This window comes from Balaenoptera ricei, chromosome 1 (genome assembly GCF_028023285.1).
Source record: "Balaenoptera ricei isolate mBalRic1 chromosome 1, mBalRic1.hap2, whole genome shotgun sequence".
In the NCBI taxonomy this organism is placed as follows: domain Eukaryota; kingdom Metazoa; phylum Chordata; class Mammalia; order Artiodactyla; family Balaenopteridae; genus Balaenoptera; species Balaenoptera ricei.
In genome coordinates this window covers 68044940-68189118 of record NC_082639.1, presented here as the reverse complement: position 1 = coordinate 68189118, position 144179 = coordinate 68044940, and the positions used below count along the sequence as shown (strand labels likewise).

General features: G+C 39.8%; 1 protein-coding gene and 1 non-coding gene across 2 annotated transcripts; one reads left to right on the top strand and one right to left on the bottom strand.

Annotated features, from left to right (window-relative positions):
• Positions 1-28362: 28362 nt before the first annotated feature.
• On the bottom strand, positions 28363-115259 carry GIPC2 (GIPC PDZ domain containing family member 2). The gene is made up of 6 exons (XM_059925017.1): positions 114807-115259; positions 86889-87074; positions 76997-77177; positions 57141-57247; positions 50888-50969; positions 28363-29878 (listed from the first exon to the last, which is right to left on the bottom strand). The coding sequence occupies exons 1-6, from the start codon at positions 115044-115046 to the stop codon at positions 29733-29735; spliced, it is 942 nt and encodes a 313-aa protein (XP_059781000.1). The 5' UTR covers positions 115047-115259; the 3' UTR covers positions 28363-29732.
• Positions 82116-82222, top strand: LOC132354596 (U6 spliceosomal RNA). The gene has a single exon (XR_009499342.1). It is a non-coding gene; the product is annotated as a U6 spliceosomal RNA (small nuclear RNA).
• Positions 115260-144179: the final 28920 nt, after the last annotated feature.

The window sequence follows — 144179 nt, the reverse complement described above, 5'->3', positions numbered from 1 at the left end:
TAACTTTATAATTTATATACTTCACTAGTCTGGGATTTCATACAAGTACTTTTCAGTCTCAAATACTTAAGAACCCACAATTCCCTTTATAGCAATTAGGGATATCATTTACATTTGTATCTCTTATTTTTAAACTTTAAATTAGATTTTAAATGAAGATTTTCAATTACTGTGTCCTCAGGGAACTCGTAAACGTACTAAGACGTAAATTTGAAATTAACACTTTCAGGATTAAGCTCCTATCCGATAAAAATTTTACTTAAGTAAAGTGTATTGTTTTTCACATTTACCATATAAATAAAGACAAGAAAAAAATGTCTGAGTCAGGGAAATGAGTACTGAGGAGGCAGAAAGAACAACTGGTGAAAAAGAAAGCAAATCTTAGAGCTATGAGAATGATATCTAGAATAGACAGTGAGGTCCTACCCTCCTGTCTAGAGAGAAGAGTTAGTGTAAGAGTTAGGACTAGGTATCCCTGAGGGCAGGAATCACATCTTTATGTCTCCAACATGTGGTATAATACAGGCCTTACATAATAGGTGTTCAATAATTTTTTTAAGTTAAAAAAATGGATATTTGGAGAAAAGTAATCTGGCAGAAGGGAACAGAAGAAAAAAGAAAGGCATGTGATATGGCTCGGTTACAGCCCTATTAGGTACAGAGGCTGAGACTCCAAGACCTCCATGGATCATCAAAGGGGTAGTGTTTACATGAAGACAAGTTCCAAGGCCTGATATGCTTGCTCAGTTCAAGAGATACTTTCTTCCCTATGGCAATAGAACATATCAAAAATTAGTTATTTAGTGGGAGGGAGGGAGACGCAAGAGGGAAGAGATATGGGAACATATGTATATGTATAGCTGATTCACTTTGTTATAAAGCAGAAACTAACACACCATTGTAAAGCAATTATACTCCAATAAAGACGTTTAAAAAAAAAATTAGTGGGCTTCCCTGGTGGCGCAGTGGTTGAGAGTCTGCCTGCCCATGCAGGGGACACGGGTTCGAGCCCTGGTCTGGGAAGATCCCACATGCCGCGGAGCAACTGGGCCCGTGAGCCACACTGCTGAGCCTGCGCGTCTGGAGCCTATGCTCCGCAACAAGAGAGGCCGCGATAGTGAGAGGCCCGTGCACCGCGATGAAGAGTTGGCCCCCGCTTGCCGCAGCTGGAGGAAGCCCTCACACAGAAACGAAGACCCAACACAGCCAAAAATAAATTAATTAATTAATTAATTTTAAAAAAAGAAAAAAGATATTTAAAAAAAAAATTAGTTATTTAAGAACCCCACTGCCTCATCCACCCACTTGGCTTTTCTTTTTTTCTGAAAAGCTAGTAACTTTTCTAGGTTAATTAAGGAGAATGTTCATTTCCAATTTTTCTTTTCTAATCTTTCTTTCTACCACCTTCAAATATTTGCACTCTGTTTTACAGCTTGAAAAGTCTTTTTTGAAACACGCATATCTAATCTCAGTGCCGATTAGAAATGCAAGGTCAGCTCCACTTCATGTGTAGCATTATGGGAATTCTGATGCAATGAGAAGTCTGACACTCCTTCAAAGCCATAAGAATTCTCCCACAGATATATATATAGCATATATACAAATATATATACAGCAAACCAGACACCTTTTCACTTCATAGGGTACATTTTTTCTAGGAAGAAACCCAAAGCTTTATAATCAATATACGTAAAGCAACAATTAAATAAAGCTATCATTTCAAAGCTTTCAGAGCAAGAGCAGAACTTCTGGCCTAGGACTTGGGGTCCAGACCCTTACATCTGAGAAAAGTGCCTTGAGATCCTTCAAATTCCAATATCCCGTCTGCAAGAATAAACACAGACAATTGTGTGGACACACAGTCAACTCACTAGAAAGCAGATATAGAAGGAGAGATTTCATTAGGATAGAGATGTGGTCAGGGAAGAATGGAAATCATTAACCCCAGGGTTAGAACTCACCTAGTAATTTTCTAACCACTCTCACTAGTGAAATCACAAAATCATAGACTCTTAGGCTTGAAGGAAGTGTTAACATATCAAGATTCTAGAGCAAAACACTGCATCAGACACAGGACTATCCATATTTTGTTAATTCATTTCTCATGTTTAATAAAATGTATTTGGGAGAAAGCAGGGGGAAAGAGCCTGAAGTTAGCATTTTTTAAGTTACTGGCAATTTTACTTCCAGTTTGACAGAAAAAAACAAAAACAACAAAAACCAATGAAGTACAGTATGAAACATTTAGGAAGATAGTTATTTGGAAACTTCTGTTAAGTGTTTTTTAATGTTTAGGCACGTATTTTGAGACTGCTTTTAGACAACAGAGAAAAAGACAGGATTAACAATCAGGAGGAAGGGAAAATTCCCTGGCGGTCCAGTGGTTAGGACTCTGCACTTTCACCACCTAGAGTGCGGGTTCAATCCCTGATTGGGGGACTAAGATCCCGCAAGCTGCGGGGCGCACTCGCAGCTAAAAAAAAAATCAGGAGAAAGAAGGCTGAAAAAGATCCTATGGACACATGGATACTACTTCTCTATCAAATGTGAACACCATGTCACAACACGTCTCTGCTGGTTCTGGTGCCCACAATGGGGTCTCTGTCCCACTGACATAGGGCAGCTGCCTGATTCCTCAAGCTCTACTAACGCCAACAGAGGCAGGTATTTTATTATAACAGTTCTCTATTTCTTTGTATCAGCTACATTTCAAAAGATGACTTACTTTTTCCCTGGAGTCCGAGACTTTGCTTAAAGAAGGAAGTCATAGATGCTTTGCACTTTAATACTTCCCAAGCTTATTTCCACTAGTCAGTTACTTGGTTACCATCTAAGCCCTTTCATTTAACACTGGACAGATATGGCCCTGATGAGATTTTCCGGAGAATAATGTGCTCTTTGCCTGGGAAAACTGGCTTTAAAAATTATGTCCTCCTTGGGGACTTCCCTGGCAGTCCAGTGGTTAAGAATCCACCTTCCAATGCAGGGGGTGCAGGTTTTATCCCTGGTCGGGCAACTAAGCCCACGTGCCACAACTAGAGAGAAGCCCGCGCACCACAACAAAGAGCCCACGCGCCACAACAAAAGATCCCACATGCTGCAACTAAGACCCAATGAAGCCAAAAATAAATAAATAATTTTTTTAATTATGTCCTCCTTTAGCTCTGAAAATTTATCACTTATGTCTGTGAGATAAAGCAAAGCATGAAACAAAACACAAATGCCATCCAGGTAACCTTGATTTTCTGGGATAGTCCAAATTTCATGCATTAAAATATAGTATTAAGTGTCAAACAATAGACATTTTGTTAAATAAATTGTAATATATTACACAATGGGCAACTATACAGCCATTTAAAAGATGGGTAGAAGAATATGAAATGTAAGATGTAGTATGTGTTTAGGTTAGAAGCCAAGTTATAAAATACTATTAGAGAATAGTCCCGATTTTGTAGAGAAAGAGAAAGGACTGAAAAATGTGTATCAAAATAATAATTGTAGTTATATTTGGGTGGTAAGGTTATACATGATTTTTATTTTTTCTTTGAACTTTTCCATTTGCTAACTTTTCTATAGAAGTGTTTAAAAAGATTTAAAATAATTGTAAAAGGAAAACACAGTCACTATCATACATTTAGCAAAAGATACCTAAAAAAGTAAAAGTGCTATGTTTCCTATTATCTTCAGTATAAGCCTCTTTTCCATGGTCTTTGAACTCATTCTTGCCCCTTCTTTCTAGTCAAATGTATTACTTCCTATTTCTGTAAGACAATTTACCCCAAAACTCAGCAACTGAAAACAACGCACAATTTTATCTCACAGTCTCCATAGGTCATGAGTCTGGGCACAGCTTATCCGGACCCTCTGCTTCATGGTCTCTCAGTCAAGGAGTTAGTACAGGATCTACAGGTTCAGCTCGGTAAGGATCGACTTCCCAAGCTCACTCCGTGGTTATTGGCAGCATTCAACAGTTTCTCACAGGCTGTTGGGCTAAAGACCTCAATTCCTTGCTGGCTGTGGGCCAGAGGTTTCTCTCATCTCCTTGCCATGTGTGCCTCTCCCATTCAGCAGCTTGCTTCACCAAAGCATGCAAGCTAAGGAGACGACAGACAGGATCTGCTAGCAACACGGAAGTCACAATATTTTTTAACTCAATCACAGAAGTCCCAGCCATAGCCTACTGTCTAGAATTTAGTCATTAAGTCCAGCCCACACTCAAGGGGAGAAGATTGCACCAGGGCACGAATACCAACAGGTGGGAACACTGGGTACTATCCAAGAAGTCTGCCTACCACATCATCCTTTCCAATTAGTCTTTCTGTGATTTCTCTGCTATACCTTTGAATCAGTTCTCTTTTCTATCCCTCAACTCTCTTCCTTCACAGTCTATAAGTTTATAAAAATAAATAACAAAGGTCAAGTTTTCTGTTTTACCCTTTAAGTTTTTAGATAAACTAAATAATTTTAAAATCATATTTTTCTGATGATAAATTGATGGATTTTTTGGTATGTGTATGTCTTTAAGGGATTTTGTATTCCTTTAATGGGAAATAGAAAAACTCTATCACCACGTTATTTATAATACCAGCAAGCTATTTTAAAAATCTAAATTTTCACTGTATATAAACTATGATACGGTCATCAGAGGGAATAATATTTAATCATTGAAATCATGTGGTAGAAGAACATTTAGAACTTCAGAAACACGTATATTGTTAAATTTTTAAAAAATCAAGATCTAAAGCAATATATAGAGTATGATCACTATTTGTTAAAATATACAAGTAAACAAACAGGAATACTACTGGAAGTATGCACACCAAAATATTAACAGTATTTATCTCTGGGTATTAAAATCCCAAGTGTTTTTTTCTCCCTTCACAATACTTACAGAATCTGAATATTTTATTAATACATTATTATTATATTTATTAAATGTTTATTATTTATAAATAATAAGTGTTTTCTTCTTTCCTCTCAACAAAGCAATATCTAGAATTAATATATTTATTGCCTATATTTAATTTATACATGTGACCAATATTATCCACAAATTTCTAGTGGAATCTTTAAAAAATCCTTATAGTGGGCTTCCCTGGTGGTGCAGTGGTTGAGAATCCGCCTGCCAATGCAGGGGACACGGGTTCGAGCCCTGGTCTGGGAAGATCCCACATGCCGCAGAACAACTGGGCCCGTGAACCACAATTACTGAGCCTGCGCGTCTGTAGCCTATGCTCCGCAACAAGAGAGGCTGCGATAGTGAGAGGCCCGCGCACCGCGATGAAGAGTGGCCCCCGCTCGCCGCAACTAGAGAAAGCCCTGGCACAGAAACGAAGACCCAACACAGCCAAAAATAAATAAATAAATAAATTAATTAAAAAAAAAAAAAAAATCCTTATAGTACCAAACAATTTTGAAATTCAAGTAATATAAATGGATTTTAAAAGATGTAGACATTCAGAAAGTTACAATGATCTTACATAGTAAGAGAATATTATGTTAAGACTAAAAACAAGAGGGAGAATGAATACTCTAGGATCCTTCCAGATAAAATCTCTTTGGAGAATGAGATGAGTGGAGTATAATAAAGTTTTCAAAGAAATTTATTTTTTTTTCATGTACAATTTGAGAATCTATTATGTGCAGGGAGATACTTCTATGGCTTTAAATTCAATTAGTTTGGAAACATAAAATCCAAGTTAGCATATAAATTTTCTTGTTTGCTATATTAAATCATTTTTATGTATCTAACAGTATTTTCTAATTAATTTATTGAATTTATCTGTAAAACAAACTTTTGATAAAAGTTATTTGCTATTGAATTTTCGGTAAAAGAGCCTTTTTTCATTTTTGTCACATTATGGAAAGCAGAAAAAAAATTAAAAGAGAAAGCCCCTCAACATTAAAACATCACTTAGAGAATACTGCTATATTCCAAATTAGGATCCTCCAAAGATTCTGGCAGATAAAATTCATCTGCTTAAAAAAAATTTTTTTTTTAATTTTTAAGGGACAAAATAGAAAATGAAGAAAAGAAAAATTAAAGGAGAAATCTCCCAAAGCTTTGCAAGGACAAAGTTGGTCATGTGAAAGTATCTAATAAATATTCTTTCATAAACATTATCAATTTTATTATATCCTACATGACTGTACTTTTATGTAGTCAGTCTTCTTTTAGAATAACATTCCTTTTCTAAGTACAGAAATAATATATAATCATTGTAGAGAATTTGGACAATAGACAAAGGCACAGGGAAGAAAACAGAAGTCACCCACAATTGTTCTACCCAGATTTTACCATTGTTAATATTTATATTATTACCTTTCTTTCATAGTTTTTGCTACCAAAACGGATCCTGAATATAATGTGCCTTTTCTTTTCACTGAACATTATACATTTTCTCATGATATTAAATGTCTCTGAATAAAGTATTTTAATGACATTCCATCATGGTGATGATCTTTGTGTCCAATACTCTGTTCAAGTATTCAAAAATTTTATCAAGTTTTATATCAATATTATGCTACTCTTCTAAATTCATTGATAAAATGTTAGCATGATGTCTTTATGCTCTGCAACTGTTTCTATAAAATAGGAGTTATCTTTTTACAAAACTTAAAAAACTCACCCTGGACTTCCCTGGTAGGGCTGTGGTTAAGAATCCACCTGCCAATGCAGGGGACACGGGTTCGAGCCCTGGTCAGGGAAGATCCCACATGCAACGGAGCAACTAAGCCCATGCGCCACAACTACTGAGCCTGTGCTCTAGAGCCCACAAGCCACAACTGCTGAAGCCCGCGAGCCACAACTACTGAAGCCCATGCGTCTAGAGCCCATGCTCCACAACAAGAGAAGCCACTGCAATGAGAAACCCGCGCACCGCAAGGAAAAGTAGCTCCAGCTCGCCTCAACAAGATAAAGCCCGTGCGCAGCAACAAAGACCCAATGGAGCCAAAAATAATAAATAAATTAAATAAATAAATTTATTTTTAAAAATTCCTGTAATAAACTATAATGGAAAAGAATATATATATGTACAACTGAATCACTTTGCTGTCCAGCAGAAATCAATACAACATTGTAAATCAACTATACTTCAATAAATTTTTTTAAAAACTCAATGTCTGCCTGGAAGTTTATCAACAATAATAATACATAAATTTATTAAATATTTACTATGTTCCAGATAATATGCTAAGTGCTTTAGGTATATAATCTAATCTAATCCTTACAACAACCTCACAACAAGTAGATATTATTATTCCCATTTAAGAGATGAGGAAATGGACTATTGGAGAAGTAATTTATCTAATCTGTAGGTGGTGGAACTAGTCTAGCACTCAAGTCTATGTGACTCCAACTCATTTCCTTAACGATTTTGCAATATTCTCTCCCATTGTGAGCCATTTTTCTCTGTTGTTCATTAATGTATTACTTATTTTGATATGTTTACACATATTAACTATTTCTCTCACCCACTGCAGATGAAAGAATCTAACTGAAAAACAAGGAAAAGGAATTTAACGCTATTAGATATAAAAGACTTTACCACCATGTGGTAAGAGGGATAGGCATAGAAAATCCCAGACTTTTCCAAAAATTGAAAATTTATACATTCTAAGATATTTTCTTGCCAAAACAGAATTTTTTTTGAAAATATTTTCTCTTTATTATGGTAACCTCATTATGTTGACATCATTATGGTACCTATGATTCCTATTTTTTAAAAAATGATTAACAGACTATTTTTTAGTACAGTTTTAGATTAACAGAATTGGGCAGATAGTACATAGAGTTCCATACACCCATCCCCCCACCCCTGTAGCCCCTCACACAGTTTTTACTATTATTAACATCTTCTTTTAGTGTGGTTACAATGAATGAACCAATATTAATATATTTTTATTAATTAAAGTCCATAGTTTACATAAAGGTCCAAATTTGTGTTATACACTGGGTTGTACAGTTTATGGATTTTGACATTTATATAATGACGAGTACACTACTATAATATCATACAGAGCAGTCTCACTGCCCTAAAAATCCTCTGTGTTCTGCCTATACATCCATCCCTCCTCCTAACCCCTGGCAACCACTGATCTTTTTTTACTGTCTCCATAGTTTTCCCTTTTACAGAATGTCGTAGAGTTAGAGTCACATAGTATGTAGCCTGGCTTCTCTCATTTAGCAATATATAGTTCAGATTCCTCTATGTCTTTTCATGGATTGATAGCTCATTTCTTTTTTTTTTTTAACATCTTTATTGGCATATAGTTGCTTTACAATTTCGTGTTAGTTTCTGCTGCATAACAAAGTGAATCAGCTATACATATACATATATCCCCATATACCCTCCCTCTTGTGTCTCCCTCCCATCCTCCTTATCCCACCCCTCTAGGTCATCATAAAGCACCAAACTGATCTCCCTGTGCCATGCAGCTGCTTGCCACTAGCTATCTATCTTACATTTGGTTGTGTATATATGTCCAAGCCACTCTATCATTTAGTCCCAGCTTCCCCTTCCCGCTCCCCAGGTCCTCAAGTGCATTCTCTACATCTGCGTCTTTATTCCTGTCCTGCCCCTAGGTTCATCAGAACAATTTTTTTTTTTTTTAGATTCCATATATATGTGTTAGCATACGGTATTTGTTTTTCTCTTACTGACTTACTTCACTTTCTATGACAGACTCTAGGTCCATCCACCTCACTACAAATAACTCAATTTCGTTTCTTTTTATGGTTGAGTAATATTCCATTGTACATATGTGCCACATCTTCTTTATCCATTCATCTGTTGATGGACACTTAGGTTGCTTCCATGTCCTGGCTATTCTAAGTAGTGCTGCAATGAACATTGTGGTACATGACAGTTTTTGAATTATGGTTTTCTCAGGGTATAGGCCTAGTACTGGGATTGCTGGGTCATATGGTACTTCTATTTTTAGTTTTTTAAGGAACCTCCATACTGTTCTCCATAGTGGTTGTATCAGTTTACATTCCCACCAACAGAGCAGGAGGGTTCCCTTTTCTTCACACCCCCTCCAGCATTTATTGTTTGTAGATTTTTTGATGATGGCCATTCTGACTGGTGTGAGGTGATACCACATTGTAGTTTTGATTTGCATTTCTCTAATGATTAGTGATGTTGAGTATCCTTTCATGTGTTTGTTGGCAATCTGTATATCTACTTTGGAGAAATGTCTATTTAGGTCCTCTGCTCATTTTTGGATTGGGTTATTTGTTTTTTTGATATTGAGCAGCAATAAGCTGCTTATATATTTTGAAGATTAATCCTTTGTCCATTGATTAGTTTGCAAATATATTCTCCCATTGTGAGGGTTGTCTTTTCATCTTGTTTATGGTTTCCTTCACTCTGCAAAAGCTTTTAAGTTTCATTAGGTTCCATTTGTTTATTTTTGTTTTTATTTCCATTTCTCTAGGAGGTGGGTCAAAGAGGATTTGCTGTGATTTATGTCATAGAGTGTTCTGCCTATGTTTTCCTCTAAGAGTTTTATAGTGTCTGGCCTTATATTTAGGTCTTTAATCCATTTTGAGTTTATTTTTTTGTATGGTGTTAGGAAGTGTTCTAATTTCATTCTCTTACATGTACCTGTCCAGTTTTCCCAGCACCACTTATGGAAGAGGCTGTCTTTTCTCCATTGTATATTCCTGCCTCCTTTATCAAAGAAAAGGTGACCATATGTGCATGCGTTTATCTCTGGGGTTTCTATCCTATTCCATTGATCTATATTTCTGTTTCTGTGCTAGTACCATACTGTCTTGATTACTGTGGCTTTGTAGTATAGTCTGTAGTCAGGGAGCCTGGTTCCTCCAGCTCTGTTTTTCTATCTCAAGATTGCTTTTGCTTGCGGGCTCTTTTGTGTTTCCATACAAATTGTGAAATTTTTTGTTCTAGTTCTGTGAAAAATGCCATTAGTAGCTTGAAAGGGATTGCACTGAGGAGTCTGTAGATTGTTTTGGCTAGTATAGTCATTTTCACAATGTTGATTCTTCCAATCCAAGAACATGGTATATCTCTCCATCTGTTTGTATCATCTTTAATTTCTTTCATCAGTGTCTTATAGTTTACTGCATACAGGTCTTCTGTCTCTTTAGGTAGGTTTATTCCTAGGTATTTTATTCTTTTTGTTGCAGTGGTAAATGGGAGTATTTCCTTAATTTCTCTTTCAGATTTTTCATCATTAGTGTATAGGAATGCAAGAGATTTCTGTGCATTAATTTTGTATCCTGCTACTCTACCAAATTCACTGATTAGCTCTAGTAGTTTTCTGGTAGCATCTTTAGGATTCTCTGTGTATAGTATCACGTCATCTGCAAACAGTGAAAGCTTTACTTCTTCTTTTCTAATTTGGATTCCTTTTATTTCTTTTTCTTCTCTGACTGCTGTGGCTAAAACTTCCTAAAACTATGTTGAATAATAGTGGTGAGAGTGGACACCCTTGTCTTGTTCCTGATCTTAGAGAAAATGGTTTCAGTGTTTCACCATTGAGAACAATGTTGGCTGTGGGTTTGCCATATATGGTCTTTATTATGTTGAGGTAGGTTCCCTCTATGCCTACTTTCTGGAGAGTTTTTATCATAAATTGGTGTCAAATTTTGTCAAAAGCTTTTTCTGCATCTATTGAGATTATCATATGGTTTCTCCTTCAATTTGTAAATATGGTGTATCACATGGATTGATTTGCATATATTGAAAAATCCTTGCATTCCTGGGATAAACCCCACTTGATCATGAGGTATGATCCTTTTAAAGTGCCGTTGGATTCTGTTTGCTAGTATTTTTGAGGAGTTTTGCATCTATGTTCATCAGTGATATTGGCCTGTAGTTTTCTTTTTTTGTGACATCATTGTCTGGGTTTAGTATCAGGGTGATTGTGGCCTCGTAGAATGAGTTTGGGAGTGTTCCTCCCTCTGCTATATTTTGGAAGAGTTTGAGAAGGTAGGTGTTACCTCTTCTTTAAATGTTTGAAAGAATTTGCCTGTGAAGCCATCTGATCCTGGGCTTTTTTTTTTTTTTTAAAGTTTGTGCCCCAATTTTTTTTTTAATTTTTTTATTAACTTATTTATTTTTGGCTGTGTTGGGTCTTCGTTTCTGTGCCAGGGCTTTCTCCAGTTGCGGCAAGCGGAGGCCACACTTCATCACGGTGCGCGGGCCTCTCACCGTTGCAGCCTCTCTTGTGGAGCACAAGCTCCAGACGCACAGGCTCAGTAGTTGTGGCTCATGGGCTCAGTTGCTCCGTGGCATGTGGGATCCTCCCAGACCAGGGCTCGAACCCGTGTCTCCTGCATTGGCAGGCAGATTCTCAACCACTGTGCCACCAGGGAAGCCCTGGGCTTTTGTTTGTTGGAAGATTTTTAATCACAGTCTCAATTTCAGTGCTGTGATTGGTCTGTTTATATTTTCTATTTCTTCCTGGTTCAGTCTTGGAAGGTTGTGCTTTCCTAAGAATTTGTCCATTTCTCCCACGTTGTCCATTTTATTGGCATATAGTTGCTTGTAGTTATTTCTCATGATCCACTGTATTTCTGCAGTGTCAGTTGTTACTTCTCCTTTTTCATTTCTAATTCTGTTGATTTGAGACTTCTCCCTTTTTTTCTTGATGGGTCTGGCTAATGGTTTAACAATTTTGTTTATCATCTTCTCAAAGAACCAGCTTTTAGTTTTATTGATCTTTGCTATTGTTTCCTTCATTTCTTTTTCATTTATTTCTGACCTGATCTTTATGATTTCTTTCCTTCTGCTAACTTTGGTGGGGGGGGGGGGTTGTTCTTCTTTCTCTAATTGCTTTAGGTGTAAGGTTAGGTTGTTTATTTGAGATTTTTCTTGTTGTTTGAGGTAGGCTTGTATTGCTATAAACTTCCCTCTTAGAACTGCTTTTACTGTATCCCATAAGTTTTGGGCCATCGTTTTTTCATTGTCATTTGTTTTTAGGTAATTTTTTATTTCCTCTTTGATTTCTTCAGTGATCTCTTGGTTATTTAGTAGCATATTGTTTAGCCTCCATGTGTTTGTATTTTTTACAGTTTTTTCCCTGTAATTGATATCTGGTCTCATAGTGTTGTGGTCAGAAAAGATACTTGATACAATTTCAATTTTCTTAAATTTACCAAGCCTTTATTTGTGACCCAAGATATGGTCTATCCTGGAGAATGTACCATGATCACTTGAGAAGAAAGTGTAAGCTCTTGTTTTGGATGGAAGGTCCTATAAATATCAATTAAGACCATCTTGTTTAATTTGTCATTTAAAGCTTGTGGTTCCTTATGTATTTTCATTTTGGATGATCTGTCCATTGGTGAAAGTGGGGTGTTAAAGTCCCCTACTCTTATTGTGTTACTGTCGATTTCCCCTTTTATGGCTGTTAGCATTTGCCTTATGTACTGAGGTGCTCCTATGTCGGGTGCATAAATATTTACAATTGTTATATCTTCTTCTTGGATTGATCCCTTGATCATTATGCAGTGTCCTTCTTTGTCTCTTGTAATAGTCTTTATTTTAGTCTATTTTGTCTGATATGAGAATTGCTACTCCAGCTTTCTTTTGATTTCCATTTGCATGGAATATCTTTTTCCATCCCCTTTCAGTCTGTATGTGTCCCTGGGTCTGAAGTGGGTCTCTTGTAGACAGCATATATATGGGTCCTGTTTTTGTATCCATTCAGCATTCAGCCAGTCTATGTCTTTTGGTTGGAGCATTTAATCCATTCACATTTAAGGTAATTATCGATATGTATGTTCCTATTACCATTTTCTTCATTGTTTTGGGTTTGTTTTTGTAGGTCTTTTCCTTCTTTTATGTGTCCTGCCTGGAGATGTTCCTTTAGCATTTGCTGTAAAGCTGGTTTGGTGGTGCTGAATTCTCTTAGCTTTTGCTTGTCTGTAAATGTTTTAATTTCTCCATTGCATTTGCATGAGATCCTTGCAAGCGTAGAGTGATCTTGGTTGTAGGTTTTTCCCTTTCATCACTTTAAATATGTCCTGCCACTCCCTTCTGGTTTGCAGAGTTTCTGCTGAAAGATCAGCTGTTAACCTTATAGGGATTCCCTTGTATGTTATTTGTTGCTTTTCCCTTGTTGCTTTTAATATTTTTTCTTTGTATTTAATTTTTGATAGTTTGATTAATATGTGTCTTGGCATGTTTCTCCTTGGGTTTATCCTGTATGGTACTCTGTGCTTCCTGGACTTGACTATTTCCTTTCCCATGTTAGGGAAGTATTCAACTATAATCTCTTCAAATATTTTCACATTCCCTTTCTTTTTCTCTTCTTCTTCTGGGACCCCTATAATTCGAATGTTGGTGCCTTTAATATTGTCCCAGAGGTCTCTGAGACTGTCCTCAATTCTTTTCATTCTTTTTTCTTTATTCTGCCCCCTGGCAGTTATTTCCACCATTTTATCTTCCAGCTCACTTATCTGTTCTTCTGCCTCAGTTATTCTGCTATTGATTCCTTCTAGAGTATTTTTAATTTCAGTAATTGTGTTGTTCATCACTGTTTGTTTGCTTTAGTTCTTCTAGATCCTTGTTAAATGTTTCTTTTATTTTCTCCATTCTGTTTCCGAGATTTTGGATCATCTTTACTATCGTTACTCTGAATTCTTTTTCAGGTACGTTGACTATTTCGTCTTCATTTATTTGGTCTTGTAGGTTTTTACCTTGCTCCTTTGTCTGTAACATATTTTTTTGTCCTTTCTTTTTTTTTTTTTTTTTTTTATGGGTGGTGCTGTATTCCTGTCTTACTGGTTGTTTAGCCTGAGACATCCAGCACTGGAGCTTGCAGGCAGCTGGATAGAGACAGGTCTTCGTGCTGAGGTAAGGAACTCTGGGAGGCCTCACTCCAATTAATATTCCCTGGGGTCTGAGGTTCTCTGTTAGTCCAGCAGTTTGGACTCGGAGCTCCCACCACAGGACCTCAAGCCTGACCTCCGGCCTGGGAAACAAGATCCCACAAGCTTCGTGGTGCAGTTTAAAAAAAAAGAAGAAGAAAGAAAGAAAAAAAGGAGCAGTACAATATCAAAGAATAAAACACAAAATAAAATTAGAAAGATAAAAAATATATTAGGAAAAATAAAACTATAATTGGAACAACTGCAACAAGGTAAAATAAAACCACAACAGAAAAAAGAAAAAAAAGGGTGTGGGGGGGGGGGGGGGGAACAAGCCAAAAGGAGAGAACAATAACAAAGTATAAAGAATAAAAGAAAATTAGAAAAATAAAGATTTATTAGGAAAAATAAAAATATAAAAGAATCAACAACAATGAATCAACAAGGTAAAACAGAGCCCCAATCTAAAAGAGGAAAACAAAATAAAAAAACCTTAGCTATGGGGATGGAGTTTAGGTGTGGGTGGAACTTAGGCAGGGGTGGGGTTTAGGGTGGGGCGGGACCTAGGCGGGTGTGGGGGTGACGTTTGAGCATGGGGCGGGGCCTAGGATCAGGACCCACAGAGCCCGAAAATTCCCTGGGGGCAGGCCCAGGGCAGGGCAATGTTCAAGTGTGGGGCGGAGCCTCTACTCAGGACCTGTGCCCAAGGGGAGAGGCAGCATGTGGAAAGGAGGGCCTCTGAAGTGTGGGGTTCCAGAGTTTGGACATAAGGCCCTGAGGGAGGGTGTGTGGGTGGGGTTTAGGCCCAGGGCGTTGGAGGGGGTCTCCTAGTGTAGAGGTGGGGGTGTAGGGGCGGGGCTTGGGCTCTGCACGTCAGGAGGGAGCCTCCGAGGGCAGAGGATTAGGCCTAGGAGCCCAACATGCTCTGGTGCCTAAGTGGACAGGGAATGCACTGGCCACGTTCTGTTCGTTCCTTCATGCCCCTCCCCCACCATCTCCTCCAGGGTCTCCCGTCCCCACTGGACCCCTAACTGTGGGTGGGTCCCACTGGGTGTAGGAACTCCTCCCCTCCCCCAGCCATCCCTCAGGGTGCCGGTCCTGGAGGTCTGGCCTTTACTTTGCTCTCCCTTCCCTCCCTCCCACTCCCTCAGAACCCACGAGGCTGGAGGGGGCCTCGGTGGGCAGAGGATCAGGCCTGGGATCTCAGCAGGGTCCTGGGGGCCCAAGTGGGCAGGGGAAACCTGGCCACGCCCCCTTTTGATCCTCTGCCCTCCCAGTGGTCCTCCAATTTCCCCCTTCGGGGGTGGGATCCCTTCCCCTCCCCCAGTGGTCCCTCAGGGGCACCAGTGCCGTCCCACCTCCACTTCTCCTTCCCCTTCACTCCCCCCACACCCCACGTCCTACCCTGTCACTGGGGGTTCCTCCCATCCCCTTAGGTGTCCATGGTCCCCCACCAGTGCCTGGTAGGTGCCCTAGTTGTGCGGAGACACGAATTCCCCGTCCTCCTAGTATGCCACCTTGACTCCACCTGCAAAACGGAATTCTAAGGGCAATGCTTGGTCTGTAGTACATTAAATTATATAGCAATGATATTATCACTCACCTTTATATCTTAGATCCAAGAGATTTGCAGCAGCATGAATTTCTCAGTGTATGGGACATTTAAAACATAAATTATCTACAATTTTTTAAAGCAAAAGTCAAAATACCGGGCTTCCCTAGTGGCGCAGTGGTTGAGAATCTGCCTGCCAAGGCAGGGGACACGGGTTCGAGCCCTGGTCTGGGAAGATCCCACATGCCACGGAGCAACTAGGCCCGTGAGCCACAACTACTGAGCCTGCGCGTCTGGAGCCTGTGCTCCGCAACAAGAGAGGCCACGATAGTGAGAGGCCCGCGCACCGCGATGAAGAGTGGCCCCCACTCACCGCAACTAGAGAAAGCCCTCGCACAGAAACAAAGACCCAACACAGCCAAAAATAAAAAATAAATAAATAAATAAATTTATTTGGAAAAAAAAAGTCAAAATACCTATTATGAGAATGGCTGAACTAGTACCTCAACAATCAAGCAATCAGGGATGGAATTATACTAACCAAGAGTCAGTGACTAAAATAATTAAAAGAGAATAAGTATACACTTAGATCCGTTCTTAGCACAAATAAAGGAAAATATCACTAGCATTTAGCATTGCTTGTAAAATCCAATTTGGAAAGTAAATATGTAATTCATCGAGAAGATGCTTTAGCATGAACAACAGGGAGGCAAGAAAGTCATTTGCTCATTTAGATGAATTAGGAGCCTATTAGTTCCTTAATATGATTTGTCTATACCCTTTGCACTGAGATCCTCTATAATAATGAAGTAAGCCTAATAAAAGTCCACCTTTTATATAGGAACAAAGGATTTTTTTTAAAGAAAATTGGAACATTTCAATCACGCAACAAGTAAAATACAATTGAAACAAAAACACAGTGGATGGCTGCCCACTGAGTCCCAAACTAAAAACAGCCCTGCTATGCCCCATATCACCAAAGAGAAATGCAGAAAAAGGAGTATACCAGTAAGCTGCCTTCTACCACACACCTCAACAATTAATCTATGAAGCTCACTTTTGCTTCATATCTTCAAGAATAAACCCTCTAATGTAGATGATTTTGTCTTAAGGCAATGGAATGTGCTTGGATGGTACTTTTTTATCCTGTGTCCAATATTTCACCAACTTTCACGTAAACCTCTACAAAAGATGTTAACTATTTCTTATTCACTAAACTATTGATTTTATTTAAAAGCAGAAGTATGGAAGCACAGATAAAGGAAAAACAGTTTACCAAGCTATGTAAATACATTCTGGCTATCTGCTTACTATGCATCATGCCAAAAAAGGCTGGACAGATTTTTACCAATTAGGGAAGTAGGTTGGGTTGACCTGACTTAAATAGTTTATTGGTGGTGGCAAATATTTTGGATTGACATGCTCAACATCTATTCCAATAACCTTGTGTTATCCTTCTGATACTGCATTAGCCAAAAAGCTTTTATTTTCCCCAAGTTCCCTAGAGGCTACGGGTTCTGGATATGATTTAAGTTCTGCCAATCGCATGCACTTAAGACTTGAATTCAGAACCAAGTTAACTGTGAGAGAGGCAAGGCATGTGGCATCATTTGTGCCAATGCAGATACAGCAGAAGTGGTATGGCCCCAGAGTTGGTACTATTTTATCAGAAGCAGCTTTCTCACCATGGCAGCAGCTCCTATAGCAAACCAACTGGGCAACAAGGCTTTGGGAATTTATCCTAGTGTCTGCCTACTCAGCTCAGAGTCTTCTCTCCAATCCTTCTAACAATTCTGGGGCCTGTTTAATAATCTATAATAATCCCTTTCTGCTTAAAGCAGATACATCAGAGTCTGTTCTCTATAACTGAATCCTAATAGGATGATTTACAGAAAATTCAGCTTAGAGGGGCCCAGGGACAATGAGGTCCCAGATCATCAATCAGGAGAGGCATATTCCCTCTGGAACAATTGAGACTGATGCTCGAAATGGAGATTGTTTATGCCCTCAAGGAGATGAGCCATAACCCTCCTGATCCCAGAAAATGAGGCACAGGATGCTGACTCCTGTGACCGTCAAACAGGAGACATGGTCTCTCACAGGCTACTGAAATTCAAGTCCAGCATTTGGTTGGGATATTTGGTTCCAACAAGGAGGAACATGCCATACCTAATAAAACACTGTGAGCACAGAAAACAAACAGTGATGCAAAAATAAGCCACAAATCAAGTATGTTAAGGAATCTAACAATAGTTTATTGTCCATCATTTACCACCTAATTAAGCATCCATGCTATTCCTGGAACCAATTACTAATCTCTAGAGATTATGAAATCCTTATTATCAAAACAACATGAAGAATTTGGACATTTAGGGGACTTCCCTGGTGGCTCAGTGGTTAAGAATCCGCCTGCCAATGCAGGGGACATGGCTTCCATCCCTGGTTCAGGAAGATTCCACATGCCGCGGAGCAACTAAGCCCGTATGCCACAACTACTGAGTCTGCGCTGTAGAGCCCGCAAGCCACAACTACTGAAGCCCGCGCGCCTAGAGCCCGTGCTCCGCAACAAGAGAAGCCACCGCAATGAGAAGCCCGCGCACCGCAACGAAAGACCCAACGCAGCCAAAAATAAAATAAATAAAATAAATTTTAAAAAAAGAATTTGGACATTTAAAATAAGATCAATGCTTACAGCAGGGCTTTTCACTAGGTCTAGTAAAGGGAAATTTTCGAGAAGCCCCTGATTTCTTTCAACTTCCCATTTGCTTTTATATCTCTGCTATTCCCTGCAAGCCTCTGTTATACCATGACCAGTTATAAAGCCCAGAGAAAACATTTTGAATTGAGGGTGTTGATCTGTGATTCAGCTGCTTCTCTCATGGGCAGCTCTACCTCATACAGCAGCAGGAAATCATTCATATATACCCTGGACCTGAATTGACAGGTATGATTGATAAGAAAGCAATTCTATATTATTATAATGATAGGAAACTATTTCAATTCCAACTTTAAAAACTCTTATTTTTAACAAATGTCATTTAACTATAGTTAATGAGTCTTTCAAGTATATCAGGTGATACTAGAGCTAATATATAATAAGTAAGAAGGAAATATCCTATGATAAGACCAGAGGACTTGATTTACCTCAAAAGTATTGGTAAATTTTTTTTTAATTAATTAATTTATTTATTTTTGCGTGTTGGGTTTTCGTTTCTGTGTGAGGGCTTTCTCTAGTTGCGGCGAGCGGGGGCCACTCTTCATTGCGGTGCACGGGCCTCTCACTATCGCGGCCTCTCTTGTTGCAGAGCACAGGCTCCAGACGCGCAGGCTCAGTAGTTGTGGCTCACGGGCCTAGTTGCTCCGTGGCATGTGGGATCTTCCCAGACCAGGGCTCGAACCCGTGTCCCCTGCCTTGGCAGGCAGATTCTCAACCACTGCGCCACCAGGGAAGCCCCATGGTAAATTATTTAAATGTGAAAAAATCAGAGAGAAGAAAAGTTAGTTCAAGTGATAGCTGTTGAAACAGTAACATATGAATCAATGTCTAGCCAGAATTCTATCTCAATGGAAACAAGGTTTTCAGTGATGTGAGTCATCCACATATTAAGTACTAAGTCCAAAGAAGCTCAACTTGTTTTATTTATTCATGCAAAGAACAAATAAATTCACAATTAACTGTTTGCTTGAAACTTATTTAAAAGTTTTGAAGCATGAATGAGGTTTTAAAAGTTTTTAATGTACCTGTTTAATTTTATGCTTGGTATGAAGCCATCTATGACTTTCACAGGATATTAACCATAATTACCTCTGCAGCATTTCAGTGCTCAGTCATTTCTTTGCCTCTCGGGTCTACAGGACCATTGGTTGGTTTTGTAGAATTAGTCATTCACTCTGAATACTCTCTGAAACCGCATGATGTAATCCCCAAGAGTCGGAGGAGAAGCTATCTGGCTATCAAAGACACTTTAGCTGTCAAGGGGCTATGCTTATTCGGATCACAGACGAGCTCAAAAATCAGACCGTGGACAAGTCAGAATGGATACAACAAAAAAATAACAGATACCTGATTTGCTATTCAGCTTCACATAAGAGGAAGATAGACTCGAGGTAGCAACCAAGGCAGGCAATGCCGCATACTGGACAGCCAAGATAAATTTTTTAAGTTGCCTAGTGAATTCTGCCATATAGGACAAGGAGATAGTGGAGAGTTTTTATCAGTGAAATAAGCATTAGATTACCTGGAGGAATCTTTCTGGAAGCTAATGAATTTATATTTAAAGATTAAGCCAAGGTTATTAACAATGTTTATTAAGAAAATCAAAAAGGATATCCACAGACATACTCTTTGGAATTTTAGAATAATCACTCTTGAAAATGCCACCTGTCTCTATTTCAGTCAGTATACCTTCCCACTTCAGAATTCCTTGGATCTCATTTCAATAAAAATTCAATAAACATATCCGAATTACACATGAATATGTAATCCCCTGGAAGGAACATGATTGATTTAATTTTTTAAATCACCACAGTTACAAATAGTTTTACTTTCAGTTTAGTATTGAGGGAAGCCTCACAGATATTCCCTACTCATCAACTCATAAGTTAATATGTTGAAATTGACCACTCATGAATAGAAAAGAATTGAGTAGGGAATATGTCCAGGGAATTTATAATCATCTGTATAAACTCACCCCTTTGGCATATAAATTGAGTTTTAGTCCAGAAATAAGCCTTCTGAAGCCATATAACTTACCAATTCATTTCTCAGAACTGAAGTATCTTAGAGTCTTAAAAATGATTAATGATAAGATTCCATGCTCCATGAAACCTCAAATGCTAATGACATTTTCAAACAGTAAGTGGCATGCAGAGCATTTGATAACAAGCTGCTACTTTTTTTTTTAATTTGTTTCATCCTATTAAAAACAAGCTTGAAGAACACAGCAATCACCCCTTAATAGTTTACTGAAACATAAACAATAATGACTCCAGAAGCAAAATACCACAGCCCAAGTCAAAACAACTAAACCATGAAATCACTTTAACTAGAAGAAGCTTTGAAGGATTTCTAAGGCCAGTCTTTATTCTCCAAAAAATGGTCAGGACCTTTCTTTCCTTAATCTTTTTTTTTTCCTTCAGTCAAACTAGCAAGAAATTATTATGCCAGTGACTATAAAAAAATCCAGACTTAATTATAATTTTTAACCTAAAGAACCATTAAAATCCTTCAGCATATGGTTTCTAGCCTAAAAATCTGTCACTTAGCCATTTAAGTCTACTTCTTAGCCTGACCTCTGCATAGTTGCACCCTTACTCAGGCTGACGAGAGCAGTTAACTGGATCTATAACCTTGTTCCCCAAGTTTTGATCCCCTCTACATCTTTCTTCAGTTGAGTGACTCAGAACATTGCTCTGGTAAAGTATTAACAGGATCAATTTTATAGAGAGCTCAGGACTTAAACTCAAAACTAGGTTCAAATCCTGCCACTAACCAAATATATGTCCTAGAGCAAGTTATTTAATTGCTTTAGACCTGTGTCTTCATCTTTAAAATGGGGATAATCTTTACCTACCTTGGGGGGTTGCTGAGGATTAGGTGAGGTGATCTGTTTCCTGCGGCTGGACACACAGTAGGCACTCAACACACATTTGTTGAAATTCCTCATCAATAATTACTTTTTTAGTGCTTGATATATATGAGACTCCATGATAAGTGCTGGGGATACAACTATGAGAGAGACATTAACAACCCCACCCCCAAGAAGCTGACATTAAAGTGGGGAATATAGAATAAAAACAACCTAATAAAATAATCACAAATAATGATGTGTTGTGATGGAAACAAACAAGGGCTGAGATCAAGAATACAGAGAATAAGGGGAGGGAGAAGGTCAAAAAAGCCTTTTCCAAAGAAGTGGCATTTAAACAAACAACAGAAAGATGACAAGGACATAGCCGTGCAAATAGGAGGAAGGGTGTTCAAGGCAGAGAAAATAGCAAGTGAAAAAGATCTGAGAAAGGTAAGAGCTTGGAAGTCAAAAGAAAGTTTAATGTAACCAGAGCACAGAACTAGGGGGAGTATGGCAATGGGGTGGGCAGGGCTTAGGAGGCCACCGTATGGAGCTTGAAAGGGAGTGATGTGATCCCATTAACATGTCATTTGCCGGTGTCCCAGCCAGGGGTCACATGCTAGTTCAGGTCAGCCTCCCAAGTACAGAAGCAAGGATTCCCCCACGCATCACCAGCTGTTCAAGAGACCATCTCTCTTTTCTAAAGCTTATGTGTCCCTTTTAAAAAAGAGCCTGGGGAGACTTCCCTGGCAGTCCAGTGGTTAAGACTCCGTGCTTCCACTGAAGGGGGCATGGGTTCGATCCCTGGTCGGAGAACTAATATCCAGCATGCCACGTGGTATGGCATGAAATGAAATGAAATGAAATGAAATGAAAAAAATAAAATAAAATACAATGCCTGGGAATAGGGCAGGCACAGGAATAAGCCAGAGGTTCTAGCTGATGGGGTGACATTCCTGCTAGACAACAACAGGCAAGACTGCTGACAAACAATATCCTCACCGAACATTGATGACAGAAACAAATAGGGGATGGGAAGAGCTGGTTCTGTGAAGGCTGGTGCTCTCTGGTCAACGACTCAAGCTTCCTCACAGGTCTTGGGTGTTCAAACACCACCCCTCACTATGGGTCTTACTCCTTCTGTGCCATGATGAAAGATCAGGAATCGTTTGAAGACTTTTGTTCCTGTTGGTCTAAACACTCCATCTAACCATGATGTGCCTGCAGGAAAACAAGGTACCAATCTCCTCTGTTTGGGCCATTAAAGACATTTCTCTCTCTCTCTCTCTGCCCTTCCTACACACACACACACAGTTTAGCCTTCACAGCCTTTAGTCTACACCTAAGAGATTTCTTCATCTTGCCTCCTTCCTCCTATTTCTTTCACAGTAGACTCTGTGGGCCTTTTAGTAGAAGCTGAATCATCCAAAAAGTAGTGTCCCTTCCCTCAAAGATAGAAAAGAGCTTAATGTCAAACCCTTCCAGAGAAGAAAAAATGAGGCGCTGACACTTTCATTTTTTTTTTTTAAGTTTAATTTTTTTTATTTATTTATGGCTGTGTTGGGTCTTCGTTCTGTGCGAGGGCTTTCTCTAGTTGCGGCAAGCGGGGGCCACTCTTCATCGCGGTGCGCGGGCCTCTCACTATCGCGGCCTCTCTTGTTGCGGGGCACAGGCTCCAGACGCACAGGCTCAGTAGTTGTGGCTCACAGGCCTAGTTGCTCCGCGGCATGTGGGATCTTCCCAGACCAGGGCTCGAACCCGTGTCCCCTGCACTGGCAGGCAGACTCTCAACCACTGCGCCACCAGGGAAGCCCCGATACTGTCATTTTAAAGGATGCTGAACACTCATGTCCTGCAGTAAACGTTTTCAGAGCACTCTTGTTACCGGGCAGCGCAGAGCCTGTTGGAGCAGCCACTGGAGAAATGACATGTGGATGAAATAGGTGACAGTGAAACTGGAAGGAAGTGGATGTATTCAGGAGGCATTTTAGGAAATACAACAAAAAAGGACTTGCTGCTGAATTAGACACAGTAGGTAAAAGACCAGTGAGGTGAATTATGAGCCACTCCCTGTCACAGAAATTGAGGAAAATAAGATTTCTAAGAAAAATCTAATGTTTCATGCTAGACGTGTTAAGGTTTTGACACACCAAGTGGAGATGTCAAGGAAGCAGTTGAATATCTGAGTACAGAGCTCAGAAGAGAGGCCCAAACTGGTGATACAGATTTGGGGGTTGAAAATATAAAGATGTTTAAAGATACAGGATCAGATGAGTCTCCTAAGAAGAGGGTAGAATAGGGGATAGGAACCGAGGCCCGAGGCCTGAGGAACACCAGGGATGGAGGTTAGGTAGAGAAGAAAGAGCCAGGGATGGAAGGAGTGTGAAGAGGGAAGGACATTGCAGGAAGATGACTACGACGTTCCCATTATCCTGTTTTCCTAAAGTTTCCCATGGTTTTGACTCCATTCCTTAAGTTTGTTAAGATTTTATTTCTTCATTTTTCTCCAGCACCCTTGCAAAAGAGGACGTTTTCCTCTTGTTTTATGGGGAAGAAAATCTTTGGTTTATCTCATTTTTATATTTCTGTTTACTTTTCTGTTAAAATAAGATGAAATTCTGAGATGTGTTGCAACATGGTTGAATCTTGAAAACATTTTCCTGAGATAATCCAGACATAAAAGGATAAATATTGTATAACTCCATTTATATGAGATACCTAGAACAGGCAAATTCATAGAGACAGAAAGTAGAATAGAAGTTTCCAGGGGCTGGGCAGAGAGAGGAATGGGGAGTTGTTGTTTAATGGATATAGAGCTTCTGTTTGGATGATGAAAAAGTTCTGGAAATAGATAGAGGTAATGATTGCACAACATTGTGTACGTACCTAATACCACACTTAAAAATGGTTAAAATAGTAAATTTTGTTTTATATATATATATATATATATATATACACACTATAAATATATATAACAAGTATTGTATATTATATATATGCAATAAAAATATAAATAAAAAATTTTTAAATAAATAAAACGAATCAAATTATTTTTACAAGAACTTATCTGAAAAAGGGGTTAGAAATTCTAACTTCTAGAGAAAACACTTTTTCAAAACTAAATTAATTCATTGGATCTATAACTTTTTTAATCATAAATATTATTTCCCACATATTTTTAGATGACACATAAGGAAGCATGAATTACGTTCTGCATTCTACCCTCTGCATAAAGGGACCTCAATAAGAGAAAAATCTATACAAGGAGAATTCAAGTAGCATTTTTACAAGCTTAGCTTTTCCATAATCAAAACCACAGCATCCACTGAAGTTACTCTAATTGAGAGAGGTCAGTCTTCTTATCACACATGTCAATTCCATTCTCCTAAAAGTGAAAATGTTTAGAAACCATTGTTTCAGAGGATCTTTATCTACAAAACTAGAAGAGGATTAAAAACCTAGTAAGGGTAATATAAATAGCCAATATTTACTTGTAACAACAGTAAGCATCAAACACTGCATATAAACTGAGGCAAAGCCATCACATGGGTTAACCCATAGTGTGCCACTTGGGGAGTCTATTTCTCTAAGATAACAAATTCTTCTAGCATACCAAGTAACGTTTAGAAAATTGCCCACTTAACAAAATGCCTACTGTCATTTACGGCTTTTTCGCATACTACATCACATGCATTTGAGCAGTTATCTGATTGCATTAGAGATCTCTTTTATGCCTCTGTTTACCTTGATAGATCCTGAGTGCTCGAGTGTATCTATTGTTCCACCCTAGACTAGGCCAGCACCTTCAAAGAGCTCACAGTAAAGGTCCTTGATTCATTTCCATTTAGAACCATTTGGAAGAGGTGTCAAAATGCAGATTCCTGGGCCCCACCACCAGTACATGGAATTAGCACATTTGTAAGGATTTCTAACAGCTCTGATAGGGCCTTCAAACTATCAAGGAGATAATGAACCCAAAAGGCATAACTACCGAAGAGCTAGGGGCTGATATTTCTTTTACTTACACTATTGTTTGGAAATTACTGCCATAAAAATTGGTTGAATAAAGGAGAAAGTGTCACCCTGGGTAAACCTCCATCCTATAACAGAAACAGCTTCTGACTGTTTTGTCTTAGAGTATTGTAGCAGTGCCTATCTCGTGTATTTTTACTGAATCAAAGCAAATAATTTGAGGATTTTAAAACTAAGAGACCTTGAGGTTATACCTTGTTACAAAATATGTTGAGAAAAAAATACACCAAGGTATGTTAGAAACACAAAGGCCTGGACAATCACATGTGTTATTCCCATTATTTATTTAGACAAAACTAAAAAGTCTGACATTTAAAATCCCAAATTTTTATTGTTTTCACGATAAAAACATTCATCACTTTTTTTCCATGAAAACGATTTTTTATTTGAGTTCTATTTTAAATATAAGAAATATAAATTTATGATAGCTTTACAAATAATTTACTTTTTGATCAATACATGAAGATGTATACATTATAAGCAGAAATACAGTAAATATTACATTTTTAAACAATGTATCAAAATATAATTTGTAATTTCACATATTAATAAATTTCCAAATTCAATCTCAAAAATACATTTTAAAATATAAGCTATGATTTTTATAAAAGAGAAAAAAACTTTTCTTTATGAAAAAGTAGAATATTTTACCTGTATATAGTCAATGCTATATGCATGGCACAAAACAGTTCAAAATATAAAACGTTTACTTAAAACTATCTTTCAGAATTTTTTTTTAATTTCTTTTTCTTCCTATAGCTTGAAAATATCTATGGCTATACACAAGTCTCATTGAAATGTAATGTCTCCAATGAAATAAAGATGTCATACTCAACTTTTGCTCGCCCTCCTAGCAGATAATAACCATGGATCATTTCTTAGAACTGGGTTTTCAGGTAATAGGTAGGGACAGGCTGTGCCAGTGGTACACTTCACAATCTTAGAAACATTTTATAACCATGATAAATTACTCTGATATCTCTTTCAGTCTGTGTCAAAAAGATAATAAATGTGCATTTTACACAGAGGACTAATACGTGGGACTGTGAGTTGAATAGCATCTCCTATCTCTCTCTATTCACTCACAGCTTGAGGAAAACACTCAACTGTCCTCTTAACCTATTACCTCCTCCAGAGTAACAGCATGCTATTGGTATCCATATGTTTTAGACGTATCACAGAGTGAAATGGTAATTATATGGTCACTCTTTTACATCTCTGGCAGATAACTGTACTCTATTTAGAAAAATCATTACTTTGAAAACACCATTTGCAGGTGAAATTCATTTTGCTACTATGCTAGGAAGGCAATGATAACTGAAGGAACCAGGAAGGCGCTCTCTGGACTTGATGGAGGTCTAGCAACATGGACCCAAATAAAGTGCACTTTACTTGGAAAATGTCTATTTGTTAAAGTTATGGGGGAAAATACTGCAAATTAAACATCGTTTGGAAAAATTATCTCTATTTAGCTAATTATCTGTCACATTATACTATTGGCTATAGCAGCCCCAAGCAGAGGTTAACTGATTACAGCTTTTATAGCTGAATTCTTTTTTTCAATTATTTATTTATTTTTGGCTGTGTTGGGTCTTCGTTGCTGCGCGCGGGCTTTCTCTAGTTGCGGTGAGCAGGGGCTACTCTTTGTTGCGGTGTGTGGGCTTCCCATTGCAGTGGCTTCTCTTGTGGAGCACGGGCTCTAGGCATGCAGGCTCAGTAGTTGTGGCGCACAAGCTTAGTTGCTCCGCAGCATGTGGGATCTTCCTGGACCAGGGCTCGAACCCGTGTCCCCTGCATTGGCAGGTGGATTCTTAACCACTGCACCACCAGGGAAGCCCTATTAGTTGAATTCTTAAAGAGTTTCACATCATATAATTATATAATTGTATTTTTGAAACATCACAGAAACCCAAAATGTACCCATTTGTAGTCATCAGAATGTGTAGACCTGCTGGGAGCCAAGCTGTGTTCAAGACCCCATTGAACCCAACCTTCAGTCATCCTTTGCATTCTTTCCACAAAGAAAACAGAGTGTGCTCTTAGTGGCCTCTGAAGGATGCTGTTTTACATGAAAGGAAATCAGGAATAAAATAGTCAAAATCTTAAAAAGAATGAAACAATCATCCTCCACTTGGGGAAAAAAAAGTTCTTAGAGAACAAGAGAAAACAACAGAGGCCTTCTGAAAATGTTTAGTGGTGCCAATAAAATGGCACAGTTAAAAAAAAAAAATGACTTTGTCTCATTGTAGCAGTAGAAGGGTAGCTCCCACTTGTAGACTGTGACATCTAAAAAGAAACCCTGTTCTTTTTGTGCACTGAGAGTTTTACCAAGAGGCACAAAGTTCACAAAGAGATATATTTTCAGGTAAGAGAACAAAATGAAGAAACTGACCTTGTTATCAGTTTTTCAGTAGAGGTAACAGAGAAAGACATTTCAAGAAAAAAAAAACTGTTAGTAGTAAAACACCTGTGCCCAGCTGACACCCTTAATGCTCATTTGATGCTAACAAGGAAGTTACAGTTGCAGCTGTACATGGCCGTGGGTACCTTACACATCAAAATTCTAGAAAGACCATGGTAACCACTTTGTGAATATGAGATTCCACAAATCACAGGGAATTTGCACCGTGTCAGTGTTCATCCATATCCAAAAGGAAAGGAGAATCAGACAGCCATCAATAATAAACAATGGGGCTTCCCTGGTGGCGCAGTGGTTGAGAATCTGCCTGCTAATGCAGGGGACACGGGTTCGAGCCCTGGCCTGGGAAGGTCCCACATGCCGCAGAGCAACTGGGCCCGTGAGCCACAACTACTGAGCCTGCGCGTCTGGAGCCTGTGCACCGCAGCAAGAGAGGCCGCGATAGTGAGAGGCCCGCGCATCGCGATGAAGAGTGGCCCCCGCTTGCCACAACTAGAGAAAGCCCTCACACAGAAACGAAGACCCAACACTGCCAAAATAAATCAATCAATCAATCAATCAATCAAACATACGCAAAAAAAAAAAAAAAAAAAAAAAAAAAAAAAATAATAAACAATGACTCATCATTTCAAATCTAACATCTAGTGCCAACAAATTTATGTTTTGCTTAAACCGAAATATTTCTGTGGGCCTCTTAAGTCATCCAATAACTTTCCTATCCTATGAGAAGTGATATTAAGACTTAGTATGTATTTGGGGACCTCTGAAAGGAATTCACTAAACAAGTAGCAACAAATTACTACAGCCTGGGCTGAATGCTATTTCCAAATGATGGGCAAGGGCAATAAGACAATCCACATTCTATAAACTGCTTTTGTTACATGTTAATGACTGCAACAGTTTCTGTGCAGGTTTCAGATTAATGAGACAAAGAATACCAAGATTCATAGCATTAAATTTATTGAAAAAAAGAGAGCGGAAAGCAGTAAAAGTGAAGTTGCACCAGAAAACAAGAGTTATCTAAGCATCAACCCAGCATGAAAAGGGAAGTACTTCTGATTTCCTAGAATACACCCCTCACAGGTTATTATTTCTGATTACCACGGCAGCATGCAGCATTTTCCATCTAACACTTTAGAAGAACGCTTGGTCACACCATGCTCTGCCTTATTAAACGATCTATGTTGAAACCATTCATTTCCATTTCTCTTAACATCTGTAAAATGTCAAGTAAGAGTGATAAAACAGTCATTTACCCTCAATTTTCTCAATCATGTAAGGTTTCAGAGAGAGTGCATTAGAGCTCTAAAATAATAAGCTAATATATTTTCTCAATTTTCCCTTCCTCCTGCATTTTCCCTAGGGGGAAATCGACTGCTGATAGTATCTCCTTTTAAGTTCAGGAGGCTTAAAACTGTTGCTCTTTAACCCCCAAAAATGTTCTCAAACATAGTTATTTTCTGAGTAAACATCTTTCAAAAGAAAAGTTCTACAAAGACTATAAAAACTTTCCCTGGAATGCTTATAAAGGGTAACATAACAGTAGGTATGGATGGAAAAGAAATAGTGTTGTAAGAACTGCTAAAAAAAGAAAAATCAAATATAAGTGGTTTCTACCGTATCTGCCTCTTTTTCACCTTCTTCTACACGTGCAAATACATACACAACACAATAGATTTCAACATGTTTAAGAAGCAAGGAAGCAATTACAAAGAAGCAAAAAATAAAAGTCAATCAATCCTTGTTTTACAAAGAGAGTAAGTAAGCCATAGACATCAACAGGCTATAGGAATCTTCCTCCCCTTATTCAGTGGATTTTTTTAAAAAAATGTTTCTAGACCTCTAGTAGGCATAATTAGTATTTCATGTCACGAACATATCCTGTTCAAGCTAGTATAACAAAATGAAGATGTTATGAGGCAAATTATACTCCAATCCTCGTTTTCACTGCATTAAGATTTTGCAAAAGAACTACAAGGCGATTGCAATCAACTACTTACACGTGGAAAACAAAACATGGCTGTCAATGGGGAACAAAATAACCTATCTAGAAATACTCTCTAAAACTAACTTTAAAAAGCTTTTAAATGAGTATTAAAATTGATCACGTTTTAGGTAATTTATCTTAAGCATACTACATATGCAACTGCATTAAAAAGTGCCCAGAAATCAAAATTATATTTCAAAAGAATGTATTCATATATATAAAACAAGCCAGAGTCCATAACAGTGTCTAAAAGAAGATTTTAACTTTTTTTTTTTTTTTTAAGGAACAGTGGTTCATTCCTCCAGAGACGATCTTTCACATCATAATCATCCTTGTTTGGCATCACCAATGACTCTCCAAACATCAAAGACAAATTCATCTGGGAACGCAAAGTCTCCAAGGGTTTCATCAAGTGCCACAGCAAATTTATCTGGATTACCTTTGTCCTTTCCAGCTTCAAACATTGTAGTAGCTATCAAAAATAATTTTTAAAGATTAATGATACATGAAACAGCATCAGAAGACTGAGAAAAATGACACCAAGGCAAAGTACTTTCTAAAAGTAACATGCATAAGTCTATTCCCATAGATATTCTAGAAGGAAATGCATGTCTATGTGCACCAAAATCCATGGGCAATAAGGTTCATAGGCAGTATTATTCACAACAGCCCGAACCCAGGAAGACCCCAGTGATCTATCAGTAGGAAACTGAATAAACATAGTATAATCATACAATGAACTTATACACAGCAATGAAAATGAACAAACCACAGCTAATATACCAGAACATTCTCAAATCTCCCAAATGTGACATTAAGCAAAAGAAGCCAGACACAAAGGAATCATACTATATTATTCCATTTACATAAAGATAAAAAAACTGGCAAAACAAACTTATGGCTAAGTTGGGAAAGCAGTTACTTTTGGAGAGGAGGGAACAGGCAATAATTGGGAGAAAGCATAAAGAGGGCTTTTGAGTACTGGCAGAGTTTTATTTCTTGACATGAGTGGCGGTTAAATAAGTGTTCACATTGTGAGAATTTTGTGTTGTATACTTATAACTTGTTCATTTTTCTGTATGCATGTGTATTTAGCATTAAAGAGTTTAAATAATAAAAGTCATTCATTCATTCAAAAAAATTTTTAATAAAAGGAACATGCATAGATACATACTTCTAGTACAAATTAAAATAAGATACTCTCTATCATTACACATCAAGGTAGCAAAGATGTTTCAAACAATCTGTCTTTGGCACCCTGGTTTGCATCTTCTACCCCTGCCTTCTCCTCCATCTTGGAGCCCATCAGGTGGGAGCCTCTGGTGTCCCTGTGGGTGGAGCAAGAGCTCCTGTGGCTAAGCCTGGCGGGAGACCCAGAGTACATCCGCTCCCCACCTCCCCATAGTCACTAGCTTTCCCCGTCCCCTCTGCCACTCCCCCACCCCCAACTGTAAAAAAGACAAAGGATAACAGTTTGCAACGGGGCAATCAAGGCAGGGAGAAGGGGAGGAAATCTGTCTCCTCGTGGAATCAAGGAAACTTTTTTTGAGCCCCCTTCCAGTTTGGGATAGAAAGCAAAGATGGTGCCCTTGTTCTGTTCTTCTAATAAGTTGCCTGGATCCCATATTTTATGTCTAGGGAACCAGCATCTTCAAGAGTACACATTCCCATAGGACTTGTCCCTCCTGGCTGGGAGCCCATAAGGCTCAGCTGGTTTTTTTCTCAGCCCCCTATAAGCACTAGCTACCAGGAAGAGACAGTGTGGATGTGATCTGGGACTTGGGTGAAAAATCCCCGGGTAAAAGGGAAACACCAAAGCCCAGCCTCTTTTTCCCTCCCAAGTTAAAGTTAAAGAAATCAAAGGTTGTATGATTTCTCTGAATGAGCCGAGAGGTCTGGTCTTTCCAGCTAAAATCCACTAGGGCTCTGGAGGGCATATAAGAACTGTTCCTCACCTCGAACAGCTCAGTACTAACACAGGTAGGCTGGGAGAAGGGAGGAGATGTGGCCAATAGAAGGGCATCACAATCAGAGCAGAAGTGGGATGTGGATGGGGTGACCTGGGGCAGGGGTCAAAGCCCTAGTTAAGGTGAGGAGGGCTTCCACATGGCCGGACAGGTTGGTGTAGGGTGGAGAGTCCAGGTGTGGTAAGGAGGGCATGGCGGTGGGGGAGAAGAGGACAGTAGCCACACTGATGAGAGATTGGTTACATACAAGGGCATGCATCACATACATGTATGTACACTGAATAATGGGAACCACGTTTTGTCACTGTCAGAGAAAGATAAATAGGAAAAGGGAGAAAACTAGAATGATTGCTGCTAAATTAGCATTGTAGAGATCAGTGAAACATTTTTTTTTTTTTCAAAAGAGAGATTAAAAACTGTAGAGGTAAAGACATGAACACAGGGCTTCCGTGGTGGCACAGTGGTTAAGAATCTGCCTGTCAATGCAGGGGACACAGGTTCAAGCCCTGGTCCAGGAAGATCCCACATGCTGCGGAACAACTGAGCCCGTGCACCACAACTACTGAGCCCGTGTACTGAGCTGCAACTACTGAAGCCCACGCGCCTAGAGCCCATGCTCCACAACAAGAGAAGCCACCGCCATGAGAAGCCTGCGCACCACAATGAGGAGTAGCCCCCGCTCGTCGCAACTAGAGAAAGCCCACATGCAGCAACGAAGACTCAACACAGCCAAAAATAAATAATAAAATAATAAAATAAAATTAAAAGACATGAATACACACATTCCTCAATCCACTGTGGGGACCTGGGAGCAGTGACACCCCAATAGCAATGAGCACACAAAACACCCAGATCTTGGTTCCCAAATATCATTTTCCACTAAAAAGAATCAGAGTTCCTCAGAGAAATGGCTGATTCCAGGGCTGGAGCAGGAAAAGTACAATATGAACTAAGAATAACTTCTGCCAGAAAGTAAGAAAGTCTCAAAAAAAAAAAAAAAAAAAAAAAGGTGGGAACATGTGAAAAGACATAGAAGTCAGAGTGGAGTAATGCCCACTGACCCAATGAGGGACAATTTGAGCATCAGAATAAGTAGTGACGGTCATAGATTATAATCCTATTGAACAAAACAGCAAACCATGAATCCATAATGAAATGATTGGTTGATTGACAAACAGATGGATGAAAGGTTGGTTGGTTGATTCATGAGGAACAGGATATTTACATAGCTTCAAAATATCTCCTCACCAAATACTTATTATGAAGAGAATAACTTTACAGTGGAGAAGCTTAGTAAATACCACCTATACAAGTCATCAACATAAACAATATCATAAACAGAACAAATCAAAATCCCGTGCCTCCAGATAAGATGTAATGAAAAGAACACAGCACCACATTTGTGATATCTCTGCCAGAGGTGTAACCTGAATGTTATTATGGGAAAATAATCCAAAAATGAGGAACATTCTGCAAAATAACTGGCTTGTACCCTCCAAAAGTGTCAAGGTCATGAAAATCAGGAGTGGAAAATGCTCCAAATTGATACAAGTAAAAGTAACACATGATTTTGAACATGCTCTTTTGCTGTAATGGATACTAAGGCACTTGGTGAAACAAAAACAGGATATGATTAGATGTTAGTAATGTATCAATGTTGATTTCATGATTTGGATGGTTATACTAGGGTTACACAAGAGAATACCTTTGTTTATAGGAAATATGCACTAAAGTATTTGGGGGCAATTGTATATCATTAATTTATTCTCAAATGGTTCAAGAGAAAAAAATTTTGTACTGTATAACTTTTCTCTAAGTTAGAGATTGCCTAAAAAAAATATTTTAAGCAGTAAAAAGTGAGGAAAATTGAAACTCTTCATTATCATCTCCCTGTCTCCCACGTTGCCCCAGGCTTCAGCCATGACCCAAAAGCTTCTCGATTTACCATTAACCTAGAAGCAAACACTTCAAAAGCAAGGAAGGTCCAGCTGCAGCTGGACCTTCTCCAGCCCAAGGGCCTGCCAAGTTTACTAAAACTTCTATATATATATATATATATATATATATATATTTTTTTTTTTTTTTTTTTTTAATGATATGCCAAGGCTGGCCAGGATATAGTGAAGCAAACACTCAAATATACTGGTGTGGACTTTGTAAATTTGGCTTTTGAAAAACAATTTGGCAACAAGTACCAATCTTTAAAAATGTTCACATCCTTTGATCTACTAATATTTCCACTTCTGTGAATCTATACATTTTTTTCTCCCAGCTTTATTAAGATAAAATTGATATACATCACTGCATAGGTTTAAGGTACACAGCATAATGATTTGACTTATATACATCATGAAATGATTACCACAATAAGTTTAGTGAACATACATCATTCACATAGACACCGAAAAATATTTTTTTTCCTTGTAATGAGCTCTTAGAATTTACTCTCTTAACTTTCATATACACCATATGGCAGTGTTAGCTAGAGTCATCATGTGTACATTACATCCTGAGTACTTATTTATCTTCTAACTGAAAGTTTGTATCTTTTGACCACTCTAATCCAATTCCCCTCCCTCTCACTCCCTACTTCTGGTAAACCACAAATCTGATCTTTTTCTATGAGTTTGGTTTTTTGGTGTTCTTAGATTCCACATATAAGTGAGATCATACCGTATTTGTCTTCCTCAGACTTATTTCACTTAGCATAATGCCCTCAAGTCTCATCCATGTTGTCACAAATGGCAGGATTTCCTTTTTATGGCTGAATAATATTCCATTGTATATATATCTCAACTTCTGTATTCATTCATCTGCCAGTAGATACTTAGGTTATTTCTTAAGTCTATTTTCTTAGGCTATTGTGAATATGCTGCTATGAACACAGGGGTGCAGATATCTCTTCAACATAGTGTCTTCTTTCCTTCACACAAGAGAATCTACACTTTTATTTAAAATCTTAAAAACAGAAAAGAATTTAGGAGAACATTTTTATTTTAAAAAAACCTAAGATGCAGGATCTTTTTTTTTATTTAATAAGGCACAGGATCATTAAGTCACCTCTAGTGTGATGAAATATATTAGATGAAATATTTGATGAAATATTTTGAAGTAATTTTAAACAATGTTTATAACTTTGTAATAACTTGAGAAAATCTTTTCAATATTTACTGAAAAAGCAGTACATAAATTTTATATTACAATCACACTATGTTTTTACAAAAATCTCTACATAGGATGGGTAAAGGGAGTGTATGTTAAAGCAATTATAATCAAATATTAACAGTAGACTCTAGGTGACAGGTATGAAGTACTAAAAAGTCTTTCAACCATACTGTATGTTTGAAAATCACCATAATAAAATATTAGGGAGAGAAACTTCTACACAGACAATGAAAGAAAAATTTAAATACAGTAGATACATTCAAATTGGAGAGAAAGTTTTTGTTCTGGTTTTTTTAGCTAGGGCCTGTTCAATGCAGTAAAACTATGGCTGACTTACAAACTCTGTGCCCTTGTGGGTACCAGCTATATTTTGGAAATTACTTCCTAAGCCATTGAGAAACAATCTAATGTCTATAAGTATTGCTTCTATTTCAACAGCCATAGTATCATAGTCAAGAAAGGAGGAAAGTGGCCCTCAAAGCGCATTTCCACACAGTGAGATAAGAAACCAAGTGTTCAGGAAACGGGACTCTACTGAGGTTCTATGTCCCTCCTGTCCTTAGGTGGTCTTGCCTTGGAGGTCTTAGCCACAACCCCAGCTTAACCATGGCTTGCTGCAGAGAAGTCCCAAACCTTCACTTCCATCCCTGACTTCTCTCACGAGTTCCAAATACCCCTTTCTGAATAAGGGGTGCACAAGTCTCCTAGCTTGTATCCCATTAGCATCTCAACCAGCATGTCCAGAAACCAAACATCATCTCCCCTTCCGAAAAAACCGCTACTCCTTCTCCCATTGCCACCACTGTCATTAGTAGTGCAATCATTGTCCCTGTTACTTTCTCTTCTTGCCTGTGTACCAAACAATGCCTCCCCTTGATTCTACCCCTGCAACCTCTCTAGCCTTCATTTCACTCGCACTGCCACCATGCTATTTCCTTAATCTCCAAGTCTAGTCAGCGAACCATCTCCCATAAGTACGTTAGATTTCTCTTCCTAAAGCACAGCTCTGATCCTATTAGGTAATAAGACAAAAGGACCAGGAAGCTCCTTTCCACCTCTGAGACTGTCTGTGTCACTCGCATATATGAAAATATTGCTTTGATCGCCAATGCATATCTTAAAAACTCTAAACCCTGGTCTGGCATTCTGATCCGAAGTACCCCTGGTTCCCATATGGCTTACTCCTGCACTAACGCTGTACCCTTAGAAATCTGACAACTCAAAAAGCCGTCTTTCCTCCTTCCTACCTTTGCCCAGGATAGCCTCCTCCTAATCACCAGCTCCACCATCAAAATCCTTTCTCTCCTTCAAGGCTCCTTCCTCTCCTTCAAGGCTCCTTCCTCCATGAAATCCTGTGTCCCCAGCTGGAAGTGACATCTGCATTCCCTAAAGCCTTCTACCCGTGCTCTTCAGACTTGAGTATGCAAACATATTGGCTGAGATCTTAGCAAAGTGCAGATTCTGGTTCAGTAGCTCTGCAGCAAAGCCTGAGATTCTGCATTTCCAACAACCCCCAGGTAATGCCAGTCCCCAGACCACACTTTGAGGAATAAGGCCTTACAGTGTACATTTAACATTGTTCTGTGTTATCATTATTTTCATCTACATATTGCCTCTATCAGAGAATAAACTCCCAACAGAACTTGAATAGCTTACTCAGTCTTTTATGCCCAGGGAAAACTAGTTCAGTGTCTTATGTACAGTAAATGCTGGTAGCTGGGTAGGTACAGGAAGAGTCCTTGTAATTACACTTAAATAATTTTTGTACACACACAGTTAGCATGCACTCAAGAAAGTGAAGCCCAGAACTCTGATCCTGTAGCCAGGATGTGAAAGAAGAGCAGCCAAAACTTTTGCAAAAGTAGGACTCAAGTTCAGAATTTTGCTTAGACTACAATTCTAAATATTTCTCATAGGGCCTACAGACAGCATTTACTGAGACAGTTACCTAAAGATCATACTGACATGAGGGTGATATACAATCTCTTTGAGGAAGAAATAAGATGCACACAGATAAAAGATATAAGAAAATCTACAGACCCTTCAGAAGCAGAAATTAACAGTGCAGATGACTGATGCTCTTAAATGCTGGAGGAAACTATGACCAGGATCAGATGTTCACTAATGGACACTGAATCAACCAACCTCCCTCCCTCCCTCTCTCTTTCTCTCTCTCTCTCTCTCTCTCACACACACACACACATTGGCTGAAAGAAACAACTTGGTGCATGTTTTTTGGCACCTCAGGAAGCTCAGCAGTACTGGCTAGCGCCCTGAGCCCAGGAACAACACATCCTGGACCTGGCCAACTCTGACTCGCAATCTCTGGTTTGGGTTGCTTAGTCACAAAATGAGAAAAATGATGGCTTAAGATGCCCAGGCAATAACCTTACAGTCCAAACAATATAATCTCACTCATGCTGGCACAGCAGAGAAGAAAACCTCCCATACACTAAACACAGCCCCAGAACTGCTCAGACCTCCTATATGTTTCTACCTCTACTACACCACTACCATTATTACTGGCAATAATTGTTAGTAATCATTGCTAAGAATGATAATAGCTATACCTATTATTTATGATGTGATAGAAACTTTATACATATTTAATTTAATGCCTTGCCAACCCAGTAAGGTTGCTTTTTATCATACCCTTTTACAAAGATACAGAAATTATGACTCAAAGTTAAATAATCTGTCCAAGGGCTAAAGCTTCAAAAATGATATTAGGACTCCATACTGCCTGTGAAGTCACTATTTTTGTGCCTCTTAACAGACATTCGGTCAATAAACATTTACCAAGGATTTACTCTGGGAGAGGCACTGTGGTAGGAGCTGGGATTAAAAGCTGAGTAAGTTATCTCCCTTCAAGGAACCACCGGTCTTGTAGAAGCAACAGAAGTACCAATTAGGCAGCTTCAGAGTTATGCTGGAAATACTGTATGTAATACAGTGCTCCAGAGATCTTTCCAAAACCCATAATTTGCTTATGTATTTTAAAAGAAATTAAGAATGGAGCATGCTCTGACCGTGTTATGAACTGCTAACTCATAAAGTATAAACATAGATTTTAAATATTTTTTACAGGAGAAATAAATGGTATTATTTTTATCCATTTTGGTAAAAGACTGAATCTCTGATTTAAGAGAAAAGCAAAAGAGGGCTTCCCTGGTGGCTCAGTGGTTAAGAATCCGCCTGCCAATGCAGGGGACACGGGTTCAAGCCCTGGTCCGGGAAGATCCCACATGCCACAGAGCAACTAAGCCCATGTGCCACAACTACTGAGCCTGTGCTCTAGAGCCCACGAGCCACAACTACTGAGCCCGTATGCCACAGCTACTGAAACCCACACGCTCAGAGCCTGTGCTCCGCAACAAGAGAAGCCACGGCAATGAGAAGCCCGCGGACCACAAGGAAGAGTAGCCCCTGCTCACCGCAACTAGAGAAAGCCCGTGCGCAGCAACAAAGACCCAACGCAGCCAAAAATAATAAATAAATTTATGAAAAAAAAGAGAAAAGCAAAAGAAACTTTAGCAAAAGGAAATACTTTCTTTAAAGTTTTATTACATTAACATAGTGACAGCCACTAAAATGCTTTTAATATGTTAACTATAATAGATTTGCAATATGCCGCAATAATATTTAGCACCTGAATACAACCTGGCAAAAAATATTCCACTAAAATGTAGAATTGTTGCACCACATATAGCAGCTAAGTGCTGACATCTAGTGGCCATACTGAGAATATCTTTATATTATTACCACTACTAAACTTTCACATCATTATTAATGACAAACTTATATTGGTGATACAGGTCAATCTGTATTTTCCACTAAGTTTTTAAATACTTAAACATAACTTTTAGCTATAAGACACTACTGAAGGTGAAAAATCTTGGTATCAAAGTCCCAGAATTAAATCTCAGTCCTTGTTAGCTGACTTTGGACAAGTTACCAAACATCTCTGAATCTGTTTGTTCTCAAATCTATAAAATGGCACATAGCAGGGTTTAGATAAAGGTTAGTGACCACCGTTGTTAATTTAACCATTAAATCTGTAACTGTACCTCTTTCTATGTAAAGTCTTTAGCACCTACTTTCCCTAAGACTTTTCATAAATATCGACCCATTTCAAGCAACTCACACATTAGTCAAACATCAAAAAATACAGGCAATACAGAATGTTTAAGAAAAATCTATTTCCAAAATTTCATTGGCTTTATCTGAGAAGGATGACTTTCCATAGTGTTCATTGTTTTGAATTCAGTGAAAAAAGAAATCATCCTAGGAAAAAATGTAATTATCTCTAAATAACATTATCATATACGTTTAAAAGACCTATAAAAGATTTTACAGGAAAACATTACTGAGAAACTATCATTCAAATTTCCTTTCCACATATTTCGGGATCTCTTTTTTTTTTAAGGATTTTCATTTTTACTTTTATAATGACAAACTTCATTAGCAATAACATTAATTTTTTAACATCTTTATTGGAGTATAATTGCTTTACAATATTGTGTTAGTTTCTGCTGTATAACAAAGTGAATCAGCTATATCTATACCTATATCCCCATATCCCCTCCCTCTTATGCCTCCCTCCCACTCTCCCTATCCCACCCCTCTAGGTGGTCACAAAGGACCGAGCTGATCCCCCTGTGCTATGTAGCTACTTCCCACTACCTATCAATTTTACATTTGGTAGTGTATATATGTCAATGCTACTATCTCTCTTGGTCCCAGCTTACCCTTCCCCCTCCCTGTGCCCTCAAGTCCATTCTCTACATCTGCATCTTTATTCCTGTCCTGTCCCTAGGTTCTTAAGAACCTTTTTCTTTTTTTTTTAGATTCCATATATACGTGTAGGCATACGGTATTTTCTCTTTCTGGCTTAACCTCACTCTTTATGACAGGCTCTAGGTCCATCCACCTCACTACAAATGACTCAATTTCATTTCTTTTTATGGCTGAGTAATATTCCATTGTATATATGTGCCACATCTTCTTTATCCATTCATCTGTTGATGAACACTTAGGTTGCTTCCATGTCCCGGTTATTCTAAATAGTGCTGCAATGAACATTGTGGTACATGACTCTTTTTGAATTATGGTTTTCTCAGGGTATATGCCCAGTAGTGGGATTGCTGGGTCATAGGGTAGTTCTATTTTTAGTTTTTTAAGGAATCTCCATACCGTTCTCCATAGTGACTGTATCAATTTACATTACCACCAACAGTGCAAGAGGGTTCCCTTTTCTCCACACCCTCTCCAGCAGTTATTGTTTGTAGATTTTTTCATGATGGCCATTCTGACTGGTGTGAGGTGATACCTCATTGTAGTTTTGATTTTCATTTCTCTAATGATTAGTGATGTTGAGCATCCTTTCATGTGTTAGTTGGCAATCTGTATATCTTCTTTGGAGAAATGTCTATTTACGTCTTCTGCCCATTTTCGGATTGGTTTGTTATTTCGATATTGAGCTGCATGAGCTTCCTGCATATTTTGGAGATTAATCCTTTGTCAGTTGCTTCATTTGCAAATATTTTCCCCATTCTGAGGGTTGTCTTTTCGTCTTGTTTATGGTTTACTTTGCTGTGCAAAAGCTTTTAAGTTTCATTAGGTTGCATTTATTTATTTTTGTTTTTATTTCCATTTCTCTAGGAGGTGAGTCAAAAAGGACCTTGCTGTGACTTATGTCATAGAGCATTCTGCCTACGTTTTCCTCTAAGAGTTTGATAGTGTCTGGTCTTACATTTAGGTCTTTAATCCATTTTGAGTTTATTTTTGTGTATGGTGTCAGGGAGGGTTCTAATCTCATTCTTTTACATGTACCTGTCCAGTTTTCCCAGCACCACTTAAGAGGCTGTCTTTTCTCCGTTGTATATTCTTGCCTCCTTTATCAAAAATAAGGTGACCATGTGTGCGTGGGTTTATCTCTGTGCTTTCTATCCTGTTTCATTGATCTATATTTCTGTTTCGGTGCAAGTACCATACTGTCTTGATTACTGTAGCTTTCTAGTATAGTCTGAAGTCCAGGAACCTAATTCCTCCAGCTCCGTTTTTCTTTCTCAGGATTGCTTTGGCTATTCGAGGTCTTTTGTGTTTCCATACAAATTGTGAAATTTTTTGTTCTAGTTCTGTGAAAAATGCCATTGGTAGTTTGATAGGGATTGCATTGAATCTGTAGATTGCTTTGGGTAGTATAGTCATTTTCACAATGTTGATACTTCCAATCCAAGAACATGGTATATCTCTCCATCTGTTTGTATCATCTTTAATTTCTTTCATCAGTGTCTCATAGTTTTCTGCATACAGGTCTTTTGTCTCCTTAGGTAGGTTTATTCCTAGGTATTTTATTCTTTTTGTTGCAATGGTAAATGGGAGTGTTTCCTTAATTTCTCTTTCAGATTTTTCCTCATTAGTGTATAGGAATGCATGAGATTTCTGTGCATTAATTCTGTATTCTGCTACTTTACCAAATTCATTGATTAGCTCTAGTAGTTTTCTGGTAGAGTCTTTAGGATTCTCTATGTATAGTATCATGTCATCTTCAAACACTGACAGCTTTAATTCTTTTCCGATTTGGATTCCTTTTATTTCTTTTTCTTTTCTGATTGCTGTGGCTAAAACTTCCAAAACTATGTTGAATAACAGTGGTGAGAGTGGGCAACCTTGTCTTGTTCCTGATTTTAGAGGAAATGGTTTCAGGTTTTCACCACTGAGAACGATGTTGGCTGTGGGTTTCTCATATATGGTCTTTATTATGTTCAGGTAAGTTCCCTCTATGCCTACTTTCTGGAGGGTTTTTATCATAAACAGCTGTTGAATTTTGTCAAAAGCTTTTTATGCATCTATTTAGATGATCATATGGTTTTTATCCTTCAGTTTGTTAATATGGTATACCACATTGATTGATTTGGGTATATTGAAGAATCCTTGCATTCCTGGGATAAACCCCACTTGATCATGGTGTATGATCCTTTTAATGTGCTCTTGGGTTCTGTTTGCTAGTATTTTGTTGAGGAGTTTTGCATCTATGTTCATCAGTGATATTGGCCTGTAGTTTTCTTTCTTTGTGACATCTTTGTCTGGTTTTGGTATCAGGGTGATGGTGGCCTCGTAGAATGAGTTTGGGAGTGTTCCTCCCTCTGCTTTATTTTGGAAGAGTTTGAGAAGGATAGGTGTTAGCTCTTCTCTGAATATTTGAAAGTATTCCCCTGTGAAGCCATCTGGTCCTGGCCTTTTGTTTGTTTGAAGAGTTTTAATCACAGTTTCAATTTCAGTGCTTGTGATTGGTCTGTTTATATTTTCTATATCTTCTTGGTTCAGTCTCAGAAGGTTGTGCTTTTCTAAGAATTTGTCCATTTCTTCCAGGTTGCCCATTTTATTGGCATATAGTTGCTTCTAGTAATCCCTCATGATCCTTTGTATTTCTGCAGTGTCAGTTGTTACTTCTCCATTTTCATTTCTAATCCTGTTGATTTGAGTCTTCTCCCTTTTTTTCTTGATGAGTCTGGCTAATGGTTTATCAATTTTGTTTATCTTCTCAAAGAACCAGCTTTTAGCTTTACTGATCTTTGATACTGTTTCCTTCATTTCTTTTTCATTTATTTCTTTTCTGATCTTTATGATTTCTTTCCTTCTGCTACCTTTGGGGTATTTTTTTCTTCTTTCTCTAATTGTTCTTCTTTCTCTAATTGCTTTAGGTGTAAGGTTAGGTTGTTTATTTGAGATATTTCTTGAGGTAGGATTGTATTGCTATAAACTTCCCTTTTAGAACTGCTTTTCTTACATCCCATAGGCTTTGGGTCATTGTGTTTTCACTGTAATTTTTTCTAGGTATTTTTTTATTTCCTCTTTGATATCTTCAGTGACCTTTTGGTTATTTAGTAGCGTATTGTTTAGCCTCCATGTGTTTGTATTTTTTACAGTTTTTTCCTGTAATTGATATCTAGTCTCATAGCGTTGCTGTCAGAAAAGATACTTGATACAATTTCAATTTTCTTAAATTTATCAAGGCTTGATTTGTGACCCAAGATATGATCCTGGAGAATGTTCCATGAGCACTTGAGAAGAAAGTGTATTCTGTTGTTTTTGGATGAAATGTCCTACAAATATCAATTAAGTCCATCTTCTTTAATGTGTCATTTAAAGCCTGTGTTTCCTTATTTATTTTCCTTTTGGATGATCTGTCCATTGGTGAAAGTGGGGTGTTAAAGTCCCCTACTATGATTGTGTTACTGTCAATTTCCCCTTTTATGGCTGTTAGCATTTGTCTTATGTATTCAGGTGCTCCTATGTTGGATGCATAAATATTTACAATTGTTATATCTTCTTCTTGGATTGATCCCTTGATCATTATGTAGTGTCCTTCTTTGTCTCTTGTAATAGTCTTTATTTTAAAGTCTATTTTGTCTGATATGAGAATTGCTACTCCAGCTTTCTTTTGATTTCCATTTGCATGGAATATCTTTTTCCATCCCCTCACTTTCAGTCTGTATGTGTCCCTAGGTCTGAAGTGGGTCTCATGTAGACAGCATATATATGGGTCTTGTTTTTGTATCCATTCAGCCAGTCTATGTCTTTTGGCTGGAGCATTTAATCCACTCACATTTAAGGTAATTATCAATATGTATGTTCCTATTACCCTCTTGTTCATTGTTTTGGGTTTGTTTTTGTAGGTCTTTTCCTTCTCTTGTGTTTCCTGCCTAGAGAAGTTCCTTTAGCATTTGTTGTATAGCTGGTTTGGTGGTGCTGAATTCTCTTAGCTTTTGCTTGTCTGTAAAGGTTTTAATTTCTCCATCCAATCTAAATGAGATCCTTGCTGGGTAGAGTAATCTTAGGTGTAGGTTTTTCCCTTTCATCACTTTAAATATGTCCTGCTATTTCCTTCTGGCTTACAGAGTTTCTGCTGAAAGATCGGCTGTTAACCTTATGGGGATTCCCTTGTATGTTATTTACTGCTTTTCCCTTGCTGCTTTTAATATTTTTCTTTGTATTTAATTTTTGATAGTTTGATTAATATGTGTCTTGGCGTGTTTCTCCTTGGATTTATCCTGTATGGGACTCTCTGTGCTTCCTGGACTTGATTGACTATTTCCTTTCCCATGTTAGGGAAGTGTTCAACTATAATCTCTTCAAATATTTTCTCAGACCCTTTCTTTTCCTCTTCTTCTTCTGGGACACCTATAATTCGAATGTTGGTGCATTTAATGTTGTCCCAGAGGTCTCTGAGACTGTCCTCAATTCTTTTCATTCTTTTTTCTTTATTCTTCTCTGCAGTAGTTATTTCCACTATTTTATCTTCCAGGTCGCTTATCCGTTCTTCTGCCTCAGTTATTCTGCTACTGATTCCTTCTAGTGAATTTTTAATTTCATTTATTGTGTTGTTCATCACTGTTTCTTTGCTCTTTAGTTCTTCTAGGTCCTTGTTAAACATTTCTTGTATTTTCTCCAGTCTATTTCCAAGATTTTGGATTGTCTTTACTATCATTACTCTGAATTCTTTTTCAGGTAGACTGCCTATTTCCTCTTCATTTGGTTTGGTGGGTTTTTACCTTGCTCCTTCTTCTGCTGCATATTTCTCTCTCTTCCCATTTTGCTTAACTTACTGTGTTTGGGGTCTCCTTTTCTCAGGCTGCAGGTTCGTAGTTCCCATTGTTTTTGGTGTCTGCCCCCAGTGGGTAAGGTTGGTTCAGTGGCTTGTGTAGGCTTCCTGATGGAGGGACTGGTGCCTGTATTCTGGTGGGTGGGGCTGGATCTTGTCTTTCTTTTGGGCAGGGTTGCATCCAGTGGTGTGTTTTGGGGTGTCTTGAACTTAGTATGATTTTAGGTAGCCTCTCTGCTAATGGGTGGGGTTGTGTTGCTGTCTTGCTAGTTGTTTGGCATGGGTCATCCAGCACTGGAGCTTGCTGGCCGTTGGGTGGAATTAGGTCTTAGTGTTGAGACAGAGATCTCTGGGAGAGCTCTCGCCAACTGATATTATGTGGGGCTGGGAGGTCTCTGGTGATTCAATGTCCCCAACTCGGCTCTCCCACCTCACAGGCTCAGGCCTGACACCAGGCCGGAGCACCAAGACCCTGTCAGCCACATGACTCAGAAGAAAAGGGAGAAAAAAAGAAAGAAAATAAATAAAAATAAAATAAAATAATTAAAATTTAAAAATTTAAATAAAAAAATTAAAAAGTAATTAAAAAAAGAAGAGAGCAACCAAACCAATAAACAAATCCACCAATGATAACAAGCGCCAAAAACTATACTAAGATAAACATAAAAATCAGAAACAAGTCAGTCGCAGACAGCAAACCCCAAGTCTACAGCTGCTCCCAAAGTCCACCGCCTCAGTTTTGGGTTGATTCATTGTCTATTCAGGTATTCCACAGATGCAGGGTACCTCAAGTTGATTGTGGCGATTTAATCCGCTGCTCCTGAGGCTGCTGGGAGAGATTTCCCTTTCTCTTCTTTGTTCTCACAGCTCCTGGGGTTCAGCTTTGGATTTGGCCCCGCCTCTGCATGTAGGTCGCCCTCAGCCTTTGGTTTCCACCCAGACAGGAAGGGGTTAAAGAAGCGGCTGATTAGGGGTCTCTGGTTCACTCAGGCTTGGGGGAGGGACGGGTACAGTAGTTATAATTGGAATGTAGGGCAAGCCTGCGGCAGCAGAGGCCACCATGATGTTGCAACAGCCTGAGGTGCACTGTGCATTCTCCCAGGGAAGTTGTCCCTGGATCACGGGACCCTGGCAGTAGCAGGCTGCACAGGCTCCCGGGGCAGTGTGGATAGAGACCTGTGTTTGCACATAGGATTCTTGGTGGCTGCAGCAGCAGCCTTAGCGTTTCATGCCTGTCTCTGGGGTCCACGCTGAGAGCCGTGGCTTGCACCCATCTCTGGAGCTCATTTAGGCAGTGCTCTGCCTTCTGTGGGCAGACAGGGAAGGAATCCCCTCTCCTCGCACACACCGAAACAATGGTCTCTTGCCTCTTAGGCAGGTCCAGACTTTTTCCCAGACTCCCTTCCTGCTAGCTATGGCGCACTAGCCCCCTCCAGGCTGTGTTCATGCAGCCAACCTCAGTCCTCTCCCTGGGATCTGACCTCCAGAGCCTGAGCCTCAGCTCCCAGCCCCCATCCGCCCCAGCGTGTACGCAGACAAACCTCTCAGGCTGGTGAGTGCTGGTCGGCACTGATCCTCTGTGCAGGAATCTCTCCACTTTGCCCTCTGCACCCCTGTTGCTGTGCTCTCCTCCGTGGCTCCGAAGCTTCCCCCCCACCCACCGCCCCCTGTCTCCACCAGTGAAGGGTCTTCCTAGTGTGTGGAAACTTTTCCTCCTTCACAGCTCCCTCCCAGAGGTGTAGGTCCCATCCCTATTCTTTTGTCTCTGTTTTTTCTTTTTTCTTTTGCCCTACCCAGGTACATGGGGAGTTTCTTGCCTTTTGGGAAGTCTGAAGTCTTCTGCCAGCATTCAGTAGGTGTTCTGTAGGAGTTGTTCCACATGTAGATGTATTTTTGATGTATTTTTGGGGAGGAAGGTGATCTCCAAGTCTTACTCCTCTGCCATCTTGAAGGCCCCCCCCCACTCTGGATCTCTTTATAAATTAGAAATCCTAAAATTCTGAAGTTGCTGGGATGATCTCCAAACTCCTAAGTTGGTATCATCAGAAAATAGTGTAGTTCCGTATACAATTTACACAATGGCCTTAAATATTCATGAAGAAACTTATATGACACAACATTCCTTTAAGTTAGGTCAATCCCATCTAGGGTCTTACAGGACTCAAAATCTTCCAGAAACCATTTTCCCCCATGGGTAACATTCCAAGGCAAGCCACATTGGCTGGCATTGGGTTGGTTGTGAAATAGTTCACAACTTTACAACCAAATGAAGCACTATCCCCTTCAGGGTTACTTCTACATAAACCCATTTGAATTGTTTTCCATTTTCAAATAGTAACTACATCCCAATCCTTTTTTGAGGATAGTGTTTTGGGTTTTAGTCATTTTATTGCCATATTACTTTTTTTAAGTTTTCTAACAAAAACTTATTAACTCAAAAATAACGTGATATCAATGTAATTTGCATTAAGACAACATTTCTGAAAGCTAAGAAATGCTTGGAATACAAACAAGTAAATATATTCATTTGTCTGTTGAATCAGTGTCATATTTGTGAGTCATATTTCATGCTAATCAGATCTGAATAATGAGAGAAATTCCTAGTTCAGCAATGGTTCACATTCTCCAAATAATTACTTTCCTTAGACTTTACCTCCCTAGGTGACTAATCACATTGCTAATCATGTATAATAATAATGATTTTTATGTCATTGGAGGAATTTGATTAATTAACTTTGTAAAGGGATTTCTAGCTAATTTACAAGGAATTTGTGAGGAATGTTTAGTGCTCTGAATTTGTCACAGTGAAAGAAAATTGATCTTTAAAGAACTTTCTTGGGCTTCCCTGGTGTTGCAGTGGTTAAGAATCTGCCTGCCAATGCAGGGCACACGGGTTCAAGCCCTGGTCCCAGAAGATCCCACATGCCACGAAGCAGCTAAGCCCATGCGCCACAACTACTGAGCCTGCGCTCTAAAGCCCATGAGCCACAACTACTGAAGCCCGCATGCCACAACTACTGAAGCCTGAACGCCTAGAGCCTGTGCCCCGCAACAAGAGAAGCCATCGCAATGAGAAGCCTGCGCACCTCAATGAAGAGTAGCCCCCCGCTCGCCACAACTAGAAAAAGCCCGCGCACAGCAACGAAGACCCAACGCAGCCAAAAAATTAATTAAATAAATAAATCTATAAAAAAAGAACTTTCTTAATTCATTTATAATTACTTGTACCATTGCCCAACACTCTTCCTTGTATATTTGTATATTTTAATAACAAAAGATTTATTATTAAATATGATTTATTTAATTATGCCCAATTTATACTTAAGTAGCTATAAGAGAGACCTATGCCCAAAATTAAGTTCTAAAGTTGAGCACTGCTTTAAGTTCTCACCTTCGAAAAGTATGATTCTCCTAAAGCTCAAGATCCAGCAACTGATACCCTAGTTCCTGAATCTTATAATATTTATACAGTACACAATTTTAAAACTTCTCAATTGAATAGAGATATTTCATATTACTTTCCTAACAAATACTACCTGAGTTTAAGAGCACTAGCATCTCTAAATCCCCTTTACTCTCATTTGCAAGTTCATTTGCATAACTGTCACAGGCCCACATCATTTATGCAAATCTCTTTATTTTTCCAAATACAAACAGGTTGGGAGAAACATTTTAAAACACTTGCTTTCTATAGGATCATCTCAGCTTTAACTTTGTGTCGTGTGTAGCAAGGATCTATTATATCCAAATTTTATATTTCTCTTAAAGGAGCTAGAAAAGAGTATCACTTCTTTCAATTACAGACATCATCTGGACAGCCAACATAAAAATTTTATTTTTAAAGTTCAGATAGGCTAGAAAAAAATAAGAATAAACTCTGTAAGGAAAAGGAAGATGAGTAGAAGTAGAAAAGGAAGAATGAGTTTTAAATACTTCTAGCTAATGTAAAGTAAAATACCTTCCCTGGTAGCAAGTAAACAAAATAGTCCCAGTCTTTGACTTTAAAAAATTTATTAAGTACCTGATACAAATTCACCCATGCCCACACACACAGATGCATGCAGGCACACACCCCACCACTAGCATGCTCATTCACTCTTTCCCCACCCAGCATCCACCTGCCCTTCTTAAGGGAACATTTATCATCTTGCTTCTGCACTGGAGGGACCAGGCCCTTCACAATCTCAGCCCTTGTATTTCAGAGTCACTCTCTGTTGCAGAGGTAGAGCATTTGACCCAGACCTAGCCACCTCCCTGGCCTCTGTGACTAGTTCACTTGAGACAATCAGAGACGATCCTGAGCATTTTGTTTGAATGACTTGGAAAAGGCCCTCCCTCTCTCCCACTGTGCTTGCCACCAAGAAGATGTAGAGAGTGGAGCCATGGTTGTCATTTGGGCTCTATGAGGGAGGGCCTGAAGCTGCCAGGGGATACCATGGGGACCTGAAATGAAGCCAGAATTGAGAGAAGAGAAACCACATCCTGATGACAGCGTGAGAACTCCAGTTCTAACCATTTTTGAAGCGAAGATCTACCTCTGGAATTTTCAGCTATAAGAACCAGAACATTTCCCTGCCTTTCTTCCCTTAAGCCAGTTGGAATTAGATTTGTTGAGTTTTGTTTTGTTTCATTTGTTATTTGCAATTGATAGAGTCTTAACTGAGAGATCAAGATACTGACATCCTAATGATGACATAAGAAATACACAGAGGGCTTCCTTGGTGGCGCAGTGGTTAAGAATCCGCCTGCTAATGCAGGGGACATGGGTTCGAGCCCTGGTCCGGGAAGATCCCACATGCTGTGGAGCAACTAAGCCCATGCACCACAACTACTGAGCCTGTGCTCTAGAGCCTGTGAGCCACAACTACTGAAGCCCACACGCCTAGAGCCCATGCTCCACAACAAGAGAAGCCACCGCAATGAGACACCTGCACACTGCAACGAAGAGTAGCCCCGCTCACTGCAACTAGAGAAAGCCCGCGTGCAGCAACAAAGACCCAACGCAGCCAAAAATAAAATAAATAAAATTTTTAAAACATAAAATAAAATAAAATAAAGAAATACACAGAGAATCAACTGCTCAAATGCCCTTGTTCGTCACATGCCAAGTGTGTCTGCTTTCTTTATATTTGATTCATTGTTCACAAGGTTTCAGTAATCTTATTAAATGGGGCACAACTTTAATATTGTAATAAATATACAATTTGTCCATTAAATCTGATGTATTAAATACTTTTCATATGTATCATTTACAAAAATTTTTCATATATATTTTAATATATGTATATATGAAATCATCACCACAGTAAGTCTAGTTAACATCTATCATCATATATATTTTTTAAATCCATAGAACTGCTTATGTAGGAAATATTATTTATAGGTTAAAAACTGAAGTTTAAAACAGCCTATACAACTCAATACCAAAAAAAACAAACAACCCAATCAAAAAATGGGCAGAAAACCTAAATAGGCATTTCTCCAAAGAAGATATAAAGATGGTCAACAGGCACATGAAGAAATGCTCAACATCACTAATTATTAGAGAAATGCAAATCAAAATTACAATGAGTTATCACCTCACACTGGTCAAAATGGCCATCATGAAAAAGTCTACAAATAATAGGAAACTTCCCTGGCAGTCCAGTGGTTAAGACTCTGTGCTCCCAATGCAAGGGGCATGGTTTCAATCCCTGGTCAGGGAACTAAGATTCCGCATGCTGCACAGCACAGCCAAAAAAAAAGTCTACAAATAATAAATGCTGGAGAGGGTGTGGAGAAAAAGGAACCCTCCTACATTGTTGGTGGGAATGTAAATTGGTGCAGCCACTTGGAAAACAGTATGGAGGTTCCTTAAAAAACTAAATATAGAGCTACCATATGATCCTGCAATCCCACTACTGGGCATATACTGGAAAAGATGAAAACTCTAATTCAAAAAATACATGCACACCAATGTTCATAGCAGCAGTATTTACAATAGCCAAGACATGGAAGCAATGTAAGTGTCCACTGGCAGATGAATGGATAAAGAAGATGTGATAGATATAGATATATTACTACTCAGCCATAAAAAAAGAATGAAATATTGCCATTTGCAACAACATGGGTGGAAGTAAGATAAAGAAAAATATGATATCACTTATATGTAGAATCTAAAAAAAATACAAATGAACTAATTTACAAAACAGAAACAGACTCACAGACATAGAAAACAAACTTACAGTTACCAAAGGGAAAAAGGGGGGCGGGATAAATTAGGAGTTTGGGATTTATAGATACACACTACTATACATAAAATAAACAACAAGGATTTACTATATAGCACAGGGAACTATATTCAATATCTTATAATAACCTATAATGGAAAAGAATCTGAAAATATATATATATATAAATATATATAACTGAATCACTTTGCTGTACACCTGAAACTAACACAATATTGTAAATCAACTATACTTCGATTTAAAAAAATAGATAAAATGAACATTTTCCTGTAAAAAAAAACCCTGAAGTTAAGAAAAGTTGACTTGGCTTTGAGGCCTCACAACTAATAAGGGGTAAGGGCCAGGTGTTCCTTTCATTTTTATTTATCTTTATTTTCATTATGCTTTCCATCACTCCACAGATACTGTTTATCTTGAAAAATATAATTGACAATAAATGCAAGCAAGACACAAATAAGCATTAAGTTCCATCAAATTAACACATAAGACTTTTTTAAATAGTATAATCTTACCTAAATCGATATCCCGAATTCCCATGTACAATTCAAGAAGATCATCAACCTTTTCAATCACCTTTGCTTTGGTTTCAGAGGGCTTTATCAAAGAAAAGAGAAATAAAATCATATTTTTATGTATAATCTCTTGAATGTCGAGGCATACATAGGGGGAAATCTGATGTGCAGCCAGTTCTTGGTTGTGTACTTCAGCTAATTTGGATGGAAATATATCTAGAATGTGCACTGCAACTCAATACAAATCAATATAGTACATATTTTTGGTGTTTGTGTTAAGTATTATAGATTCAAAGAAGAAAAGCCAGAACAGTCTCCAAGCCGCTAGCAGTCTAGAAGGGAGACAAATGTGAAAATAGCTATTTAACAATAATAAGGACAATTTCTAAAGGATGTCAAAAGCAAAGAGGCATCACAGGGGAAGTAAATTTAAATCTCTAAGTGTCCAGGAAGACTTCAGAAAGGTGACTTAGAAGTGTTTTCAAAATGAACTGGCACCAGATAAGCAGAGGCAGGCACCGAAAGTAGAAGGCACTATATACCCAAAGTCTATGTGAGGTTGCAGAGTCTGATAAAAGAGTACAGTGGGTTAAAGGACTGCAAGAAGTCCCATGTGATGGGAATCACAGTGCCAGACATGACTAGATCTTAAGGAGTCCTGTATGCCTTGAATAGGGCTTTGGTCTTTATCATGCAGACCACATGCATTACCAGCTCACCCCAAGAGTAAAACACTCTGAACACATACCCCTATTATTTATTTTTTATTAATTTTATTGGACAGAAGTCCCCCCTTATCTGTGGTCTTGCTTTCCCCAGTTTCAGTTACCTCAGTCAATTGAGGTCCAAAAATATTATATGGAAAATTCCAGAAACAGTTCACAAGTTTTACATTGTGTGCCATTCTGAATAGTATGATAAAATCTCACACCTCCTGCTCCATCCCAGAATCCCCAACCACAGACATCACCTGCTCCTGAGATCCAACCTTCACCATCATCATGGCTAGATGATCCAGGATCACCCAAGCAGATGATACTCCTGACTTAGAGTCAGAAGGTCAGTGGTAGCCTAACGCTATGTCACAATGCCTATGTCATTTACCTCACTCCATCCCATCACACTGGCATTTTATCATCTCACATCATCACAAGAAGGGTGAGTACAGTAAAATAAGACATTTGGAGAGATCACGTTCACACAACTTTTATTATAGTGTACTTTATAATAGTTCTATTTTACTATTAGTTATTATCATCTTTTACTGTGCCCAATTTATAACTTAAACTTTATCATAGGTATGTATGTATAGGAAAAAACATAGTATATATAGGGTTCAGTACTATCCACAGTTTCAGACATCCCCTGGGGGTTTTGGAACATGTCCACTGTGGATAAGAGGGGACAACTGTATGCAATTTTTATCAATTACACACATGTGTTACCACATTAATGTATTGAGTATGTTATAAAAATAGAAATTTTATAAGGAGATGATGAAATAATATTTTTAAATAATTGTTGTTTTATGTATTAATGGTACCAAAATATTTTTGTTCTTCCTAGAAGTTTCTATGAAAAACATGATTGGATATATTTTATTACTCTTTTAAAATCTTGGTTTAATATTTGGTGAAGTCTGGTTCTGTTTATTTCAATACTTGGTTTTAAATGGCTTCATAGCTGAAATAAAATTTACCCAAAGATGTTAAATACTCAACTACGGGTACAAATGTTGAATTCAAGATTACACTGCAAAAATTTCATAATACTTTAAATACTGTCATAAATATAGGTTGCTTTGTATTCTCAAAACTTATTGAAAATATGGATTTTAGGGAATTCCCTGGCAGTCCAGTGGTTAAGACTTTGTCTTCCAGTGCAGAAGGTGAGGGTTCGATCCCTGGTTGATGAACTAAGATCCCACATGCCTCGCAGCCAAAAAACCAAAACGTAAAACAGAAGCAATATTGTAACAAATTCAATAAAGACTTCAAAAATGGTCCACATCAAAAAAAAAAAATCTTTAGGGGTGGGATAGGGAGGGTGGGAGGGAGACGCAGAGGGAGGAGATATAGGGATATATGTATATGTATAGCTGATTCACTTTGTTATAAAGCAGAAAGTAACCCACCATTGCAAAGCAATTATACTCCAAAAAAGATGTTAAAAAAAAAATCTTTAAAAAAATATGCATTTTATTGCAAATAAAATTTTATTTTTATTTCCTTGAGGATATTATTACAACTTTCTTGTACTTTTATTTATATTAACTAAGCCTTTAAAACAATGAGACAAGAGACATGATATATCACTCTTGCCTTCTTTACAATGTATTTTGAATGGTCTGTGTGAAGTGACAGGCTATGCAAAGTAACTTAGGTGTTTACCTTTGCATCTAACCAGCCATATTATAAGTAATTGTAACAAGTATCCGTACTTCTCATACAAAAATGGCCCCCAAGATCTTACTGTTCTAAATAGCTCTTGATCTCATCACCCCCTCTTCCATTCACATTCTGATTGCCTGTGTTCAGTCCTGACTTTTTCTAATTGAGATATAATTGACGTATAACATTATCTTAGTTTCAGGTATACAACATAAAGATTTGATATGTGTATATACTGTAAAATCATCACCACAATAAGTCTAGTTAACATCCATAACCACACATAGTTTTAATTTTTTTTCCTTGTGATGAGAACTTTTAAGATCTAGTCTCTTAGCGACTTTCAAACATACAATACAGTATTGTTAACTATAGTCACCATGCTGTGCAGTCTATCCTCAGGAATTGTTTATAAGTAGAAGTTTGTACCTTGACCCTCTTCACCCACTTCATCCACCCACCCCCAACCCCCTGCCTTTGGCAACAACCAATCTGCTCCGTTTCTGTATGAGGTGGGGTTTTTTTTTGGGGGGGGGGGTGGTGAGAGGAGTATATAACTGAGGTCATCCAATATTTGTCTTTCTCTATCTGACTTATTTCACTTAGCTTAATACCCTCAAGGTCCATCCATGTTGTTACAAATGGCGGGATTTTCTTCTTTTTTATGGCTGAATAATACTCCCCTCATCTTTTCTTATTTGCAGAAGTCTCCTAATTGGTCTCCCTGCCTGAAATCTTCATGCTTGGGACTTCCCTGGCGGCACAGTGGTTAAGAATCCACCTGCCAATGCAGGGGACACGGGTTCGAGCCCTGGTCTGGGAAGATCCCACATGTCGCGGAGCAACTAAGCCCATGCGCCACAACTACTGAGCCCGTGCGCCTAGAGCCTGTGCTCCACAGCAAAAGAAGCCACCAGGGCTTCCCTGGTGGCGCAGTGGTTAAGAATCCACCTGCCAATGCAGGGGACACGGGTTCGAGCACTGCTCTGGGAAGATCCCACATGCCGCGGAGCAACTAAGCCCGTGCACCACAACTACTGAGCCTGCGCTCTAGAGCCCACGAGCCACAACTACTGAGCCCACGTGCCACGGCTGCTGAAGCCCGTGCGCCTAGAACCCGTGCTCCGCAGCAGGGGAGGCCACTGCAGTGAGAGGCCCGCACACCGCAGGGAGGAGTGGCCCCCACTCGCTGCAGCTGGAGGGGGCCTGCGCACAGCGACGAGGACCCAATGCAGCCAAATAAATAAATAAATAAATAGATAAATAAATAAAATTTTAAAAAAAAGAGAAGCCACCGCAGTGAGAAGCCTGCGAACCACAATGAAAAGTAGCCCCCACTCGCCGCATCTAGAGAAACCCTGCGCACAGCAATGAAGACCCAAAGCAGCCAAAAATAAAATAAAAATTAAAAAAAAAAAAGAAAAATCTTCACGCTCTCAAATCCACCCTGCTCAATATCCCATCCCCCAGAACCAAGGGGTTTTTCTAAAACACAAAACTGATTTGCTGTTCCCCTTGCAATTTTTAAATAGCGCCCCCCCTCCATTATCCACAGGCCCTTGACGCCCTGACCCAGGCCTCTACCTCCAGCCTCCTCACCCCCCACCAGGTACTTGCAGCACACTCCAGTCCCACTGAAGTTTCCATTTCATGCCTAGAACACTCTTCTCCCCATCTCTGACCAACTCAACCATTCCTTCTGGAGGGAACTCTCCCTGATTTCCCTCTCCCAATCCCTGACTGCAGCTGATCAGCCAGCCCCTCCTTTGTGCCATTAACCTTGCCCTTCTGATTTGTCATAGCTTCTTTTCCTGCCTCTCTCCCTTTAAAGGAAAAAAACAACGTCTTTATCCATCTTCGTATCACCAGCACCTGGACTGTACCTGTCTCAACAAACACACAGTGAATAAATTGTGAGGTATGCAGGTGGAGTATAGTTCAGTTTTCAGAAATTGTGCTAGATTATGAGGGGCTGATTTGTTTCAAATCTGTAAATCCTTTGGTGTTGGAAATTAAATGGTAGGTCATTTGTATCAAATTTAATATTAGCACCAAACTAGTTTTTTTCTTCCCCTTTATTATGAGCTATTTTAATTGCCCTATTTAATGAAGCAGGCTATGCCAATAGGAAGGGAGTTTTAGATGTTTGTCTTGGAATGAATCTTTCCCACCTCCTCAGGCAGATCTGCAGTTACTCTTTTTCATTCCAGCACCTTCTATATAGCAGCTGCTCATAAATAAACAGATATGTATTACCCACTTTAACTGTTAGAAGAGGGCGCTCCTCCTGAAGTGACATGGAGTTTTTCCTGCCGACCCCACTTCCTTTGCAAGCTTGAAGGTCTGTCCTTTTCTCCTCCGCTTTAGGCAACCCCTAGCTCCTTCCCACTGTCCTTCCATCCTCTTACAGATCCCTTTCTTCCACTGAGGTTTGTTCATTTGTTCAATAAACATTTACTGGACTTCAGCAATATGTCTGGCAGTGTGTTGGGCACTGGAAAAGTAAAGACTCAGAACAACCAGATGTCACTGCCCTGGGTTTTTTCACAAATCTTGTCATATCTCACTTTCAAAATGCTTTCAGCTCTCCCAGGCCTCTCCGTTGTCACTTGCCTCCAGATCAATCTTTTCATTCACCCAGGACCAAGGCACTCGACTCAGAGTCTCCCTCTGGATTCCCCAAAACAGACAACATCCTGGGTGACTCAAACATTCAAGAGGACAACCTTGGCCTCGTGGTTCCTGGAGGGTCTGCTCCAACAAACCACACCCGTGACTGACCCTGACATCGTCCCCCAAAAGCTCTGGATCATATGAAAACGGCCTCCTAACTGTTCATCTGTCTCACTCTTTTGCTCTTCAAACAGCTGGGAGCCCTAGGACGGTATGCGCACACAGACATGCCTTCCCCCCCACCCAGCCCCCCGCCAAGGAGCTCCGGAGCTCAGAGGTCTGCCTGACCTCCCCAAAGGAGGGCTTCATCACTGCTGTCTTCCTGCTGTGAGCAGACCTGCCACTTGTCACTTTGAATCCTTACCACTGCCACCCTCTTCTTCCACCCTCCTTCCCTCCATGTGTCTCTTCTCCTCATGTTTTTCACTCAAATACTGACCTTTACATAGACAGTCAATCAGCAAAACCCTTCCTCCAGTCAAGCGTAAGTGAATCGCTCACTAATTCATTAAATTCAAAGATCTGAGCTCGTCTGAAGTGTCAGGTACTGTTCTAGGTGCTGGGGATACAGCTGTGAACAGGACATGTGAGAACAAGACAAGGGACTGAAAGGAGACAAGGATATGAGTCCCACTGTGTTCAGCGCCTTAAAAAAAATGAAGGGCAAGGAAGATTGGGCAGGGGGCAGGGTGGCGGGAACTGTTTTTATACCAGCTGCTCAGGGTGGCGGGAACTGCTATTATACCCTGCTTAAACAGGGTGGGATGTGGACGGAAACTCAAGGCGGCAAGGGAGTGAGCGGTGCCCGTAAATGGGCAGCGCATCCAGCTAGAGGTAACGGCTCATACAAAGGTCCTGAGGCGGGGATGTATCTGGAGTGCTTGCGGACAGCGAAGAGACTCAAGTAGCTGAAGCAGAGGGAGCCAGGAGGAGAGGGGTGGAAATGAGAGCAGAGAAGAGACGCAGAGTCAGATCGTGTTGGTCACTCTGAGGACTTTAGCTTTTACTCCGAGTGACGTGGGAAGCCACTGGAGGGTTTTGAACAGATTGTTCCATCTCATTTGCGTTTCTAAAGGATAACTCTGGCTGCTGAGTGAGCAGAGGGAAAGAGGGCCTTTATTTCCAGCTCTGACAAACACGAATGTCCATCCATTTCCAAGACATATAGGGATTAAATGAACATAACATACCACTTCTTCCACAGTGGCAGGACCTTTTGATCTCAGGCGAAGTGTCTCCCTTCCAGTACCAATCCTTCCTGTTGATGACTTTCCAGCTTTTGACCGGGGCTCCATGTCTATAAACATACAATGGATGGGGAAACGTACATATATTAATAATTCCAACCAGTTGCTATAAAAGCTAATGAGTTTCCATCACAAATTTTTGTACAGTTATTGCAGAGATTTGATAAAAGCTATGCCTTCTGATAAAATTTCCCAACACAAAATAAATTCCCCTGTCATCCATTATTCTCATATGACAGTCTCTTTGAGGTCTGCCTTCAACAAGAAAAGGGAATACGTGAAATGTGCTGATCGGAAAGACCGGAAGTTATAAGGAATAAAAAATAAAACAGTTGGTTTTTATTGTAAGAGTAAAGAGGTATATGTGGCAGGAAAGCAGAGGTAGGTGTGTAGCTGGACTTCATTAAGGTCGTAAAGAAGGGAAGGAGTCATGTCTTGATAGAAGACAGAGATGGAGGCACTATTGTTGGAGGACCTACCTTCTGCTTGATGCTTTCAATACAAAATCCCATTTAATTCTTGGGCCAACCTATGAGGCAAGTTAGAGCCGTCATTTTACAGGAAAGGAAACTGAACTCAGTAAGGATCAGAGCTGGTATTCAAACCCAGGCCTTGTGACCCCAAAGTCTCAACAACACTTCACCACCACACCTCTCGGAAGCACAAGGGATAAATTCAGAGGGAACGGACTGAGAGCAGCAGGGTCCTCAAGAGGCTGGGAACAGGTTCCAAGGAAGGAGTTCCCCTCGAAAGGCAGGCGAGGGCAGGGAGCAAGAGTCCACGAGAAGCCGCTCCTTCCTCGCGCTGGTTTTCTACGTGTGTGTTTGGTTTTGGTTTTGGTTTTCCAGCATACCAAGAGTCACCCCCGCTACCAGACAGTAACATAAATGAGTGAAAGGGGAGGGTGGGAACTGAGGATATCTCCCAGGAGGCACCCTATGCAGGCCACTCCAGTAACCGACTGCTCTGTGGGAAGGTAGGCCCTGCACAGCCAGATCTTCTATTTGTTTGCAAAGAAGATGAACACTCAGTTTTGTGCCAACCTCCTGATTTTTAACTTTTGGCAACGAAATCAAACTTTAAAAAACGACATAATGTGCTCCGCAACAAGAGAAGCCACCGCAATGAGAAGACTGCGTGCCGCAACGAAGAGTAGCCCCTGCTCGCCGCAACTAGAGAAAGCCCGCGCACAGCGAGGATGACCCAACACAGCCAAAAATAAATTAATAATAAATTAAAAATAAAAATAAAAACAACGTAATGGCAAAAATAAAAAATTTGTGGATCAGATTCTAATCATAGGCCACCAGTTTATAACTTCTGCAGGTATCCCGAGTCCTCTTGACTGAGGACTCTGGCAGCAGTTTGGGGCAGGGATGGAGGCGGGGGTGAGGAGACGCAGCACCAAGCCTGGGAGGTAACTGAGCTCCAATGCGGAGTCACAGGGCAGGCCGCAGTGTACGAGCAGGTGGTGAGGTCTATACAAAGCTCTCAAAACATGGGCGTCAAGTGGCCTGCACAGACACATCCTTCCTTAGAATCTAGGATAATTCCCATCTTCAGCAAGTCCTGTTTCACTGTTGGGGATGTATTCCAAGGTGACTAAGGATTTTACATGTTAATTTTCACCTGCATTTGAGGACAGAGCCACCAAAACATAAAACACATAAGTTTTCCTCTGAGAGTGAAATTATTCAAAATAATCATGCAATAAATAGGGTGGTTCCCCGAAGCCTAAACCTCTAAACGGTAGCTGACAGTGATCACGCCGACCACGTTGACCAGAGAGGTGCTCAGGAGACCAGAGCTGTGTCAGCACGTCTGCAGCATTTGCCTTGCCACCCACACTGTGTCCCGTCCGAGGGAAGAACAGATTAACAGGAGACGCTCACTCAGCACAGCGTTTCCAAAAGAATGCCCAGCGAAAAAGATGAGGTCAGCCTGCCACCAGCGCTGTCCAGGATTCTATACTCCCCAGTCTGGAGTCACATACAGACCTACAGTGGTCAAGACAGCCTCACCTTAATGATGCTAACCTCCAAGATAAACAACCTTACACCCGCACTCCCCCTATCACGCACTCTACCCACCGCGATTTCACCAAGCAACCTGCCCTGTACAATTTGTCTTCCCATATAAATTTCCTACAGGGTGGCAAATGAAGCACTCAGCTAACACGTGTGTTTGGTTTACAACTACATATACATTTCGAACTGTAAAGTAATACACTGGCATTCTGACTTAACAACAAGTCTTTTGTAAGTTTGGCAAGCAAGGTATAACCCTGGAAAATTGCACAGGTTCTGGATACACTGAAGAAGTTAAAGGTTCCTGGGATGTACGAAGCTAAGGACCCAGACTCTGGAACGTGGGAACTTCAAGAAGGAATTGTCATCCAGGCTTGAGAAGTCGGCCAGCCGCCCTAGATGATGTCTCTGCTTACCTGGCTCTTACCTGCATCACCAGTAGCTAAAAGGGAAAGTGAAATGTAGAACGGAATTTTTTTTACTAGGCTTTTTTTTTTTTAATTTTTAATTTATTTATATTTTTAATTCGTTAGTTAATTTATTTTTGGCTGCGTTGGGTCTCCGTTGCTGCGCACGGGCTTTCTCTAGTTGCGGTGTGCATGCTTCTCGTCGTGGTGGCTTCTCTTGTTGTGGAGCACAGGCTCTAGGCATGCAGGCTTCAGTAGTTGTGGCACCTGGGCTTCAGTAGTTGTGGCGCATGGGCTCTAGAGCGCAGGGTCAGTAGTTGTGGCGCATGGGCTTAGTTGCTCCACGGCACGTGGGATCTTCCCGGACCAGGGCTCGAACCCGTGTCCCCTGCATTGGCAGGCGGATTCTTAACCACTGCGCCACCAGGGAAGCCCCTAGGCTTTATTTTTTTAAGCAGTTTTAAGTTCATAACAAATTGAGAAGACAGAGCTGTCCCATACACCTCTTGCCTCCACATATGCATCACCTCCCCCATGATCAATACCCCTCACCACGGGGCTACATTCGGTATAATCAATGAACCTACATGGACATATCATATCACCTAAAGTTCATAGTTACGTTAGGGTTCACTCCTGGTGTTGTACATTCTGTGGGTTTGGAAGAATGAATAATGACATGTATCCACCATCAGAGTATCATCCAGAGTAGTTTCATTGCCCTAAAAATCCTCTGTGCTCTGCTTGTGCACCCCAGATTTTTTTTTTAATCATTACATGTTTGTCATCTTCTCCTCGAAAGTGTTATCTCAAAACTAACCACTTGGTGGCACCAAAACAAAAGTTAAAATTTCACTTCTGGCTTAGACCAGCCTCCAGAAAGGCGGTTCTTGTGGCTAAAGAAATAGAAGCCATGTTTCTCCACAATCCTGATTCAGGGAAGTAAATCAACCGGTTTATACAGGAAAACAGGCAGGATGGCCCTGTTCAGCCTCAGGGGGAAAAAAATGTTTTGCTTTTTTAATGTTTGCAAAGGTTGCTAGTCTGGCCTACTTTTAGGGCGCTGGCCGGTCTAAGCTTGTCGAACCAACCAGGCCAAGTCCTAGATCAGTCACTTCACTTCTCATGAACGGGTTTGCATGAGGCCTCTCTTGGGGCTGAATGATGAGAGGGATGCAGTTCACACAGGAGATGCTGGTAGTCGGCCTGCAGGTCGAAGGATTCACTAGACTCAGGGCTCCCCTCCTGTGTCACTTAGGGCACAGGACACTCACAGCTCGGGGGTACACAGCTGCTCCCACAGCTGAGTGGGATGTCGCCAAGAAGCAGTCATCTTAGTTCCAAACCCTTTTGTGGCAACTGTATCTGTTACTCTAATTACATAATTGAATTTAAAACTACGTGAGCTGATGAAGTAAGTGTGAAACACCAAGTTATTATTACTAGGAAAACTAGGTTAACTGCTTTGGAAAGACTCCATAAGGGCGAGTTGCAAAAAAAAAAAAAAAGGTGTGGGCAAAATGATGCTAGGAGATTAGGAAAAATATCTTTAAACATCCAGCATTTCACATATCTGGCTTTTAGATATCAAACAGAACCCATAGATGTGCATTCAGGTTCTGATTACTAAAGCAAGATTTCATAGAACTCCAATTTGTGTCCTCTACTCAAAGAGCTTTTTACATCTAAAGAGTAGTAAAAGAATGCATATTTATATGTTTTAAAATAAAATGTTTATATCCACTTGTGTCATTCTTTATGATACCATTTTAACTGGCATTTTCAATAAACAGACCAACCCCCAGTCCCTGCTACATCGTGAAGGTCAGGGGAGAGATGGGGAAATGGAGAAGACAGCAAGATGTCTTGTCTCTAGTCCCACCCTGAGCCCCAGGGGAAGAAGAGCGCTGACAGCAGCCAAGGCCCTATCTTCAGGCAGAACACATGCAAGTGGTTTAGATCCCCAAGGGACACAGGGTGACAGTGAGGAGGGTGGGCATTCTCCTGCTTCTGCACAGAACAAGATCTTGTTCTGGTCCCACGAGGGCCCAAGTTGGCCTGGAGTACAATTCATAGCAGGGGCAGAGCCTTGATTTCCACGAGAGGGAGGCACATACGGACACCTCTGTGTCCAGCAAGAGACAGACTTCAGAATCAGAGAACCTGAGTTAAAACCCAGCTCCACCATTTACAAATTGTGAGAACTTAAGGAATAAGTCCTTATCTGTACAAGAACACTACTGAAACCAAGTGAGGCCCTGTGGGGCTCCCAGGCACAAAGGCCTTTTTGTCCCGTTTCTTGTAGGCAAGGCTCTAGCCTCCATGACCTTCCCTGAGTTCCAAAGGGCAGATTCCAACAGTTGCTAATCAAGGGAGGAGCAGCCATGAAACCACCTGAGGCAAGATTAAAGGGACCAGGGCTTCCCTGGTGGCGCAGTGGTTGAGAATCTGCCTGCCAATGCAGGGGACACGGGTTCGAGCCTTGGTCTGGGAAGATCCCACATGCCGCGGAGCAACTGGGCCCGTGAGCCACAACCACTGAGCCTGCGCGTCTGGAGCCTGTGCTCCGCAACAAGAGAGGCCGCGATAGTGAGAGGCCCACGCACAGCGATGAAGAGTGGCCCCCACTTGCCGCAACTAGAGAAAGCCCTCGCACAGAAACGAAGACCCAACACAGCCAATAAATAAATAAATAAATAAATAAAATTTAAAAAATGATGGCCAGATGGCAACTCAGGCAGGACTTTGCAGGATGTGTATACCAATGACCTTCAGCACTGCAGGCCCAGAAATGTTTTTTTCCAGTGTTCCCAGAACTGACCTGAGTCTTAGGGATTGATTCACACTAACCAAATTCACAAGAACAGGTGTCATACATCAATGTATTAATCATAGGGAGGGATGGTATCAAAGGTCCAAGTGGGTTCCCATGCTTCATTCTCATGAACCCAAAACTTCCTGGGGAAAATGTCCAAGCAGAGACCCAGCCATGAAGGTCTAAGACAGCAAGGCTAAGTGGGAAAAGGGAAGGGATCATGGTCCAGGCCATGAGTTCCAAGACTCCAAAAGCAAGGAGTGGAGAGTTGATGTTTTAGAGTCCCTCCCAACTGGGTGACTCTCAGTTTACCAGGCCTCTACCCCTCTTGGGAATAATTCACTTGAAACTTTCTTCCCACTGGGTACCTGAGAAGCTTAGTGTGCATGGATGATACCAGAGAAAAGGACTTGGGCACAAAGGATAATTCTCACAGTCCAAGGCTGCAAACAGGTAGTTCAGTGACATGTGGTCCACAGACATGTTTGTGAAGTGTGCAACGTTATCAGATTTTTTAAATTAGTTGCCAACTTTTAAAAGTTGGGTGATTTCTCATCAAAATTCAAATTTTAACTTTCTCTTGGAGACTGACGCATGCCTACAAAACAATAATAATTAGGGTCGACAACTTTACTTTGGGGTTTGCAGCTCTCTGCCCTCATTTTCAGACAATCTCTCAAGGTATAGAATTTCTCACTACATATGGCTATAAAGCGTTATATGCTGTTTCATATACTAGTGTTATTCTTCGAGTGCAGTCTTATTTCAAAGGAATAAATATACACACATACATCTACACTATAATTCATCTAGGGGCAAAAACATAGATCATCTGGGAAAATTAAAGGTAACTTTTTTAACTGATCATTTAATATGTCCCAGGTACTAGAAATTCTTGATAAGTTCTCTTATTTAATCTTCACAACACTATTACAAGGTAGGTATTACTCTAATTTTACAACTAAACTTACAGTTGAGGCTTGGAGTAGTAAGATGATTTCACCAAGGTCATAGACAACTGGTAAATGGTAGAGCTGGGCTACCCCAGAGCCACTGCCTGATTTTATATTCTATTAAAGATTATGAGTTGCCATTGGTAACAGACATTAGTTGGCTGTCTTCTCAGTACCCAGTGGTCATGAGGATCACTGTGGTTCAGGGGAAGCTGATTGCTCCCAGCTTCAGGGATGGGACACACGAATGGGCCAAGCTAACTGATCCCCTTCATCACAGTGATTGTTTCAGGGGTGGACATGTGAACAAAGGTAAGTCAGAAAAAAATCTAAGGACTTTTGCTCGAAATTCTGAGGCAAGGACACTCTCTTTTTCTGTTCTATGTAAATAAGGAAGCACATGGTCCCAGCCATTGCTGATCACCATCTTGGGGTACGTTAAGGACATATGGATGACGAAGCTGATGCCTCAGGCAGCAGAGCAGAAAGGAAGGGCAAGAAACGGGGTCCTGATCACATTGTACGGGCCCTACATAGAGCTTTGCTAATGCCGGCGTCACTCACGGACGGTTGATTTATAAGCTTCCCTTTTCTGCATTAGCCAGGGTCGCAAGGTTTTCCACTGTTTCCAATACCTCACAGATACAGAATTGTGTCTGAGCAATGAAGCAACCCTTCTAAAGAGACCTTCCAGTGCTTGGACATACATGAATGGCACTGTCCATAAACAGCTGGTGTGCTCCCTTCCCTACCTCCACCCCCGACTCTCTCTCTCTCTCTCTCTCTCTCTCTGCCTCTCTCTCTCTCTCTCTCTCTCTGTCTCTCTCTCTCTCTGTCTCTCTCTGTCTCTGTCTCTCTCTCTCTCTCTGTCTCTCTCTCTCTGTCTCTCTCTCTCTCTGTCTCTCTCTGTCTCTGTCTCTCTCTCTCTCTCTCTGTCTCTCTCTCTCTGTCTCTCTCTGTCTCTCTCTCTCTCTCTCTGTCTGTCTCTCTGTCTCTCTCTCTCTGTGTCTCTCTGTCTGTCTCTCTCTGTGTCTCTCTCTCTGTCTCTGTCTCTCTCTCTCTCTCTCTGTCTCTCTTTCTGTCTCTCTCTCTGTCTCTCTCTCTGTCTCTCTCTCTCTGTCTCTCTCTGTCTCTGTCTCTCTCTCTGTCTCTGTCTCTCTCTCTGTCTCTGTCTCTCTCTCTCTCTGTGTCTCTCTCTCTCTCTGTCTCTCTCTCTCTGTCTCTGTCTCTGTCTCTCTCTCTGTCTCTCTCTCTCTCTCTGTCTCTCTCTGTCTCTGTCTCTCTCTCTCTCCCCCCCACCCCCTTTCTCAGAGTAGCTGACATAAAATCTAGCTTTGCCCCAGAATTTAAAACTTTAACTATTCATTCCCTTTTTCTATGTCTCCTTCCTCTCTCCAACATTCTTCAGACTTTTTTAGAATTGCTATGGTGTTGTTTTTGTTTTGATCGAGCTGGTAGGGTGCTGGGGCGGATAAGAAGGAAAAGGAGATAAGTGGATGCCGCATACACAAGGTGGCTATCAGATCAAAAGGGCTGGCAACGCATGACCCAATCCACCCAAAAAAAAAAAGGCTACACAAAGCTGCTCTTAACTGTTCCTTTGATGAGACTGAACAGTGCATGACAAGTGTTAGAAGGGAAATAACTATGCCCAAAATCATCTTGTTCTTTAGGTAAGGTGTCATTTGAGAAAAACTCAACCCTAGTTTCATAACTCCCTGAAATTACAGGCAAAAGTTAATGTGCATCTCTGGGATAGTTTTAATCCAGAGGGGATTGTGTCACCAAAAATATTACAAACCTCAGGACTCTAACACGAGGAAAAAAGGATGGCTAAAGTATTTTTATTCTTTTATACTTATTTTATTCCATAGCATGATCTTATGGGAATTCAAAAATCAAAAATTGTTCACTTTTATTCATGGTTTATTACACATATTTTCCTCCACCTTTTAAAAAGTTTAGTAGTTACAAAAACAATCCTGCCAGCCTTCCCTGGTGGCGCAGTGGTTAAGAATCCACCTGCCAATGCAGGAGACACGGGTTCGAGCCCTGCTCCGGGAAGATCCCATGTGCTGCGGAGCAACTAAGCCCGTGCGCCACAACTACTCAGCCTGTGTTCTAGAGCCCACAAGCCACAACTACTGAGCCCGAGTGCCACAACTACTGAAGCCCGTGCGCCTTTACCCATGCTCCACAACAAGAGAAGCCCCCCAATGAGAAGCCCGAGCACCGCAACAAAGAGTAGCCCCCGCTCACCGCAACTAGAGAAAAGCCCACACGCAGCAACAAAGACCCAACGCAGCCAAAAATAAACATAAATAAATAAATTAAATTAAATGTCTGGTTCATATAAAAAAAAAACCACAATCCTGTCAATTTTAAAAGTTGATACAATGTAATCTACCACATTTCTAACATGGAACCATTTAAGATAATGTTAAAGAAAGCTGTTTAAAATGAGTATGATCATACAATTAAAAATTATAAAGCTACTAAAAGTGGAATGATTCCGTTTCTCTGCTTCCTAGACTAGGAATGCTAGACACTTCTTTTTTAAATAATTGTTTTCTGGTTATAAAAGTTAATATTTTGTATTTAAAACGTGAGAAACACAAGAAACCTAAAGAAACAAGTCATTCATAAACACACCACCAGAGATAACTGTTAACATTTCAATATACATATACCGCAAGTCACTTTTCTTCTACATGTAAAGATACTTTTTTACAAAAAAGGGGATTTTACTGTACATTGTTTTGTAATCTGTCTTTTCACTTAATATATCAAACATTTGCCCATACACAAAGGGAACTGTTTATCTGCTTAACTTTTTCTGAAGACATACTCTGACAATTTTGAGTATAATTTGTCAGATCGATTTTCTTACAATTACATGACACTTCCCATTATACAATGGGAAGAATGTGTATTATTAGAAAAAGAGCAATTACACCAATAAGTGAAATTATCTTCACACTGTTCTACCATCTTAAGGAAGCCACTTCCACGTTAGCCTCAGTTTTGACCCCTTCATCCTACACGGCTATTTTAATTACTAAGCTTACAAACAGCTAAGAACTATTATCTACCTTCCACTCATGGTTGTTATTAATTCCAAAGGCTCCTTAAACATTGTAGTTCTAAGAAATCAATCACTGTTTAGGGTAAGTGACATGGGAAATACAGACTACAGAGTTTTCAGTATTATAGATTATAATAATTTCACCTTTCTTAGATTCAAAACATGAGCATTTAATAAGTTTTCCCTTAGTGAGAGTTTATAGCTAGAGTAGAAAAGAGTGAATATTTAGCCTGGGTCTTTATCCAGCTGAGTCTTTACACTGAAAACACATTTGTCGGTTACACCCAGCACTCATCTAACACATCTGCCACACCCCACAAAAGAGAACTTGGCTCTTCATTTATCTTCTTCCATAGTATCTTTGTGGTAAATGCCAAACCAATGTCTAGCTAGATATAAGAAAGGCAGAACAAACTCTATGACATGAAAAGATGATTAATTGGCATGTTCTAGCCCCCAAATTTGTCACTGTGAGTGCTTTAAACCTTTGCCAAAAAATACATGAAAGAGAGTGCCACTGTCACATAAAATGCAATACATCTAAAATTAAACTTCTCTCCCTGACTTTCTCCCAAACCACTACTACATCCAATGGCCCCATTTCCAATGATCACTTTTATCACAGGCTCCAACGATAGAAACCTGGGGTTACATTTGCTTCTTCCAAACCTTATCTCTCCCTCTTTTAGCTAAAGTGCATCAACCCATCTCTAACCTCTATTTGTGCCTCTGCAGTATTACTCAGGCTTTCTTCTTTCATGCGAATTCCCGCTGCTGCCTCCGATACCAGCCCTTATTATTTCCTCCTGGAATACTGCAGCAGCTTCTGACGTGGTTTCTCCTCTAATCAAATACAGCCAACATTCCTCCTCCGGGCTTAACTCCCCAAAGTCTATTTCATCATTCATTCTTCAGTTCTAATATCTCAATGATTCCCTATTATCCCCTCCAACAAGCTCAGGTTCCCCACCTAGTTTTCAGAGATCTTCTTAACATGGCCTGGAGCTGTTTTTGCAGCCTGATTTGCTGCAGTCCCTCCAAGACTCTTTTCCACAGGAAACCCTCCTTCCTTGTCTGTACTTCCCCTGCCATCCTGCAAGGCCAAGTTCAAGTGCAATCTTCTTCAGGAATCTTTCTCACCTACTCATATCCTTCCCCTCTTTAAACACCCACTTAAATGTCTGTAGTGGATTTAAATTTTTGCTCCACAGTTCTGGAGAAAAGAAATGTCAGGCTGAATCTGACTGGGAGCCCCTCACTCCACAGGTTTGGTGAGAAACTGAGTCTTGGTTTTGCTTTGGGAGTCTCCCCTTCTCGGGATCCAGAGGGCTGATGTGGTGCTCAGTCCAACACAGATCCTACCCTGAAGCTCGACCTCCAAGTCAGTGTGTCCAAGCCCAGGGCACAGGGCCTCTTTCACCTCAGATGGCAAGGTCACAGCTCTCACAGCCCTGATATCCCTTTGCAACTCTATCAGGAGTCCTATCACTTCTCATGGGGAGTTACATGGGAATGGGACACTGGTCCTTGATACTGGTGGGGCATGCTAGATAAGCCATCTGTCCCATGGCTTATCGCTTTGGGAAAATTCTTTTGCAATCTTACCACTGCTCCCAGCCTCCCTCACTCTCAGCTTCAGGACCCTTCCCCATCATGGACAAATCAGCTCTCAGCTGAACTGCCCTTCGTTTAAATCTGCATTACAGCACGTATCATATGGTCTGCATTATAGTCTAAGAGGCAGTAACACATACTGTTAAGCGCAGAAGCCTCAGGAGCAAACAGGAATGGAGTACTATACTTGCACTGAATGACCTCAGGGAGGTATTTAACTGCCCAAAGTCTCAGTTTACTTATCTAGAAAACCTTCATAGGAATGACACAAGGATTGAATCAGGCCAGAATAGAAGTCCTAGTAGCAACGACTTACATTTATGTAGCACTGTGTGCCAAGCACTATTCTAAGTGCTTTACGTATTTTAACACATTCAATCCCTACAATACTTTATGGATAAGTAAACAGGCATAGAAGGGAGAAAGTAAGTAGTCCAAGATCACATAGGAAGTAAGCAGCAGAGGTAGGAATTCAACCCAAGCACTTTGGCTCAGAATCTATGCTTTTAACCGTTATACCATATTGCTTCTAATAAGCAATTGCTTCAAATGGTAGCTATTCCGGCTATTGATAAACTACCTGATTCTTAATGTATCTGCCTCCTTATGTAAATTGGAAGCTCCTTGAGGACAGTAAACATGCTGACTCATCCATAACAGCTGTGAGGGAGCTGGCTCTGGACACTCACTGCAGGGGTTAGAAGCCTACCTCCCTCGTTCACGAGCTAACTCTAAAATCTTAGACAGATTGCTTAACTTTTTAGAATGGTTGTAAGAATTAAATTATTTCCGACTTAGAAAAGTGAACGGCAGCTATGACAATGACATACTGATATATTTCATTATTTGATATGAGATGTGATTTACCATTTGTCTTTCCAGGATCCAGAAGAGTGCCAGGGTTCTCAACAAATATTTGCTAATCACCAACTCACCCACATTGTTTGTCTTGCTTCATGTGGGGTTCATCTTGTTTCTAAAATTACTCCTTAAAGAAAGGGCTACACCTTCAAGATAGTATCAATAGTAATAGTAGCAGCTAACTTCTACCAAAGACTTATATGCACCAGGGACTGTTCTATGATTGTTTTTGCGTGTTTAATCATTTAATCCTCACAACGGCCCAATGTGGTCGATACTATTATCTTTACTTTTTGTGTGAGGAAACCAAAGCACAGAAAGGTTAATCCACCCAATGTCACATTAACACACAGCCCATATGTGGCAGAGTCTACATACTTAACTACTTACACTTTGTTGTCCCTTTTGTAACTTTTTTCGTATTCCACAGGATATTTAGTAGAATTCAGTATATATAAAAGTACCGAACTTCCCTGGTGGCACAGTGGTTAAGAATCCGCCTGCCAACGCAGGGGACACAGGTTCGAACCCTGGTCCGCGAAGATCCCACATGCCGCAGAGCAACTAAGCCTGTGCACCACAGCTACTGAGCCTGTGCTCTAGAGCCCACACGCCACAACTACTGAAACCCGTGTGCCTAGAGCCCATGCTCCGCAACAAGAGAAGCCACCGCAATGAGAAGCTCACACACCGCAACGAACAGTAGCCCCCGCTCACCGCAACTAGAGAAAGCCTGCGCAGCAACGAAGACCCAACGCAGCCAAAAATAATTAATTAATTAATTAATTAATTTAAAAAGAAAAAAAAAAGTACCAAAAGCACTGTTGCTTGAAAAATGTTCACTCGAAATAGCATGAATAGTAGAGAGTATTTTTTAAATGTTTGATGTGTCTATCTAAAAAGTCATAAAACTTAAGAGCCAAAGTTCCTCTTAATAGCAAATAGACTTAGTCTTTGAAAATGAGCACATCAGTTAAGCTGAATCACGAAGATGAGGTACAAGTTTTCCAGCTGTGAATGACTCAAGGGAATCGGACGTACTTCACATACTGAACATCCTATTCTGATGGGCACATAGCACAGAAATGAGGTCTCTAAAAGAAGACATAGCCCAGAGATCTGTAACAAAATCTAACCCCAAAACAAAGACTATCGATGCTTTAGGAGGCCAACAGTCTTTCAACTCCCTTTCTGTTTTCAAAACACTTCACAGATACATTTCATACCTCCTTCCACAAACCTCTTTCCATAAAGTGGAACAATTACAAATTAAAGAAATTCTCCAGGATAAGTTAAGTGGAGACTTATCTAAATAAAACTGAATCAAAGCCTCGTAACATTTAATAATTAAAAGGCCTCATAAGAAAACAAACCAGTTAAACTAGTCTGATCCTTCAGCCAGTGAAATGGAAGAATTAATTTTCACAGCCTTGGGAAAATCTAGGTTTACAGGGCAAACTCTGAAGGGTTGAGCTCATTGTGGAGACATGTTCCTTTTCACTGGCAAAAGAGAAAAGGAAGTGAGCCATGCCCTAAAAAAATTACCACTAGAGACATTCCAGCCGATACTTGATAAGGATTGGGAAGGCTGCCATCAATTCATGGCTAGAAGATGGAAAATTTGGATCGGAACGCAGCTGACCAGGAGAAACCATGTTAGGTATGAATAAGATTTCCCATTAAATTACAAGTTTTCAACAAGGGGATCATTTAAACCAGTCGCTTTCAAATGTTTTTGTTTTTTTGTTTTCTGTGGTTTTTTTGCTGTGACACACAGTGAGAAATATATATAATACATTATATCATGACATAAATTATATATCTGAAACACCCATATGCGTACACGGAAACATTGAAACTGAAACAGTGCTTACCCTTACTAGGCACAAAGCACTATGAAATTTTCAGTTCTATTCTACTTTGTGTTCTAAACACACTGGTTGAGACCTACTGGCTGAGAAACAGTTATTTAAACCAGCAGAGGAGATTCTGAGGGTATGTTTTATACTAGTCTTTATTCCTCCCTCAGAGTCCCAGAGGCAACTTAGGAAAGCTGCAATGGCGCATCTGCTCTTGGGACAAGTGACTTGTTTCTTGAGCGCTTGGGTAAAGGCCACCCAGAAGCTGGTTCTTCCAAGTCCAGCCATTCCTCACTGTGCTGACTCCTTCTCTTTCTATCCCTTGAAAGCTGGGGTTCCCCCCAGGGCTCTGTTTTTGGCCTTTTTCTCTTATTGCTCTGAGTAACTGGATCTACTTCCATGGCTTCAAGTTACTCAGAAATCCCATTCCCTAGGCCCCAATTCTAAATGCCCATCTACATCTAACACATTTCCAACTGAACTGTCCCACAGATTTCAAACTCTTAAGGCCCAAAATTGTACTGTAAGTGCAATCTCTCTTCCCTGTCTCCTCACCCAAATTTTTCTTTTCTAGTTTTCCTCCTCTCAAGGAATAGCACCACACACAACCCACAAATCCATGGGTCGTCATTTGCAACTTCTTTTCCTATACCTCAACATCCAATGCGTTACCAATTTTACCTTCTTAAATTCAGTGGTATGCAGGTAAATGTTTAACAGTCACCTTTCCAGGTTAAAAAAAAAAAAAAAAAAAAAAAAGCCCTGACTTGCAGCACTTGTCTATTTCTGTGATGCAAATACCTCACCAGAGCCAATTTCAAGCAACCGACTTGATGCCACTGAACATGGAATTGAAAACAGATGAGCACTAATGGCTCCAGCGCACCACCATCTAATCCTCAGAACCATTTCTTACCTCCATGCCTACTGGCACTGCCTCCAGATTTCATCTTGCTTCTCCTCAACACAATAGAGTCTTTATTGACTTCCTGACCTTTTACTCATACCCTACCTCTCTGACATAGTCTCCAAAATACCTCTCTAAAATCCAGGTCTCATTATGCTTCTCCCCTGCCTAAACCCCTTCAGTGGTTCTCCGCTGTCCACTCTTTATCTATATACATAAGGCCCTTGATAATTTGGTGCCCACTGACTCTTGGGCTTTGTCTCTTGCCACACCACCACCTATAACCTCTATTCCAATCACACCCACATACATCATATTCTAAGATATATGATACTGCTTCATGCTTCTGCACCTTTGTTTATTCTATTCCTACTCCCTAGGACAACCTTCCCTGATTTGTTCATTGAGTAAGCCTCTTAAGATTCAGCTCAAATTCCTTCTCCAGGAAGCTTTTCCTAAACTCCTTGGTTGGTTTGATGTATCCCACTTTTAGACCTCCAGTACATTCTATCACCTCTAACACCCTCTATTGAAATTTTTTCATATCCATCTCTTCTCACTAGACATGAGTTTCTTTTTTTTTTTTCTTTTCTTTTCTTCTTTTTTTTTTTGGTTGTGTTGGGTCTTCGTTGCTGCGCGGGCTTTCTCTAGTTGCAGCGAGCGGGGGCTACTCTTCGTTGCAGTGCGTGGGCTTCTCATTGTGGTGGCTTCTCTTGTTGCAGAGCATGGGCTTCAGTAGTTGTGGCATGCAGGCTTCAGTAGTTGTGGCTTGCAGGCTCTAGAGGGCAAGCTCAGTAGTTGTGGCGCACGGGCTTAGTTGCTCCGTGGCATGTGGGATCTTCCCGGACCAGGTATTGAACCCGTGTCCCCTGCACTGGCAGGTGGACTGTTAACCACTGTGCCACCAGGGAAGTCCCTAGACATGCATTTCTTGAAGGCAAGAACTGGATCTTATTTATGGAATACCAAGTATGTAGTACGGTGATGGAGCACAGTAGGTTCTCGACAAACAGTGACTATTATCCCAGCAACTAGCACCCTAAGACCAGTATATACTAATTACTCAAATATTCATTGAATGAAAACATATTGGTATGTTCTTGCCATCTGCCCAAGGCCAAAGGACTGCTAAGACACCCAACCTATACCTTCTATATTGTCAGAAAGTCCAAGATCTACTGCCATAGTCAAGGAACTTGCACTATATTTTCTTTTTTTGCTTATTGGCCTCTGTATTAGTTTCCTGGGGCTGCCATAACAAAGGACCACATGGCTTAAACAACAAAAACTTATTTTCCTACAGTTATGGGGGCTAGAAGTCTGTTACCAGGGTTACTTTCTTCTGAGGTCTCTCTCCTTGGCTTGCAGTTGGCTGTCTTCATGTTCACAAGGCATTCGCCCCCTACATGTCTCCGTGTCCAATTTTTCTCTTCTTGTAAATACACCAGTCATATTGGACCAGGGGGCCACCCTAATGACCTCATTTTAACTTAGTTACCTCTTTAAAGATCCTATCTCCAAATATTGTCACATTCTGAGGTACTGGAGATTAGGACTTCAACACACAAATTTTAGGGGGACACAATTCAGTCCATAACAGCTTCCTACTACACTGTGAGCTTCTCAAAAGGCAGGAGCTATAACTTAGGCTTTTTTTCTTAGTATCTGCTAGGCATAGCAGAGTACCTGGAGCACAGCAGATTCTCAAATTATTTGTGGGATACATAAATGAAGGACCTTCCAGGAGTGTAGTCCAAATCTATGGAGTGAGGTCCCTTCCAAATTTGGTAGCCAGCACCAAGAAGAATATGGCTTTAGCCTTTCCCTGAAAGAAAGTTAACGATACTGTCATGGTCTCCAGATAGCCCACTGCCAAACAGCCATCTATATAGCACCCAAAACTTAGTAGAATAATAAAATCCTTAAGACTAGACACCCAAAGCCAGTTGACAATACCCTCCTCCCTCCAGACTCATTCTGATACACCAGACTGACAGCATCATGCATGGATAGAGTCAGATTCAAAGTCAAGAGAAAACAAACACTTCTCCACCTAAAGAACAAGATGTAAAAGCTTAGACAAATGGTTAAATGGACATCTGCCTTTTCCTACCCAAAAGGAAACTTCCTCCCCTTCACTGTTCTGTGTGATTTTGGTGGGCCTGTCAATTATGTAGCCTGCCTTCCTCACTATCAAGACAGACACACGACCTAATAAGTACTCCCCTCCCAGGAATTTGAATCCTAAGTTGGGTAACATGAAGACAGGAAATAACTTCAGGGAGTCAGTTAAGCCAGTACCATGAAGGGTTCCTGGTTCACACATCCCTGAAACAGCCTCAGTTCCTACCTTTCCAAGACTTGATTGAACTGTCTTTGTTTCTGAGACCTACTTGAGAGTCTTTCCCAAAAATGTCTTTTCCTTCAATTAGATAGTGCTTATTCTGTAGCTCTCAAAGAATCTTGACACATATAGTGGCCCCTAGAAGTGGGGTGTGGGTAGTGGTGGATGTAAAATATGGAAATAAAACAGGCAGTAAGGATTCCCTCATCAGTGGTTAAGAAGTTGTGTTCATCATACCTCCTATGCCAGCACAAAGCAGCCAACTACATTATTCCCTCCTATATTTTGGGACACAGTCCACATGCCTCCCCAGCCTAAATCTTTGGGAAGTTGATAGGAAAATCTCAAGATACTGGAGTGTGTGGCTATTTCTGACAGCTTTTGGTAAAGTCCCAGAAATGACTTAGGCCATCTTGGCTGAAGCTATCTGAATGCAAAGAAGAGAATTCTGCCTCATGTAGACTGGCCCTTTCTCCTGGTAGGAATCCACGATGACAGAGTCAGATCATGAAGGACTTTAAATTTGAATCAATGCATCAATGAAAATGCTAGAAAAACACAGGAAGGAAGGAAACATAGCAAAAGATAAGATTGGGATGGACAGAATGGGGCCAAGCCTGGTCCCCCAAGTACCTCCTGATACATATTCCCTCCCTGGCAAAGAGCTAAGTGCTGGAATAAGGCCACAGGGTAAGGAACAAGCTAGCATTGCCTTTATCCTAGAGTCAAAAAGATAGGCACCAAAATTAAGGGCTGAAGGGTGGGCAGAGAAGCAAGGCCTACTTCTAAGAGAAATCCCCAGGCTAGGGCCCAGAGGCAAACATTGATCCACAGAGTGAAAAATGCATATAGACCAGCAGGGGTTACATTGAGTTAAGCTGCCATTGAAACCATGGAAAATAAAAACTTGTCACTGCCCCAAAATCAATCTCCAGGTATCCTAACTCATACCACCAGAATGTGAGCTGCCTGAAATAATCTACCCCCATTAGGAAAATCCTTTTCAAATTTGTCCATGGAATTCATATGAAGCAAAAGAGCAAGTTCAGCCATCGCAGACACATAAGGCAGTGAAGTACACCAACCGTCCACACATGTATCTCAAATATTGAAGGAAAAAATCTAATCATGGAGCAATAATAGCTAAATACAATGACCTCTATAACATCCAAGACTATTACCAACCTAACATCCAAGTTAAGGTGTACCAGCAACTTTCTACAAAAAACACAGGGGGCTTCCCTGGTGGCGCAGTGGTTGAGAATCTGCCTGCCAATGCAGGGGACACGGGTTCGAGCCCTGGTCTGGGAAGATCCCACATGCCGCGGAGCAGCTGGGCCCATGAACCACAATTACTGAGCCTGCGCGTCTGGAGCCTGTGCTCCGCAATGGGAGAGGCCGCGACAGTGAGAGGCCCGCGCACCGCGATGAAGAGTGGCCTCCGCTCGCCGCAACTAGAGAAAGCCCTCGCACAGAAACGAAGACCCAACACACCCAAAAATAAATAAATAAATAAATTTATTAAAAAAAAAAAAAAAGTAAGGGAGTGTTTCAAATTACAGGCAACTTATTTAAAAAAAAAAAAAAACACACAGGGACCACACAATTTATATGCAGACAAGGAAAAACAGGAAGAGATCGACTCTGGAAAACAGATTCTATGGTAGAAATAAATGTAGAAAGAAATTATATTTCTTGAGCTGTACTAAGAGAATAACTTTGATTTACAAAGAGCCTAAATCAGATACTGTTTATCTCAAACTGCCTACATCCTATCAGTTTATATGCTGTGATACCTGGGAAGTTGGTTACCAAACAAAGCCATTTCAAAAGGGGCTGCTGGATAGAACTCTGCGTGCTGGCCCACCTTCCCTCTGTGGGAAGTGAGCTCAGATGCTGTAATGTACCATGCAGGACCACAGTATCTGCATCAGTGGTTCCTAGAGTGGTCCCTCCAGGAGCACTACTGGCATAAGGCATCCTTTTCTTACATCTTCTTGGAACTCTGTCACCCACAAGCAATACCACCTACACTGCATTTCTATTAAATGGCACAGAATCGCTTGGAAGCAGAGAAAATGTTTCAGTTTCGTATGGCTAGGATCTGCCCCTTACTTGCTTAGGGTGGGGAAATGTAATTGCCCAGACCCACTGCATTCACCCATCATTGTCATTAACTGCCCTGAGAAAAGCCATTAGAGACAAACTATAAGGAATATTTATACTTTGTGAGCAAAGGAAAGAACATAAGGTGGGTGGAGTCACAGATGAGCAAGGGCAGGCTGAGAATGATTCTGCTGAAGATATTTTAACACTGATGAACACTAGGCCATCATTTGGCTTATTAAAATAGTTCTGGGTAGTGAGAGAGAAGCTGGCACATTTTCCTGTAGATGAGATAGCCCTGGGGGTTTGAACAGCAGTTGCAACACAGCTGCCATGGCTAAAACCAAGCAAGTACAGATGTCACACCAAAGTAGAAGCAATTTCATACCATTCCACACTGCCAAGTTCAAAATGCCAATGGAGGAAAAGTATTGAAGGAAGTCTTTAAAATAGACCAAATAACTACTTTAAATATCAATTCTGTGTGTAACTAAAATTTTTGCTGTTGAGGTCCATGAGTGACAGTTACCACTGTTTAGAGAGCTCAGTCAAAAATCTCCCTGCTCGGCAAGATGAACGCAATACAAGGTGCTGTTCTTCGAGCTTGGAACAAATTGAGTCACTATACATGACACTTTATAACTCCAAAATGTCTTTTTAAGAAAATGTCCTTCTAGGTAATTTTTTTCTCTTTCAATGGTTGTTTTCCTTATAAGTAGAGCTTATCTATCACTTCCTATGTTCTTAACTGGTATACAAAAGCACATGGCACCATATCGCAGTACTCATTTCCCTGAGAAAGATAAGCCAAACCGACTTACCAAAAGCCCTCTTAGGTTCTATTAACTTCAAGGTAAAGAGTTCCTCTTTTTTTAATTCCTTTAACTTCTTAGCAACATCAAAGTGACGCCACCCAACGATAGTTTCTCCATTGATGGCTTCAATGTGATCCCCCACACAGATTGTTTTAACTGAGTCAACTATGCTGCCATCTTTAATTCTCTGAAAGAAAATGAAGGGTAATACTTAATATAAAATAGCACTGTGTAACATTACTTATCATGCTGTTGAGACATTACATACAATATACTGACATATCAACAAGGCAGTTTAATGTTCAGTTAAAGACAGAAGCCCAAACAACAAAGACAACCATCCTACTCCCAACCATTCTTCTTTATCATTCAGAATTCAGCTTCCATCACAGTCACCAGCTCCTCTGAGCAGCTTTTCCTGACACCTCCCAGCCCACTCCAAGACTAGGTAAGGTGCCATTCTCATGTCTCTGTAGTACTTTCTGCTACATAAGTTGAGCTCTAAGCTAGGTACTTTACATTCGCCATCTCAATTAATTTTAACAACCTTTATGAGAGCCTCATATCTTGATCAGAAGATCAAGGAATTTGCCAAGTTCAACAAACCATACTGCAATTGCTCATTTATCTCTCAGTCTCCACTACTGAACTGTAATATCCTTGGGGACAGAGATGGTCTTCTTCACCACTGCCCTGTGCCTAGCACAACGTCTGCACAGAAAAGTCCCTCCATAAATGATTGTTGAATCATTTCAACATGAGGCCCATTACATCAGAATAAAGCTTGAGCTTTTTCTACCAGCTACAGTTTTTTGTTTTGGTTTTTTTTTTAAATAAATTTATTTATTTATTTATTTTAGCTGTGTTGGGTCTTCGTTTCTGTGCGAGGGCTTTCTCTAGTTGCAGCAAGCGGGGGCCACTCTTCATTGCGGTGCACGGGCCTCTCACTATGGCGGCCTCTCTTGTTGCGGAGCACAGGCTCCAGATGCGCAGGCTCAGTAGTTGTGGCTCACGGGCCTAGTTGCTCCACGGCATGTGGGATCTTCCCAGACCAGGGCTCGAACCCGTGTTCCCTGCATTGGCAGGCAGATTCTCAACCACTGCGCCACCAGGGAAGCCCCCAGCTACAGTTTTTTAAACCTTAGTTACAAATGCAAGACAAGAATTGGTACAACCTTAGTTAAGAATATTGATACTTAAGAGACAGATGTGGTTACCAGTTGGGGAGCCAATGAGAAGGATGTTATACCATCACTGTTCATTCATGTATTTTAGGTGAGGAGAACTTAGGACCCAAGGAGAAACATCAAATTGGTCTTTCCTAACTCTATCATACGTATGTACAATACATCAGTAGTGCAGAGTTTCAAGATGAGGTGTAAGACTCCCTAACATAATCCTAAGAATTTCTGAAAGGATTTTAGGGACAGAAGCTCTAGAAAACTCTGCACAGGTAACAGCCCCACAGAGGATGTACAAATTCTTCAACAGCGGTGAGGAACACGGCAAAATGCAGGCCACCGTCTGCCTCGGGCATCACAAATCCTTTGTGAGAATGACAGGCTGGGAATATTAGGGGCTGCTGCTGTTGTGTAACTGTGTATTCCCCACTCTTGCCAGGTGGAGTAACAACATCTTCTGAGTCAGCAGGGGATTGATCATTGCGTCCACGAGTTGAGAGACAAACCAATCTCAAGTACCCCAACATCTCCATAATACTGTCATAAGAAAAAACAAGTTGTAGAAGACTAACCTAGAAAGGTTGGGCATTTTTAATTTTTAAATTGTATTACAATACACCAAAACTTACAGTGGGTTTCTTTTTTACCCCCCAATTTTAAGAACACTGCTATGTTCATTGTAATAACTGTTAATAGGCTTTATGCAAATGACACAATAATGCTTATTCACACGGAGATTATTGTCATTACAGGTAGTTAATTTTAAAGGAAAAAACCCAGAAATTTCATAATCTAAGTGACAATTTTTTTTAGTAAGTCCATATTTGACACATAAACTAGAGAAACAAACAAGGGTAACCACAACAAACCACTCAGTACAACTGGAGTTTCTAAACTGTCATAGAAACATAAGTGAGATTAAACAAAAGACTAGAGTTTAAAGAAACAAAGCAAAAAAATCTAATATTCTGTCATCTAACCTTTCTTAAGTCACTAGAGAATATGAAAATCTATAACTCTGACTTTCTTAATTTTTATTCTAATTTGTTTCTTGATACATTCTGAACCTATTTTTTCCTTTGATCAACTATACCATACAAATTTCAGTTCCACATATTTTTAGTTTAAGACTTACTGTTGTAATTTTATTAAAAATAAGCACTATATAAAACTAAATGAAAGACTTTAAAGACATGTATGAATCTTACCAGTAAATTAAAGGGCAGAGTAACAGAAATCTAGGGTCACCAGGGCCTATGAGTAGCCACAGGTCACAAGAAAGGTGCCCAGAGAGAGGGAGGAAAGGCGGTTACCAGAAGTCAGCAGGTAGCAAGGTGAGAATCCAGGTGGGCAAGAGGAAAGTCAAAGCATATGTAATCATCAGGGCCAGTGGATAAGAATCTGGGATGAAGAGAGAGGAAAACCAACATAAGAAACTTGGAGAAGGGCACCTTAAGGTGAACCAGATATAGAGGCAAAGTGGGAGACACTGATGATATATTTTGTGGGTGACCTGAGCCTTAGCTTCCTAAATAGATAGAATAAAGAATGAGGTAGCAACTGAGACAAGTTTCTGCAGTTTAATATACTTTAATAATCATACCATAACTTGACAGAGATTAATAATATTGCTAAAAGTTCTACTCAGGCACAAAGGACCAGGAAGAAAAAAGAGGCATTAATTCTATATTTATGTTTACTGAGTTACTTAATATCATTCTCTTCAATACTTAGAACTTTCTCTCATCTGGCTTTGGAGCTTGATGCTGCAAAATGTGAAGACAACATTAAATATTTTTGGAAGGTAGGATTTACAATATTATTAAACTTAGAGGTTCCCAAACATTTCAGACCGTTATTATATTAACTTCTATTAACTCATCCCATATAGTTACAAAATTCTATCTTCTCATCACAGATCAGCAGAACTCTAGGGTGGCATCCCACCATCCTCAAAGTCTTAAGCACTGACTCGAGGTTGTTTGAGCCGACCCTGCCCACATGGTCAGCAACTCTGAGTCTCTGCTGCTGACCCTCCAAACACTGTCCTCAAACCTTGTTCATAATAATAAACATGCAGATTAACAACTGTAAATAGCTATTTCATTTAGTCCTAACAAGCCTGGGAGGGGAAATATTTAATATTCCTTTAGCGAATGAGGAAATCAAAGCACAGTGATGACATGGCTTAACCAAAATAACACAGCTAATGAATAAGAGAACTGCTTTTCAAACAGAGGTGGTATAATTATGAGACATCATGCTCTTTCCTCAAAACACTCCCAATCAAACAGATCTAACTAACCCAAATGTCTGGTTAAGAAAGAAAGAAAGTCACATGAAGAATTCAAGATCTTCTGACTCAAGACCAGAGTTTGGGGTTGTAGTTATCCAAGATGATCTATCACCTTGATAATCATTTTACGATACGTAAGTGTATCAAATCAATACATTGTACACCTTAAATTTACACCATGTTATATGTCAACTATACCTCAATAAAACTGGAAAAAGGTGACCTATCACCTTTGAACTATTTTTTTTTTTTTTTACAAACCCCACCCTCCTACTTTACTTTTTCTTACCTCTACTAAAGCTGTTCTTCATCTATATCATGGCCTCCAGATCTCAAATATTACCTCTTTTCTCAGATCACCACTTCTATTCTTGCTTTACATGCCTCTTCTCAGAGATCCTACCTTCCATCCCAGAACTGCCCCCGCACCCGCCCCCCGAGTCCCTTGACCTTGTACAATTATTAGTTCTGGATAATTAAATAATCAAAATATTAGAAATATACGAGTACCATATTTCTCAAAGGATCATGCTAAAATGTGATTTAGTTCTAGTAAAGTAAAAGTATCCCAAATCATACAGATTTCTATAAGAAGATATTCTGAAAATGACAGTTCTGTGGTTATTTATAAGTTACTTCAATTCTAAATCAACTTAGGTTTTCATTTCTTAATTGCATACTATAAGCCCTTATTTTTATTTTGAATCTAAAAGTATTCTCTTCTGTTAAACTAGGGATCAGCAAACAACGGTTCATAGGTCAAATCTGGCCTACCACTTGTTTTTATACGACCCATGAGTTATGAATGGTTTTACCTTTTTTAATGGTTGGGAAAAAATAAAAGAATACCTGTGACATGTGAAAATTATACAAAATTCAAATTACAGTGTCCATAAATAAGATTTTACTAAAAGACACCTATGCTCATAGTTTAAGTATTGTATATAAATTCTGTGCTACAACGTTGAGTTGAGTAGTTGCAACAAAGACTGTATGACCCTAAAATTTAATGAAGCCTAAAATATTCACTACCTGGCCCTTTATAGACAATGTACGCCAACTCTGGTCTTGGAACTATTTTAGGAATTTGTAGAGTTTGTTGTAAGTATACTTGGATTTTTCTGATTAAGTTATTTATATACATTTTCCTGGGAAATGTTAAGACTTGGGTACAAAAGTTATAAATGTTTAAGTCTGCTGTCTTTCCACCTGAAGAGGCTTATCGGTGAGAACCATGCGGTACTAGTAAATACATTTCTCTGCCGTCGATCCCATCTCCTAATTATGTGATGATCTGTTGTTGTTGCTATTATTAAGGTATTAGCTATCAATTATAAGTACTATCAAACATTTCAGAGGTGTCATCAGTTTATACCCAAATAATCCTATAAAGTAAGTGCTAATATTCCATTTGAGAGAAGGCACAGAAATGACTTTAATGACTTGCTCAAGGTTACACAGCAAGTAAATAAATGGTTGAAGCAAGACCAAAAGCAGGCCTGATTCTAAAGCCCATGGTCCTATGCACCACACTGCATTGCCTTCCTAATCATGGACTCCTTCCTCCTCACCCTTGTCTGAATCCCCACTACACTGTCCTCTTACATCAACCTTCACTGACTTCCAGCCACTGCTAAAAGCATATCAAGTACTCATTTCAGCAGCACATACACTAAAATTGGAACCATACAGAGAAGATTAGCATAGTCCCCAAACAAGGATGACATGCGAACTCTTGGAACATTACACTTTTTCTGCTTATCTTGGCAAAAAACACTGGAAGAGTGAGCCAGAAATTAACAAAATTGATTACTTTAAGGAGTGGGGAAAATGAGTAATGGGGATCACAGAAGGAACGACATCTCTGAATACCTCTTTTATTATAGTTTTAACTTTTGAAACCATTTTACATACTCAGAAAATTAAATCAACATGAGAGGAAAAACTCAAACTCAATTTGAAGAGAAGCAAATGGATTCAACAGTATTTCAAATGAATAAAAATCATGGGGTGGGGGAAGGCGGGGCAAGTGAGAACCTATTCCAAGTTAACTCCTGAAGAGAATACTTTGTGTACATACATTTAAAGACAAAAAATGCATATAAATCTTGAACTCTTAATAGATTTTTCAGAGTATGAATACAGCAATTCTGAAACTATTTTATGTATATTGTAGAACTAAGGAAATAAGTAAATATTTCAATAATTTAGAGAGCAAATATTTTAGTGGGGAAGCCAAGGTAGAACCTTGTGGGGCAGGACTGGAATTGGAGGCATAATTATGAAATCATAATTCCTAAAATACATGTTTTCTAACCCTTTCTGTGGTAACTGAAAGGACCTAGAAACACTGACACTCAGGTAGCAATGAATGCATGCAACCAGCTTCAGATCTTGATTTTGAAATACCCATCCTCACTAAAAAAGAGAGCTCCTTGAAGAATGGTTGATTCCAAGCCTGGGGAAAAGAAGATAAAAGATGATCGTAGTGGGGCTTCCCTGGTGGCGCAGTGGTTGAGAATCTGCCTGCCAGTGCAGGGCACACGGGTTCGAGTCCTGGTCTGGGAAGATCCCACATGCCGCGGAGCAACTAGGCCCGTGAGCCACAATTACTGAGCCTGCGCGTCTGGAGCCCGTGCTCCGCAACAGGAGAGGCCGAGATAATGAGAGGCCTGCGCACCGCGATGAAGAGTGGCCCCCACTTGCCACAACTAGAGAAAGCCCTCGCACAGAAACGAAGACCCAACACAGCCATAAATAAATAAATAAATAAAAATTAAACTTTAAAAAAAAAAAAAAAGATGATCGTAGAACATCTTGTTGTACCAGAAGGAAGGAATTGCTCAATAAAATAATGGGAGGCAGGTCAAAAGGATACAGGATCCAGCTGAAAAGGACTCCTGCAGGACAAATCTCAAGAAATTGGAGCATCAAAATAAATGATGGTAATGGACCCACTGAATAAGAAACTGACAACAAATAAGTACCTACTGTATAGCACAGGGAACTCTACTCAATACTCTGTAATGACCTACATGGGAAAAGAATCTAAAAAAGAGTGGATTTATGTATATGTATAACTGATTCACTTTGCTGTACAGCAGAAACTAACACAACATTGTATAATCAACTATACTCCAATAAAAATTAATTTAAAAATCATGTGTCCATTGCTAATAGATAATAAATAAGTGGAGTGCTTTATTACAATAGAATATTTTTTTAAAATATATAGGAAATGATGGAATTAGAAAGACTGCCATTTTGCAACCATTAAAGACCAAGTCAGGCAAGACTCATCAATAGATGCTAAATTTGTGGGGTGCAAGTAAGAGAACAAGATATATACATAATCTCAAAGTATCTCCCCACAAATTATTAATTACGAAGGAAAATATAACTTTGCAGTGAATAAGACTAGCAGATACTACCTTACACAAGGGAAAAAATTAACATCATGAATAATGAGACAAACCAATAAAATGCACCTTCTGAGGTAATACACTGAGAAGGACACAACATCACTTATCTAATTTTCCTGCCAAAAATGCATAATAACCTGTTTCACAACATGAAGAGACATCAGAAAAGTCCAAATTGAGGGATATCCTGTAAAAGGCTGAGGAACTATTCTAGAGTAAAGATGACTAAAAAGACATGATAACTAAATGAAATACATGATCCTGTACTGGACTTATACTAGGAAAAAAATGCATTGCTAGGACAACTGATAAAATTGCAATATGGACACTAGATTGACGGTATTGTATCGCTGTTAGGTTTTCTGAATTTCATAACTGTACTGTAGGTATATTAAAGAGAATATCTTTGTTCTTAGCAACTACATTCTGAAGTATTACTGGATAAAGAGACATAATATATGCACTCCACTTTTTCCAATGGCTCAGGAAAAATTACATATATGTATATGTGTGTGTACATATACACACACATACGTGTTGTGTTTAAGAGAATAAAGCAAATGTGGCAAATGGTAAAAGTTTTTTGAGTAAAGGGTATCATGTGAGTTCTTTGTGTTATTATACTCTTTCAATAAGTCTGAAATCATGCCCTCCACAATTTTTAAAAAATCATATCAACCTTGTACACAGTATGATATTCATTTCTCTTCTAAGTTGAACTGTAAATTGGAGGTTTGGCTTAGGCTCCACTTTCTCTTTGACACCATGTTCTCTGTCCCCACAGGCCTAGTGACTAGTAATCTGAGGCAGGCACATGTTTGAAGGGGCATAAAAAAATAGAAACACAAGCCCTGGACATCAGAGGCTAAGGTCTAAAACACTCATGCGTGTTTGCAAAACTTCCAAGCCCTTCCCTGCTGACATTAGAATGGCATTGCTCCATGTACCTCATGTCCTGAGCTTCCCCCAGATAATCCCACATGACTTTCCCAACTCACGGATTTTCCATTTGGTCACCCACTCAACCTTCAGCAGAGTCATATCTTTTGCAGAGCTAAAAATAGCCGTTCTATCAAGTGGGAAGTTAAATAAAGTACTATTTACAGTTAAGAAGATAACTTCCCTAAGGCTATTTTTTTTCAATGATGACAATGCATCAGCAAATCAAGGATTTGGACCAAAAAAAGGCATGAAACTTTATCACTAATTCTAAGCTCAGTGGGTAGGATTGCCAGCTCTGGAGTCAGATCGCTTGGATTCAAATCCTGAATTTGTCCAGCTGCATAACATTGGGCAAGCTGCTTAACCTTCCCAAACCTGTTTCTACATCTATAACAGTTGATAATAGTGCCTACCCAGAGATGAACCTCACAGACATGTGAGCAAAAGCCAGAAACAGCAGAATACATAATATGTGATTCCACTTTCATGAAGTACAAGAACAAGCAAAACTATGGTGATAGAGGTCAAAATAGTGGCTACCTTTGTGGGGGAAGGGTATTGACCGAGAAGGAGCACAGGGGAGCCTTCTGGGTGATGGAAATGAAATTTCCCTTACTCTGGGTGGTGTTTACACAGATCTGTAAACATTCGTTAAAGGTGTACATCTGTTACATCTCAACAAAAAAGTAATTAAAAAGAAAACATGATACCAAATGGAATTGCTGTGAACATTAAAATGAGAAAACGTATGCAAAGTGTCTAGTACCTGACAAGCATTCAGCATAAGTCAGTGTTATTACAACTACTTATTACAGGGAATTCCCTGGTGGTCCAATGGTTAGGACTCGGCTCTTTCACTGCCGAGGGCCGGGGATTTCAAGGAACTAAGATCCCACAAGCTGTAATGCACGGCCAAAAAAAACACCCAAAAACACAAAAAAACACAACTACTTATTACAATAATAGAATTGTTATTTAAGAGATGAATCTTTTCACCATTCCTCAGTTCTTAACAGTTTTTCATACCATTTCAAACTCCCTTCTTTTGCCTTTGCAGCTCTATATTGCTCTTTGTATTTAGATAAAGTAATTACAGTTGACCCTTGAACAATGCAGGGGTTAAGTGTGCTGACCTTCTATGCAATGGAAAGTCCTGGTAAAAAATCCCACCGTGTGAACAGTTCCCCATATTCACAGTTCTGCATCCACAGATTCAACCAACCCTGAACTGCATTACACTGTAATATTTACTACTGAAAAAAATCTGAGTGGACCCACACAGTTCAAACCTGTGTGGTTAAACAGTCAACTGTATATAGTTCAGATATTTTTGAAGAGCATTTTTTTAAAGTAAATAAGGTGGTCAAAAATATGTGCACTTGGAAATAACACAAAATCAATGGAAATCAGCATGGAAGTCACCACATGTTGAGGAGCAACAGACCTACAAGAGCCCATGAGGATAAGTAGGCACCAGAGCCAGGCTTTCCTTTTCAGTAAATGCTAAATTCTAGAGGAAGTTTAATCTGAAGGAAAAAAAAAAATCAAAAAAAAAAAAAAAAATTCAAGGAAAGAGTAAACCAAAGAATGGTGTTGGAACTTCCCTGGTGACTCAGTGGTTAAGAATCCGCCTGCCAACGCAGGGGACGCGGTTCGAGCACTGGTGCGGGGAGATCCCACATGCCGCAGCGCAACTAAGCCCGCACACGGCAACTCCTGAAGCCCCCGCTCGCCGCAACAGAAAAGCCACCGCAATGAGAAGTCCGTGCACCGCAACGAAGAGTAGCCCCCGCTCACCGCAACTAGAGAAAGCCTGCGCGCAGCAACGAAGACCCAACCCAGCAAAAATAAATTAAATAAAATAAATTAATTTTTTAAAAAAAGAATAGTGTCTTTGAAACATTTTTTAAAGGAAACATTACCAATCTATCCATCGCTGTCGAGTCAGCTCTCACTCCAAAGATCATTTCAAACTTTCTTTGACCTGGTAGATTTTCATATAATATAGATTATATGTTACCCTTAGTTAAGTCACACAGTTATTTTTTAAGACTTACCTTTATAAAAGCATAGCCAGCACCATTATCTGTAATGGTGAGACCAAGTGAATCCTCAGATTTATACACATTCACTTCTTTTTTGATCCCTTTCACATGGGCAAATATGAAATCTTCAAGACCTATCTGTGCTCCTAAGAGTTTTCCCATGTCAACTTTAGGTGTATTTAAAGTGCAATATAAGATCTGCAAAGAGAAAGAAATATTTTAGGTCAGTTTCTACCGGAAAGCATTCTGATCATTAGTTTATTTAATAAATACTTGAGTGAAATAGTCCTCAATTTATGATGTAAGCAGTTATATCATTAACATTAGGCGATATGAACTGTTTCCTATAGGCCAAGCTCTGTGTTAAGCAATTTATATCCATTATCATATTTAATCCTCACAATAGCTTTATAAATACATTATCATCTCCATATTACCAATAAGAAAATCGAGACTTAATGAGAGTAAGCAATTTGTCTAAGGTCACAAAGATAGTACTTGTCAGAGCCAGGATTCAAGCTCAGGTCTCACCAACTTCGTAGCGGTTTACACTCCTATGTTACTTGCCATTTACAATGCTGACATCGAAGGTTGTGTTCCCAAAAGTGAGGTCATGATATGTATACCACAGTGAAAACATAGACAAGACTATTTTGGAAAATTCGCTTTTTTAAATGAGGAAATTTTTATTCATTTTTCATTTTTGTGCTTAAGAAAGTAATGAATGAGGTAGTAAAACAAAAATGTCTAAAACATGTCTAAAATGGACCTCAACTAGTCCAATCCCTTGGCTTTTTTTTTTAAATAAATCTATTTATTTATTTATTCATTTTTGGCTGCATTGGGTCTTCACTGCTGCACACGGGCTTTCTCTAGTTGCAGCGAGCGGGGGCTACTCTTTGTTGTGGTGCGTGAGCTTCTCAATCCAGTGGCTTCTCTTGTTGCAGAGCACGGGCTCTAGGCGCGTGGGCTTCAGTAGTTGTGGCATGTGGGCTCAGTAGCTGTGGCTCATGGGCTCTAGAGCACAGACTCAGTAGCTGTGGCGCATGGGCTTAGTTGCTCCCCGGCATGTGGGATCTTCCCGGACCAGGGCTCGAACCCGTGTCCCCTGAGTTGGCAGGCAGATTCTTAACCACTGCGCCACCAGGGAAGTCCCAATCCCTTGGCTTTAAGAAAGGGGGAACTGAGGTCTGGAGAGGCTAATGCAACTTGATCAAATTCACTTAATGGTAGAAACAGAAAGACTGAAATGGTGAGAAGTTGTGTGGAGGTTTTAAAGGGACTTCTTACGTTTACCCAGTCTTTATTTGACCTCATTTTCCTTCAAAAATACAATTCATTTTACTAAAATCTGCAGTGCTACTCTTAAAGTTTGCCAACCATAATTTGGGTAATTTGTGAGGCCCAGATACAAAATGGAAGAGGAGAAGGAGGGTTAAGAACATGCCATTGGTTTCAAGATTAAGTTCGGGACTTCCCGGGTGGCACAGTGGATAGGAATCCGCCTGCCAATGCAGGGGACATGGGTCTAATTCCTAGCCCAGGAAGACCCCACATGCCAAGCGAAGCAACTAAGCCCATGCGCCACAACTACTGAGCCCGAGTGCCACAACTACTGAAGTCCATGCGCCTAGAGCCCGCGCTCCTCAACAAGAGAAGCCACTGCAAGGAGAAGCCTGTGCACTGCAACGGAGAGTAGCTCCCGGTCACCGCAACTAGAGAAAGCCCGCATGCAGAAAAGAAGACCCAATGCAGCCAAAAATAAATAAAATCTTTTAAAAAAAAAAAAGATTAAGTTCAATAAATAAATATTTATTGAGTACCTTTCTACATACCAAACAAAACTTTCTTTTGGTGGTGGGGGCCCTCGGCAGTGAAAGCACAGAGTCCTAACCACTGGACCGCCAGGGAAATCCCTAATACAGGTTTTTTATATCAAAATGGCTAAATGAAAATTTTTACCTTTTGTTATCAAGTGACGTTTGCCAAAGATACAGTCAGCCTTTCCTCCATCCCTGAGACTTGCTTCAGCCCTCACTTCCAACCCTCTCCCAACCTCCCTGAGTTTCACACCATTCCTGATTCCCCTGGAACCTTGAGCTTTAATGCATCCATAAGCTTCTGGAAGCCCAGAAACTGTGCAATTACTATTTGTTAAATGGATTTTTAAGCCCTATCAAAATATGTCTGAATTGGAACAGCTCTCCCTGCTCTACAGTTAGAGGTCCAGCAAGGTTGGCAAAGCCCCTATCAAATCCCAGAGGTATATGAAAGGTACTAGTGATAAGGACGAGGAAGAGGCCAAAGGTACAGAAGAATTAACGCCCACAGGGAAGAACTACTGCCGCCGCCCTTTCCTCTTTTCACCCAGGTCTGTAGTGAGCTGTTCTAACTGGTGGGCCTTTAAAACAAAGGGTTGTTAACCTTTGTGTCCCGATGAAGACATAATATATTCGGCTTTATAGTTACTCTTTGCAAATACTCACTGGTGTTAAATTTTTATTATTCATGGGGGGCGGCGAGTCATTTAAGCCAATGATGGCTCCTATTTCTTATTCCAGAAGTGGTATAATTAGTCCACTAACAAAAATCATTAATCATGGTTAGTCAGGGGGAGGTAGTATGCATAGAAAACAGCTTTTCTGGCTTCCTTTCTCAAAATGATGGAAAGTGAGTAGAACAGTTTTCTCCTTGTCGTTTTTTCCCGTGAAAATCTGTTAATGGTGCTCATAGTGGATCCCAACCACCACTAATAAGCAACTTACCGAGTAGACCGATGATCTTATTTGCAAAGCAGAAATAGAGACACAGACGTAGAGATCAAACTTATGGATGCCAACGGGGAAGGCGGGGGGATGAATTGGGAGACTGGGATTGACATATATACACTATTGATACTATGTATAAAATAGATAACTAATGAGAACCTACTGTATAGCACAGGGAACTCTACTCAATGCTCTGTGGTGACCTAAATGGGAAGGAAATCCAAAAAAGAGGGGATATATATGTATACGTATAGCTGATTCACTTTGCTGTACAGTAGAAACTAACACAACATTGTAAAGCAACTATACTCCAATAAAAATTAATTTATAAAAAAGCAACTTACCAAGTAGACAGGAAATAAAACATTAAAACATAATGATGATAAAACAGGGTAGGGGAAAAAGCCCCAAACAGGAAATCCCACACAAACTGAACTTCTAGCTACTAAGCTACTTCCTTTCTTTCAATCTTTTCACATGCTTCACTACAGAGCAAATATCAGATTTCCTGTAGATATAACCCTTTCCCACTGTGCTTCCTCCCCTGCAGAATAACGTTCCACTCCGGGCAGCCAGAAGTTGGCAGCCAAGGCATCGGGGTTTTCTTTCCTGGAAGGAGTAGAGCCATGGAATAGAGCTCCACAGAAAGTTGTGTTGAAAACCGGCAGAAATGTAATGGTCCCTGGGAGGTGGAGTAAGAGCCCTCTGTAGCAGCAGGTAACTAAAGCTCCGCGACTTCAGATCAGTTCCTCTAGGGAGGATAAAACCTATCACTCACACGATCTCAATGCCCAGCCATCAGCAAATACATCTGTATGTCATAAAGTCTAGAGATTCAAATACTCCTCGTAGATACTGCATTTTGAACTGAAAAATAAGAAATGCTTTCTAAATGCTGCAAAGTTCGTGCTCATTCATCTACTCACAATCATCTATTGGACACGTGCTTTTTGTCAGGTTCTGTGCTGCACGCTGGGTGTACAAAGATGACTAGGACCAGTCCTCATACACAAGGAACTCCCAGGCTGGTAGATGCTCCACTGAGGTACAGTGGGGCAACATAACCCAATTGTAATATAACAGTCCTGGATATTTAAACCAAAAAGGAACCACAAATACACATCATGAAGCTTCCTACCTCCATTCATACATTTTCTTCAATCCAAAATCTAAAAGGCCTGCCCGCCCACCCCCAACTCTACCCCCATGCTCTTGTCTATTGAGACTCTGTAGGAATGTGACTGCCCGGGTGGAATCACTCTTTCCACTTCACTCACAACGTTTAAATCTAGCACCTCATTCGAGTGTCTGAGTCACCTTGCCTTCAACTCCAATTGGTGTAACACGTATCTGTCACCCTCACTCAGAGAGGCGAGATCTCAGTCATCTTTCTCCTACGATGTCTAACACAGTGCACTGCTCGGTTTATATCCGAATGTCACTGCACATTCACTTACCTCGTTTAATAAAACCTACCTGTGTACCAGGTTTTATTAACCTCATTTTGTGGATGAGAAAACTATGACTTCATCCAATTAGCACAGCTAATAAATGTTTAATGTTAAAAGAAAGAAAAAACAATACAAGAAAAGAAACACTGAAGTGGTTATATAATCAATGTTCCTCTAACAAATACTTGGTTACAGAGATATACTAGAGAAAAGATATACTAGATAAAAGTAGTATGACATAGTACTTAACGTCATTTTTTATACTCTCTGGTGCACAAACTAAATGAAAAGAAAGTAAACTCAGGGTAAGGTACCATATAAGGAAAATTATCCATCCATTAGATATACCTTTCTGATGTTTTTTCATTGTAAAATGAAATCCTTAACATCTTCTGGGGTATCTATATTTGATGCTTTACCACCATCATTGCCAATTTTCATAAGATTGATGGAGTTCTCATGACTATTCCACTTTCTAGAGCAGTACTACTCAATATAAATGTAACAGAAGCTACATAATTTTAAATTTTCTAAAAATCACATTAACAAAAGATATAGGTGAAACTAATTTCATCATATAATCCCATATATCCAAAATATCATTTCAACATATAATCAATTATTTTTAAAACGAAATTGAGAGTTACATTTTTATTAAGATTTTTTTTCCCAATCGCCCAATTCATCACACCACCATCCCCACCCACCGCCGCTTTCCCCCCCCTTGGTGTCCATACGTTTGTTCTCTACATCTGTGTCTCAATTTCTGTCCTGCAAACCGGTTCATCTGTACCATTTTTCTAGGTTCCACATATATGCGTTAATATACGATATTTGTTTTTCTCTTTCTGACTTACTTCACTCTGTATGACAGTCTCTAGATCCATCCACGTCTCTACAAATGACCCAATTTCGTTCCTTTTTATGGCTGAGTAATATTCCATTGTATATATGTACCACATCTTCTTTATCCATTCATCTGTCGATGGGCATTTAGGTTGCTTCCATGACCTGGCTATTGTAAATAGTGCTGCAATGAACATTGGGGTGCATGTGTCTTTTTGAATTATGGTTTTCTCTGGGTATATGCCTGGTAGAGGGATTGCTGGGTCATATGGTAATTCTATTTTTAGTTTTTTAAGGAAACTCCATACTGTTCTCCTTAGTGGCTGTATCAGTTTACATTCCCACCAACGGTGCAAGAGGGTTCCCTTTTCTCCACACCCTCTCCAGCATTTGTTGTTGTTTTTAAGATCTGGTGTATATTTAACCTTGCATTTTATCTCAATTTGGACTAGCGACACTTAAAGTGCTCAATATCTATATTTGGCTAGCAGCTACCATATTAGGCAGCTCTGTTCTAGAATCCCATGTCTTTAACAATTTTATACTTTGTATTTTTCCCATCTCCATATAACTATACATGTCACTCCCTCGGCCAAAAATGCCATAGCTTAAACTCAACTTCTAAACCCAGTCATATCTGTCAAAATCTTCCCCATTCAATAAAGTCTAACTAAACTACATTTTCTAATAACACCCTAAGCTAATGTTATTCCTTCACCTTCTATATACCTATTAAATTTCATACATTTGTTGTGGAACTTACCATGTGCTGCTTTGTAAACTTTTAGCAGATAAGGATTCATCTTATTGTCACATTTGTCTTATTGAGTGCCTGTCACCATGATTTATAGGAGATGTGGCTTAATGAAAGGAGAAAGCTATTGTCCTTTGGGGCCAGATTTGTTATTGTGCTGGACATCAATATCTACAGTACCCATTCCCCTTCCCCCTCAAGTTTCATTCCTCATTTTAAGCCATATGGTAGCTTGGGTAGGAGTGACCCATCCTCAGTTCCATCAGAAATGAATCGTAGTTAGGTTTAAATCAGTTAATGACTAATTCATAATCCAACTTAAGCCAATAACATACAAGAAAGAATTTGTTGGCGTTTCTGGGGAAGGAATCTTCTTTTCCACAGAAGCTCCTAGAAAGGTGTCTCTATCCCTCTGATGTGAAATCTAACTACTGCAGCTGTCACTTCAACATTAGAAGACTGACCCTGGGGACAAAGCTGGCACATGGAGAAGGGCAGAGACTCTAGATCCAGCCTCACCTAAAGACAGTCAGTAATGGACACTGGAAGTTGTCCACCCCTTTCATCTCCTAAGGTAATCTTCCGATATCAGGTAGCTATACTTCGTGTGTGCTTTGGAGGAAAATGATTCACCTCCTGTGTTACAGGCATAAGGCTTAGACTAGTAGAAATGGTGATTTTAGGAGTAAGCATGTGGCCTGGTCCTGGCCAACAAGACATGGGAGGAAGATGTCCAGGAAGCCTCAGGGAAGTATTTTTTCATTCCTAAGAAACAAACACAGTAAAAGACAATCCCCTCTTCCCCTGGATGTTCCCTTACCTGTATGTGACCTAGAAACTTCCACCACCACCTTACTATCAATGCAGGAAGAGATCAATGCCAAGAACGCAAAGACTTCAAGTGAACCTAGGTCCTTGACTTGGTGAGTTGCTCTGTTAAGCAGCTCTGGAACACACTATGCCTCTTTTATGTAAAATAGAAAGTTATTTGTCTTAGGCAGTTGAACTAGCTCTGTGCTGCTTGCAGCTGAAAACATCCTATCTGATACACAGCCCTATCCCAGAATGTTTAGTTACACAAGCCAATAATTTCACCAACCCATTGTGGGTTGGATTTTCTGTTGCTTTCAACCAACAGATTTCTAACTGATAGAATCATTATCCTTTGTATCTTCATAATTCACAGGGGGGTTTTGTTTTGTTTTTGGCCACACCCCACAGCTTGAGGGACCTCAGTTCCCGGACCAGGGACGAAACCCAGGCCACGGCAGCGAAAGCGCCAAATCCTAACCACTAGACCACCAGGGAACTCCCCATAATTCACAGTTGAAAAGTTCTTTCTACCTACTGTCTCATTTTATCCTTTAAAAAAAAAAAAAAGATAACTCTGAGGTCTATGGTGAATTGTGTTTCCTTTAATGCACTGAAGTGATATGCATTCTTATCCTAATTTCATACCTATCAAAAATCTCAAGAATAAAGTAAAGCTCCCCTTACTTCCAGTATCAGCAAAATGGATATCTAGAGAGGAGCTATGGTATACTTGTAATGGTTGTGAAAAAGAAAGAAAAATAGAAGTAAAGGAAAGAAGGAAACAATGGGTTAAGAGGTAAGAGACCTGGATCTAGTCCCAACTCTGTACTCTCAGTGAGCTCAGCCATTTGACCTCCTTGGTCTTCATGTACATCCTGGCATTTGTAAAGCTTGGTCTACATCACACAGCTGTTACTAAAACTCAGTAAGAGACTATACATAAAAGTGCTTTTTAAACTAAAAAGCTCTAAAGGTTATTATTAGTATTATTCCTGGAATACAAGTGCTTCTTGAATAATATTTACACCTATGCTTGACAGCTTAAATTGCATTACTTTTCCTGAAAATTAGATTTGCTCCTTTTTGATGTCATAACCAGGATGGATTTCATGTTCCCCCATAAATTACATTATCCTTCAACTTTTTTTGTTGAGTATAACTCATGACCATATTCTTACCATGCATTTATATTTCAATAGCCATTTTTCAGTTCTTATCACATGGTTATGATTATTCACCCTAGAAACTCAATATGGCTAGGATGATAAGAGTCTGAACTACTGTATAGAGCCATTAATATAAATTAATATTACCTTTTCTCTGATGGCACCATTATATATACCACGAGTGTGCTAGGTGAATAGGGTTAAATAAATCATTTGTCATTAGTGCTTCAAAAGATATTCTAGCCCACAAACAGGTTGCAAATCTCTCCAAAAACACATCAAATTCATTTTTAAAACTCCAGGAAGTCCATTTCCAACCTTTTGTTTAATGCTTTCCTTAAACAGGAACTGAGTTGGCCCAACATTCCACATGTCCCAAAGATCTCTGGAAGAAATTATGGGCTTGTGTGGCTCGCATTACAGTATTTGGAATGTGATTTTAAATATAAGCAACTAGGGACTTCGCTGGTGGCGCAGTGGTTAAGAATCCACCTACCAATGCAGGTGACACGGGTTCGAGCCCTGGTCCAGGAAGATCCCACATGCCTCGGAGCAACTAAGCCCATGCGCCACAACTACTGAGCCTGCGCTCTAGAGCCCACGAGCCACAACCACTGAGCTCACGTGCCACAACTACTGAAGCCCGCGTGCCAAGAGCCCGTACTCCGCAACAAGAGAAGCCACCACAATGAGAAGCCCACGCACCACATCAGAGTAGCCCCAGCTCACCGCAACTAGAGAAAGCCCACACGCAGCAACAAAGACCCAACGCAGCCAAAAATTAATTAATTAATTAATTAATTTTAAAAAATAAATATAAGCAGCTAGAACAGTTATCTCCTGTGGTTATCTAAAATAACAGTGTTACTAAATATTTTAATACAACTACTTTCCTACATCTCAATCTACTAAGAACCTTGCTAACTCTTTATATTTTTCTAAAATAAGCATTATAGAAATATCAGTCAATGTCATTATAGAAAATAAAGAAGAGAAAGTGGATAATAATAAACATAGTAATTAACTAAACCATACTTTCATCAGGAGTTAATACCACCATCTTTATACACGAGAATACCACTTGGATTATGTTTTCTTTGTTAATGACCAAGGCCCTATCTGGGTTATTCTTATTATCTAAGCCTCACAGACTGTTTCTCAAAAAGAGAAAAAAGATTTTACTTCCATCTAGTTAATTGCCCTTAAAATAGCAGGAATTAAGAACAACCTGAAACTAAGGATAATTATAGAGGAGAAAAGATCACCCACTTACCCTGAGTGCTTGAACAGAAGGAAGTAATTCTAGGCAAGCCAGAGTGACAGGATTACATTACTCAAAACTCTTCCCAAAAGCTGAGAGGTCTTATCCTACATGATTCCGCAAAATATATGGTAGATATGTTGTATAAAGGAAATTCTAGAACTCAAACAATTCTTCAATGACATTCATGGAATGAGACACCTGCTCATCCTTCTCAGCTCTACCCAGTTTGGAGACTGGGTCCCACTTCTAGTAGAGCACTGTAAAAGTGAAGGAACTGGGGAGATAAAGGTCTGGAAGAACAAAAATAAAATAAAAATTGAGGTCTCATAAACATTAATTGATCACTTATGTGCACCAGGCATTTTCACATACTACCTCATTTAATCCTACAACAATTCTATGTGACAGTTATTACTATACCCATATACTATACAGATTAGAACATAAAGATTTAAAGAGATAAAATAGTTTGTGATTAAGTAGTATTTGGTGCTAATATAACTCCAACCCTGGTTGTCCAATTCCAAGCTCTTTCCCCTACAATGTTGCCTCTCTGACACCTCATATCTACATAGAGACATCCAAGTTGTTGATCACCTCCTAAAGCATTAGCTCAGCTAATCCATGTGCGTCAGGTCATGAGGACAAGCATCACTTCATGCTGTGTAGAAGAGAAAACCAGCTCAAACCCCCTTACACAATTTGTCTAAGGTCACAGAGCTAGTGAATGACAGAGTCAAAACTGGAATTCAGACTTCTGTGCTTTCTCTAACCCCATGATACCATAGCTGTGATGTAAATATAAACTTGGCTTTAAACTTAAAACTCCTAGAAGGCAGAGACTACAAAGTTTTTGCTCTATGCGGAGCCAAATACACTGTTTATTTATTAAACCACCCACTTCTTAAAAGGAGTGAAGACAGCTTACGAAAAGGAGCTATTTGTAATTGGACTTGAAAAGTCAGATGTAAGACTTTTCTGGTGGTGCAGTGGTTGCAGTGATTAAGAATCCACCTGCCAATGCAGGGGACACGGGTTCGAGCCCAGGTCCAGGAAGATCCCACATGCCGCAGAGCAACTAAGCCCATGCACCACAACTACTGAGCCTGAGCTCTAGAGCCCGCGAGCCACAACTCCTGAGCCCGTGCACCACAACTACTGAAGCCCGCACGCCTAGAGAAGCCACCGCAATGAGAAGCCTGCACAACGAAGAGTAGCCCCCGCTCGCCGCAACTAGAGAAAGCCCGCGCACTGCAACAAAGACCCAACGCAGCCAAAAATTAAATTAAAAAAATAAATTTTAAATAAACAATTTTTTAAAGTCAAGTGTATTAGGTGATTAGTAAATATCAAAATATTAATACATTGTTTAATTTGATTTACTGTAAATAAGTAATTTTAAATGATTTCTTCCAGTTAATTTTAAAACTGACCATAACCCAAAGAAATGAATGTAACTAAACACAGACATTTAAGATCTCATGCCTATTATTTTCCCAGTATAACACATGTAACAAATTTCTAAGATTTGTTTTTTTAAATACACATTATTTTATAAATCCAGTGCCTTTGCCTTCACCTTGTCAATGGCTACAGTCATCTAGAAAAAAAGTTTCAGTTTGGAAAAGATATAAAATTGGCAACAAGACAGATATTTAGAAACCTGATACTGTATGCTCTATTTAGACCTTCATGAGGATATTGTACAAAGCCCTGCCTCGGAACTATGTAGAACTTTCTATAAATGATTCACTTCTAAATTAGCTGTCCTGGGTCAGCAGTGGCAAGTCTTAAATAAAAGGTGAATCATCCTTTGTACTGTTCCTTCTCTGGTACAACCACATTTTTTCCCAGTGTTTTTAATGGGCAAAATAATGTGACAAAAATAATTTTATCTCCTCCCCCAAAAAGAAAATCAAATCACATTTTTTAATCTGCCAAATGACTTCCCAGAGTAACAGAAAGAACATTTTCCTTTGTTAATGAAATCTAATCAAAGCAACTATGTATCAAAGAAAGGCAATCACAAAGCAATTCTTGAAACATGAAAAGGTTAAAAGAATAGAGATAGGTTTTAGTCTTGCTTTTGCGGACATTACACCGACACTAACCCAAGGAGTAAGATAAATCAAATGTGTATAGCTATATATATCCATCCTCTTCCAAACTATACTTCAGGTCAGAGGAGATATCTGAGCTTTAGCCTGGTCTAATAATGCTGCAAGGTTACATGCCAATTTGAAAGACATCATAAATCACTGCTGTTCCCCTTGTCAGGTGCTGTCGCAAATTTTCCAGGTTTCTAAACCACTTATCTTCTTTTTTTTTTTTTTTTAAACCACTTATCTTCTTAAAAGCCTCCTCTTGTTTGACACTTAAGTTGGAAGAGAACCTCAAAAGGGAAGGAGAAACTCTTGATATAACAGGAGATGTTTTACATCCGAGAATGCAGTAGAGTGGTTTGTGAGACATAACATTATAAATTACAATTATTAGTAAAGAGACCTGTGATTAAACTTTCCAGTTTACCAAATATACAAATTATAAAAAAAAAAAAAAAAAAAAAAGCCATTAGATCCCCAAAGGGTCCTTAAACAAAATTTTAAAATTTGTTTGGCAGAATGCTCATGTAGCAAGCACCCTGTTCATATTAACGAGGAAGCAGACTTATTATAACTCTTACAATGAAATGTCTACAAGGTATGTGATATTTAAAATCCACCCAAATGGCACAACATTGTAAATGAATTATATTTCAATAACTAACTAAATAAAAGCTACGCAAATAAATCATGAAAAATTGGAAAGCAAGCATGGGGAGCCACTCAGGGGTCAAGACGGGAGTGATGCAGGAGGGTGATCTATTCCTTACTATTCCCCAGAACAGAAATTCTGACAGAAAGAGATGAGCACTTTATGAAGAAAATGGGTCATGCAAGAAACTATCAACAACTTGAGGGAGTGAAAGATTGCAATTGATTTTTATTCTAAACTAGGACACCTGAAAGACGTTAGAAAAACATACTGCAGAGTGACAGGGCAAGAGGGGACAAAGGAAAATGTACTACAGCGTTCCCTAGATGAGAGGTGACAAAGGGTTGGGGTGAGGGAGTGGAGGCAAACTCAGTGACCACCTTAGACCCTTACTGATTAGAAAGTTTGAGAAGCATAGAAAAGTTCACCCATGGGTGGGGCTGGCGTGACACAAGGGAGGTTAGCCGTGAGTCTGGAGACTGTGAAGATTCTTCTAGGTTCAGGTTGCTCAATTTCAAGCCACCTCCCACCCCAGGGATAGTCAGCTCCAAGAACAGAGCCCAGGAAGACACGGAGAGGAGCTGCCAGGAATAGAATCCTGTCACAGACTCGGAGACACTTGGTCACAGCCCTGGCTGAGAGCCTCTCACCTTTGCTCCCAGGTGTTCATGACCGGCTCCCGCTCCCCACTCTCACAAAGCAGCTTCTTCCCACCCTCCGCTTGCCAACATTCCTGCCCTTCCTGCCTGTAGGACTCCTGTGACTGGAGCAGACAGAGCAGTTAGAGAAGAGGGGAGGAGGACCCAGCAGTGTCAGGAAGCTTCCCAAAGAAGCTGGCAGGGCTCCATCCTCAACTCCCAAGAATGTGTCACCAAGCCAGAGCCAGGACGAGGAGTACCAGCATCTCCTGGCTCCAAGCTTAGAGCTGACACTGTGCCTTCGCTACCTGCTTCTATTTTTATGCCCACAGCCTCCTCTCCCCACCCCCTCCCTAAATGCCTACCATTCACAACCTTCCTTACTGCCTAGGAAACTGGCTTGTGTGTGGTGGGTGCTTAATTAGCAAATGTATGATAAACTTTCTCACATCGCATTTTTTTTTTCTCCTTTTCTATAATTAGAGGGACTCTGGGTCCTAGTTTACCGTTGCTGTCCCAGAGTAATTATTACAACCTTCCTTTTCACTCTGTGAAGTGTCTGGGTAGGAAATATAAGTTACATGGCCATCTATTTATAATGCTTCTTCTATGAAGCAGATAAAATAAGCATGTTCCCTTTTCAGGATGATAAGACTAGACAACATGGGATAAAAGGAAAAACATGATTTGCATGTTGAGGAAAGGCAGTGGTAGAGTTCTTCCTCTATCCCTTAGCATGTAAGTAATCTTCTCCAGAAGCTTCTTGGAAGTCAGTGTCCATGACTTGAGCACAATTAAGAATCTAGGAGGGACATCCCTGGTGGCGCAGTGGTTGGGAATCCGCCTGCCAGTGCAGGGGACACGGGTTCGAGCCCCGGTCCGGGAGGATTCCACATGCCACGGAGCAACTAAGCCTGTGCGCCACAGCTACTGAGCCTGTGCTCTGGAGCCCATAAGCCACAACTACTGAAGCCTGCGTGCCTGGAGCCTGTGCTCCACCATAAGAGAGGCCACCACAATGAGAAGCCTGTGCACCGCAATGAGGAGTAGCTCCCACTCACCGCAACTAGAGAGAGTCAGGGCGAAGCAATGAAGACCCAACACAGCCAAAAATAAATAAATAAATAAATAAATAAATAAATAAATAAATTTTTTTAAAAAAGAAAATATTTCATTATATAAAAAAAAGAATCTAGGAGACTCATGTACACACTGTTATATTTAAAATAAATAACCAACAAGGACTTACTGTAAAAATAATAATAAAGACATTTTAAAAATAAAAAATTTTTAAATAAAAATTTTTTTAAATTTTCAACTAACTTTAAAAAAAAGATTCTAGGAGATTTAACGAGTGTGGGGAGAGTTGAAAATGAGCTCTAAATGTTCAGTGGAAGAATGGAGTAGAATAATAGAATTCCATGCTGAGAAAAATTCTGTCACAGGTATGTCTAGAGATATGACACAAAGAAACATGGGTATTCCTAAAGAGTTATTTTTGAAATAACTCTTTTGAATAAGAGTTCAAGAGAAATAAGCATTGATAAATGCAATGTAAAATAATTCTGAATAAATTGGTATATTTAATATTTCAAGTTTGAGATCTTTGACTGTGTTGACTGAAATAGTTTATTAGGTTTATACTAAACTTTATTGAAGAAGCCCTTGTCAGAAGAGTCCACATTAGTTACTGTAGCATAGAATTCCACACTGAGATAGCTTAGTTTGAGGATCATGTATAGAGATAAACTTTTAAATTTGCTTTCCTTATTTTCTGGGATTAGGCAAAAAGTAGGAGACTGAAATTGTACAGGTCTAGAAGAGAAAAACTAAAAGGAAAAAATTACCAAAAAATTACTCAGAAATTGCCTAAAAAGCATCTTTTTTGAGGAAAAGAGGGAACGAGAACTAACACTTATTGAACCGTTGTTCTAGATACCTAATATGCTATTTCATTCAGTTCTCACTACACTCCTATAAGGCAGGTATTATTTGTACATTTTCCAGGTTCAATTCCATTGTTCAATTTTCCAGGTGAGAAAACTGAAGCCACTCGGTGGCATCTCCAAGCATCAAACTCAGGGCACACCACGCTACCCTGAAACCCACCTCCCCATCAGACTGACCTAAAGCATTGCTGTCATGCCACCCTGACTCTCCATCTATCATAGGACCCTATAAGCCTGTGAAATAGCCACAGCAACATGTGTAGCTTTGAGATATTGCAAAAGCTTGGAATCTCACAAATGTAACCAGCCATGTTTCACTTTGTATAATTACAATCCTATAATACTGATCCTAAAACTGTAAGTATGAAACAGGAGGTCCTTCTACTGCTTTTCCCTTCTTGTTGCTTTCCCATTTTGCCTCCCTTTACCTCCTAACTTCACAGCTTAGAGCAAGTGCTTAACCTCAAGCAAACTGGCATCAAGCAATGTTGCCAGCAGGTAGGGTGATACTGGAAAACTGTTTGAAATCTTGTGGGGACCTTTTGGTTGTTACAACGATTATGTACACCACTGGCGCTGGGAGAGATAGGGGATGAGGTAGGGATACGGTCTGAACTCTAGTGCTCAGAGAGGCTCAGCTTGGTGCGCCTAATTCTGATGATTTTCAAATGTCCTACTAGAGATTCATGTTGGGAAGAGAATATATATATTCTCTTGTTTGTGTAGAACCTTATCAAGAGTTGTTCATCATTTCAGAAAATTAAGTCACTGACAGCACTATTGTCCATGTTATTTGAATTTAACATGAAACATTTATATCACTTGCTCCTATTATCGTTACATTATATAGTTCTATGAATACCTACAAATATTTAGATAACAAAAGGTAACAGAAAGGAGTCAACAACACTCAGGTGACTATTGTCTTATTCTTTTTTTTTTTTTTCGTTTTTTTTCTTATTCTTTTTAAATCCAAACTTATTCACTGTAAGTAGGTAAATACAAGCAACTGACTGCTTCATTATGTCTTCTGAGATAGTTTTCCCAAGTATTTGCATTGAAATCCATGTTTGTTTCTAATAGTTTTTAAAATTATGTGTATAGGTAGGTATTATTGTTTAAATTTTTATTTCAGGATAAGTAAAAGTGGTGCCACAAAATATTTGTTATTACAGGGGAACTTTGGGTCCAATAAGGTTAAGAACCACTTGTGTAAAGGAAAGAACATGGGCTTTGGACTCAGACAAACCTAAGATAGAAGACGTCTCTTTGGACTGCATGATTTGCGTAGTTTACTTTTTTTTTTTTTAAGTCTTTATGGAATTTGTTACAATATTGCTTCTATTTTATGTTTTGGTCTTTTGGCCCCAAGGCAGGTGGGATCTTAGTTCCCCGACCAGGGATCGAACCCACACCCCCTGCATTGGAAGGCGAAGCCTTAAGCACTGGACCGCCAGGGAAGTCCCTTGAGTAGTTTACTTTTTTTTTTTTTTTTTTTTTTTTTTTAATTTACTTTTGGCTGCATTGGGTCTTCGTTGCTACGCGTGGGCTTTCTCTAGTTGTGGCGAGCGGGGGCTACTCTTCATTGTGGTGCGCAGGCTTCTCATTGCAGTGGCTTCTCTTGTTGCAGAGCACGGGCTCTAGGCATGCGGGCTTCAGTAGTTGTGGTGCCCGGGCTCAGCAGTTGTGGCTCATGGGCTCAGTAGTTGTGGCACACTGGCTTAGTTGCTCCGCAGCATGTGGGATCTTCCCGGACCAGGGCTCGAACCCGTCTCCCCTGCATTGGCAGGTGGATTCTTAACCACTGTGCCACCAGGAAAGCCAGAGTAGTTTATTTTTGTTCTGAGCTCCAACTGCCTCATCTATCAATCACAGCCATTTCTGGGGGTTCTGTTAAGAATTGCTATTTCAAACAAGGTAGCACAGGTTAAGTGGTAATGATAGGTATTCAACAGTAATTCCCTTCTCAATGCTCAAGCTATGCTTCCCTCCCCCACTTACCTTTACAGAAGGCAGGAAAATTAAGATAGTAAGGGGGAAGTATAAAGAATACAGAAGGAGGGGGCTTCCCTGGTGGCGCAGTGGTTGAGAATCTGCCTGCTAATGCAGGGGACACGGGTTCGAGCCCTGGTCTGGGAAGATCCCACATGCCGCGGAGCAGCTGGGCCCGTGAGCCACAATCACTGAGCCTGCGCGTCTGGAGCCTGTGCTCCGCAACAAGAGAGGCCGCGATAGTGAGAGGCCCGCGCACCGCGATGAAGAGGGGCCCCCGCTTGCCACAACTAGAGAAAGCCCTTGCACAGAAACGAAGACCCAACACAGCCATAAATAAATAAATAAACAAATACTTAAAAAAAAAAAAAAAAGAATACAGAAGGAGGGACTTCCCTGGTGGTCCAGTGGGTAAGACTCCACGCTCCCAATGCAGGGGGCCCGGGTTTGATCCCTGGTCAGGGAACGAGATCCCACATGCATGCCGCAACTAAGAGTTCTCATGCTGCAACTGAAGATCCCATATGCCGCAGTGAAGACCCGGCACAGCCAAAAGTAAATGAATTTTAAAAAAAGAATACAGAAGGAGGAAGGGAGTAACAAATCATGATCAGTACCTAATACCTAACTACACCCAGAACACACTGTTAGTATCAAATGTGAAAAGGTTCAGGAGGTTCAAGTTACATTCTGGCCCTGGATCATGAAGAACATGTTGTTAATGCAATCACACAAACACTACTACAAACACTACTACTTAATGCAATATATGGATATGTAAATTGTTCCAGGAATGGATACAGAATTATCATTTCCTCAACCTTGTTACTGTGTATCCCTTTAAGACCACTTAAAGTTAACACTGTAACTTAAGAACCTGTAGATCCTGGATTTTAGCCTTTCTTTTTTTTTAAGTTGGAGCTCTTCCTCTACACGTGGTTTGATTATCTCCAGGGAGATTTTTATACAATAGCAAATACACTTTCTGAATGCTGGATCTTGGGCCTGTTAGCCACTACTAACTGGGGGTCAGATATGTTCCTAAAAGGCAAATATTCTATCACTGACAAGGTCTAAGGTCCCTTCTTCCCTTTAACTTATCTGTAGAAGCCATAGGACCTCCCTGGTATTAGTCATGTCCAATCTTCAACTTCCTACTCCACATTTTAATCACCAAAACTTCAAAATACTCAGCATACCCCAAACAGAAAGGCTAGAGTTTCTAAGACAGTGAGAAAAAAGCAGTTTTTAGATCCCAATCCAGAGAAACAGTGACAGTCATCCACTCTTTGTTGGCTTCCTCTTTTCTTTATCTCAGCAAGTATCTAGCCCAAAGGTATTAGCTAGTTACTTTATCTGAATACATAGTTTCAAGAAACAGCTTTAGATGCACCCCAATGTTCACAGCAGCATAATTTATAACTGCCAAGAAATGGAAACAACCTAAGTGTCCATTAACTGGTGAATGGATAAGGAAGATGTGGTATATTCACACAATGGAATACTACTCAGCCATAAAAAATGAAATTTTGCCACATATAGCAACCTGGATAGACCTGGAGGGTATTAAGCTAAGTGAAATAAGTCAGACAGAAAAAGATAAATACTGTATGATATCACTTATATGTGGACTCTAAAAAAAGTACAACAAACTAGTTAATATAACAAAAATGAACAGACTCACAGATATAGAGAAAAAACTAGTGGTTACCAGTAGAGAGAGGGAAAGAGGGAAGGGAAGAGTGGGACAGGGAACTAAGAGGTACAAACTACCATATATAAAATAAATAATCTACAAGGATACATTGTACAACATCAGGGATATAGCCAATATTTTACAATAACTATAAGTGGAATATAACTTAAAAATTGTGCATCACTATGTTATACACCTGAAACATAATCCTGTACATTAACTATACATCAATAAAAAAATGAACACCTTTGGTTACCTTAGGTGATAGGGATTTATTATAAGGAAACACAGGGAAACAAAAAAAGCACAGGAAACCTTCTCAGAAGACAGACTTCTTAGAAATTACTAAAAATTGGCTCATTGCCATTAAAGACACAGTATCGGCTCTCCTAGCATGAAGGACATTCTGATGGCCCTCTGTGATCCTGAAAGGACCCCAGTGACTCTGTCATCCCCAGGCTTCAGTGTTTTTTCCTTAGGTCCACTTCTTTGCTTCTGCTACTACCAACTGTAAAGAACAGATACCGCAACTAAGACCCAGTACAGCCAAATAAATAAATAAATATTAATATTTTAAAATATATATACATGGGACTTCCCTGGTGGCACAGTGGTTAGGACTCCGCGCTCCCAATGCAGGGGGCCAGGGTTCGATTCCTGGTCAGGGAACTAGATCCCACATGCATGCTACAACTAAGGAGCCCTTGAGCCACAACTAAGGAGCCCGCCTGCCGCAACTGAGACCCAGCACAACCAAATAAATAAATAAATATTTATAAAGAAAGAAATAAATTTTTTTTAAAAAAACAGTCTTTGATTTGAAGTCATTCTCTTTATTCTGGTGTGTTACCACACTTTCCTGTATAATTACAGTTTTGCATTTGTGGAATCAAAATTACATGCTAGGTATGTACATTGAGCAGTAAAGGCACACATGGCTCAATACTTTTGGGGCTCTGCCACAATCTTCTCAACCAAATTCCACCTCACTCTTCTTTGATCTCTGCCTACCATATCCCTACCTGCATATTTGGTATCTCTGGCAGCATCCACCTTGTATTATCAGTATATACCTACTTGTTTACTCATATGTCTTAGTTTACTCTTACCACCACTCCTATACATTGTAAGCTCCAAGAGATAGGCAGTTAGTAACATTTGTATGTATTTCAATACTTTTTACATAAAAATGACACTCCAATATTTTTAATTGAGTGCACAAGCTCTCAAGACCGTTCATACTGGAAAAGACCTTGCATCTTCTCATTTAATCCAGTGGTTCCCAAAAACATATCTGCCAACAGATGACAGACCAGCTGCCTAGGGACACCAGGGAAAAGTTAAATTACCACATTTTTCAGGCCCTAGCCCAAATCTGTAGAAGTGGGACCCAGAAACCTGCATTCTTGGGAGTACTGACTCACAAGTCCTGAGCATAAGTAGGAGTTGTTAATTTTAAAAGGAGGCCATTAGACTGAGAGGGTTCTAATGAACTTGGCAGCCTAGGTAAGCAAACCAAAACCTAGGCCAGCAAATGCCTCAAAGTTAAGAAACCTAAAGGACAACCAATCACAAACAGCCAAGTAGGTTTTCCCATATAAGGCAACCACTTAAGCTGGAGCCAATCAAATAACTTCCTTGCTTTGCCTCTACATCTCCTCTATAAAAACCTTGCCTCTAACTCCTGTCTGCTGAGCACTCCTAACCCCTTCTGGTTTGCCACTGCCCAAATCGATTTTTGCTCAAATATACTCAATTTAAATATGCCTCAGTTTATCCTTTAAAAGAATTAACAAGGAAAGAACAGGGGAAAGATTTCCAGGTAAAGAGAAGAACAATAGATAAATGTCAGAGAACCAAGAATAGTTTCATGCTCTGTACAGGCCATGGAAGATGTCTGCCACATCCCAAATTGAAGAAGTCTCAGACTATCTGTCCTGCCCACTGTCCTCTCCAACAGGACTCCTTATCCACTGTTCATCTGCCTTAGTACCATCTACACACTGGACCAGAGACGAGCCCTGACCCACAGGCCAACGGGGCCTGCCTCACCTGTCCTGTACCCTGACTCACCAACAGAGACTCACTCTCAGGGAGTTCAAGTTTGAGACAGAGTGGGCTCACAGAAAGTACAGAAGCAAAGAACTAAAAGACAGAGAGGAGGTAATAGAGGCCTTAAAGGAGCAAAGTCAAAGGATAAAAGGAAGGAATCAGTCAAGAACACAGTAAGAAGTAGGGAGACAGGTAGCGAGGGAAGGTGAAGGGCAACTGGACTTGCTCTTGGTTCTCCAGAGTCTGAAGTTACTGCTTTCACCCAGACAGCATGAGTGATGTTCCAGCTGCCCACGGAACCTGACTGCCCAGCTAGAGAGGCGATCCTGGGCTTCCTCACCTCCCCGTACATCCTAACAAATACACACATACACGTTGTCCAAGGTAACCTGAGTGTCTCCATCTCTTACAACCTGCAAGAGCTTCCCATGTCCACTCAGGATGGCTGGAGGGGTGGGAGTAGGTGAGGGATGGCAAAGGGGCCACCATCTGTCTATGAGGTAGCAGAGGCTTGGGGAGGGGTTCAGACTTGATTCTAGAGTTGTTCACACACCTACTTTGGGGGATCTCCAGCACACAAATCAACATTCTTACCCATTTCTTATCTTCCTGAGAGCAATGAGGTCTATAAGGCAGCTGGTGAGACTATCCTCCCACTTCTCAAAATGAGTCACGGTTCTAGGGGGGATGTTTTGCTGTTTTGTTTTGTTTTTTACTTGAGCTTTTCATAGAAAACAGAGGCTGATGCTCATGAGGATAGTAAGCACACATAACGATCATAGTATATTTAGAACTTCTCATATGGTACCGCGCAATTCCAGAAAATACCATCCTATTTAACTTAAACTAAACTTTATAAAGGAAGCATAGCAAATGAATGGTCGATTGTGTCTCAACTTTATAAAACACCAGTCAGGGGTCATTCCTCTGCTGAAAAATACTTAGGTTACTCTTACTGCCTACAGAATAGAACCCATATAGCTTCAAGGACATTTGTAGTCTCACTACTGCTTATATCTTCAGCTTCCTCTCCTACCGGATCCACCATCTACTTCTATTTATTAAAATTTTATGGTGCAACTAAGCCATCTAGCAACTCTCGAAATGAGATTTTTAAGGGAAAAAACCCTCCCAGCCCTCAGCAAGAGATAAGTAACTAAATTCAATTCAGTGTGCTATGTTAAGATCATGCAGTACTGGGTATTAAACATATCTAGATTGGCAGATTCACAAGGAAGGCTTCTTGGAGGAGATGACAGTTGAGACTGGAGAGGTGGGTAGGAGCTATCAGAACAAAGAAGTGAGAACATCATGAGAAAAGGCATAGAGGAATGAAATAGTTAAACATTCTGGAATAAAAAGGGGATTGTTAGGAGATGAGACTGGAGCAGTAGGCAGGGGGCAGGACTAAAGAGGCAGGCAGGACTAGGAGACGTTGTCTGGCTGGTGGGGGTTATTTGTAAGTGCTATGGTCTGAATGCTTATGTCCCCTACCCCAAAATTCAAATGTTGAAATCCTAGTGTTAATGGGTGGGGCCTTTGGGAATTGCTCAAATTATGAGGGTGGAGACCTCTTAAATGGGATTAGTGCCTTATCATAGAGGCTCCAGAAAGACCATTAGCCCCTTCCACCAGGTGAGGACAGAGAAAGAAGTGCCAGCTATAGACTAGGAAATGAGCCTTCACCAGATGTAACCATGCTGGCACATTGATCTTGGACTTCCCAGCCTCCAGAACTGTGAGTAATAAGTTTTTCTTGTTTATAAGCTACCAAGTTGGTGGTATTTTTTTAATAGCAGCCCGAAAGGAATATGACAGTAAGTAACAGGGAGCCTTGTAGGTTTTTGAGATTGGTATGATCAGGGAATCAATATTAAAATAGAGGATGCGGGACTTCCCTGGTGGCGCAGTGGTTAAGAATCCACCTGCCGATGCAGGGGACACGGGTTTGATCCCTGGTCCGGGAAGATCCCACATGCCGCAGAACAACTAAGCCCGTGAGCCACAACTACTGAGCCTACACCCTAGAGCCTGCGAGCCACAACTACTGAGCCTGTGTGCCACAATTACTGAAGCCTGCGTGCCTAGAGCCCATGCTCCACAACAAAAGCCACTGCAATGAAAAGGCCATGCACCACAATGAAGAGTAGCCCTTGCTCGCCGCAACTAGAGAAAGCCTGCGCACAGCAATGAAGACCCAACAGAGCCAAAAATTAATTAATTAATTAATTATTTTAAAAAATAGAGGATGGGTGGAATCAGGGAAACCATATTCAGGGTACCATTTAGAATCTGCATTGTAAAAATCCAGCAGTGACAACTGTCAATGCCTTCCAGCCAAAAACCACCAGGAATTCTCATTTCTAGTTTACTGCTCCTTGCAACAAGGGAGGCAGCACACCATGGAGAACCGTGGGGGAGGGTCTGAGTAATAGGGCATTAGAAAAGATTTGGGCTTGTGTTAGGTGATGTTAGGACAGCACAGGTTTGCTATCAGGAAGTGGGGACAAGTCTATGACTCAGCATCTTAATAAAACTATCTACAAGGTGGGGAAAACTGTCAAAGCTAAAACTGTGGTTGGTAAAAGGAGCAGCAGTCATTTATATCAATCAAGACAGGGGGATAAGAACTTCCCTGGTGGCACAGTGGTTAAGAATCCGCCTGCCAATAGAGGGGACACGGGTTTGAGCCCTGGTCCAGGAAGATCCCACACGCCGCAAAGCAACTGAGCCCATGCACCACAGCTACTGAGCCTGCGCTCTAGAGCCCGCGAGCCACAACTACTGAGCCCGCGTGCCACAACTACTGAAGCCCACGTGCCTAGAGCCCATGATCAGCAACAAGAGAAGCCACCACAATGAGAAGCCCACGCACCGCAACAAAGAGTAGCCCTGGCTCACTGCAACTAGAGAAAAGCCCCAAGCAGCAACGAAGACCCAATACAGCCAAAAATAAATAAATAAATAAATTTATTTTTTTATAAAAAGGGAATAGGGAGTGCTATAATTTGGGGGGTTTTGCTTTTTCTTTTCATTTTTTGTTTGTTTGTTTTGTTTTTAGGGGGTGCTGTAATTTTAAATGGGATGATCAGTACCAGCCTCGCTGAGAAGGTGACATTAGACCAAACTTCAGGAAGAGCATTCTGAGAATTCCCTGGCGGTCCAGTGGTTAGGACTCGCGCTTTCACTGCTGAGGGCACAGGCTCAGTACCTGGTCGTGGAACTAGGATCCTGAAAGCCACAAGGCATAACCAAAAAAAAAAAAAGAGCATTTTGCCAAGGAGAGGTTCTGGTAGAGGCGACAGCCAGTGCAAAAGCCCTAAGGCTCCAGAGTTCAAGGAACAGCCTGGAGGCCAAATTAGCTGAAGCATGTTAGAGAGGCCACAGGGCCTGTAAGCATCATTGGACTTTGGCTTTTACTCTAAGTGAGGTGAGGAGCTATCAGTCTTGAGCAGAGAGATGAGATGCAGAATATATCTCATTGGAGACAGAAACTTTTGAGTTTTGCTATAAAGGAGAAATGGGGTAATAGCATAAGAGATGGGGGCAGGTGACAAGAGACGGTTTGTTGTTTTGCTTTGTTTTTAAGAAAAATAGCATAATTGCAAGTTGAACATATGGATTGAAATTAAAATCACAATTCTTGACTCTTCTGCTTCCCCAGTACACTGCTTTATTTGACTGCTCTATGTACTGAGAAGGGGCTGTATTTGCTTGATCAATTCATTCAATGAATACTTAGTATTACATCATATACAAACTAATGTAACCAAATCAAAGTTAATAATTTCTGAAATCTATAAAGAGTTTTCAGCTTCTGGACAAGTATCTAACTACAAAAGTGATTTCTTAATAAACTCTTTCAAATTCACTCTTTCCCCACAATCTTTCCACATAATAGAGAATTAAGAAAATATGTCATGACACAAACTACTTGTCAAACAATTACAGTAGTCAAATATTCAAAAGGCCCCTTCAACAAATTTTATGACTACAGCTCAAGAGTTTAGTAATCAACTCATACATGAATCCTGAAATTTTTCTTTTGGCTGCGCACGGCACGCGGGAGTTTAGTTCCCTGACCAGGGATCCAACCCATGCCCCCTGCGGTGGAAGGGCGGAGTGCTAACCACTTGACGGCCAGGGAAGTCCCTGAATCCTGAATATTTTAAAAGATGGTATCAAATGTTTTGTAAAAGTGTCCCAGCATTTATGAGTTAACTGTTCTTTTAGATGAGATTTACTTTTTTTCTTTTTGCTGAATTGCTCATTTAGCTGTTTAGCAAAATGATATCAGCTGTAAGGGATTTTTGCATAATTGGCCATCTGTTTCAAGGTAATGATTGATTACAGACTGCACCCTGCAAGTGATTCATAGGTTTCATTAACTTCCTCCTTCAGGAACCAGGAAATAGGTGAAATCCATAATTATCAGTTTCACTACAGCATCTTTTTGAGGTAGTAAGTATTTTGGTGGTTGAGTCTGAGGATTTACTTGAAAAGATCATCTGTTTAAAAAAGAAGTTTTGCCGGGTTTGTATTTGGAATCTGAATACAGTTACCAAGAATCCCACAGCTGCTATGTAATGAACTTGGAACCAGGAAACCTTGATTCGAATCCCAACTCCGCCCCACACGAGTCCAGCGACTCTGGGCAAGCTACTTGACTTCTCAGAGCCTCATGTAGCTCAACTGCAAAATGAGAAGACTCTTTGCCTCAGTGCTATGGTGAGGATGGAATGACCACCCTGTAGCCTTAAATGCCTCGCACAGCCAGGGGCACATTACAGACTCCTGGCCATCAGGTCAGGCCAACTCCTTCCCTCTTTTCCTTAGCAGAGAGAGTACAGCTCTTCATACAGTGCCATTTGTATCCTCATAGCCACCTCTCTAGAGAAAAGGCAGGACTTCTGATATAGTCATATAAAGGGGGGAAACTTTCTGTTTTTTCTCCACTGACATCTCAAAAGTTTATCCCACTATTCCTCTTGCTGGGGGAATGAGATGAGAAATGGGATCTCACTAGTGTGCATTTTATTTTAATAAATTACTCGTTTCAAAAGTAACTATGAAAAAAAAAAAAAAAAAAAGTAACTATGGAGGACTTCCCTGGTGGCACAGTGGTTAAGAATCCACCTGCCAATGCAGGGGACACAGGTTCAATCCCTGGTCCAGGAAGATCCCACATGCAGCGGAGCAACTGAGCCCGTGCGCCACAAATACTGAGCCCGCGCTATAGAGCCCGCGAGCCACAACCACTGAGCCCGCGTGCCACAACTACTGAAGCCCGCGCGCCTAGAGCTCATGCTCTGCAACAAGAGAAGCCACCACAATGAGAAGCCCGCGCCCTGCAACGAAGAGTAGCCCCCGCTCGCCACAACTAGAGAAAGCCCACGTGCAGCAACGAAGACCAAACACGGCCAAAAAATAAAATCATTCATTAAAAAAGTTAACTATTGAGATACTTTGACATATACTATGATGATCAGTACTTTATCCTGAATATACTTAACTCTTTTTAGTCTAGATGGAAAACCTGCTTTAATGTTGATTATATGCATAAACATACTAATATATATATCTAGGGTTATAAAAATTTATGAACTTTGATAAAGCACATCAAAATACCTAATGTTTATCTTGAAATTTTAATGCAAGTCAGCGCATTGCAAACTTAAAGTGCTGAACATGGTTGCCAAGTTATTGCTGAGACACCCTGTAAAACTTGGGAAGCAATATAACTTCATGGAATTTGGAGCCAGAAAGAAAAAACCTGGGTTTAAACGCAGGCTCTGGGACTTCCCTAGTAGTCCAGTGGTTAAGACTCTGCACTTCCAATGCAGGGGGCAGGGGTTTGATCCCTAGTCGGGGAACTAAGATATCACATGCCGCACAGCGTGGCCAAATAAATTAATTAATTAAATAAACACAGACTCTGCCACTTACTATATGTAATTTTGAACATTTTCTGAACCTCAAAGCATTAGTTTCCTATCTGTGAAGTAGAGATAATAATAATACTTCTCAGGGATTAAGTGGATTGAGTAAAGTCATGCATCTAGAACTCAAAATAGTATCACATTATGATGAGGAAGACTTAATGCAAAGTAAATAAATCTGGAGCCCCTGGTTACAGGACAGATATTTAAAGTTGTCAGTTAAGAATGCTAACAAGCTCACTTAGCTTAGAAACAAGAAGATCCAAGTTTAAAATAACGGCCCAGCTTTTTTGTTGCTAGCTATGTGACCTTGGCCAAAGGCCAGACACATTGTACCTCAGCCCACTCATTTAACTGTTAGGTATTAATGATATTAGGTATTAATGATATTAGTTACAATTTGTAAAGCACTGACCATACACCAGTGCAATCTGATAAGTTTACACATGCACTCCAGTCTTTACGATAACCCTTCAAGGTAAATGTCCTTATCTCTATTTTACAAATGGCTGAAACTGAGAGAAGTTAAACTTGTTCAAGGCCACCCAGCTAGTAAGTGGTAGAGCCTGGATCCACAGTGAGGTTTATCAGTCTCCAAATCCTGTCCTAAACTACCCAATGAACTATCTACCACCTACCTCTCTTAGAGAAGATCAAATAACATTTTTCCTGCAGGAGCGCTTTTTGAATTGAAACGTCCTATACAAACGTGAAGTACTATCGTTAATACTCTATATCAATCTAAATAATTCATAGAATGGGTCTGTGATTTGCCCCCTCAGTGCCTGGGAACCCTGAAAGAACAAAAGGTTAACTTCAAGATCTCTTTCATCTCCTCTTGGAATTTTGTCTTGACCTCAATTTCGCTTGAACTGACCTGATAAACAACATTAAAGAACAGATAGCCAAATGCTGCTCTGTGCCACTCAAAGGCAGCTCTCTGCACTCCCAGGAGTCCAGGGCAATAAGATCTTGTGCTTTTCCTTGAAATATGGACAAAATACTTTCTTGGACTGATTTCTCACACCTGCATTTGCAGTTAGCTTGGGTAAGTATAAATAAAAGTGGTCACATAAATGTCCGCCTAAACTAGGGCTTTGGAAATCACCCCATAACAAACTCCAGTTCCTGGCACACATGCTATCGATCTAATAAAAGCAAATTTCAGTCCCTTTTCAAGGATATGGGGTAAAATTTAGAGGGGCTTTCCCCTCTGAAATTTTTGTCAACTAGTCCCGCGTAGTTTAGTGTAACTGTCTTAGTTATCCGCCCTTGGAATAATAAGCTTCCCGGAAATACCAAAGTGTTGATGACATGTGACATGACATATGCGGGTCAAAATGGGGCTTGGTTTGGTATCACCCGGAAGGCACCCCCTAGCCCGCCAATCCCGGAGATGCTCAGCGTGGCCCGCTCACCCCTGCAGAGGAAGCAGGAGGGCAAAGTCCAGACAAAGTGAAGGGTGTTAATTTGCCGAGCCAGATCTCGACGCTGGGAAGGCGCCGAAGCTGCTGAATCTCGGGTTACTAGAGCATACTCATTTGCAAGAGGAAGAAAGGTCGTCCCGGGTTTCCCAGAGGCCAGATCGAGCCTGGAGAATGTGACTTTCTCCAGTCCTGGGACTTACCTTTTCCCAGTCCTGGGACTTACCTCTTCCCTTCCCTGTAAGGCCCTCTCGCTCCCCCTGGGGCGCTCGCAGCCGCGGACCCCACCCCGCTTCGAACGTCGGGATCCGGGAAGCGCAGCTCAACCAGCCGGAGCCAACTTAAGCCTGCGCGGGGCGGTGGGACAAGCGGCGAGAGGCAGCGAGAGGCAGCGAGAGGCTGAGCCCCAGCACCCGGCGCTTACCTCCGACGGCGAAATCTCAAACACGCCCGCGATCTTGGCGTAGAGCTCCTGGATGTTGGAGAAGTTCTCCACTCTGCCCGTGGCGCTGCCGTGGGCCAGCTGCGTGTGGAAAACCAGCCTGCAGGTGGGCGCCGGGAGGCTGGGGAGGCTGCCGCCGGCCGCATTCGTCTGCTCGCCCTCCACCAGCCGGGAGGTCTCCTTGGTAGTGAATTTCTTTTTTCTCCGCAGCCCCAGGGGCATCTTGCCTGGCCGAGGGCGGGGACCCACCTGCGCTGCCACGGACTGCTGCCTCCTTGGCCTGGGCCCCCGGACTTTGTGCTAAGGGCCTGCCGGCTCCGGGCAGGTGCAGCCTGGGCTGGGCCAATGGCAGAGGCGCTCCCGCCTGGCCCCGCCTGCTCAGGGCCCTCCTCCACCGAGAGGAGCCGCACCTGCAACCGGCCGAGCAGCCACCTGCCCTCCGGATGGATCAGGGAGAAGAAAAGTTGGACCCTGAGGAAGGGGAATGTTGCCTGCCATTCCAGTTCTACAAGGATCAAGCCATCAACCATCGCAGCTGCCCCGGATGGTGTACCCTGAGGGCAATTCAGGATGGAGAAAACAAGGAAGCATTCTGTGATTTGGATAGTGGCCCTAGATAGTTAAGATGCATATCTAAGGAATCATTTCAGTGAACTCAGACTCTTGCATCTTCCCCTACATAGGAAAGCACTACAATCATTAACTTGAGATGTCTGTCCTTTGTGATTAGCAGTCATCTTTTCATGTTCCACAACACGTTTTTATCCGACAAAAACACTCATACATCCTGGCTTCTCCCTTACCTCTTCTGAGCAGTTCCTCAGAGCTATCTGAGAGGCTCTCCTCCGCTATAGTCCTCAGTAAGGTCCCCGAATGAAACTTAACTCAAAACTTTTAGGTTGTGCATGGTCTTCCGTCGATAACCCACTCCCTCCTCTCATCTCCTGGCTTCTTTCTCCTCCTTTAAAAATGGCTCAATTTCTAGGGATTTCCCTGGCAGCGCGGTGGTTAGGAATCCGCCTGCCAATGCAGGGGACACGGGTTCGAGCCCTGGTCTGGGAGGATCCCACATTCTGCGGAGCAACTAAGCCCTTGCGCCACAACTACTGAGCCTGCGCTCTAGAGCTCGCAGGCCACAACTACTGAACCCACGTGCCACAACTACTGAAGCCCGCACCCCTGGAGCCTGTGCTCTGCAACTAGAGAAGCCACCACAATGAGAGGCCTTTGCACTGCAATGAAGCATGGCCCCCGCTAGAGAAAGCCCGCGCGCAGCAACGAAGACCCAACACAGCCAAAAATAAATACTAAATAAATAAATTTTGTCTTTAAATGACTCAATTTCTATAAAAGCCTTAGGATTCTGATTCTACAGAACAACACATCTTAGAATACAAACATGCTGGCCCTTCTGGTGATGGTCATAAACGTGTGGTAGGTACTCACAGACGACTGGGCCACATGCCTTCGTAACTGTATGTCTGGGCCATTGGGAATAGGAATTTAAGTGGAAGTCAATCTCCGTCTTTCTTCTCTGTACCTTACACCCTGCAAGGCAGAATTGGAAGGAGAAGTTTTGAGATTAGTGCCACATTGAATTCATAGTTAAACACCCTCAGCCAAGCCCTCAGCAACTCTCAGTAATCCTTTTTACTTTTTCCTGGGCATCTTTCTCTCCCAAACGTTCAGCACTCCCCCAAGGTGATTTGCTCCACCTCTGCCCTCCTTGGTCTCTGTAGAAAACCCTGTCTCTTACTCTACAGAGGAAATTGAGGCCACTCAGTGTGACTCCTGAACTCCCTCAATTCCCCACCCCTTGTCTGTAATTCCAACCCACCTCCCTTCTCCAAACTCTGAAGAAATCTCTTCTTTTATTTGACCCTTGAGCTGATCTCTTCATTCCTTGAGGATCTCTATGTTTAAGCTACCTGTTGACTCTTGTCTTTCAACTCGCCACCTGGTACCATCCACTGATGGTCAAAAGCCCAAATCTTCAACATTGGTTTCAAGTCCTCCACCCCTCCGCCCCTGCAGTCACCTCTGCATTTTCACAACAAAGCAAAACAGTCTTGAATTCGCTGCATTTCCTCAATTCCCCCTTTGCTCTTAGACTCACTGTGATCAGACTTTGCCCTCACACTTCACTGAAGTTGCTCTTACTATGGTCAGCAGTTAATCATCAGATATGATTAACATTTTTCAGTCTTACTTCACCTTTTGGAATATCTGACTTCATTGACCATCTTATTCTTAAATCACACCTCTGTTTTGGCTTCTACTGAAATAAAAGCGTACAACGTGAGGGTTCTGAGTTTCACTTTTATTTGGAGATTTACTGAGGACTATAGCCCAAGAGACAGCATCTCAGATAGCTCTGAGGAACTGCTCAGAAGAGGTAAGAGGGAGGTCAGTATCTACATGGTTTTGGCAAAGCGGGTACATGCACCCAAGCACACATCTCAGTAGAAGGTTGCTGCTAGTCATGAGGAACAGATATTTTCATAAATGGTTTTGGTGCTTTTCTAAGTATGGGAAGGCACAAGAATCCAGGTTTATAAAAAATTTCTTCTGAAAATATTTAACTATTTGAAGCTTTGTTCTACCAGTTTTCCCGGAGTCTTATTCCTAATCTCCATCCTGAACTCCTTTCAGGGTGTGTTAAAGGTCAGCAGCTGCAGTGGCTAATAACTCAATTCCACCTGTGATATCAACAAATTTGAATGAATTCCTCTCTTCTTGAAGCTTCCAAGATACCTTGAGATTCCTGCACTTGTCAGGAGGTGGCCTTCATTATTCACCTGATAAGTCTGCTGGGAACCTAAGAGTTTCCAATTTCTGGAGGGATGAGGTAGAGAGAAAAGATAAAAGTTTCAATTCTGCTTACAAGGATATAATTTACCAAATTGCTGTAAGCCATAATTAGCTTAAGGGGAAATGTTTCCTTATATCTGGAAAACACAGAGTAAAAGGCAGTAACATTTCAGACAAAAAATTTTTAAAAACATAAAAATTATAACCATATTCAGCAGTTCACTCAGTCCTATGTAACTAATCCTTGATCTCTTGTTAACAGTTTCATAAAGCCATCAGGGTTTCCATTAAAATTCTTTAATTCCTTACCCAGTTCAGCTGTATGATCTGAAATTTATCAGAAACCTGTACGTGTCAAACAGTCCTTTCTATGAATCTTGAAGATGAAGCTTTATTTTTTTTGCAAAAACATCAATACAACAATAACTGTCTATAAATGACAAAAGATTTTAAAAGGCATAAAGATCTTATTTCAATGCAATTGACAAAGAAGCTTGGTTACTGCTGTGACATACAACATTTTAAGATAACTAGAATTATGACTGATAACATTTTGCCAGGACACACCAGGTTTTTAGGAATTCCATATAATTTCTAGAACACCTGTATTAATAATATTTACCCCTACAATATAACATAGGAAGGTTTATCACTCATTTAACAATGCTTCCCATGTAATTTAACATACCAAATAAACCTAATTAATTTAATACCTCTTTTTGGACTTCCATGGCGGTCCAGTGGTTAAGACTCTGCAGTGTCAATGCAGGGGGCACGGGCTCAGTCCCTAAGATTGCTATGCCACGCAGCGCAGCCAAAAAACTTAACTAATTAATAAATTGACATTAAAGAAAGAAAGAAAGATTTCAAAGGCAAATTCAGAAAGTTATAATACATTACTTAAAAGGTAAAGAGGGACTTCCCTGGAAGCACAGTGGTTAAGAATCTGCCTGCCGGGCTTCCCTGGTGGCGCAGCGGTTGAGAATCTGCCTGCCAATGCAGGGGACACGGGTTCGAGCCCTGGTCTGGGAAGATCCCACATGCCGCGGAGCAACTAGGCCTGTGAGCCACAACTACTGAGCCTGCGCGTCTGGAGCCTGTGCTCCGCAACAAGAGAGGCCGCGATAGTGAGAGGCCCGCGCACCGCGATGAAGAGTGGCCCCCACTTGCCGCAACTGGAGAAAGCCCTCGCACAGAAACGAAGACCCAACACAGCCATAAATAAATAAATAAATAAATAAATATTTAAAAAAAAAAAAAAGAATCTGCCTGCCAATGCAGGGGACATGGGTTCGAGCCCTGGTCCAGGAAGATCCCACATGCTGCAGAGCAGCTAAGCCCGTGCGCCACAACTACTGAGCCCATGCGCTGCACCTACTGAGCCCATGTGCTGCAACTACTGAAGCCTGTACGCCTAGAGCCTGTGCTCCGCGGCAAGAGAAGCCACCGCAATGAGAAGCCCATGCACCGCAACGAAGAGTACCCTCCACTGGCTGCAACTAGAGAAAGCTCATGCACAGCAACGAAGGCCCAATGCAGGCAAAAATAAATAAATAAATAAATAAATAAAAAGAGAAAGAAACTTTACAATCTGTTATCGAAAGCAGATTGACATTCTAAGAGAACTTTGTTTTCTTCACAGAGAGAGAAAACCAAATTCAAGTTTTGCACCACTTTACCTTTAATCTTAAAATGTATCTACTCAATTAAATTCATTCTAATCTAAGTCAGTCCTGACCACACATAGGATTCCTTTCTAAGGATTCTGTTTTTATTTCTTCCCCAGGAACCTTCCACAACTTGGCTATATCCATATTAATTTGCCCCTTATTTTCTTTCTTATTCAGAAATAACCAGCTTTAAGACAAAATTACTTTATTTTCCCTTAACAAAATGCATTTCCATTCCTCATATCTTCTTTTACTGAAAACACAGCTCTTACTTTCCTTGCATAGTGAAATGTTTCCCTTATTATTTCTATTAGCTTTAAGTACATAGTTTAATTAGAATTCTCAACTCTTAAAAATCTTAATTCCTAGTGAAAACAAAGTAAGCACTTAGGAAATTTTACATTACCATTCTGTAGATTGGCAAACTTATAAACACTATTTATAATGTCTAAAAACATGCTTTCTTATAGAAAATGTCTCAGTGTGGCACCAAACATATTTATTAATAGTCCTTGAATATCTTTAGTTTCTCTGTAAAAGAAAGCCAGTGTTCAGTAATTAATGTTTCAGTATCTTATTTTCTTTGGAAATGACCTAGATAGTCAATAAACTTCCATCATTTAACTTAATTTAGCAAAACTATAAAGTTTCAAGTTAGCAAAATCTGGAGAGACTATTTTTAGGTAGACATTCCTAAAACATAATTATTCCTAAAGAGTTTACCTAAAGGTTCTTATCTCATTTACATTTAATTTACTTATAAAAAACTTCACCATACCAAGTTATTTTTCTTGGTAAATAAATAAAAAAGCTGACAAACTTTGGTAAAGCTGACAAACTTTGCACCAGATATAGTAAGATCTTATTTGACTTCTAGTAAACCTAGGTACAATCATACTATTATACTTAATGTTGATGACTCTAAAGACATGTCTGTATTCATTAAACTAACTTTAATACCAAATATTAATTTAATACTGAATATTTCCCAGTTCACATGAACCTGAAATTCATTTGGGTTAGTTTCTTTTATATTTCTGAGAATTTATATAAGCACTTAATTTCCTTTAAGTCAATTAAATAGAACTCATTTGCAAATTAATTTTGGTAATACCATCTGGAGGTAGAGACATATCATATCTCTAACATACACACAGCCATACATATATCCGTATAGACACAGAGAGATCTCACAGTTTGATTTTAAAACTTAGTCATGAATCACGTGTTACAATATAAAACTCACTAGTTCAAAAGTAACAACTGGAATAAGTTAAGTTTACGCGTTTGAGTTTAAAAAGGCCTTTCCCCTCCCCCCCTTTTTTTTCTCAGTCTCAGGAATTGAAGATGGTCTAGATAAGACATGAATTTCTAAGACCCCTAGTAGAACATTTACATCTCAAGACACAGAGAGAGAAATACAAGCTTCTCCTAGAAGGACTTTCCCTTAGGATCAGAATTCTGAAAGGATATTTTATCAAGTTGGCTTTCTTGAACTTAACTGCATATGCAATGAAAGAGCCCCATCTTGGCCATTTTGGAGGCAAGATTTCCTTTAATTCCCAATTAAGTTGGTTCTTGTAAGTATAAGTTTTGTATGTACATAACCTGGCTCGGGTGTTAGTTGGAGGCTAGCTATCTTTTTTTTTAATTTAATTTTATTTATTTTTTTTATACAGCAGGTTCTTCTTAGTTATCTATTTTATACATATTAGTATATATATGTCAATCCCAATCTCCCAGTTCATCCCACCACCACCACCCCTGCCCCTGCTTTCCCCTCTTGGTGTCCATATGTTTGTTCTCTACATCTGTGTCTCTATTTCTGCCTTGCAAACCTGTTCATCTGTATCATTTTTCTAGATTCCACATATATGCATTAATATATGATATTTGTTTTTCTCTTTCTGACTTACTTCACTCTGTATGACAGTCTCTAGGTCCATCCATGTCTCTACAAATGACCCAATTTTGTTCCTTTTTAAGGCTGAGTAATATTCCATTGTATATATGTACCACATCTTCTTTATCCATTCGTCTGTCAATGGGCATTTAGGTTGCTTCCATGACCTGGCTATTGTAAATAGTGCTGCAATGAATATTGGAGTGCATGTGTCTTTTTGAATTATGGTTTTCTCAGGGTATATGCCCAGTAGTGGGATTGCTGGGTCTTATGATAATTCTATTTTTAGTTTTTTTAAGGAACCTCCATACTGTTCTCCATAGTGGCTCTATCAATTTACATTCCCACCAACAGTGCAAGAGGGTTCCCTTTTCTCCACACCCTCTCTAGCATTTGTTGTTTGTAGATTTTCTGATGATGCCCATTCCAACCAGTGTGAGGTGATACCTTATTGCAGTTTTGATTTGCATTTCTCTAATAATTAGTGATGTTGAGCAGCTTTTCATGTGCCTCTTGGCCATCTGTACATCTTCTTTGGAGAAATGTCTATTTAGGTCTTCTGCCCATTTTTGGATTGGGTTGTTTGCTTTTTTAATATTGAACTGCATGAGCTGTTTATATATTTTGGAGATTAATCCTTTGTCCGTTGATTCATTTGCAAATATTTTCCCCCATTCTGAGGGTTGTCTTTTTGTTTTGTTTATTGTTTTCTTTGCTGTGCAAAAGCTTTTAAGTTTCATTAGGTCCCATTTGCTTATTTTTGTTTTTATTTCCATTTCTCTAGGAGGTGGGTCAAAAAAGATCTTGCTGTGATTTATGTCAAAGAGTGTTCTTCCTATGTTTTCCTCTAAGAGTTTTATAGTGTCTGGTCTTACATTTAGGTCTGTAATCCATTTTGAGTTTATATTTGTGTATGGTGTTAGGGAGTGTTCTAATTTCATTCTTTTACATGCAGCTGTCCAGTTTTCCCAGCACCACTTATTGAAGAGACTGTCTTTTCTCCATATCCTTACCTCCTTTGTCATAGATTAGTTGACCATAGGTGCGTGGGTTTATCTCTGGGCTTTCTATCCTGTTCCATTGGTCTATATTTCTGTTTTTTGTGCCAGTACCATATTGTCTTGATTACTGTAGCTTTGTAGTATAGTCTGAAGTCAGGGAGTCTGATTCCTCCAGCTCCGTTTTTTTCCCTCAAGATTGCTTTGGCTGGAGGCTGGCTTTCTAATGTCCCTCTTTTAGGAATGGTGTTAGGCCAGCCTCCCACCTAATCACCCAGTCCAGACCACTCAGTGTCTTTCAACTGAGCAAATCCCTGTATCTTTCAACTGGAGAGCCAGCTACCTGTTATATACCACTAAACAAAACTTAGGCTCATCAACCAACAATTGGGAGAGCCGAGAACCAGAAGGGGCTTACTCAAATTCGTCTGGGCTCACCAAGGAGGCAGACAAGCACAAGGGGCCCTTCTGGTACCAAGGATCCAGATCCACATAAAGTTCAGGCAAAGGAGAGAGGTCTGCTCTGAGTCCCTTAGTGGTCACTAAAACTGTCAACTGAAATAAAAACACACAAAATGAGAGCTCTGAGTTTCAGTTTTACTGGGGGACTTACTGAGGACTACAACCCAGGAGACAGCCTCTTGGAAAGCTCTGAGTAACTGCTCAGAAAAGGTAAGGGGGAAGGTCAGTATCTATGTGATTTTGACAAAGGGGGTACATGCAATTAAGCACACATCTCAGTAGAAGGTTGCTGCTAGTCATGAGGAACAGATATCTTCATTAACGGTTTTGGTGCTTTTCCAACTATGGGAAGATGCAAGAATCCAGGTTCATAGAAAATTCTCCTGAAAATATCTAACTATCTGAAAGCCTATTCTGCCAGTTTTCCCAGAGCACAGAGTACCTCACTCCTGATCTCTCCCCTGGCCTCCTTTCAGGATGCTAAAGTCCAGCAGCTGCAGCGGCTAATAACTCAATCCTTGTAGAGCCGAATGGCAATCAACCTTCATTAGTTGGCACTTCCTTACCTCTCCCCATCTTTGCTAACTGCTACTCTGCAGGAACTTTGTTCTGCAAGGAAGGCATTTTTCCTTGGCCATCTTGTCTTTTTACCCTACATGCTCTCCCTGAATGACCACATCTATTCTTCTGGTTTCAGCAGATGTTGTTGACCTCCAAATTTGTATCTACAGCTCCATCTACCAGAAAGGGAATGTACTGTAGGAAACTAAAATTGAGATTGTACAAGTTCATCCTTTCTCCTGAAAAATATCTTTTTTTTTCTCCTGATTTCAGTAAACAGGATCACGTACTCAGTGGCCCAGACCAGACATATTTGAGTCATCATACCAAGCTTTTTTATTTTCCCTCACCTCTCATATCAATTCGGTCCTGAAAATCCATGTTTTTCTAATTAAGGTTAGCAGAATTACAGGGGGAGACGAAGAGAGTCTATTAATTCCTTAGGATAACTTAACACTTTTTGTGTTTATATTTCTATAACTTAAGAAATTAATATAAACATATTATGATTCATAGTCTGGTTCAGATTCTCTCAAAATGGAATAGCTACAGGATCTCAAGGCTTGAATTTACCTTTGTACTTATAGTTGTTACAGCACCAAATAGCATTATCTTGTCTTGAGCTAATGAGAAAAGATTAGAGAAAACCTAGTAAGTACTATAAATAATGTATTCCCATCAAGTGAAATAATGTCACAATATACTGCATGAGTAAAAAGCTTACTGAAATTTGATTAAAGAAAAGTAAGAAGAGAAGTGAGTCATCTTAGGGTATATGGCAGATACATTATCAATATCTACATGTGATGTATGAGGGATTAGTACAAGGGAACATAATAGGGTGTGAAATTAACAAAAACTTCAAAGATAAGAATCCCTTTAAGCTGTATCAAATAAACAGGGTAAAATATTGGCATAGGGTGGGAAGTTTGAATTCTATAGCCCTTCTTTCTTTTTTTTTAAATTTCTTTTTTTTATTACCATTTAGTTTTGGCTGTGTTGGGTTTTCGTTGCTGCACGTGGGCTTTCTCTAGTTGTGGCAAGCGGGGGCTACTCTTTGTTGCGGTGCGCAGGCTTCTCATTGCGGTGGCTTCTCTTGTTGCAGAGCACGGGCACTAGGCACGCGGCTTCAGTAGTTGTGGCGCACGGGCTTAGTTGCTCCACAGCATGTGGGATCTTCCCGGACCAGGGCTCAAACCCATGTCCCCTGCATTGGCAGGCAAATTCTTAACCACTGTGCCACCAGGGAAGCCCTCTATAGCCTTTCAATTCCCTTTAATTTCTAAATCCTATTTTTCTTTGCCTAGAGAGTGGAAGTTTCCCTTAAGGCCTACATCAAGTTCACCTTTACTGTAAAATCTCACTTAAGGGTGCTATATGTCGATTATATCTCAATAAAACTGGAAGAAAAGAAAATCTCACTTGAGGGACCAGCTGTATCAGCCATAGTAACAGAAGGAAATAGATGGTACACTCAAATTAAGAATATACGGTGATGGTTTAATAAAAGGAAGGACAGGTAGCGGTCAGGGTATACTCATGACATAGAGTATAGTACCCCAAGGCCCTTGCTATTCCCAAGTCCAAAGAAATGAGGAATTAGGAAATTCTGTAGAGAGAATCACCTTAAGAGGAGCTGTGACATTTGCTTGAAAGAAACATGTAGCCAAAGGCAATCTAGAAGGAAAGCAGCTAGGGAAATGAATAGCCTGACCTAATATTACCCTTAGACCTGAGCAAAGGGAGCACCTACTCCAGTCCTCCTTCAGCTGCACAAAATCCTACAAGATATGGAGTCCACAGGGTCAAGGGGCATGGTCACCCAGAACTCATGCCCTCCCTTCTAGACCATGCTCTGGATACACAGGATCCTGAGTTTCCCTGCTCAAGTGGCCCCAAGTCTGGTTCCAAAAATTGCATAGGCTTTCCCAGGGTCAAGGCAGGTCAGCACCTGATGTGCACAACCGTATGCCTGGCGGGTGGCCCAGGAGCAGCTCTTTGCCACAATAAGAAGGGGTGGAAAGGGGGGAGCACAGAGCAGAGCTGGGTGGGAAAAGAATGAGGTAGGCTTCAGGCAGAGACCTGTTTCTCCCCATGTCCCTACCTTCCTCTGTGTAACTCTGATGATCTGGAGACCTCAAATTTTGAACCTGGCCTTTCAGATCATTATTAAAATATATTGGTCAAAATAGGAGGCTAGAACATATATTATTTGACAGTTTGTTTTTAAGCAATTAGTTTTCAGTAGTTAAGATATGGTAACTGGGCCTCCATGTGTACTCTTGCCCCACATCTCACACATGTGCCTACCCTGACTTCATTCTCCTCCCCAGGTCACCTGCGCAAATGCAACCTTGAACCAAACCAGATGCCAGAGGGAAGAGAGTGTCTGTTGATATTGTCCAGGCTGCAGATGTCTCCAGGAAAAATTGGGAAAGATGAAAATTGGGTCTAGAGAGGCTGGCATACCAGCCCACCTAATCCCATCTATTGTACCAGAAATATTTCTCTGCAACAGAGTTCTGAATTTGCATATATGCTGACTTTTTTCACATATGGTAAATTGTCTACCCAACCACTTCAAGTTCCTTGAAGTTAGAGAACATGTTTCATATTCCTCTTTGGTACCCTCTCCAGATTCTCAAGTAGTGTTATATATGTAATATATATCAGTAAATATCATTGGATAAAATAAACTGATCTTTGTTCCTACCTAGGACAAATGAATTAACTACAATTAATCAAAAATATTGTCTGGGGCTTCCCTGGTGGCACAGTGGTTAAGAATCCGCCTGCCAATGCAGGTGATACGGGTTCAAGCCCTGGTCCGGGAAGATCCCACATGCCATGGAGCAACTAAGCCCATGCGCCACAACTACTGAACCTGCACTCTAGAGCCTGCGAGCCACAACTACTGAAGCCCGCGCACCTAGAGCCTGTGCTCCGCAACAAGAGAAGCCACCGCAATGAGAAGCCCACGCACCACAACAAAGAGTAGCCCCCGCTCGCCACAACTAGAGAAAGCCTGCACACAGCAATGAAGACCCAAGGCAGCCAAAAATCAATAAATCAATAAATCATTTTAAAAAAATATATATTGTCTTTGCTTTACATCTAGGCGTAGAGTTCAACCCAGTTATCAATCTGCAGTACTTCCACTCAGTAGCATTTTGTGTTTCTACAGCCTAAAAGTATCAACTATAAAATCAAGTATGAGTGAGTCATAAAAAAGAAATTCTAGGATTAAATTAATATAACTTTATATGCCTGTCAAAAGCAATAATATTACCTTGTTTGTAAGAAAACATGTAGTCATCAAATGAATCATAAGACAAATTTACTAACTTGTTTTTCCCAGCAAATATAGCCTCTAATTACATGTAACATTAGTAGTTCTGAAGAAACACACACTGCCCACCCCACTCAACACCCTTTCCCTCCCCCACACCAGTTATGTATGTATCCAGTAAGCAAATACTTGGGAGAAAATAAACACAGGATTTGTTAAACCATATGCAGTTTTCCCTGGAACTAAAGATAGCATGTTTTATAGTTGCATGGCAACAATGAACAACTGAAGATGACAAATAGGCAAGGAAATAACCCTTATTTAGCTGAAATTCAGATAAATCCTTTTAGGAATAATTGGAAATAAAGAACTGGAAAATGGGAAGAGGAAAAGGAGGTGAAGTGATATAGTAGAAAGAATAAAGATAATTATATGTAGTTGTTCGCTGAGCACGTACTGTGCGTCTGGCATAGTGTTCACTATGTTACATGCATTGTCTCATCCATCATTACTTGGAGGAAACCCTCTGGCTTGGAATCCAACTTACTCTGCATCTCTAAGGTTATGGTAAATAAAACAGTAAAGAAACAATAATAGATGTGAACAGTAAACTAATTTAACATAAGTCCTTCTATAATAATACAAATATTAAAAAGCTACATGGGATTTAGAAAGCAGTCTCATTCAAAAGTCACATATTTTAATCATTTGAGAACTGTATTCAGAACTGAAAATAGTAATTAGTTGGCATATAAGCCCTTGATGACTCTTCAGAGTTGGGCAAATAATTTCCTTTATATAGAATCCAAAATAGTATTTAGAGTAAAACAAATATTCTCGATGAAATTGATAACTAAGTAAACTTTGAAGATAACCATTATAGTGATTTGAAGGTCAGGATATAGCAAAGACAAAAAACATGTAATTTCTCTAAGGAAAAATATCTCACATAAGAGTAGAAATACTGGAGCAATTATATTACATATCAAAAATATGAAATCTGGGGTTGCTTCCATTTGCTGGAAGAAAAGGTGACAGATTGTCAGCACCTGATAGTCATTAGTGGTGATGAGATAATTGTCTCCAACTGTTCCATTTTTAATTTCAAATACATGCAAATAATAGGTTCTGAAACAGGGCCAAATATTTTTCATTTTGTTCCTCGGTTTTATTGGAAAAATTATACTAGTAAATGTAATCCAGAAATATTTTGCCACATTTGATAATTAAAATTAGAATACTGAACTTACCCAGAAAGTTTTAAAACTAAGAATTTCATCTGAAAACTAATCAGTATAACATAACCTCCATCATTTAACGTAACATAATTCAGGTTTTGCTGTAATTTTAGCAGAGACAGGGCTGAAGTTTTTATCTGTCAAGCAGAATGCAGAGAATGTTGATTTACATGACATACATATAAATTCAAAATCCAAATGGAATTTTTAAGTGGGCATCCTGCTTTCTGCTTTCTACTTTCAAGAGTCAAGTAAACAAATAGAAATGATGAGTTTATACATTTTAAAAAAGGAAAAAATCAGCCATAAGGGAATGTTACACAGCGATGGTATTATTTTCCATACTTTCCACAACTGTTATAAATCAGGGAAACTGTTCAGGATACCGATTAAGTGCATGAGTATTGGATTAAGTGACCTGATTCAAGTCATCAAGACATTATTTAATAGTAATTGACTATGATTTGGAACAAATCTTTTAATCTCTGGGCTAATTTTTCATACTTGAAGATATTTACTTTTTTTTTTTTTTTTTTTTGGCCTCGCAGCATACAGGATCTTAGTTCTGCCACACCCGCTCCCTCTGCATTGGAAGCACGGAGTCTTAACCACTGGACTGCCAGGGAAGTCCCTGAAGATATTTACTTCTTATGGATACTGTGAAGGTTACATGATATTACATGTAGATCAGGTGGCATAACACCTAGCACATAGTAAGTGATTAAGGAATATTAGTTATTATTGCATAATAGATAATCATAACGAAAATGAATGACATGCTGTAATGTCCTATAGTATTTTCTGAATCAAGTATGTGTTCTATGTTTGATAAGCTTTCATATGGAGTATCTCATTGTACTCAAACTTTGAAAATAGGCTATCTGAACATGGTATGTATTTAATTATTCAAAATAATGAATCAGACTATTTTATTCCAAACATTTTGGATGAATAAAAGTTGGTTTAAATAGTGAATATAAATTATAAGAGAAATCTTAAGAAAAAACACTTGCAATCCAATCATTTTAAAATATAATAGGAAATTTCAACAGTTTAATTATGCTTATTATTACATGTTTATCTGCTCATTAAATCAAATCCTGAAGTACATTTATTTGGCAAATTGGTATTGCGAGTTATAAAATAAACTGGAAAATTATCAAACAATCTGTTTTCATGATTCATTGTATTTAATATTTCTTTAATTCAGAATAGTCTATTTCTAAATTATTTCAATTTATTGTGTTTCAAAGACATGTTGCATTATCTGCCTCCTTGGACATTTTTCTTAAATAAAAATATTAACAAATAAATTCCACAAGATATCTATTTAAATTATTCAGCATAAATTCAGTCCAACATGTATTGAGAAATTGTTTTGTATAAGACCTGACCTAAATGTTGGGACAGAAAAGTCTATTTTCAGGAAGACCCAATCTAGTGAGGAAGAGTTACATAATTGTGAATTATACAAGGCAGATTATAATGAGCTCTACAAGGAAATAAGCAGAATGAGGGAAAGATTGATTCTGATCAAAGAGGTCAGGAATATCTCACATTTTAGGTAGATCTCGATTTTGACAGAAGATGGGATTAGAATGGTATAAGAACCACATGAGGAGAAAAACTGAGGGGATTTCTTTCTGAACAGGCCAAACATTAGATGTGAATGGCTTATGTTATATATGTGCCTAAGTTTGGAATAAATATATAAAACTGAAAAAGCAGGTCAATACTAGATGATAAATGATCTTGAATACTAGGAAGAAGTTTGAATTTTATTTTGTAAGCAATTGATGATAACCAATGACTTGATTAATGCAGAACACCAGACCAGCAATAAGGACACCTGGTCCAAGCTCTACTGCCACTTAGCTCGTGTGCACGTCATTCATCAGCTCTGGACATCAGTTACCTCACTTGCATGTTAAAAAACAAAACTGAGAGTTGAACTGAATCATCTAAGATTCCTTTAAATACAAAAGTAATGTAATTCTGGCGAGTTCCCTGGTGGTCTAGTGGTTAGGATTTGGCGCTTTCACTGATGGGGCCTGAAACTGGGCCACTGGTTGGGGAACTGAAATCCCGTTAGCAGTGAGGCACGGCCAAAAAAAAAAAAGTAATATAATTCTATGATTCAATATAAAACTATGGGACTACTTTAACTTTTTATCATTCTGTATAATTTACAAGCTGAAGATGGATTATTCCTATTTAAATAGAAAATAGAAAAATTTAAATCATATCATCTTCATGGTTGTTAAAAGATGATTCAATTTTGCTGAAATCTGGTTCTAAATCTATAACAAATAAACATTTTCTTTCTGGAAATTAAATAAAATATATTCTAGCACAGGGAACTATACTCAATATTTTGTAATAACCTACAAGGGAAGAGAAGCTTAAAATATATATATATATATGTATAACTGAATCACTTTGCTGTACACTTGAAACTAACACAACATTGTAAATCAACTATACCTCAATTAAATAAATGAAGGCATAAATACATAAATAAAATAAATTCCCCCAAAGAAAGTTTATCTCATCTTCTGCCATTATAGCACTTTCTTCTCTTCCAGGCTCTCAAATGCTTTGAAAAAATACAGACTGCCATAAAAATTCAAGGCAAAATATTTAGGCACGGTATCTGTCATTTAATAAATGTCTGTGAAATTATTTTCTCTTTCCTTCCTATTTCTATTGTTAACTTTAACTCAAGACCTCAAAATTTCTTAACACAATCATTTTGATCATCTTGCAATTGGTCTCATTCGCCTTGTGCTGTATCTTTCCTACATTTGCCATACTTCTGTGAGTGATCTTTGTAAACTTAAATCTAATTGTGTTGCTTCCCTGTTTAAAATTGCTTACAGCAGTAGTTCTCAAAGTGTGGTCCCCAGACCAGCACCATAAGCATCACTCACAAACTTTTTATAAGTGCAGGTTCTCAGGTCCCACCCCAAACCTATGGTCCATGTTTTAACAAGCTCTCCAGGTGACTCTGATGTACCCTAAATTTGGGAATAACTGGCTTGTAGGATAAAATAAAGGTACCTTAGTCTAGGATACATCCAGCACCAGTCCCTCATGCATTCCCCGGCCTCTCTCCCAAATCACACCCTATATTTTAGCCTTGCCATTATTTTATCTGGCCATTCCTTAAATACTATTATACTTCCTTTTGCTCACTGTACTCCTGGAAAGCATTTTCCCAACATGGCAGCCTGATAGCCCCCTGCTCACTTTTCAAAATTCTGCTGAAGGGTATCTGAAGTATTGTAGCAGATATAGATATTATATGGAACTTCTGATAAGTCCCAATATGAGAATTAGAATGCAAAGCCCTAGGATTTTGCAGTAAGGGCATACTTTCTAATGCCAGCAACCATTCTCCCTTTGAAAAGCAGCTCCTGACTTGCTGACGGGTGCCGGTAGAGACTCGTCACCTGATGGAGGGACACCAAGTGATTACACAAGCTGAGCTGCTCCTCATGAATTGAATGTTACTTGGTCAACCAAATCATACAGTTGAAACATGCACTCCATTATTAATGGAAATAATAGAATAATGCATTCCATTAAATAGAAATGATATGGCAACACTGGGGCCAAGTAAAGACCCCTTAGAAAGGAGGAAGAAACACAGGCCTGGATCTGCACAGTATTGCTGGCACCAGCCAGAAATGGAAAGCTATTGCATGACATCCCACTTGGGGTGGCCCTGAAACACATGGTGAAGGGAAATCCCCCCAATATGCAGAACTTTGGGCTGTTCACTTGATGGTCCACTTTGCATGGAAAGAAAAATGCCCTGGTATCTATTTACTTTGGCCACATTCCCCCAGGTACTCTAGCTGATATGTAAATTAACAAAGGGAATGGGCGAGTTTAAAGTCATGTGAGGAGCCCAAGGGCACAGAACTCCAGGCCTAAGCACTATTGATCATTCTGGTTTGCTGCTTATCCATTAAGCAACTTCTTTGTCAGAGTATTACCTTTAAGTCCTTAGTGAGAAGCACACTGGGAGAAGTAATTCAACAGTCCAGGGATTTTAAAGGAAAGGTGGAGGAGGAATAAATATCCAAGGCCTACCAGTCAGTCTACATTCATTTTCATCACCACCTCAACAACGAGGCTTTGCATTGCCCTGGTAATACTCTACATCTGCAACCTGGACTGTTGCATCCATTTTCAGAAGTGAAGCTGGGACTTCCATGGTGGCGCAGTGGTTAAGAATCCGCCTGCCAATGCAGGGGACGCGGGTTTGAGCCGGGTCTGGGAAGATCCCACATGCTGCGGAGAAACTAAGCCCATGAGCCACAACTACTGAGCCCCAGCGCCGCAACTACTGAAGCCCACGCGCCTAGAGCCTGTGCTCGCAACAAGAGAAGGCACTGCAATGAGAAGCCCACACACCGCAACAAAGAGTAGCCCCAGCTCGCCGCAACTAGAGAAAGCCCACGCACAGCAACGAAGACCCAGCGCAGCCCAAAAAATAAATAAATGTATTTAAAAAAAAAAAAAAAAGTGAAGCTGCAAGTAATATCTATTACAAGGTAATGCAGGAGAAAGATAAGTGCAGACTTAAGCTTTCCTCCAACTAGTCCTTTCACTGCTGCCTCACCAGCCTGCCACTCGTCAATCCTGACAACCTAGTTTAAGACAGTTCAAATTCTATAGGGTTCCTCTTATTTCCACCTAGTTCTATAGTTTCTCTAGGGTTGATTATCAGAGAGGGAGCTTGCAGCTCCTGCTGTTATCCTATCTTAACCAGGAACTAGAAACTCTCAAATTCTCATGAATGCAATACCTAGCATATAGTTTGCTCTTAAATGTTTAATTACTACTGAATGAATAAATCCTGGCACTAAGGCCTGAAACTAGAATTCTAAGTTCATTTCCAGTTGAAAAGATGCCATGATTAATAATAGCTAATATTTATTATTGAGCCAAACATGATTATAGGTTATTTCTTTAATGATGTAGTGCATGTAATAGATGAAACAACTATGATTTCCTTTTGTGTTCCTTTTGTGTTCTGAGAGGGAACTAAGAAAAAGAAGCATACAGTAAGCCTTCTGCACCCACAGGTTCCACACCCATGAATGGAAAATATTCACAAAAAAAAATTCCAGAAAGTTCCAAAGATCAAAACTTGAATTTGCTAAGCTCTGGCAACTATTTACATAGCATTTACATTGTATTTACAACTATTTGCATAGCATTTACATTGTATTAGGTATTAAAAGTAATCTAGAGATGATTTAAAGCATAGCGGAGGATATGCTTAGGTTATATGCAAACACTACACCATTTTATATAAGGGACCTGAGCATTCCCGGATTTTGGTATCCATGGGGCTCCTGGAACCAATCCCTCATGGGCTACACTTTTTTTACAATAATAACGTATAACTTAAATGTTCACTATGTGTGATGGTTAACTTTGTGTCCACTTGACTGGGCTAAGGGATGCCAAGATAGCTGATAAAACATTATTCCTGGGTGCGTCTGTAAGGGAATTTCTGGAAGAGATTAGCATTTGATTCAATAGACTGAGTAAAGAGATCTGCCCTCACCAATGTGGGCAAGCATTATCCATATCCAATCTTAACCAATCATTGAGGGCAGCAAGGGAACTAAAAGGGGAAGGAAGGGCAAATCACACTCTCTCTTCTTGGACTGGCACATCCATCTTTTCCTACCCTGGGACGTTGGAGCTCCTCATTCGAGGGCCTTCATACTCTGGACTACTCCAGGGGCCCCTGATTCTCAGGCTTTTGGACTTGGACTGAATTATACCACTGGCTTTCCTAATTCTCCAGCTTGCCTATGGCAGATTGTCGGACTTCTCAGTCTCCATAACTGCATGAGCCAATTCCTACAATAAATCTCCTCTTATATATATATATATATCTATACCAATACAGATATACATCCTATTGGTTCTGTTTCTCTGGAGAATCCTAACTCATACACTAGGCATTATGATTTACCTAATAGAGCTAATATCTTCCAAATAAATTTAGTCAACTAGTACTTTGATTTTTTTTCCTAGGAAAAAGAAGAAGCTTTAGTTTTTCCGAAAATGTATTTTCATGAATTTGGTGTGTGGTATTTTTTGTCTTTTTGTTTGTTTGTTTTATTATATATTTATTTATTATTTATTTATTTTGGCTGCACCTGGTCTTAGTTGCAGTACGCAGGCTCTTCGTTGCGGCATGCAGACTTCTTAGTTGAGGCATGTGGTTTCATAGTTGTGGCATGGATACAGGATCTAGTTCCCTGATCAGGGATCAAACCCAGGCCACCTGCATTAGGAGCATGGAGTCTTACCCACTGGACCACGAAGGAAGTCCCTAAATTTGTAAATTATGCATATACACACAGCACCTAATGCAAATTAATTTTCTAATAATTTCCAATTTTTTATAAGAACAGTTATTATAGACGATTTCTTGGCTGCTGCCTTAGAGATATATGTATGTAGCCCATTTATTGTTATCCCAGAAGCACACCTTATACTGAAATAGTGGTAATAAAGAGGACACTTACATGAAGGTCTATGAATTCCAACAGGCTACACAGAAATTTTATGTACAGTCTCTTAAAACATCAAGATTACACTTAATCCTTACAAATGAAAACCACTGAATATAACAACTTGGGAAACATACTTTTTCCTACATTATTTTTGTGGTCACTAATGACAACCATAAAATTTTAAAATAATGTGACAATAGAATTTAATCACTTTTAATGGTATTTTGTTTTCTCATATGTAATCCTGAGAGAAATTATTGTGATGCTGACAAACAGAATGAAATTTTTTAAGTAAAGTTTAAATATTTACTTTAAACTTTAAAGTAAGTTTTTAAAATTTAAGTAAAAATGTGCTTTTTTGAAAAATTATCTTCCTGGGATTTCCCTGGTGGCACAGTGGTTAAGAATCCAGCTGCCAGTGCAGGGGCCATGGGTTCGATCCCTGTCCGGGAAGATCCCACATGCTGCGGAACAACTAAGCCCGTGCGCCACAACTACCGAGCCTGCGCTCTAGAGCCCGGAAGCCACAACTACTGAAGCCTGCGTGCCTACAGCCCATGCTCTGCAACAAGAGAAGCCACTGTAATGAGAAGCCCACGCACCGCAATGAAGAATAGTCCCCGCTCGCTGCAACTAGGGAAAGTCCGCGTGCAGCAATGAAGACCCAACGCAGCCAAAAATAAATAAATAAATAAAATAATAAATAAATAAATAAATAATTTTAAAAAAATCATCTTCCCTCAACTGGGGTAAAACAACACATCAGAATTAAGCTCACTCAAGTCCATTCCAAATATTCCAAACACAATAAATCTAATGAGATATTTAAGACATTTTTATTTCTTACTAAAACACCATCTCTTTACTAGGATCTTCATAAAGTTTTTGGTGTGTAAATTTAATTTTTAAAAATGTCACTAATTGGTTTGCTAAAATAATGTATAAACAGAACTTGAAGGAAATCTTAATGTTATTGTCACAGTTATGAGCCCTTATGTGGGTATATTTAATACAAATTTACATTCTTATCTATAATTACCTTAAGTTCTGGGGGAGGGAGAGGAATGAACACCATCTATAAATTAACTGGAAATATGGTCTTTTATTAGAATTTGTCTCATGACCAAGAAAAAGCTATATCTATTGTTGTTCTAACAATTAAAAAATGAGTTAAAATCTTCCAATCAATAACTTAAAAGTGAATTTAAACAACAGTTAAGTTTTAATTTTTGTCAGTTACTACTTTTATATCATTACAAGAATACCTAGGGACTTCCCTGGTGGTCCATTGGTTAAGACTCCTAGCTTCCACTGCTGGGGGCATGGGTCGATCCCAGGTTGGGGAATATCCTGCATGCCCCACTGCGTGGCCAAAAAAAAAAAAAAAAAAAAAAAGAATACCTAGGAGTGTTTTTCAAATTGTAGAGCTATTCCACAAATGTAAATCATAAAAGAAATGTAGTGGGATATCATCAGAAAAGGAGTAATTAGAGTAAAATAGAAAATCTCTGGGTCTTTGATATTATATGAAACTTCATTTCATATAAATATACGTATATAAGATTATTTTCATAGGTCAAAAAATCAGGTAATTTCTTTCTTTTTTTTTAAAATTAATTAATTAATTATTTATTTATTTTTGGCTGCGTTGGGTCTTCATTTCTGTGCGAGGGCTTTCTCTAGTTGCGGCAAGCAGGGGCCACTCTTCATCGCGGTGCGCGGGCCTCTCACTATCGTGGCCTCTCTTGCTGCGGAGCACAGGCTCCAGATGCACAGGCTCCGCAGTCGTGGCACACGGGCCTAGTTGCTCCGTGGCATGTGGGATCTTCCCAGACCAGGGCTCGAACCCGTGTCCCCTGCATTGGCAGGCAGATTCTCAACCACCGGGCCACCAGGGAAGCCCCCAGGTAATTTCTTATTGCTATTTTTATAGGTCAAAAAAGTTGAGGGCTTCCCTGGTGGCGCAGTGGTTAAGAATCCGCCTGCCGATGCAGGGGACACAGGTTTGAGGCCTGGTCCGGGAAGATCCCACACGCCGTGGAGCAATTAAGCCCATGTGGCACAACTGATGAGCCTGTGCTCTAGAGTCCTTGAGCCACAACTACTGAAGCCCGTGGGCCTAGAGCCCGTGCTCTGCAACAAAGAGTAGCCCCTGCTCACTGCAACTAGAGAAAGCCTGCACACAGCAACAAAGACCCAATGCAGCCAAAAATAAATAAATAAATTTATTTTTTTTAAAAGAGCATTTCTTTAAAAAAAAGTTGAATATCTGTAATTTCTTAGGGTTCAAACTCAAACATTCATACACAAATGTAAGCAATTGCAAAATGTATACTTACTGGCAAAGAGTAAAAAACATAACAAAACAAAACACTGCTATGCATTACATAGCTTTAGAAAATAGACTAATATTTAAGAATTTTTATTTCTATTAAATTACAGTGCAGTTCTACTCATAATTATTAAGTTTTTGTTGTTTATTAACTTTTTATTCTACTATGAAGTAGGTTGATATTTGACAATGAACTTTAACAAGCTTCATATATATATATAGATATTGTAAAATTTCTAAGCTTCTCTAATTTTTATTATCTCTAGTAACACCTTTGAGGAAAAAATTGGGAGTTAAGTGAAGAATAATCAAGAAAGGTAGACATACAGATTTTCTAACATTGTTCCCATACCAATATTCCAAAACCATATTATTTCTATTAAATAGTTTAAATTTCAAAGTGCTATTAAACAGTAACATTACCTAATTTAAATTCCAGGCATCATTTAGTATGATTTATTATAACTGTGAAGAGCATACATTACTTTTTATATCCTAACAGTATTTGTTCTTTTTTTTTTTTTTTTTTTAAGAAACTTGCAGGACCTTCCAAAGTTGTTAACTGTACAAATGAGCTTTTGGCCCATGACTTCTAAAAAAAATACATACTAGTGAATTAAGTTTATAGTACAATCACTAACGGCAGTTTCATCTATGGGAGGATAGACCTCATCTAACGTCATTGTCATCTAAAAGCAGTCACCAAAATTACAATCAAAGACAAAGGCTAATGACTCCTAATCTGAGGTCTCTAGGGTCCAAGGAAATCACACTGGAAGTAATAGGAGTAAGTCAAGTTACTTTTGATATCCCAGGTCGCTTAATGGGACTCACACATCCTCAAACAGGTAACTGAGGACAATTTTTAAAAATCAAGTTTTTGCTTCTATTTGTTTACTTCCTATTTATCCATAGGTGACCAGCAGCTGTATTATGTTTGATACATAAAAAATTATTAATAAATACAATCTGTTCAGCAGAACAAAAATATTTGAAAAGATTTAATGGGGGAAATAATATAATAAAAGGCCAATTTGGTATAGAAAGGTTGAAACCAAGACTATGAAATAAATTGTTTTTACCATAATATACTCAGGTTCTTTAAAACTTTTTTTCTTTGACATATTTATTGGAGTATAATTGCTTTACAATGGTGTGTTAGTTTCTGCTTTATAACAAAGTGAATCAGCTATGCATATACATATATCCCCATATCTTCTCCCTCTTGAGTCTCCCTCCCACCCTCCCTATCCCACCCCTCTAGGTGGTCACAAAGCACCGAGCTGATCTCCCTGTGCCATGCAACTGCTTCCCACTAGCTATCTATTTTACATTTGGTAGTGTATATATGTCCATGCCACTCTCTCACTTTGTCCCAACTTACCCTTCCCCCTCCCTGTGTCCTCAAGTCCATTCTCTACGTCTGCATCTTTATTCCTGTCCTGCCCCTAGGTTCTTCAGACCACTTTTTTTCTTTTTTAGATTCCATATATATGTGTTAGCATACAGTGTTTGTTTCTATCTTTCTGACTTACTTCACTCTGTATGACAGTCTCTAGGTCCATCCACCTCACTACAAATAACTCAATTTCGTTTCTTTTTATGGCTGAGTAATATTCCATTGTATATATGTGCCACATCTTCTTTATCCATTCATCTGTCGATGGACACTTAGGTTGCTTCCATGTCCTGGCTATTGTAAATAGAGCTGCAATAAACATTGTGGTACATGAATCTTTATGAATTATGTTTTTCTCTGGGTATATGCCCAGTAGTGGGATTGCTGGGTCGTATGGTAGTTCTATTTTTAGTTTTTTAAGGAACCTCCATAGTGTTCTCCATAGTGGCTGTATCAATTTACATTCCCACCAACAGTGCAAGAGGGTTCTCTTTTCTCCACACCCTCTCTAGCATTTATTGTTTGTAGATTTTTTGATGATGGCCATTCTGACTGGTGTGAGGTGATAACCTCATTGTAGTTTTGATTTGCATTTCTCTAATGATTAGTGATGTTGAGCATCCTTTCATGTGTTTGTTGGCTATCTGTATATCTTCTTTGGAGAAATCTCTATTTAGGTCTTCTGCCCATTTTTGGATTGGGTTGTTTGATTTTTTGATATTGCACTGCATGAGCTGCTTGTATACTTTGGAGATTAATCCTTTGTCAGTTGCTTCATTTGCAAATATTTTCTCCCATTCTGAGAGTTGTCTATTCATCTTGTTTATGGTTTCCTTTGTTGTGCAAAACCTTTTAAGTTTCATTAGGTCCCATTTGCTTATTTTTGTTTTTATTTCCATTTCTCTAGGAGGTGGGTCAAAAAGGATCTTGCTGTGATTTTTGTCATAGAGTGTTCTGCCTATGCTTTCCTCTAAGAGTTTTAAAGTGTCTGGCCTTACATTTAGATCTTTAATCCATTTTGAGTTTATTTTTGTGTATGGTGTTAGGGAGTGTTCTAATTTCATTCTTTTACATGTAGCTGTCCAGTTTTCCCAGCATGACTTATAGAAGAGGCTGTCTTTTCTCCATTGTATATTCTTGCATCCTTTATCAAAAATAAGGTGACCATACGTGTGTGAGTTTATCTCTGGGCATTCTATCCTGTTCCATTGATCTATATTTCTGTTTTTTGTGCCAGTATCATACTGTCTTGATTACTGTAGCTTTGTAGTATAGTCTGAAGTCAGGGAGCCTCATTCCTCCAACTCCGTTTTTCTTTCTCAAGATTGCTTTGTCTATTCAGGGTCTTTTGTGTTTCCATACAAACTGTGAAATTTTTTGTTCTAGTTCTGTGACAAATGCCATTGGTAGTTTGATAGGGATTGCATTGAATCTGGAGATTGCTTTGGGTAGTATAGACATTTTTTCACAGTGTTGATTCTTCCAGTCCAAGAACATGGTATATCTCTCCATCTGTTTGTATCATCTTTGATTTCTTTCATCAGTGTCTTATAATTTTCTGCATGCAGGTCTTTTGTCTCCTTAGGGAGGTTTATTCCTAGGTATTTTATTCTTTTTGTTGCAGTGGTAAATGGGAGTGTTTTCTTAATTTCACTTTCAGATTTTCCATCATTAGTGTATAGGAATGCAAGAGATTTCTGTGCATTAATTTTGTATCCTGCTACTTTACCAAATTCATTGATTAGCTCTAGGAGTTTTCTGGTAGCATCTTTACAATTCTCTATGTAAAGTATCATGCCATCTGCAAACAGTGACAGCTTTATTTCTTCTTTTCTGATTTGGATACCTTTTATTTCTTTTTCTTCTCTGATTGCTGTGGCTAACACTTCCAAAACTATGTTGAATAATAGTGGTGAGAGTGGATAACCTTGTCTTGTTCCTGAGCTTAGAGGAAATGGTTTCAGGTTTTCACCATTGAGAATGATGTTGGCTGTGGGTTTGTCATACGTAGCCTTTATTATGTTAAGGTAAGTTCCCTCTATGCCTACTTTCTGGATCGTTTTTATCATAAATGGGTGTTGAATTTTGTCAAAAGCTTTTTCTGCATCTATTGAGATGATCATTTGGTTTTTATTCTTCGATTTGTTAGTATGGTGTATCACATTGATTGATTTGCGTATATTGAAGAATCCTTGCATTCCTGGGATAAACCCCACTTGATCATGGTGTATGATCCTTTTAATGTGCTGTTGGATTCTGTTTGGTAGTATTTTTTTGAGGATTTTTGCGTCTATGTTCATCAGTGATATTGGCCTGTAGTTTTCTTTTTCTGTGACATCTTTGTCTGGTTTTGGTATCAGGGTGATAGTGGCCTCGTAGAATGAGTTTGGGAGTGTTCCTCCCTCTGCTTTATTTTGGAAGAGTTTGAGAAGGATAGGTGTTAGCTCTTCTCTAAATGTTTGATAGAATTCGCCTGTGAAGCCATCTGGTCCTGGGCTTTTGTTTGTTGGAAGAGTTTTAATCACAGTCTCAATTTCAGTGCTTGTGATTGGTCTGTTTATATTTTCTATTTCTTCCTGGTTCAGTCTCGGAAGGTTGTGCTTTTCTAAGAATTTGTCCATTTCTTCCAGGTTGTCCATTTTACTGGCACATAGTTGCTTGTAGTTACCTCTCACGATCCTTTGTATTTCTGCAGTGTCAGTTGTTACTTCTCCTTTTTCATTTCTAATTCTATTGATTTGAGTCTTCTCCCTTTTTTTCTTGATGAGTCTGGCTAATGGTTTAACAATTTTGTTTATCTTCTCAAAGAACCAGCTTTTAGTTTTGTTGATCTTTGCTATCATTTCCTTCATTTCTTTTTCATTTATTTCTGATCTGATCTTTATGATATCTTTCCTTCTGCTAACTTTGGGGTTTTTTCTCTTCTTTCTCTACTTGCTTTAGGTGTAAGGTTAGGTTATTTATTTGAGATGTTTCTTGTTTCATAGGGTAGGATTGTATTGCTATAAACTTCCCTCTTAGAACTACTTTTGCTGCATCCCCTAGGTTTTGGGTCGTTGTGCTTTCAATGTCATTTGTTTCTAGGTATTTTTTGATTTCCTCTTTGATTTCTTCAATTATCTCTTGGTTATTAAGTAGCATATTGTTTAGCCTCCATGTGTCTGTATTTTTTATATATTTTTTCCTGTAACTGATATCTAGTCTCATAGTGTTGTGGTCGGAATAGATACTTGATACGATTTCAATTTTCTTAAATTTATCAGGGCTTGATTTGTGGCCCAAGATATGATCTATCCTGGAGAATGTTCCATGAGCACTTGAGAAGAAAGTGTATTCTGTTGTTTTTAGATAGAATGTCCTATACGTATCAATTAAGTCCATCTTGTTTAATGTATCATTTAAAGTTTGTGTTTCCTTATTTTTTTTCCTTTTGGATGATCTGTCTATTGGTGAAAGTGGGGTGTTAAAGTCCCCTACTATGATTGTGTTACTGTTGATTTCCCTTTTTATGGCTGTTGGCATTTGCCTTATGTATTGAGGTGCTCCTGTGTTGGGTGCATAAATATTTACAATTGTTATATCTTCTTCTTGGATTGGTCCCTTGATCATTATGTAGTGTCCTTCTTTGTCTCTTGTAATAGTCTTTATTTTAAAGCCTATTTTGTCTGATATGAGAATTGCTACTCCAGCTTTCTTTTGATTTCCATTTGCATGGAATATCTTTTTCCATGAATCATTTTCAGTCTGTGTGTGTCCCTGGCTTTGAAGTGGGTCTCTTGTAGACAGCATATATACGAGTCTTGTTTTTGTATCCATTCAGCCAGTCTATGTCTTTTGGTTGTAGCATTTAATCCATTTGCATTTAAGGTAGTTATTGATATGTATGTTCCTATTACCATTTTCTTAACTGTTTGTTATTGTAGGTCTTTTCCTTCTCTTGTGTTTCCTGCCTAGAGAAGTTCCTTTAGCATTTGTTGTAAAGCTGTTATGATGGTGCTGAATTCTGTTAGCTTTTGCTTGTCTGTAAAGGTTTTATTTCTCCGTTGAATCTGAATGAGATCCTTGCTGGGTTGAGTAATCTTGGTTGTAGGTTTTTCCCTTTCATCACTTTAAATATGTCCTGCCTCTCCCTTCTAGCTTGCAGAGTTTCTGCTGAAAGATCAGCTGTTAACCTGATGGGGATTCCCTTGTGCATTATTTATTGTTTTTCCCTTACTGCTTTTAATATTTTTTCTTTGTATTTAATTTTTGGTACTTTGATTAATATGTGTCTTGGCGTGTTTCTCCTTGGATTTATCTTGTATGGGACTCTCTGTGCTTCCTGGATTTGATTGACTATTTCCTTTTCCATGTTAGGGAAGTTTTCAACTATAATCTCTTCAAATATTTTCTCAGTCCCTTTCTTTTTCTCTTCTTCTTCTGGGACCCCTATAATTCGAATGTTGGTGCATTTAATGTTGTCCCAGAGGTCTCTAAGACTGTCCTCAATTCTTTTCATTCTTTTTTCTTTATTCTGCTCTGTGGTAGTTATTTCCACTATTTTATCTTTTAGCTCACTTATTTGTTCTTCTGCCTCAGTTATTCTGCTCTTGATTCCTTCTAGAGAATTTTTAATTTCATTTATTGTGTTCTTCATCATTGTTTGTTTGTGCTTTAGTTCTTCTAGCTGCTTGTTAAACGTTTCTTGTATTTTCTCCTTTCTATTTCCAAGATTTTGGATCATCTTTACTATCATTACTCTGAATACTTTTTCTGGTAGACTGCCTATTTCCTCTTCATTTGTTTGTTCTGGTGGGGTTTCACCTTGCTCCTTCATCTGTTGTGTTTCTCTGTCTCCTTATTTTGCTTAACTTACTGTTATTGGGAACTCCTTTTCGCAGGCTGCAGGTTTGTAGTTCCCGTTGTTTTTGGTGTCTGCCCCCAGTGGGTAAGATTGGTTCAGTGGGTTGTGTAGGCTTCCTGGTGGAGGGTACTTGTGCCTGTGTTCTGGTGGATAAGGCTGGATCTTGTCTTTCTGGTGTGCAGGACCACGTCCAGTGGTGTGTTTTGGGGTGTCTGTGACCTTATTATGATTTTAGGCAGCCTCTCTGCTAATGGGTGGGGTTGTGTTCCTGTCTTGCTAGTTGTTTGGCATAGGGTGTCCAGCACTGTAGCTTGCTGGTCTTTGAATGGAGCTGGGTCTTAGCGTTGAGATGGAGATTGCTGGCAGACCTTTCGCCGTTTGATATTACATGGAGCCAGGAGGTCTCTGGTGGACCAATGTCCTGAACTTGGTTCTCCCACCTCAGAAGCACAGACCTGACACCCAGCTGGAGCACCAAGACCCTGTCATCCACACGGCTCAGAAGAAAAGGGAGAAAAAAAGGAAGATAGAACGGAAAAATAAAATAAAATAGTGTTATTAAAATAAAAAATAAAAAAATTTATTAAAAAGAAAGAAAGAAGAGAGCAACCAAACCAAAAAACAAATCCACCAATGATAACAAGCACTAAAAACTATACAAAAACAAAAACGGACAGCCAGAACCCTAGGACTGGCTAAAAGCAAAGCTAAGGAGACAAAATCACAAAAAGAAGCATACACATACACACTCACAAAAAGAGAAAAACAAAAAATATACCTGTATCTATATATTAAAAAAAAGGAAGAGAGCAACCAAACCAATAAACAAATCTACCAATGATAATAATCTCTAAATACTAAACTAAGATAAGCATAAAACCAGAAACAAATTAGATGCAGAAAGCAAACCCCACGTCTACAGTTGCTCCCAACGTCCACTGCCTCAATTTTGGGATGATTCGTTGTTTATTCAGGTATTCCAGAGATGCAGGGTACTTCACATTGATTGTGGAGATTTAATCTGCTGCTCCTGAGGCTGCTGGGAGAGATTTCCCTTTCTCTTCTTTGTTCGCACAGCTCCTGGGGTTCAGCTTTGGATTTGTCCCCGCCTCTGCATGTAGGTCGCCTGAGGGCATCTGTTCCCGCCCAGACAGGACGGGGTTAAAGTAGCAGCTGATTAGGGGCCTCTGGCTCACTCAGGCTGTGGGGTATGGAATGCAGGGTAGCCTGCAGCGGCAGAGGCCAGCATGATGTTGCAACAGCCTGAGGCGCGCCATGTGTTCTCCCGGGGAAGTTGTCCC

Excerpts from the sequence above, each read along its gene's own strand:
- GIPC2 (XM_059925017.1), bottom strand. The coding sequence starts at position 115,046 with ATGCCCCTGGGGCTGCGGAGAAAAAAGAAATTCACTACCAAGGAGACC. Across the intron at positions 77,178-86,888 it reads CTGGCTATGCTTTTATAAAG|AGAATTAAAGATGGCAGCAT; the intron begins GTAAGTCTTAAA and ends ATTTTCTTTCAG. Across the intron at positions 50,970-57,140 it reads CTGCCACTGTGGAAGAAGTG|CCCTCTGAAACCAAAGCAAA; the intron begins GTATGTTATGTT and ends TCTTTGATAAAG.